This window comes from Rhinoderma darwinii, chromosome 2 (assembly GCF_050947455.1).
Source record: "Rhinoderma darwinii isolate aRhiDar2 chromosome 2, aRhiDar2.hap1, whole genome shotgun sequence".
Taxonomy (NCBI): Eukaryota; Metazoa; Chordata; class Amphibia; order Anura; family Rhinodermatidae; genus Rhinoderma; species Rhinoderma darwinii.
Window position 1 is genome coordinate 421,580,115 of NC_134688.1, and position 144,179 is coordinate 421,724,293.

A 144,179-nucleotide genomic window follows, 5' to 3' on the forward strand; every position below is an offset into this window, starting at 1 on the left:
AAATAGGCCATTGCACTCTAGTTCAAAAGCCTCTTCATCGGAACAGTTACGTTTAGCACGAAGATATTGTCCGATAGGTATTCATTTTTTAAGAGCAGGGGGGTGGTAGCTATCCCAATGCAAAAGGCTATTAGTCGCCGTAGATTTGCGTGAGATGTCAGTATGGACACCACCAACAGGGTCCAAGGAGATTTTAAGGTCCAAAAAAGTGATTTCTTTTTCGTGAATAACATGAGTGAATTTCATGCCAATGTGATTAAGATTAAGTGCATGCATGAAGTCATGAAAGGTGTTAAGGTCACCATCCCATAGGAGGAGAATATCATCAATATATCTCCCCCAGAATAGGATGTGACAAGTGTAACAGGCCAGTGTGTCAGTGAAAACCATAGTATCTTCCCACCACCCCAGAAATAAATTTGCATACGTAGGTGCGCAAATAGTGCCCATTGCTGTTCCTTTGATTTGCTGATAGAATTTATGGTCAAATAAGAAATAATTATGTGTAAGAAGAAACCGAAGAAGTGTTAGAAGAAATTTATTGTGTGTATGGAATTGAATACCCTTAGTACCCAGAAAATGTGCAACTGCTGTGAGGCCAAATTGGTGTTGGATATTTGTATAAAGTGACTCCACATCAATACTGGCTATGAAAGTGGAGGGGGTGACATGTATCTCTTGGATCCTGTTAATGGTGTCCTTGGTGTCCCTTAAATAGGAAGGGAGGGAGGTGACAAATGGCGAGAGAATCTCATTCGGGTACATGCTTATGCCCTGGGTGAGACTATCATTACCAGATACAATGGGTCTCCCTGGTATTGGGCGGACCATCTTGTGAATCTTAGGCAGAGCATAGAAGGTTGCTAACGTAGGGGTGGAATTATAAATCCGTTTGAATTCCTCGTTACTTATCATATTTTGTATCTTAGCTGTGTCGAGTAACACAAAGAGTTCATTCAAGAAAAGATCCGTTGGATTTTTGTCCAGAATTGAGTACGTAGTAGTGTCGTCCAACAGTTTGTGCACCATGGCCACATAGTCGTCATGATCCATAATGACGATATTGCCCCCCTTGTCAGAGGGCTTAATGGTAATGTGTTCATTGTCTCGGAGTTCATCCAGAGCTATTCTCTCCATACTACTAAGATTAGAGAGTGCTCTCTTTTTATCTGGTCTAATTTTTTTCAAGTCGGCACACACCAGTTTAACGAAAACGTCCAGGTGGGCATATTGTGAAAAAGGTGGAGTGAGTTTAGATTTCAGACGTAGTGATGAAAAAGGACCAACTGCTGTAGTAGGTCCAAACTCATTCTCGTATAATAGGCTTTCAAGATCCATGAGTGTATCACGTTCCATTTTGTTACTGTCTTCCATATTAAAGGTATTATTTTTAAAGTATTTATGTAGAGCTATTTTTCTAGCAAATAAGTTGACATCTTTGCTCCAGGTAAATTCATCAAATAATGGAGTGGGGGTGAAAGACAGACCTTTTCGTAACAGTGTCAGCTGAGAGTCACTTAATTGTACAGAGGAGATATTATACACCTGCATCTGGTCACTTATATTCTGTGCCTGTGACACAGAGGATAATCTTAACCCAGATTCCATCGAGGGTTCGTAGTCCCTAAAAAAGGAAAAGTGTTCGGTGGTCCATTTATATTTGTCGTAGTACCCGTAGGGCATTTGGACACCATGGGGGTTTGACTGGAACCGCTTGCAATGATGCGGGGTGTAGGAAGTGCACTTGCAGCAGTAGATGAGATAGGTACTGAAAAAGTTGATAATGAGGGAGAGTAAGAGGAGGTGGTAGTATTCGGATATGACTGACATTTTGTATTAGATCTCGTTTGTACTGTACTACGTTTTGAAGAATTGAATCTATTGGTAGTATTTTTGCGCTTAGTGCCCAGTTTAGAGTTGGGGGACCGTACAGTATCGTCAGTACCAGATACCTCCGAATCAGAGAAGTCAGTGAAGACTTGCACACGTTTACGGACAAATTGTGATTGTGTTTTGTATGAATACACTTGGCCAATATCAAAGTCCTTACGATCTCTGATATATTTACGGTGCTTCCTCTCCTTTGTAATTTCTCAATGTTTTTTTGCAATTGGATTTCACAGTTGTTAAATTCACTCAGGGAATTGAAACCCTGAATGTCGCCAATCTCTTTCTCAAGTTGCTGTGCAGTTTTATTGTATTCCCGCTTTTCAAATTCCAGGAGGTATTGTAATAATTTTAAAGAGCTTTCAGTTAGGAGCTCTTCCCAACCTTTGATGAACTCTGCGATAGGAGTTTAGAGTTATATTTATACGAAGACCTCTATATACAATTTTTTGCTGTATATATGTCTCCAAACTCACAATTTCCCAGCAGGATCTAATATACCTCTGGTACGTTTTTTGTAAATCCCTAAACGCAGTGTGTATATCAAATTGGTGTAATGGCACGTTGGCGGTAGAAAACACATATGCGGCTTCTGCAGAGATTGTCTCTGAATTGAACCTCCTGTTAAGGAAGCCTGCCATAGTCAGGATATAGTGTGTAATTGTATACCTCCAGTGTATGGAGAGTCCTCAGAATGGGTGATTAACCCTGCAATTAGTCGATATATACAAAGGAAGGACCCTTGTAGTTGGTGGGCATATGTTTACATTGAAAAAATTGATTTGCCTACCGGCAAAAGAAGCCCTGTTTTCCAACTCTCAAGATTGAAAATAGAAAATAAAAAATATTTATTAGGTTTATGCAACAAGAACAAACTACATAGACGTAAAAACAAGGTCCAATGCTGACTGCAAATCGGCACAGTGCAGAGTATAAGGAGCCTGGAGTCAACGGCTGCAGCACGTTGCACTCAGCCCACAATTAGATTAGAGGAGTCAGCAGGACAAGTACTTAAAACAAGGACGGAATCCCCCCCGACATGTTTCGCTACGATTTACACGACAAGGTCCGAGTGTCGGCCAGGAAAATCGGCCGTTTTTGGCCGATTTTCCCAGGCCGGTTTGCATCGGTTCCGATTCCGTTCCGGGCCGTGTTGCCGTTTTTACCGGCCGATTTGGACCCGATTTGCATCCGTTTTTTTCCCTGACCGGTTTTTAGTCGGATGAATTTTTTTATATTATCTTCACATTACTAATAATGTTCATTCTTTACTTCATTAGTTTTCAACATTCTTTTGTATGTCCCCCTGGACAGAGCGCTTGATGTCTCTGTCCATATCTGGATAGGGACATCAGGGGCAACTCCTGAAGTGGAATCTCCATGTGGCCGGTGATTCCGCTTCAGGAGTTTCCCCTGATGTCACTGTCCATATATGGACAGAGACATCAAGCGCTCTGTCCAGGAGCGGAATCCCCGAACACACGGGGATTCCGCTCCTTCAGGGAGCTAAAGTAGGCGCCGTGATCCCATGTGGCCCCTTTGCTTTACATTCATTGTCTATGGGGCTGATGGAAACAGACGAGTGTTGTTCTCGGCTACATCCGTCAGTCCCATGGATGTTGAATGGAACGGCAGCACACAGTCCTCTCCATTCAAAGTTCTCTTCACTGCGGGGGTGCAGTTAGGAGGAATGGGGGGTTTCGGGACCCTGGTTCTAGTGATTGGTGGGGCACCTGTGGATATGTGATAAATGTTAATCTTGAGAACACCCCAATAAACGTTAGTAGTAAACACTATAATCGTAGCATGGAGCTTAATTATTATCCAAGAAAAGTGCATGTGGGGACATGCAAAGTGCTTGTGATATATACTAGTGATTGTCCATAGGGTGGTAAGTATCTTTTCATATATGCCAGAAAGCTTCTACATGAAAATATCTCTAACATTACAGCAAACATACATGTCTGATATATAGAGGTATTCTAATATGAGACATTTATGGCATACTGATTAGATATACCATAAATGTCTGACTAGTTCGGCCCCCACTGACTGAGAAGAGATGTTGTGTATGGTACTATCATATTATATCCTTCAGAAATATAATGCTCTCGAAAAGTTGTGATTTTGACTTTTCATAAAAGGTAAGCCTCGCAACATTTCCATTGACTTTTATGAGAAAAAAAAAAAGAACGTTTCAATAAACTCAAAAAGCATAAGGCCTGGGCTCATGCCATTGTCAGTAAATTACAAATGTAAGGTTGCATGAAGGTCTGTCTCACAGCCACAGTCAAGGTTTGTTTTTTTAAAGGGATATTCTGATGGGAGATTTATGGCATATCCATGTAATGGATAATATACACTACATGGACAAACGTATTGGGACACACTGAAGTCATTGAAGTCAGTTTGTGAAATTTCTTCCCTTGTAGATATTCCACAATCAACTGTGAAGCCCCATGCACACGACAGTAATTTACGGACCATAATTGCGGATTAAAATACTGATCCATTCATTTGTATGGCGCATGGACACCTTCCCGTATATTTACAGGAAGGTGTCCGGGCCGTAGAACGCATCCATAAAAAATAGGACATGTCCTATTTTTTTATTTTATGGACCGTTCTCCCATACTTTATAATGGGAGCACAGCACGCAAATGCAGATGACTGTCCGCGGCTGGCCTGTAATCACGGACCGTGATTACGGGCACGGCCATGTGCAGGGGGCCTAAGTGGTATTATTCCTAAGTGAAAGCATAACGTGGCAGACCATGTCAATTTACAGAGCGAGGTCGCATCACGCTGAGGCGCATAGTGCATAAACGTTGCCAACGCTCTGCTGACTCAATAACTGCAGAGTTCCAAACCTTCTCTGGCATTAAAATCAGCACAAAAACTGTGTGCAGGGAGCTTCATGGCATGGGTTTCCATGGCCGAGCAGCTGCATGCCAGCCTTACATCACCAAGCACAATGATAGACAAGTCTGAGTTTGGCAGATGCCAGGAGAACGTTACCTGCCTGACTGCACTGTGCCAACCGGAAAGTTTATTGGAGGAGGGATAATGTTATGGGGTTGTTTTTCAGGGGTTGCCCTAGGCCCTTAGTTCCAACGAAGGGAAATCTTAAAGTGGTTTTCCAATAAGAGACTTTTATGACATATCCACAGGATATGTCATAAATGTCAGATAGATGCGGGTCCCACCTCTGGGACGCGCAACTATCTATAAAACGGGGCCCCTTAAACCCCGTTCTAGCTTTATCTGATCTCACTGACTCCCGGCCACTTTCTGGTTATATGGTCGGGAGTTAAGAAAACAGCAAGCTACGCTGTTTCCGTGACTCCCATAGTAGTGAATGGCAGTTACAGAAGCTGTGTAGCATTCAAGCTATGCTGTTTCTGTAACAACTATTCAGTTCTATGGGACTTACGGAAACAGCGTAGCTCAGTGAGCTATGCTGTTTTCGTAACTCACGACCATATAACCTTTTTCATGGTCGGAATTCACCTCATTCAGCCGCAACACAGAGCGGCTGAACGGGGTTTAGGGGGCCATGTTCTGGAGATAGTTGAGGGTCCCAGAGCTGGGACCCGCATCTATCTGACATTTATGACCTATCCTGTGGATATGTCATAAATGTCTCTCATGGGAAAACCCCTTAAATGCTTCATCATACCATGACATTTTGCACTATTGTAGCTTCCAATTTGGGGGGACAGTTTGGTGAAGGTCATTTTCGGTTCCAGCATGAGAGTGCCCCAGTGCACAAAGAGAGGTGCATAAAGACATGGTGTGACGAGTTTGGTGTGGAGGAACTTTACCGGCCCACACAGAACCCTGACCTCAACCCCATCAAACAACTTTGGAATGAACTTGAACGGAGATTGCAAGTCTCCTCCAACATCAGTGTCTGACCTCACAAATGCTTTTCTGAATGTTTGGGCAAAAAATCTCCACAGACACACTCCAAAACATTGTAGAAATCCTTCCCAGAAGAGTGGAAGCTGTTTTAGCTGCAAGGGGAAACCAGCTCCATATTAATGCCTATGGATTTAGAATAGGATGTCATAAAAGCTCCCGGTGTAATATGTATCTGTCCCAATACGTTTGTCCATATTGTGTATGTGGGAGTACCTCAACCCAGTGGGAGAATGGGATCCCTATGACCCTCCTTTAGCTCTAGGAGCCATTGGCAACCACAAAATGGAGAATAAGGGGCTAGCTAGTCATGCAGCTCTCTATACATTGTAATCTATGAGAATTATGACAATGGTCAACCTATCAGACATTATGATATACACCATGTTAACCCTTTCATGACCAAGGGTCATTGATACCCCTGTGTCCAGTTCAAATTTTCCATTTCTGAAATGCACTTCTTTAAACGATAATATCTTTGCAACTGCTTTGAATATCACAACTATTTTAACTTTTTATTTTTACAAGACTTATGAGGCTTTCATTTTCTAGATTAGTTTAATTAATTCCATGTTTTTCATTTTTATTATGAGCAGCACAAAAAATGTGAAAAAAACCACTTTTTCGTAATTTTTTATATATATTTCCCTGTCTCTGTGTGTATATATACATATATATATATACACACTGTCACCCTGGATCACTGTGAGCGGGTAAAGGGAGCTATAAGGCTATATTCACACGACGTGAAAAAAAGGGCAGTTAACAACGGATCAACTGTCAGATTTTTATGGCTGTTTTGCATCAATGTGTCTCAAAATTTGAATCCATTCCCGACCATGTGACCGTTTTTAACCGACATTTTCCATCTATTTTTCATGGACGTAAAAAAATGGATGAATTTTATTTGTTCGTTTTTTTTGTCACAGCCACCTGAAAACACCACAGTGCCCATGTAGATAGTGGCGCAATACCACTGTAGATAGTGCCACATTGCCCACTGTAGATAGTGCCAGTGCCCACATAGATAGTGCCCACTGTAAATAGTGCCACACACAGTGACCATGTAGATAGCGCCACAGTGTTCCCTGTAGGTAGTGCCCATTTAATGCCACGGTACCCATGTAAATAGTGCCACACCTACTGTATATAGCACCTCCTGTAGACAGCACCACACCCCCTATAGATAGTGCCACCCCATTCAGATAGTGCCACCATCTGTAAATTTCACCATCCCCCTCTATGTAGCACCACCCCCTGTAGATAGCACCACCCCCCTGTAGATAGCAACATCTCCTTTGTAGATAGTGCCACCCCCTGCAGATAGCGCCACTTCTACTGTAGATAGTGCCATGCCCCCTGTACGTATCAGCAACCCCCCTGTAATTGGCACCTTCTTCCTGTAAATAGCACCACTGTATCTCCGTGTAGTAGCGGAATCGACCTGGCTGGGGATTCCGCTCCTAGAGGTAGCCCCTGATGTCTCTGTCCATATATGGACAGTGACGTTAGGAGCTAACTCTAAAAGCGGAATCCCCTGCGTCAGTGGCGGCAGAGTTGTGGCCAGGGATTCCACTTCAGTAGTGGCCCCTGACGTCACTGTCCATATATGGATAGTGACACCAGGGGCTTCTCCAGTAGCGGAATCTCAGGCACAGAGCGATCTGACACCGGGGATTCTACTCATATGGAGAGCCGCTGACGTCACTGTCACTATAAAGATAGTGACACCAGGGGCTTCTCCAGTAGTGGCAGGGGAGTTGCTAGGGTCTTAAAAGATCAGGGGCACAAGCCCCGAGACATATATTTACCCCCACCACCCAAATTTTTTTTTACATATATATCGGAGCTAGCATAACTATAAGACAAAGGCTCCTATAGCTACACCACTGGATAGAATTGGATGCATTGTCTCAGAAGACAGTATCATACATGATAGGCTTAGATACATGGCCCCAGCGGAAAGTATCACACATGATAGGCTTAGATCCATGGCCCCAGCAGACAGTATCACACATGATAGGCTTAGATACATGGCCCCAGCAGACAGTATCACACATGATAGGATTAGATACAGTGGCTCAGCAGACAGTATCACACATGATAGGCTTAGATACATGGCCCCAGCAGACAGTATCACACATAATAGACTTAGGGCTCATTCAGACGAGCGTGAATCTCGTCCGAGGGCTGTGCGTTGAAATAACGCACAGCGCACCGACCCGTTGATTTCAATGGGGCTATTCCCATATGCGTGATTTTTCACACAGCGAGTGTCCGTTGCGTGAAACTCACTGCATGTCCTATATTGGTGTATTTCATGCACCTAGACGCCCATCAGGGGCGTAACTAGGAAAGACTGGGCCCCATAGCAAACTCTTGACTGGGGCCCCCCAGGTGCGACAAGCAGCCTCCCTTATAGATAGTTCCCCCTGTAGAATGTGCCATACAGCCCCCTTGTAGACAGTGCTATACAGCCCCATCTATAAACAGTGTCACACCCTACTTGTAGATGGCGACCCCCACCTCCCTCTTGTAGATAGTGCCGTACAGCCCCACTGTAAATATCGCCATAAAGGCCCCCAGTATATAGCGCTATACAGCTCCCACTGTATATAGTGCCACAGAGCCCTCCTCCATTGTATATAGTGCCGCACAGCCCCCCCCTAGTAGTGCCACCCGGCCCCTTGTATATAGTGCCACACAACTCCCTCATGTGTACAGTGCCACACAGCTCCCCTTGTATATAGTGTCACACAGCCGCCCCCCCCTGTGTATAGTGCCACAAGGCAATGGCGCATCTGAGAAAATTGTATCAGCCAGGGGGATGTACATTTTTCTTTTCAACTACTACCGCCTTAGTAATGGCTGCTGGCTGATTGACAGCGTCCATTACTAAGGCCTCATGCACATGAACGTAAAAACGCCCGTAATTATGAGCCGTAACTACGGCCCGTAATTACGGGCCCATAGACTTCTATTGGCCACGGGTACCTTCCCTTATGCTTACGGGAGGGTGCCCGTGCCGTTGAAAAATATAGACCATGTCCAATTTCAGGCCGTAATAACGGCACGGGCAGGCCCATAGAAGTCTATGGGGCTCCTGTAATTACGGGTGGTTACATGTGTGCCCCCTTAATTACGGGAGCATTGCTAGGCGACGTCAGGGGATAGTCACAGTCCAGGGTGCTGAAAGAGTTAACTGATCGGCAGTAACTCTTTCAGCACCCGGGACAGTGACTACCGCTCGAGTTGATAGTATTAAAAGTTAACTTACCCAGAACTCTTCTTCTTTTTCTTCTTCCTCCAGTCTGGCCTCCCGGGATGAGGTTTCATCCCATGTGACCGCTGCAGCCAATCACAGGCCAATCACAGGCTGCAGCGGTCACATGGACTGCCGCGTCATCCAGGGAAGTCGGACTGGATGTCAAAAGAGGGACGCGTCACCAAGACAACGGCCGGGGTACATATGAACTTTTTTTAACTTTCAAACGCTGCGGAAACTCTGCCCGAAAGGGCTGCCCCTTCTCTCTATCCTGATAGAGAGAAGGGGCTGCCGATTAGTGCAGAGAAAACGGGTCCGTAAATACGGGTGGAATACTGGTGACACCGGACCCGTATTTATGGGCATGGGTCCGTATATACTGGTGGAATACGAGTCAAATACGTGAGACAATGGACCTGTATGTATGGCAGTATTTACGGGAGGAAAAAAAAATACGTTCATGTGCATGGGGCCTACGGCGGGGCTTAGTGTTAGCCAGTGCATAGGCATAGGCTAACACTAACCCCATTATTACCCCGATACCCACCGGAACCAGGGGTACCGGGAATAGCTGGGTACGATACAGTACCCGACCATCTGTAGTGATGGTCAGGCACTGGGGCGGCCGTAGGCTGGTATTAGACTGGGGAACGCCAAAAACAGTGGATCTTCCCACCCTGGTAATGCTAGTCTGCTGCTGTGTTGTATCAGGCTAGTTATGAAAACGGGGGATCCCCCCCAATTTTCATAACCAGCCAGATGCAACACAGCAGCAGCAGCCTAGCATTACCAGGGTGGGAAGGGCCACTGTTTTTGGCGTTTCCCAGCCTAATAATACCAGCCTGCGGCCGTCTCAGTGTTCGGCTATCACTACAGATGGTCGGGTACTGGATACTACCCGGCTCTTCCTGGTACCCCTGAAGTTTAAATGAAAACACAAAGACATAGAAAAAATATATTTGATTGAAATAGAAACCCCCCCACACAACCCTCATTAACCATTTTATTGAAGAAAAAAAAAGCCCTCATCAAAGTTGTCCTCGAATCCGACGTAGTCCAACGACCAAACCTGTAGAAAAACACAAACACACAAAAAAATTATTAGTATCACAGTTGGTAGGCTTAGATACAGGGCCCATGTGTGATACTGTCTGTTAGACCACGTATCGTCGCCTACCATTAGGCAGGCTTAGATACAGGACCACAGCAGACAGTAATCTTATACTGCATTAGATTCTAGATATAGGGCCCAACAGACAGCATCACACATGGGCTTAGATACAGGGCCCATGTGTGATACTGTCTGTTGGGCCCTGTATCTAAGCCTACCACATGTTAGGCTTAGATACAGGGCCCCAGCAGATAGTAATCTTATACAGTACAAGATTACTGTCTGCTGGGGTCCTGTATCTAAGCCCATTTGTGATGCTGTCTGTTGGACCCTGTATCTAAGCTTCCACAAGGCAGGCTTTGATACAAGACCCCAGCAAGCAGTAATGATGTAACACTTACCCAGCTCTTCAGTGCAGCGGATGTCCCGACAAAATCCAGCGTCGGGGCGTAATGCGTGAGATACAGCGTCATGACGCGAGAAGACGTCAGGACTTCCGCTGCGCTCGGGAAGGAGGGTAAGTATGTGTCGTTACTATAGTACCAGGGGCCCGTGTATTTTATGAAATAGGCCCCAGTTACTGTAGTAAATTTCTATAGACGCGGCCCAGTCGCAGTCGTGACCGCTGCGACCCTTGTAGCAGCAGTCGCCCGGGGATCTGGGGCACCGGGCCAAAAGTCTGGTGCTAGCGACGCCACTGAGTAGCGGAATCCCCAGCACAGAGCTATCTGACACCAGGGATTCCGCTCCTAGAGAGAGCCGCTGACGTCACTGTCCATATATGGCCAGGGGCTTCTCCAGTAGCGGAATCCCCCGTCAGAGTGTCGGCTGGGGATTTCGCTCCTAGAGAGAGCCCCTGATGATGGACAGTGAATTCAGGGGCTCTAGTGGAATCACCGGCACAGAGCGATCTGACACTGGGGATTCCGCTCCTAGTGGGAGATTAGGTGGCGCTATCTACAGGGGGGTGCTATTTACAGCGGGGATGGAGAGACGTCAGGGCCTCCGTCTAGGAGAGGAATCTCTGGCCAGAGAGCTGGCCGGGGATTCCGCTCCTAGAGGAAGCTTAGGTAGCGCTATCTGCAGGGGGTTTTGCGAGGGGGTTGTGTGTGGCGCTATCTACAATGGGGGGGGGGGAGTATTCCGGGGCTCTTAAAGCCCCGGCAGACATGAGAGTGCAGCGCTGCTCACACTGAAGCAGCACTGCACTCATTAAACCCCTTCAAGGCTGTCAACGTTTATACAGTGAAGGAAATAAGTATTTGATCCCTTGCTGATTTTGTAAGTTTGCCCACTGTCAAAGACATGAACAGTCTAGAATTTTTAGGCTAGGTTAATTTTACCAGTGAGAGATAGATTATATAAAAAAAATAAAAATAAATCACATTGTCAAAATTATATATATTTATTTGCATTGTGCACAGAGAAATAAGTATTTGATCCCTTTGGCAAACAAGACTTAAAACTTGGTGGCAAAACCCTTGTTGGCACGCACAGCAGTCAGACATTTTTAGTAGTTGATGATGAGGTTTGCACACATGTTAGATGGAATTTTGGTCCAATCCTCTTTGCAGATCATCTCTAAATCATTAAGATTTCGAGGCTGTCGCTTGGCAACTCGGATCTTCAGCTCCCTCCATAAGTTTTCGATGGGATTAAGGTCTGGAGACTGGCTAGGCCACTCCATGACCTTTATGTGCTTCTTTTTGAGCCACTCCTTTGTTGCCTTGGCTGTATGTTTCGGGTCATTGTCGTGCTGGAAGACCCAGCCACGAGCCATTTTTAATGTCCTGGTGGAGGGAAGGAGGTTGTCACTCAGGATTTGACGGTACATGGCTCCATCCATTCTCCCATTGATGCGGTGAAGTAGTCCTGTGCCCTTAGCAGAGAAACACCCCCAAAACATAATGTTTCCACCTCCATGCTTGACAGTGGGGACGGTGTTCTTTGGGTCATAGGCAGCATTTCTCTTCCTCCAAAAACGGCGAGTTGAGTTAATGCCAAAGAGCTCAATTTTAGTCTCATCTGACCACAGCACCTTCTCCCAATCACTCTCAGAATCATCCAGATGTTCATTTGCAAACTTCAGACGGGCCTGTACATGTGCCTTCTTGAGCAGGGGGACCTTGCGGGCACTGCAGGATTTTAATCCATTATGGCGTAATGTGTTACCAATGGTTTTCTTGGTGACTGTGGTCCCAGCTGCCTTGAGATCATTAACAAGTTCCCCCCGTGTAGTTTTCGGCTGAGCTCTCACCTTCCTCAGGATCAAGGATACCCCACGAGGTGAGATTTTGCATGGAGCCCCAGATCGATGTCGATTGACAGTCATTTTGTATGTCTTCCATTTTCTTACTATTGCACCAACAGTTGTCTCCTTCTCACCCAGCGTCTCACTTATGGTTTTGTAGCCCATTCCAGCCTTGTGCAGGTCTATGATCTTGTCCCTGACATCTTTAGAAAGCGCTTTGGTCTTGCCCATGTTGTAGAGGTTAGAGTCAGACTGATTAATTGAGTCTGTGGACAGGAGTCTTTTATACAGGTGACCATTTAAGACAGCTGTCATTAATGCAGGCACCATGTTGATTTGGAGCGTGTAACTGGTTTGGAGGAGGCTGAACTCTTAATGGTTGGTAGGGGATCAAATACTTATTTCTCTGTGCACAGTGCAAATAAATATATATAATTTTGACAATGTGATTTTCTTTTTTTTTATATATATATATATAACCTATCTCTCACTGGTAAAATTAACCTAGCCTAAAAATTCTAGACTGTTCATGTCTTTGACAGTGGGCAAACTTACAAAATCAGCAAGGGATCAAATACTTATTTCCTCCACTGTAAATGTGGCAACTGCACGGGGCATCGGCAGTTGGAACGTATGGCAGTCGTGAAGGGGGTTAATGTCTTTTGGATACACCTTTAAATAAAATATTTTGGATACGAGAAAGGATGCTGATCAGAAGTAAAATAGTTAATAATCTCAGATTTAGGGCTTATTTACACGATCGGACCTATGTTAGTCTATGGGGCCGTGCAGACAGTCCGTGATTTTCACGCAGCGTATGTCCGCTGCGTGAAACGCACGACATGTCCTATATTTGTGCGTTTCTCGCGCTTCACGCATGCCACACGGAAGCACTTCCGTGTGACTTGCGAGATTCGCGCAACAGCAGTAAAAAGTATGAATGAAAAAAGAAAAGCACCACGTGCTTTTCTGTTTACGAACATACAAACAGTGTCATAATGATGGCGGCTGAGCGAAAATCACGCAGCCGCACATCATATGGTGATGACACACAGAGCTGTTAAGTGCGTTTTGTGCGCGCAAAACGCTGTGTTTTTTGCGCGCGCAAAACGCACACGCTTGTGTAAATCCAGCCTTGGGCCCATTGCACACGGTTGTAGCCATGTGCACGGTCCATGATGAAGTGCACGGACGGCTGCGGACATTCACTCGCATTTGCGTGCGGCGCTCCCATTATAAAGTATATTAAAAAAAAAGGATGTGCTTTTTTTTGCAGGTGCTTTCTAAGTCCCGGACACTTTCACGTAAATATACAGGAAGGTGTCCGTGGGCAATAGAAATGAATGGATTCGTACTTTAATCTGCAATTATGGATCCGTATTTTCGGATCAAAATTACGGTCATGTGCATGGGGCCTGACGATGCACAGTGTAATAGTTAAGATTTTATTGGACAAAAGAGAACAGTTGTATAAATGGGATTAACGCCTCATGCACACGGCCGTATTACGGCTCTGTGTTGGATAAAGTGGTAAAAGGGCACCTATATCAACGAATAGGGTCTTTTCACGCAGTCAGGATTTGCACTTGGCAAATCCACAGTTTGTTTTGAAGATAGTCCGTGGCAGAAATACGAATCTGAAACTCAGATTTATGAAGTTCAATATAGCTAATGTGCGTTTTTTCTGTGCGGAGGCCACATCAATATGCTGCTAACTTTAAAATTTGCAGTGCAGTCATTATTTTGCGTGGATTTTCTACAGAGCATGGGAATGGGGCATAAAATACTCTATTACCATGCATTGCCAGAGGAATGGTTGTGGATGCTGTCCAGATTTAGCCGTAGAATCCACACCTAAATTTTTACAGTATCCACAACATGTGAACATGGCCTTACTGTACCTCCGTATGCCTCTAATTTCATTGAAGGCATGCTACATTGAATGCTGTATTACAGAGGTATTCTTCTATAGAAGCTTTGTTTTGGGGGGGGGGGGGCTTTGACTTCAATGTTCTTAAAGGGGTTTTCCACTTTCTGACAACTGATGACCTATCCACTGGATAGGTCATCAGTATATGATCTGTGCGTGTCCGACCCCGCACCGATCCACCATTCAGGCTGCCTCTGGGCGCCAGAAGATGTTGCTGGAAGCAGATGGCTCCGGTCAAAGAATAGCGGCCGGGCAGGAGTATTGCAGCTCTGCTCCTATTCAAGTGAATAGCCGCTATGCAGTGGTCGGAGCCATCTTCTTCCGTCTCCAACTACTGCATCCCGTTCCAAACATTCGGTGCGTGGAGGCAGCCGGAATTGCGGATCGGTGCGGGGTCCAGATGTCGGACACGCACCGATCATATATTGATGATCTATCCGGTGGATAGTAAAAAATATTCGACAGCACTCACTTGATTAGATTCTTTCCACTTCAATTTTGAGAAGGTGATGCAAATTCTATGTCCAGAAATCCCATCAAGACAAATGACAAGTATACAAAACTTGAGGACAGCATCAATATGGCAAAAAATTATTGTGCTTATTAACACGTCCCAAGTATATTAAAAAAACGGCTACGTTTCGACTCCACAGGAGCTTTTCTCAAGTTTTTTATCTGGTGGATAGGTCATCAGTTTTCAGAAAGTGGCAAAACCCCTTTAAATATGACACACTGCTACCATGACATGTATTCATCTGGAGTATAAACTGCAGTCAGCTCCATAAACAGATACAGTATATCCTCTGGGTGTTATTACTGCTGGCAGAAAAGACAATAGAGAATACATATTAGTCTTTTCTCAGGCTTTAAAATAGTGTGGCTAACTTTTAGCAAATTTATTAAAAGTTATATATCTCCGATATACGGTGTTCATAGAGCAACACATGGCAGGTGAGTTCAAGTGCTGCTGCACCGCCCCTGCACACGGCTTGGTCGTGGCACATGAGGCTAGGGCTACACACAGAACTTTCATAGTAAGATTTTTTTCTGTAGAGTAATCAAAACCCTAAGGAGTGATTTGCAAGAGATTTCCAAAAAATAGCTACTAATAAAAACAATAGCTTTCGATTGTGTCCATTCCAAATTCCTTCCCTTCCCAAACTATCCCTTTCCCTTTTTCGGCCTGCATTTTCCTGCTCCTCGCTACCTGCCGATTTGTGGGCGGTACACTCCCCGTGTCAATCAAGAGGCACTGTGCTTCAGATTCCTTGTGCACTCTCCCGATGCTGATAGTACTAGCTGATAAAGCAGCATCGGGAGTACGACTGAGAGAAAAACCACCTCTTCTGCAAGCTCGAGAAATTCCTCTCCGAGCAAACTTATGTTCCATTCTTGGGTTAAATCCTCTCTGGTACCATGCTCCTGATGGATCCTGCAAAGCTTCATGCTATTCAAGACTGGCCGCAACCAACTGGATTGATGGACACCCAATGATTTCTTGGATTCGCCAAATTATTATCGGCGGTTTATCAAAGGATTCTCTTCTCTGGTAGTGCCTATTACAGCTTCCACTCGGACATCGACTGATTCTATGTATTAGACACCAGAGGTTATTAAATCTTGAAGATGGCTTTTCTATATACCACAATTCTCAACAAACCTGATGCCTCACTGCCCTTTTTCCTAGAGGTGGACGTATTCTCATTTGCGGTAGGGGCAATTCTGTCACAACAGGATCCCAGGTCTTTCTCTAAAAGATTTTCTCCCATGAAGAATTACAGGATTGAGGAAAAAGAGCTTCTCACAATAAGGGCTTATTTAGACGAGCGTGTAATACGTCCGTGCAACACACGTGATTTTCACGCGCGTCGCACGGACCTATGATAGTCTATGGGGCCGTGCAGACGGTCCGTGATTTTCACGCAGCGTGTGTCCGCTGCGTGAAACGCACGACATGTCCTATATTTCTGTGCTGTTCGCGCATCACGCACCCATTGAAGTCAATGGGTCCGTGAAAATCACACGCACCAAACGGAAGCACTTACGTGGGATGCGCGTGATTCGCGCAACAGCAGTAAGAAGTATGATTGAAAACAGAAAAACACCACGTGCTTTTCTGTTTACAAACATACAGTGTCATAATAATGGCGGCTGCGCGAAAATAACGCAGCCGCGCATCATATGTTGATGACACGCGGAGCTGTTAAGCACCTTTTGCGCGCGCAAAATGCACACGCTCGTGTAAATCCGGCCTAAAGCTTGACCTAGCAGAGTGGAGAAGAAGCAGTCTTTCCAGTGACCATCTACTGGTTGAACCCACGTCAAGCCAGGTGGTTCTTTTCCAGGTTCAACCTGATAATTACTTACAATCCAGGTTCCAAAATTTCCAAAATCCTGCCTCCACTGGATGCAAGAGTATCATTAACCCGAAAAGCATCATCTTGCCATCACCTTGAATTTCACCAATATCTTCACCCAAAGAAAACTCTGTGGTGTCCACACTACGGCATAACCTCCGTACTTTGACTCACACCTCTCGGTTTTTCCGATCATGCAGGGTATAAAAAAATATATAGATCTACTTTCCAGGAATTACTGGTGGCCTACTCTACCCAGAAACATAAAAGACTTTGTTGCTGCCTTGAACATCTGTGTGCAGCATAAAACACTGCCTTGAATCCCTCATCGCTTATTGCATCCTCCCAATTCCAGAGAAACCATGGACTTATATTTCGATGGATGTTATTACTTTCCTTCCATCTTCTAAAAGGTATAACAACATCTTGGTAGTGGTTGAAAACTTCTATAAGATGGCACAATTTACACAGTTTAAGGGCTTACCCTCCACCCTGTCCTAGCCACCAGCTTTACTAGAGACATCTACTGCCTTTATGGATGTCCCCAGGATATCGTATCTGACCAACATACCCAATTGACATGAAAAATCCTGGTGGGCTCTCTGCAAAGTTAGGCTGAGTTCACACACTGTATTTACGGACGTAATTTGGGCGTTTTAGCCTCGAATTACGTCCGAAAATACGGCTCCAAAGCGTCGGCAAACATCTGCCCATTCATTTGAATGGGCTTTACGATGTTCTGTGCCGACGGTCATTTTTTTTACGCGCCGCTGTCAAATGATGGTGCGTAAAAAAGACGCCCGCGTCAAAGAAGTGCCTGTCACTTCTTGAGACGTAAATGGAGCCGTTTTCCATTGACTCCATGGAAAAACAGCTCCAATTACGTCCGTAATGGACGCAGCGAAAAGCTCCTGCACATGCCATTACGTCTGAAATGCCGGAGCTGTTTTCTCCGTAATTTCAACCGTAATGGAGGGTGCCGTGTGAACATACCCTTATGGAGATAAAATTCAAATTCTCCATGGCATACTACCCACAATCCAATCAGGATTCAGGTGAATCAGGATCTGGAGAAATTTTTGAGGATGCAAAATCTCAGGCCAAGACGAGTGGGTAGACCTTCTGCCATGGGTGGAAATTGCCCATAACAACCAATATCAGAAATCTTCTTCCAAATCGCCCTTCTTTATTGTCCATGGGAAACATGCTCTACTTCCTACCTTCCCAGCTATACCCTCTTCTGAGGTCCCAGCTGTAGAACAACTCCTTCGAAGTTTAACCACTACAGTATACGCTTCCAAGCTAAAATAAATCTTTAGAAGACCTCCCTCTAGGTACATGACAAATAAATATGGAAGAGGCAAATTGTCCCCAAACGGGAGCTGGGACAGTCTGGCATTCTTCAGGCTTCCTTTTCCTCAGAAAACTCAGCATGAAATTCTCCCCATGATACATTGGGCCATATCGAATTTCCCAGGTTATCAACCCCGTAGCCTATTGGTTGAACCTGCCACGTTGTCAACAAATTCCAAAACTGTTTCATGCCTCCTTGTTGAAGCCCATAGTCATCATCAGATTCTCTTTAACTCAAGTTGCCCCTACCTATTTGGAGTAGCCAGAAGACTCCAAGATTTCAAAAGGGACTCTTTACATTCTTGTCAACTGGAAGGGTCACAGCCTTGAATAGCGCACTTGGGTCAGAGAATCTGATCTGTATACTACTCACCCCCTTAGAAAATTCCAAAGAAAAATCCCAAATAAAACTTTTTGGCAGTGTCCGGAGCCCTCAGTGGGGTACTGTAACAAAACCACGCCAGGCGCCTATACTTAGGGTACGTTCACACAGGGATTTTTGCAGGCAGAAACATCTGCCTCAAAATTTCAATGGGAGGTCACAGACGGAATCGCATTAAGAAAGAGCATTTTGCTTTTTTTTTTCCCCACAAAAAAACAAAACACCTTCGCCTCCCACTGAAATCAATGGGATGCGATTTCAGTTTGTGTGTGTCAAAACCAGAGCCAAAAGTACTCTGTGTGAACTAGCCCTTACAGCGTCCGATGGTTCTAGCTCATGAGTAGACAATACCACAGCTCCCAGTGGTCAGTGTACAGTACTACACGGCAGAGCTCTCTCTCTCTAGTCAGTGCTTAACCTGCATTGTTTAATGTCAGGGTAGTGATCTGCCTATAGAACTACATTTAAATTAGAAGACCTGTCACATAATTCAATTTGACTGCCTATATAAGCTCCTTTCTGAGCCCCAACAGGTGCCAGAGTTTTAACCCCTTAATGACCGGGCATGTTTGTACTTTAATGACCATGCCAGATTTGTCAAATCTGGTATGTCTGACTTTATCAGAGAATAACTCTGTGAAAGTTTTGAATATCCAAGTAATTCTGACATTGTTTTTTTCGTCACATGTTGTACTTTATTTTAGTGGTAAAAGTAGACTGATACAATTTGCGAAAATAGAAAATTTGAAGAAATTTTGTAAAAATTACAATTTTCCCCTATTTTTAACTGCAATATGTCACATATGTACACACATACTGTACAATTTTTTTAATTAAATATATATTTCCATCTCTTTACTCTATTTTGGCAGCACTTTTGAAAAAATAAAATAAATTTTCAGCAATTTAGAGGACTTACAAATTGAATAATAATTGTATAAATTTTGAAGTACATTTTGTTTTCCTGCACCAAGCCAGGTTTTCAGAGGCTCATAGGTCTCAGAGTGATGGAAACCCCCACAAATGACCCCATTTAGAAAACTAGACCCCTTAAGGTATTTACCTAGGGGTATAGTAAATATTTTGACCCCACAGTTTTTTGTTAAATTTCACTTTTTTCATAAAAGTATTAGTTTGAAGACCGATTTCTTTGTAAAGCGAACATGAAAATGAAGAAACACACCCCAAAGTCTATCACCCTCTTTCTCCTGTTTTCAAAAATACACACATTGTGGCCCTAATGCGTTGTTTGGACACACGGCAGGGCCCCAAATGAAGGGAGCACCCAGAGGCTTTCAGGACTCATATACTGTACATTTGGAGAAGCTTTGAGCTGCCAGAACGATAGAAACTCCCCATAAATTACCCCATTTCGAAAACTAGACCCCTTAAGGTATTTATCTAGGGGTATAGTTAGCATTTTGACCACACAGGTTTTTCGCTAAATATATTGGAATTAGTCTGTAAAAATTAAAATGTACTTTTTTTCTGAAACAACATAGAAATTTTTATTATTTACAAGGAATAACGAAGAAAATGCACCCCAACATTTGTAAAGCAATATCTCCCGATTACGACAATACCCCATATGTGGTAATAAACTGCTGTTTGGACCCACAGCAGGGCTCAGAAGGGAAGGAGCGCCATTTGGATTTATGATTTTGCTGGAATGGTTTTCGGTGCCATGTCGCATTTGCAATGCACTGGAGGGACCAAAACAGTGGAAACCCACCAAAAGTGACCCCATTTTGGAAAAACCTTCAAGGAATTTTTCTAGGGGTATAGTGAGCATTTACACCCCACGGGTCTTTTGCAGAGTTTATTAGAATTAGGGCGCGAAAATTAATATCAACATTTTTTCCACTAAAATGTTGCATTTTCTTATTTTCACAAGGGATAAAGGAGGAAAAAAACAACCATTTTTTATAAAGCAATTTCTCCCGAGTACGGAAATACCCCACATGTGGTCATACGTTTTTTTCATTAGAAATGAATTAACCCTTTCAGGACTGATCCATTTTTTGCTTTCATATTTTAGATTTTCACTCCCCGCTTTCCAAGAGCCATAACTTTTTTATTTTTCCATCAATAGAGTGGTGTGTGGGCTTATTTCTTGCGGGAGGAGCTGCAGTTTTTAATGGTACCATTTTTTGGTTCATAAAAAGTGATTCAAAAGTTGTATTCCATTTTTTTTTTAGAGCGAAGTGTGTGCCACAGAAGACAAATACCTCATAAAACGTTAAGCGGGTTCTCTCGGGTATGGCAACGCCATATATGTGTGGGCGCAAACTGCTGCTTGGGCACGCTGCAGGGCTCAGAAGGGAGGGAGCGCCATTTTGCTTTTGGAGCGCAGATTTTACTTGATAGTAGTTTTGTTTGGGGTTTTGCTGGTATTTCAGTTTATAATTTGGGGGTATATGTAATCTGTGCGGAGTCCATCAGGGTATAATAATGGGGTAAATAAATAATATTTCATAGATATGTGGCCGGTGTCGCACTGATAAATGACGCCCGATCTTATCCACTTTTGGACACTCTGCACATTTTGCATCGTTATATTCTGAAAGCCAGAACTTTTTTATTTTTTCACCACCGGAGCCCTGTGAGGGCTTATTTGTTGCGGGACAATCTGTCGTTTTCATTGGTACCATTTTGGGGTACGTGTGATTTTTTTTTTTGATCACTTTTTATTCCATTTTTTTGCAATCCTGAGCAAAAAACAGGAATTCTGACACCGTTTTTTCACCGTACGCTATAAGTGACATTTTTACTTTATTCTGCGGGTTGGTACAATTACGGCGATACCAGATGTATATAGGTTTGGTCCTTTTTTTTAGCGTTTGCACAATAAAATGACTTAATTATAAAAAAAAAAAAAATAATTTCTGTCACCATATTCTGAGAGACATAATTTTTTTTTTTTTTAGTCAAAAAAGCTGTGTAAGGGCTTGTTTTTTGCGGGACGGATAGAAGTTTTTATTGGTAATATTTTTGGGTTCATGCGACATTTTGATCACTTTTTATTCTTTATTTAGGGAGCGGTGGTGACCAAAAAAATTGTGATTCTGTCGTAGATTTTTATTGTTTTTTTTTGGGGTGTTCATCGTGCGGGAAAAATAACATTACAGTTTTATAGTTGGGGTCGTTACGAACGCGGTGATACAAAATATGTGTACTTTTTTAACATGTTCATTTTTTTTCTATAATAAAAGTCTTATTATAGGAAAAAAAAGCAGTTCATGTTTATATCACTTATAACTTTTATTTTTACACTTTTTTTAAAACATTTTTATTATCTTTTTTACTTGTCCCACTAGGGGACACTTAGTCTTGCAGCTTTGATCGCTGCTAGAGTAAATTACACTACACACGTAGTGTAATGTACTCCAACTGTCATTGTGACGTGACAGTCACACTGACAGAAAGCATCGGAGGACTGGCCGGAGGCTCCTCCTCCGAGGCTTCCGTACATGACCTCCGATTGCCACGACAAGCATCGGTAGCCCCCACGATCACTTTGTGGGGGCTGCCGATGTGCTTCAAACCACTTAAATGCGGCGACGTCAATCCGTCGCCGCACTTAAGGGGTTAATTGCCAAAAGCACCGGCGATGGTCCGCTGTCCGGCGAGACTGATATGTCAGCTGTCTAGGACAGCTGTCAGCGCGCGCCTGTCACTCTGTGTTTACACAGAGTGACAGTTTTAAATACTGACGAAAATGAACGTCCTGGTGCGGGAACTAGCAGCCGACCATGATGTTCATTTTCGTCCTTGGTCGTGAAAGGGTTAAGTCCCATCCTGACTACAGCACTCCGGTTCTTGTATGTTTTTGAATATTTTGGAAAACAGATATTGGCTCTTATAATGTGGTGACAGAACCTCTTTAAGTGGCCTATCTTCTACATAATGTGATCGGCGCTGTAATGTACATTACAGCAGTGTTTTTTTATTTAGAAAACCGATCAATCTTGACGGAGTTAGGACCTATATTAGCTTCATGCTAATGACTTTCTTTATAGACAAGTGGGCGTTGTGGAGAGAAGTGTAGGACGCTGACCAATCAGCGTCATACACTTCTCTCCATTAATTTATTCAGCACATCGTGATCTTTCTAGATCACGATATGCAGTCACACTCACACATTAACGTTACTGAAGCGTCCTGACAGTGAATAGACATCACTGCCAGCCAGGACGTGATGTCTATTCACAATCCCGACACTTCGGTAATGTTTGTGTGGGACTTCCAGCACAGCAAGCGTAATCTCGTGAGATCACGCTGTAAATGACAACTTACAGCATGATCTCGCGAGATTACGCTTGCTGTGCTCTAAATCCCACACAAACGTTACTGAAGTGTCGGGATTGTGACTATACATTGCATCCCAGCTGGAAGCGATGTCTATTAACCCTCAAGACACATCAGTAACGTTAATGTGTGAGTATTTCACAGATCACGATGTCTGAGTACATGAATAGAGAAGTGTATGACGCTGATTGGTCAGCGTCATACACTTCTCTCCACAACGCCCACTTGGTCAAAAAGTAAAAACACGCCCAGTTGTCTATTAAAGAGGCTCTGTCACCAGATTTTGCAGCCCCTATCTGCTATTGCAGCAGATCGGCGCTGCAATGTAGATTACAGTAACGTTTTTATTTTTAAAAAACGAGCATTTTTGGCCAAGTTATGACCATTTTCGTATTTATGCAAATGAGGCTTGCAAAAGTACAACTGGGCGTGTTGAAAAGTAAAAGTACAACTGGGCGTGTATTATGTGCGTACATCGGGGCGTGTTTACTACTATTACTAGCTGGGCGTTGTGTATAGCAGTATCATCCACTTCTCTTCACAACGCCCAGCTTCTGGCAGTGCAGATCTGTGACGTCACTCACAGGTCCTGCATCGTGTCGGCACCAGAGGCTACACTTGATTCTGCAGCAGCATCAGCATTTGCAGGTAAGTAGCTACATCGACTTACCTGCAAACGCCGATGCTGCTGCAGAATCATCTGTAGCCTCTGGTGCCGATGTGTCCTCGCTCGTCTGACACGATGCCGGACCTGTGAGTGACGTCACAGCGTGATCTCTCGAGAACACGGCTGTGTCTGCACTGCCAGAAGCTGGGCGTTGTGAAGAGAAGTGGATGATACTTCTCGTCAGAACGCCCAGCTAGTTAAAGTAGTAAACACGCCCCGATGTACGCACATAATACACGCCCAGTTGTACTTTTACTTTTCAACACGCCCAGTTGTACTTTTGCAAGCCTCATTTGCATAAATACGAAAATGGTCATAACTTGGCCAAAAATGCTCGTTTTTTAAAAATAAAAACGTTACTGTAATCTACATTGCAGCGCCGATCTGCAGCAATAGCAGATAGGGGCTGCAAAATCTGGTGACAGAGCCTCTTTAAGAAAGTCATTAGTATAAATCTAAAATAGGTTATAACTTGGTCAAAATTGATCGGTTTTTCTAAATAAAAAACACTGCTGTAATTACATTACAGCGCCAATCACATTATGTAGAAGATAGGGCACTTATAATGTGGTGACAGAGCCTCTTTAACCATTGTTTGTGACCCTGACTTCGGCTTCATTTGACAAATCTCTTGGATCTCGATTTGGCACTGCATTTCATACGATCGTCTACTGGTCTCCAACTAGCCGTATTAAGGTGTAGTTACATGGCCGCAACCTGTGAGATGCAATATGTGGGGAAAACAGAGTTCAGATGGAGAATCAGGGACCACGTCTGCGCCGAAGACACCTCCGTCTCAAGACACGTATGGGAATGCCATTCAGGGGTCCCGATGGTCCTTACATTTCAGGGGATGGAGCATAGTAAGACCATCCGTGAGAGGGGGTGACTGGGACAGGAAGATTTTCCAGAAGGAGGCCCAGTGTATTTTCAGGATGTAAACCATCAGACCGCTGGGCCTTAATGAGCAAATATCCTCTCTCTCCTTTCTCTAATTATGCCAATTTATATCCATTCTCCTTTCTGTAATATATCCTTACAATATAATTATTGTTAAGACTATACTACTGGAATTTAGTGAGGAATACTTGTGTCGTCCCATATGTTAAAATTTAACCCTCCCCAACTGGCCAATAGGGATACTATTGATTTTTGTTCTCCTATATGTATTGGCCATTACAAACACTATTGTGATTAATCCATACTATGTATCTCACCATTTACATGACTGCGTTCTAACAAAATTTTGTGTTATTATCCAACTTCTATTGCTCATGAGTCCTCCCCTTCATCTTAAAATTAGGTCCAATACTGTGGACCACATACACCGTATCCATCACATTCCTTTTTATCTGATTGATGGTGGCTTTTAGATGCTGGCCGCCTGTAGCTCCCCTGGTGACCAATGATGCTGTATGCATAGATTCTACTGGCCACGACATTACTAGGAGGCCGGATCGTTTGGCGGACGTCATTCTGACGTATTACACGCTGATTGGTGGTTGTTCCCGCTGTGGCGACAATAGAGGGTGGGGCTAAGCTTTGTTAGGCTCGAGGTTTTTCCGGCATGCGCTAGATTAGTCATCAGTGTCCAGGACACGCCGGAAAACAAAGACAGCATAATAATATGTGCTGACCGGCATTTATAATTTTATAAGCAATTGTACCCGGAGGACGCTCTCCTGAGGATACAGAAACACATAGGGAAACTTGCATTTTAGTGGCAACCAGACCATAATAACATTTGCCATCAGCTTGACTTCGTGTCACTTTTGTTTACAAATAGTGATCCAATATGCTCTAGAGACTCTGTTCAAGGCTTATGATCTCGGCTGCCAACGCCTGTGTTCAGCTCCCGGTTGGCATTAGTGCCCATTTTTTAAGTTTTGTACTAAATAAAATTAATTTTAAACTTTTATACAGACAGTGAAAATGAATTTAAAGAGGCTCTGTCACCAGATTTTGCAACCCCTATCTGCTATTGCAGCAGATCGGCGCTGCAATGTAGATTACAGTAACGTTTTTATTTTTTAAAAACGAGCATTTTTGGCCAAGTTATGACCATTTTTGTAGTTATGCAAATGAGGCTTGCAAAAGTACAACTGGGCGTGTTTAAAAGTCCAAGTGGGTGTGTATTATGTGCGTACATCGGGGCGTTTTTAATACTTTTACTAGCTGGGCGCTCTGACGAGAAGTATCATCCACTTCTCTTCAGAACGCCCAGCTTCTGCCAGATCACGCTGTGACGTCACTCACAGGTCCTGCATCGTGTCAGACGAGCGAGGACACATTGGCACCAGATGATTCTGCAGCAGCATCGGCGTTAGGGCATGACCACACGTGGCGGATTTCCTCCGCAACTGTCCGCATCAATGCCGCACAGAATCTGCGTTGCAGATTCTGCTGCGGATCTGCACAAAATGTGCAGTAAATTGATGCGGACTAGCTGCTGCGGACTCCGGTAAAAGTACTTCCCTTCTCCCTATCAGTGCAGGATAGAGAGAAGGGACAGCACTTTCCCTTGTGAAAGTCAAAGAAATTCATACTTACCGCCCATTGTCTTGGTGACGCGTCCCTCCTTCGGCATCCAGCCCGATCTCCCTGGATGACGCGGCAGTCCATGTGACCGCTGCAGCCTGTTATTAGCCTGTGATTGGCTGCAGCCGTCACTTAGACTGAAACGTCATCCTGGGAGGCCGGACTGGAGACAGAAGCAGGGAGTTCTCGGTAAGTATGAACTTCATTTTTTTTTACAGATAGATGTATATTGGGATCGGTAGTCACTGTCCCGGGTGCAGAAACAGTTACTGCCGATCGCTTAACTCTTTCAGCACCCTGGACAGTGACTATTTACTGACGTCTCCTAGCAACGCTCCCGTCATTACGGGAGCCCCATTGACTTCCTCAGTCTGGCTGTAGACCTAGAAATACATAGGTCCAGCCAGAATGAAGAAATGTCAAGTTAAAAAAGCAAGACGCATCCGCAGCACACATAACATGTGCATGACAGCTGCGGACTTCATTGCGGAAATTAGAATCTCCATTGAAGTCAATGGAGAAATTCCGCCATGAGTCCGCCACTGCTCCGCAACAGACAGAGCATGCTGCGGACACCAAATTCCGCTCCGCAGCCTATGCTCCGCAGCGGAATTTTACGCCTCGTCTAAACGAACACTGCTAAATTAAAGTGTAAGTCAATGGAGAAACGGCTCCGCTGCGGATTAACGCTGCGGAGTGTCCGCAGCGGAATTTAAGTGAAATTCCGCCACGTGTGAACCCAGCCTTAACAGGTAAGTCGATGTAGCTACTTACCTGCAAACGCTGATGCTGCTGCAGAATCAACTGAAGCCTCTGGTGCCGATGTGTCCTCGCTCGTCCGACACGATGCAGGACCTGTGAGTGACGTCACAGCGTGATCTCTTGAGAACACGCTGTGTCTGCACTGCCAGAAGCTGGGCGTTCTGAAGAGAAGTGGATGATACTTCTCGTCAGAACGCCCAGCTAGTAAAAGTAGTAAAAACGCCCCGATGTACGCACATAATACACGCCCCGATGTACGCACATAATACACGCCCAGTTGGACTTTTACTTACTTTTAAACACACCCACTTGGACTTTTGCAAGCCTCATTTGCATAACTACAAAAATGGTCATAACTTGGCCAAAAATGCTCGTTTTTTAAAAATAAAAACGTTACTGTAATCTACATTGCAGCGCCTATCTGCTGCAATAGGAGATAGGGGCTGCAAAATCTGGTGACAGAGCCTCTTTAAATGATAAATGTACACTAGTTATACTATTTCTTTGGAATCTTTCTTTTTCGGTTGCTAAATCAGTCGAACATGATGTTATTGTGAAATAAGACGAGAACTATGTAAATTTATCAATATAGTCATAAGATAATATGTGGATGTGCTTGAATGTGATATATCTGTGCAGAACGTTCTCAAACTGGTAAGATTTTGTTGGTTAGGGAATAGAACCAGAAGTAAAAACTAAATGAAAATATGTCATAAGGTTGGAGGTTACCTGTACAGTAATATATAGTTCTGTATAAGTAATGCTTGAGGAAGGACTAGGTTATCGGTCATACTTATGAAGAGCTCAGTCCCTGCAGCTAGGCCTGTAAACCACAATGATATATAGTGCAATAAAAACATGTAGGCACTTTCCTGGATAGCCCTGGTTTTGGGTTTGATACTTTGGGATCCCCACAAATACATCATGCAAAATTTGAAGCCAATGTAAAGCAAGTGTCTAAACAATCAAGTAAATAAAGGAGTACTTCAGTAAAAATATTGCTCTGCCGACACCACACACCAATGCTGAACCATAGCTTTAATTCCATCGTTCTCCACTTATATTTTAATATGTGTTAGCACGTACTGAGCGAGGCACAGCTAGTGACTAAGAGCCTTGTAGAAGTATTAACCTATATTAAAATGGAAATATAACTGGAACGCCTTGAGTTTTACCAAATGAAATAAAACAAAAAACATAAGTGACATGGATAAAATCAACAGATCGAAAAATAAAAAGTAGAAAAAAATTTGAGAACCACAATATGAGATTTTTTATGTTTAAAAACCATTTGCTGCAGAGACAATAATACATAATGATTTTTTTTTTCTACTGCAGTCATGCTCAGGGATAGTCCGGCCCTGTGCGGCCATAACATAAAAATATGAAATAATAATACCAACAAAAAGGGTGCAACATACAAACTGTGCCCCATAATTCACTGCTAAAAGCTCCTCAAAGTGAACTTTGCAGGATCCTGGAGAAATCCTCCGGGAGGTCAACACTGTACGGTTAAGAAAAAGGACTGAAGGACCTTAAAAGTCTGTGTTGTGGCGATCATAACTCATAGTGAATGAAGTCAGTCCGTGGAGGTTCACTAGGTTTCATGAAGATGCCTTCCATTACTTTCCAGAAGTTATGCTGACTTGCATAGGTCATGCCATGCACTTCTCTCTGTCCATTTATAGGACGCCCATATTGTTCTCCTGTAATAGACAGCAGTGCGTTTGTTGACGTGTGCTTGAACCGCACTTCTTCATTCCGCTGCCAGAATTCCCCGTTGCAGAGTACAGTCCAGTCGTCTAAGATATCCCCTTCCCCGTCATCTCCAAATGCACTGACCTCCTGCCCAACGAACAAGACAGAAATTTGTCAGAAATTACATAACAGTCCATAGATCTATAATCCAGATTACAACATTTTTCGTATTCTCCACACGTCCCAGCCCAGTACATATATATTACTAATAAATAAATGTAGGACTTAAATATTCTAGAGGTACATTGTATTTCCCCATTAAATATTTTAAAGGGGTACTCCGGCACCTTTTTGTGTATTATTCAATCGAACAATGAAAGTTTTACATATTTGTAATGTACTTTATTTTCCATAAGCTAACTGATGCAGTGATTTGGATTCTGGTCATGTGACCGGATCTCTCCTCTTCCTCTGACGTGCTAGATCACATACCATACGTCAGCATGTGATGATGGAGGCCTGCTCATTTCCGACCCCAATGTATGTGTTGTCAGCAATGACGTCGCATACACAAGCAGTCTCAAGCGCGATGTCTCTCGGCGCATGTGCTTAGTGAATATTCCACACATGCACTGTGACGCTATCGCTATGAGTCTGCCCAAGTGCGTGACGTCAGTACCGTGCAAATGGATGGTCAATTCCGTGTCCTCACGTGAACTAAGGTAACTGTAACCAGCACAGTTCCCCAAGTTCCCGTGCTGCTGAGCAAGTCCACTCACGAACGCACTCGTCAGAGCATCCAATCAGCGTTCAGAAGCTCCTGCATCTCTGTCTCTCAGGGGCCACTATTCTACACTAACAGCAGACTGCATTGGGAGCACGCACGCTTCCGGCATTGTTCCCAAGATGCATCTGTTCTCCCTGGAATCCGTATCCGGCTTCTGTTCGAGCTGGATACGGATTCCTCTTCACAACGAGCGTGCATCGCTCAAGTAACAGCAGGCAAACGAGAAGGAGATAGGAATGAAGACGGGACATCAGGAGGAAAACCAGATATCAGTAATAACTTTACAGTATGAATATGCCTATATTTTCAATTAGAAAAGTTTAAAAACTTTTACATGTACACTTTATAATATAACCTGTGTAATATCACTGCATGAGATAAGGAACGGCATGGCTAAGGTCTCACGCACACGTCAGTATTCTGGTCAGTATTTGGAAGCCAAAATCAGGAGTGGGTCCAAAACACAGAAGAGGAATCTTTCCATTATAGGTTTTCTCTGTTCCACTACAGGTTTTGGCTTCCAAATACTGACCAGAATACGGAGGTGTGCATGAGGCCTAATGCTAGGCTGCTTTTACTCCTCCTGCTGTCAGTCAGCACAGTGCAAATTGAGCTTTGAACTCTACACTTCCGAATATTCCTATGGCTTCATGTATCAACATGGACCTTGTACACGGAACTCGGAGATGATCTGATGTCTCCCCAATTCTGTTCCTCTTCCTCTCACCGCACACAGTTATTATGTGGCCTGAGGAGGTTTCTGAACATTTAATAACTTGCAGCCAGACAGCGGGGAACTACAGGAAGGTGCTGAAGAGGACGCTTTTCCCTTGATATATTACAAGCTTTCATATATTTACAGGTAAGATTTAATAAACCAGGTCTATTCCAAGAACTTATGTGTTCTCTTGGATGGTTCCATTACTAGATCCACATCTGTGATCAAATAAATGATACTAGGACTCAAGATATCGATCACTGAATAAAACTCACCTGGTTTCCTGATAATGGAGATGTAAAGTGATGGCTGTGTAGATTTCGTCCAGTATTGACATGTGTGAGACGGATAGACTGTCCACATTTTACCAATGTTCCTCTTTCACAAACTGTTGACGTCTTTCCACGGATTCGCCAGTAACTGTTGCCATCATCTGCGGCAGTAACTCCAGTCACTGACTGCTGCCCACTGCCTGTGGCGATAAGATATTTAACAATCAAATTGGACATTTAAAAACTTTTACACATAGAATAATAGATAAATCGGACACTTTTGTTGCTATTGAACCCTTATTACGGCATTTACTCATAACTCCCACGTTCGATGGAATCAGGACAATAAAGTAGCGGCGTTTGCTGACAATGTTTTATTATTCTTATCTAATGCAAGAACTTCCCTGCATAGTTTACTAAACGAGCTGAACACATTACGGGAACTGTCGGACTAGAACCTCAATTAGGGCTGGGCAATATGTCCTAAAAATAAAACCTCAATTTGGCTTTTTTAAAGCTTATGGGCGATTCTCAATTTTTTTTTAGACTTTGTTGCTACAAAAAAGGTTTTAAAAAAAAGTTACGTGAGCTGGCACAGGAAGTAGTTGGCTATATTTGATGCACCGCCCAGCTATGATTAAAACTATAGCGAAGAAACTGCCATCATAGCCGGTGGCAGGAGTAGGAAGCCGGCATGTAATATACTGGACTCCTCCCAGCACCAGGTCACTGAACTATACATGCGTATGGAGCATCGGATCCTAATGCAGCCCCATTACGTAAAAGTGGGGTACCATTTGATATATTTCCTAGTTTTAAGAATTGCAGTGCATGCAATTCCCTTATGTAAAAGTGTGTGATCAATAAAGCAATACACATGATTGTCTGTCTATGCACAGCCATTCCTAAAACCAGGAAATATATATAAAATGGTACCCCACTTTTACTTACAATACCAAGCATCATATAGAGTGGTATAAAGCACGCCGCCACTGGACTCTGGAGCAGTGGAAACGTGTTCTGTGGAGTGATGAATCACGCTTCTCTATCTAGCAGTCTTAGGCTGGGTTCACACGAGCATGTTACGTCCGTAATGGACGGAACGTGTTTCGGCCGGAAGTCCCGGACCGAACACACTGCAGGGAGCCGGGCTCCTAGCATCATAGTGATGTACGATGCTAGGAGTCCCTGCCTCTCCGTGGAACTACTGTCCCGTACTGTAATCATGATTACAGTACGGGACAGTTGTCCGGCAGTGAGGCAGGGACTCCTAGCGTCGAACATAACTATGATGCTAGGAGCCCGGCCCCCTGCAGTGTGTTCGGTCCGGGACTTGCGGCCGAAACACGTTCCGTCCATTACGGACCGAACATGCTCGTGTAAACCCAGCCTAATGGACGAGTCTGGGTTTGGTGAATGCCAGAAGAACGTTATCTATCTAACTGCATTGTGCCAACTGTAAAGTGCGGTGGAGGAGGGATAATGCTCTGGGGTTATTTTTCAGGGGTTGGCCTATGTTCCAGTGAAGCTAAATCTTAATGCTTCAGCATACCCAGACATTTTGGACAATTATAGCTTGTAACTTTATGGGAACAGTTTGGGGAAGGCCCTTTTTCTTTTCCAGCATGAATGTGCCCAGTGCATAAAGCAAGGTCCATAAAGACATTGTTGGGTGAGTTTGGTGTAGAAGATCTTGAGTGGCCACACAGAGTCCTGACCTCAACCCCATCTACACCTTTGGGATGAACTAGAATGGAGATTGCAAGTCACGACCTCTCGTCCAACATCCAGGTCTGACCTCACTAATGCTCTTCTGGATAAATGGGCAAAAATTCTCCACACACTCCAAAATCTTGTAGAAATCCTTCCCGGAAGAGTGGAAGTCGTTTAAGCTGCAAAATGGGGACCAACACCATATTAATGGAGTTAGAATGGGTTATTATGGATTTAGAATGGGATGTCATAAAAGCTCCTGTAGGTGTAATATGTAGGTGTCCCAATACTTTCGTCCATATAGTCTATATATAGTCTAAAAAGGACAGAATTCATAGGAGAATATATATTTTCTGGTAGAAACACTGCTAGTTACCTGTTTGTTTACATTCTTGGATCCCCCCTCTCAACTTCATGCTTTAACCATGAAACCAGGATTTATATATTATGTGTCATCTAACTTCTATTATTCCCACAGTTAATATGTGATTGATAATGGACTTTATTGAACGATATGGATCTTTGAATCCGTATTATATCCTGTACTTTGTTCCTTTTTTCCTACCATGTTGTAAATGGAATTGCCAGAGCGGAGAGCTGCTAACAAAGAGCGGTTCTCACTCCGAACGACCTGGTCCCTTCCAGGTATCGCATGGCAGGCCATTCGCATTTAATAAGTTTGCCCTGAAGCGACTGCTGTATGGGAAACGTATGGCCGGCCGTAACTTCCTCCAGCGTTAGCAGATGTTTAGAGGGGGTTTCACATGTTGGACGCGTGGCTGTCTCAGTGATCAGTAACGTATGAGCGGTAACAGCAAGAAGTTGCAGATATACAGTACTGTCATACTGACAAGATGGTGTAGTGTATGGTTTACAAAAGCAGAGCTCACTTGGCTGCTTAAAGCTGCATACACAGTATTTTCTCACCCCATCCCCCCTATGCATATTATTATAGGGAACAAAAACACATGAAATGCAACAGAAAAAAACGTCAAGTGAGATCTAGGTCTTACAGAAATATGAATTTAATTATATTGGAAGGTGCAGATTGGGACAACAGAGGAGATTTATCAAACCTAGTGGAAAGGAAAAGTTAAGCAGTTGCCCATAGCAACCAATCAGACTCCTTTGGCCGTAAACGAGTAACAGCGCCGATGGGGAGAGTCTGGACAAGTGCCGGGAGTCAGGTAGACAATGCGCTTAAGAAAACAAACTTTGGTTCCTAACGCTTTTGTGATTTTCTACTGATGTCTATAAATTGACTCAAATTGGTCATAGGTGTATGGTGTATAGTATTTTCTTAATTCTAGAATTAGGGGTCCCAAAATATGGACCCCACCGATGTCAGCCCCTAATAGGTCAGGAGATTTTTTTTTTTTTTTTAACTATCGACACATAGGCCCTGTTCACACAGTTTTTTGAAGGAAGAAAAAAAGCTGCCTCCAAATTTCTTCAGGAATTTTGAGGCAGATTTTGAACTTTTTTGGAGTATTTCCGCCGCAACTATTGAAGCGAATGCAGGGACTGCAGGCAAGAAATGCCGCAAAAAAAGGCTCAGAAACCAGCACTATGGGTTTTTCTGCTGCTTTATCATTTTAATGGGAGGTCAGGGGCGTAAACCGCGGGAGGAAAAGACCAAAGGCCAACAGCTGCCCCCGGGGAAAAAAATGCCTCTGCCTCCCATTGAAATCAATGGGGGACTATTATTTGGCGTTGATTCAGACACGGTTTTGGTGTCAATATCAGCTCCAAAAATTCAGTGTGACCAGTCCCCTACATGTTCTCTAAAAATTGTTTACATAAAATACATTTGGCCTCAACTAAAAATCTGTGAAACCTGTGCCAATGTGCCACCTGCTTACACAAGCGATTACCTAGTGCGAAGACGTAAACCACAAATGTAAATGCATCTGAACTAAACTATTAATAGCATTAACAATTTCCTGTTCTGCAAGAACAACTTGTAATTCACTTTTCACCAGACACATTCTATTGAAGGGAAACAGCGATGACCTCAAGTGGTTAATGCATTTCTATGTAACAAGAGTCCTCAGTACAATCAGTGTGATGCGTTTTCTTCCTATGTTAGCCCCCCACGCTGCAGCCCTCTCCATCACATGTAGCAGAGTTATAGCAGCGATTGCTAGCAGTTACTGAACTGTCATTCAGTCACAGTCATACAAGCTGCATAGAAATGATGGTTAGGCTGGGTTCACACTGAGTTTTTTGCAGGCAGAAAATCTGCCTCAAAATTCCATTTGGAATTTTGAGGCAGATTTTGCTCTGCCTGCACGCCGATTTCCGCTGGGTTTTTCGCCTGCGGCCATTGATCACCGCGGACAAAAAACCGCTTTCTCTGCCTCCCATTGATGTCAATGGGAGGTCAGAGACGTAAACACCCAAAGATAGGGCATGTCCCTTCTTTTTCCCGCGAGACGTTTTTTCCGCTAGCGGGAAAAAACTGCCTCCGCCTCCCCTTGAAATCAATGGAGGGAATGTTCTGCCTTTTTGTGGCGCGTTTTCAAATGCGGTTTCCACGTAAAAAAAAACTCAGTGTGAACTGTCCCTTACAAAATGATCCCAGGAAGCAGAAAAGAATTGTGAAATATATCTGTATTCTGACATTTTATATTTAAAGGTGTTTTCCCATCTTGAACATTTATGGCATATCCTCAGGATATGCCATAAATGTCTGATAGATGAAGTTCCCACCTCTTGGACCTGCACCTATCTCTACCACGGAGCCCCCCGATCCCCGTCCCACCAGCTCCCTTCTTATTGCCGAACGCGGTGGTCGGAAGTATGGAAACAGCCGAGCTCTGCCATCTCCATAACTCCTATCTGACTAGGAGGTCCTGAGTAACAGAAACAGTGTAGCTCGCCATGCTACGCTGTTTACGTAGCTCACATTTACTTCTATAGAAGTTACAGAAACAGCGTAGCTCAGCAAGCTTGGCTGTTTCCATACTTCCAACCCCCTAATCAGGCAGCAAAAGAAGGTATGACAGGGGCCACATTATACAGATAGGTGCGGGTCCCAGAGGTGGGACATGAATCTATTGGACATTTATGGCGTTTCCTGTGGATCTGCCACCCTTTAACGGGGTAGTCTCATCAGATTATCAGACTGACACTTTAAGGCCTCATGCACGGCCGTGATTATCGGGTCGGCCGGCCGCGGAGTGACTCCCGCAAGCCGCCCGCAAATCGTGGGCCCTGCACATGGCCGCGTGCATTATTTCCTATAAGACTGGACCGCAGAACACGGCCGTAATAAGACATGTCCGTTCTTTCTGCGGTCCAGGCTCCTGGGCCATGCACGGACCATGGAAACCACGGTCGTGTGCACGGGCCCATAGAAATGAATGGGGACTCAATTCTCCCGTGGATTTTTGGGGGAATTGTGGCCACAAAAGCACTTTCGTGTGCATGGGGCCTCAGTGATACATCTGCCAGAGCCACTGCTTGCTAGCAGCTCTCCATCATGGGTCGGAGGAGATCCAGAGTGGGGGAACCCATTCTATGACTTGTAATATCCATCAGTTACAATATTCCGCACATACTTTTCTTATACCAGTGTAGTACACCCCGGTCTCTGCACAGTTTAATGTATAGCCTATGGGGTGCAGACTGGAGCTAACAGAATAGGACTATACATGGGGGCAGTCAGTCACGTGACACAAGGCTATACGACATAGGACGTGTGCCAGGTTAATAAACAGGATGACTCCATTATCTAACGAATATATATATATATATATACACACACACACACAGACACACATTTATATATTTGTACAACACGGCTGCCTGTCTCTAGGTGTTGTCATGTTGAGGACCGATCTGCTCTCTTTCACTATAAAATAACAATTCTGAAGCATAGTAGAACTCTGCATTGTGCAGTTCCTCTTTTTCCTCCTGGAAATGTATAAGTAAATAAATTGAGGTTACCAATCCCATTGTCAATAGAGAACATCTCTGCATAGTCTGACACGATCAGGACGGATTGGACAGAGTCAGACTGTGTTGGGAAACACCACATTGAAAAGGGCTACCATAACATCCAGTTGTCAATTCATTAATACATTTCCAGGAGGAATAACAGAGGAACAGCACAACACAGTTCTAAGAAAGGACTCTCTAGGAATCGTATTTTACGGGGGAATACAAGTATTTAGCAAAACAGATGTCAAGAACGGAGACAGGACCTGAGAAGAACGGATGGGACAAATTTTGGCGGAGCGACTATACGCGACGATCAGGCAGGTTGGCCAATCATCAAAGCGACAGTATTCAACAATTTTAGCGTAGGGTCCCATTGACTGGCAACAGACAATACGGTGGGGAATGTTTTTTGTAGTGTCAACCATATAACCCATGCTTCCCTGATATCTGTATGTAACGTCATTCACAATCAGATTACCTGATCCGTATCTGACGTCATGGGAGTGGAGACGGACGTCGTGCTTAATATTCAGAAGCTTCACTACCGACCCGCACGTTACCACAGAAAGTTCCGAGGCAAAGCCATACGGAAACAATAAAGGCGTGACAAAGAGCAGGAAAGAGCCCGCTCCGTCCTGTGCCTTCATCATCAGACAAACAGACACCGGCTCAGCACACACCGGAAACGTCAGCAGGCTACACCGGAAATGCACCCTTGGTAACATAATAAACCGGAAGCTCTTGAGCCTCAGTCCTCCATCATATATAGTAACAAAATAAATAAATGTTTCTTTCAGTCTAAGTTATTCTTTCCGGGTTGGGCTGTACCGTTTACATAGCGCTTATCTCCTTACCGTAAACTAATACAATTATTTATTCTGAGACCGGGTTGCGCAACAAATTGTAAACATACGACTGAGCATGTGCTGCTAATAAAACCGTGACGTCCCTAGCGCGCATGCGCGATAGGGCGCCTATCGCGCTTGGCGAGGAGTGGCGCATGCTCCTTTGCATGTCTATGGAGTAGAGCTGGCACGAACGCAGGCGCACTGTGGAAAGGTGCGGGAAGTTACGTCACGTTGGTTTGCTCGGTTTTTTTTCCTCCTCCGTTGGTCTCGTAGCAGGGCCTCCATTTTCACGCGCTGTTGTGCGGCCCCGAGTCCGTGGCGTAGTGTCCCTGTACACGGAGAGGAGCTACTAGGTGCCGAAGGTGAGACTTGTTTATCTTCGCCAGCTGCTATATGTTTAGTGGCGTCGTCTACGCCAAGGAAGGCCTGTTTACTAGGCCACACTCGCTAGAGTCTCAGATTGTAGTATAGCCGATTGTATTGGGAAAACAAGTGGGGAACGTGAAACTAGAGCTGGCATTGGAGCTTACACAACCTGCTGTTGTGGACCTCACTAGATCTTGCTGCACCTGTACAGTATGATCATTTTTGCTTACTATGATTGGTCAGTTATGATTGTGGGGGTTCCCTGGACATTTTTTTTTATTGTTTGAATATCCTTAGGATGGGTCATCAATATCAAATCGGTGGGGGTCCGACTCCAGGCAACCCCATCGATCAGCTGCTTGATAGCGGCCTTTTTTCAGTTTACATCTGCAATCCCAGGCACAGCCGCTCCGGATATGTATGGTGCTGTGCCTGGCAACGAATGCCGCGGCCCCTTCAGGAAGCTGATCGATGGGGGTGCTGGTAGTCCGACCCCCACCGATCTGATATTGATGATCTGTCCTAAGACCAACAATAAAAAAAAAAAGCTGGGACATTCATCATCATGACATGACCGTTTCCATTTTGCGGACCGCAGAACACTGATCATAGTGGCTTCCGTGTGCTGTCCATTTTTTTTGCGGACCATACACTAGACTGGGTGAGATGGACCACTGATATAGACCAGAATAAGACATTTTCTATAATTTGCGGAACGGACACACGGATCTGCGATAAAAACAGATGTGTGCATGGCCCCATACAAATGAATGGTTCAGTGTGCTAACCGCAAAAAAGCAGATAGGACACCGAAAAGAACGGTAGTGTGCAACCTGGCCTAATTCACACGACCGTGGTGGTTTTGCGGTCCGCAGATCAACGGAGCCGTTGTCTGTATTTGTGGTCTGTTTGTCTGCAAAAATCCTTACGTAGTTCATCGTAGTTACGTGTGTGATCTGTGTTTATGGATCCGCAAAATGAAAGCTTGGAATTGGTGTCACCAGTTTGTCCCATTTGTCCCAAGCGCCTGAGTAGGTTACATGATCTGTAAATATGGACAGTAAAATGACATGTCCTGAGTTTTTGCAGCCCCCGCATGTATCCGTGAACATCGCAGTCGTGTGCTTAGGGCCATATAAATTAATGGGTCCGTCTGATATCCGCAAAATTGCGCATAGCACACGGACAAAAAAAATGTGCATTAGGCCTTACTGGACTGACATGTTCATCTTTGGCGCAATGATAAACCTTTATGATCTGCTTGAAAGTATCCGCTAACAATCTCAAAATCAAACTGCATAATGATGATCACAGGGAGGAACCCATCGCTTAGAAAGCGTCCTGAAATGCCAGTAATTTCTGGGTAATCCATCCGGTCGCATAGAAGACCTGATGGGAAGAAAGAAAAAGGCTCTCAAAGAGTCAAGAAGGTGTAACTGTAAATCTGTGGTCAATAGACATCCAATATATTTATGCAAACCAAAAATGAAAAAAGATGCAAAACGCAATGGTAAAGTATCAAATATAAAATATATACATTTTATTGAAGAATATTAAAATGAAACATATAAAAAGGGCCAGAGACACACGAAAGAAGAGACGCACATCAAAAAGTCCTGCACGTGGAGTAATAAACAATGTCGGCACGGGTCAGAAAAATGGGGTATAGCAGAGAAAAGTGTATTTTTCTGACCCGTGCAGACATTGTTTATTACTCCACGTGCAGGACTTTTTGATGTGCGTCTCTTCTTTCGTGTGTCTCTGGCCCTTTTTATATGTTTCATTTTAATATTCTTCAATAAAATTTATATATTTTATATTTGATACTTTACCATTGCGTTTTGCATCTTTTTTTTGTTCAGTTTGGATGTAGGCAAACATATACTGAATTATTTTCTCAACCCCCCTAACAAAACTATTTTCTTATATATAAATGATTTGTACTTGGTGGGTGATCGCTACTATACTTTTCTTTTTGGTTATATCAATATATTTTTGCTTTGGAGGCTCCATTAGGAAATACCAGGAAAAATAGCGCAGTGCTGTGTCCGGTGAAACCACGGGCACCACGACGGAACCCATTAAAAGTCAATGGGTTTCATCGGCTACCGGGGGTGTCCGTGTGCAACAGAACCATCGCTTCCAGTTATTACCTTGTTCTGCTCCTGTGACGGAGCAGAACAAGGGAATAATGAATGCAGAGGGGAACAGGGCCTTAGGCGGAATTCACACGACAGGGTTTCCCGGCCGTTCATAAATCGGCCGGCACCCGGCTGCATTAGGAACAATAGGCCCCTAATGGGGCTATTCACACGACCGATTTTTTGACGGCCGGGAAAACCGGCCGTCAAAAAATGTGACATGACCTATTTTCGGCCGGCCGCCCGGCTCCCGTAGAAGTCTATGGGGCCGGATAAACACGGCCATCACCGGAATGTGTCCCGAGTGATGGCCGGGTCTACCGTCGCTCGCGCACTCTCTCTCCTCCTCCTCACAGTGCAGAGTGCATGTGAGGAGGAGGAGGGTCTTTTTTTGCTCCCTGTAGGAGTCGGAATCCCCAATCTCCGGACGGGTATTGGGGATTCCGCTACAGGAGAAGTGCGTGACTACACTGTCCATATATGGACACAGCGAAGTCACTCACTTCTGCAGCGGAATCCCCGACTCTATGGCCGGGGATGCCGCTACAGGAGAAGTGAGTGACTACACTGTCCATATATGGACACCGCAAAGTTACTCACTTCTGCAGCGAAATCCCCGACTCTATGGCCGGGGATTCCGCTACAGGAGAAGTGAGTGACTACACTGTCCATATATGGACACAGTGACGTCACTCACTTCTGAAGCGGAATTCCCGACCTGTGCCAGGGAATTCCTCTCCAGGAGAAGTCAGTGACTACACTGTCCATATATGGACATTGAAGTCAGTGACTTCTCCTGGAAGGGGGGGATGGGTGCAACCTACAGGGGGCTGTGTGGCATCACCTACAGGGCACTGGGTGGAGGAAATTTTGCATGGGTCAAACGTAACGACATCTCCTATCAAATGACTTTCAATCGTAGGCCAACTAGAGCCTGAGAACGGGAGGCACCAGTGTCTCAACTGATTAACCACTATATACTTGTGATATGCTTCTAGGTTTGGCACACCCATACCCCCCCCTCTGCCGATGTATGTAAAGTCGATGCCGAGCTATACGATGCCGACCATTATTCCATATAAATTTCATCAATTGATCTTGTAACTTCCGGAGTAGGCATCCAGGCATAGGGACCATAACAGTCCTAAAAATTTAAAGTATCTTAGGGAGGATAAGCATTTTATATAGTACCATCCGACCCATCCAAGAAGGCTCAGTATCAATTCGCCTTACAATTTAGCATGTAGGGGGAGAATGTTAATATGAGCCAGCTTAGACGTTGGGGAACACAAATTGATACCTAAGTAGCGAATCGACACCTCCTCCCATCTGAACGGGAACTCCCTTAATATCCCGGCGCAATGCTGTGGGAATCGATAGACCCAGTATCTGAAACTTGGATGCATTCGTTTTATAATATGAAACCCTACCAAATTGCAATATGACATAGTCGGCAAATAAACCGATTTTATGCTGCCTATGACCTACAGAAATACCCCACACTTCCATGTCCATGCGTATCATTTCTGCCATAGGTTCCATTACCATAGTGAAAAGCAAGGGGGATAACGGACAACCCTGCCTGGTACCGTTGGTGATATGAATTGGCTTAGACAGCATACCATTCGCTAATACCTGAGCAGAAGGGGAGGAGTAGATGGCCCCAATCGCCCTAAGTATAGAACCGGAGAAACCAAACCTGATCATAGTCAAAAAGGCAAAATCCCAGTGTATCCTGTTGAACGCCTTCTCCGCATCCAGGGTAAGGCGTAGAGAAGGCGTCCGACTAGTGTCTGCTTTGGAAATCAAGTCGATGCTTCTGGTACCATCTGGAGTCTGTCGCCCTTGAGTAAAACCCACCTGGTCATTATGAATAACAGTAGGCAGTATAGTCAAAAGGCATTGGGCCAATATTTTTGCATAAAGTTTTGTCACAATTTAGCAACTATATGGGCCTAAAGTTAGCCGGAAGAGTAGGAGGCTTCCCCTGTTAAGGAATAGTTACAATGGTGGCCTGAAGCATCTCAGCGGGAAGATTGCCCCTGGACATTGTGACACTAAAAATATGGGCCAGATAAGGGGCTAAAATAGACTAAGTTTATAATATTCGGAGGAGAACCCATCCGGCCCTGGAGCTTTATGTGGTTTGGCTAGTTTAATAACTTTGGTCACCTCAGCATGCAAGATAGGAGCGTTTAGTTGGTCAAGTTGAAGAGGTGATCTCTTAGAAAGTTTTCTGGATCAGATCCATTTGCCTATGTCCTCCGAAGTAGGGTGAGGTGTATTAGGGTTGTCATTTAAATTATAAAGTTTGGAATAGAACAGGCTAAATCTACCTGCAATATCCTGGGGATTCAAAATGTTTGGATCCCTACCCTCCCCTAACAAAAACAGTATCTTGGATTTTTGTTTCTGTTTAACACTTTTCGCCATAAATGTACTATCTTTGTTATGCGAAGTGTAATAGGTCATACGAAGGGAGGTTAAATGTTTGTCAAAGTCCGCTATTAAAAGCTCCCTCAATTCCTGTCTGAGTTTGGTCATAGCATCGCGTAAAGGGTCTGAAGGGGAGGTTTGTTGTTGGGACTCCAGGACCCTAATCTGGGCCAGAACTCTGTCCGTATCAGCCTGTTTTTGTTTTTTTATAATGAGAACTCGGTTGAATCAGAAGGCCTCGCATCACCGCTTTATGGGCATTCCACAATACAAAGGGGTCTATGTACGGGGAGTCATTAAGAACAAAATATTCCTGCAATTGAGAGGAGATACGCACTTTATACCGGACGAGGGCCATTAAGAAGTTATTATTACACCAAGATTTGTAAGGATGAGACTGAGGTGACAGCGCTATTTGTATGGAAATGGGGGCATGGTCTGACCATGTGATCACCCCTATCTCCGCTCTAACAACCGACTGAAGTAACCATTTATCCACCAGGCATAAATCTATCCTAGAAAAGGTGTGATGACCGGACGAATACAAGGTGAATTCTCTGGACGAAACATTGTGGCATCTAAACACATCATAAACATCCTCCCACTGAGCCCATGGTGATAATGTAGGGAGAGATCTCTTGCTCCTACTAGTAGTGTTCAGAACCCTGTCCGGAATGTTAAAATTCCCACATAAAATGAGTTGGCCTTGTTGAATTTTGCAAATTTTCCATCTGGTTTTGTAATCGAATCTGAGAAGCATTGGGAGCATATATATTGACTAAGGTAAGTAAGGAATCATTGATAGAATGAACCAGAGCAAGGAACCTCCCCCCGACATCAACCAGAGAATCAATAAGTTTAAAATCCAGGGTGTCCCTAATTGCAACCAAGACCCCAGCTCTTTTACGGTCGGAATTGGCCATAAATATGTGAGGAAATTTAGCATTCACAAAGGTAGGACACTGAGATGGCTGAAAATGCGTTTGCTGCAAACACAGGATATCCGCACCAGAAGTCCGGGCCTCCTTCCAGGCAGACAATCTTTTAAATGGGCTATTCAAGCCTTTAACATTAAGCGAGACAACCTTAACTGACCTAATCAAAATGACAGAGCTGCAGTGGAAAGCAAGCAATATACATTATAATCTCCATACTGTCATCTTTGAAAATACAGAAAAAAGTACACTTGGTGAAGCACTTTAGGTAGAAAAACGGAAGAGTTGAAACCAAAGTAACAAACACAGGTATCGGGAATACAACATTCCCTAAAGACAGGGAAAGTTCCAGCAGGATCTAGAAGAACTCCGCGATCCTGTAAAGAGCTCTGGGGACAGAAGTTCGACAAAATGAGACTCGACCTCCTGTATCACAAAAGAAAGAAAAGTACCTTAGCGAGAATCCGCTTTCTTCGACCAGTCTGTAGAAGGTCTTGCTTGTCCTTTGGGAAAGGGTTTTAATAATGGGTCAGACAACTGAATACCCCAATCTTTCAGTAATTTGATTCCATCAGCAGGTTTAAGGAGGACATGCGTGCGGTCATCCTTACGAATCAAGAGCTTTGTAGGGAATCCCCATTTATATGGGATCTTGTTGTTGCGAAGCGATAAGGTAACAGGGATGATATTCCTCCTAGCCTGTAGCGTAGCTTGTGAGAGATCCGCGTAAAGATGGTTTCCTCCATATGGATCAGGCAGCTTCTGAGCCCTCCGTGCAGCAAACATCAATTATTCTTTCACATGGAAGAAATTGATGCGGGATATCGTGCCACGTGGGACGTCTGCCGGCAAAACCTTTGGTTCAGATAAGCAGTGTGCTCGATCAATAATCCAATCTTGAGACTTAGTCAGGCAGTAGAGTTTTAATCCGAGTTTGCAGATACAATGGGAGGTCAGTTGGTGAGACTGATTCAGGTATTCCCCGAAATTTAACATTGTTCCGTCTATTTCTGTCCTCCATATCTGCCATTTTGAATTTCATATCCTCCATCTCCTCTTCCAAAGCATAGTGTGTGTCAACCAGGTCATTGTGAGCCTGAGTGAAGTCTCCCATCTTGTTTTCCACATGGTCCACTCTGGAACCCAGGTCCTCTATGGAGGTATTGAGCGTGGCAGTGATTTTGGCAAGGTCATTTTGCAGGGAACCTCTAAGCGCCATTACAAGGCCTTTAATAAATGTTTTTGAGGCCACCTGATCCGTGGTGGGGAGACTAGAGATTGGGTCGCCTCCAGACGAAAACGAATTCCAACTGTAAGTCCTTTAAAGAAGAGAATTTGGGCCTCTGCTTGGCCCGGGCTGCCCCCAAGGAGATCATCCCTAGTATCCTGTTGTCCCTCATCCGCCATGATAGCGTGGCGATCAGGTGCCGCATGGAGAGAGTCAGGAGAAGGAGGCTCCCTCCTGCTTCGACCAGCCAGAGAGGTAAGCTTTGGGCAGTCAGGGGCATGTGTGGACTAACCGAGAGAGGCAGAGGTGGAAGCCGGCCCCGAATCTCTGCCACTGGCACAGGAGTCTCCGGAGGAGTTGGAGCTTGTGCCATCTTGGGTCCCGTCTTTCCGGGTGCTGCGGGTGGAGAAGTCAGTAAGTCGTTTCGGACCGGACTTATTACCCCTCTTTCGAGTCATCATCTTGCCCACTGAACAAGGCAGCCGAAGAATATCAAATAGAGAACTGCAGGTATGCTTTTTACTAGTCGCTTTGAGGTCTCACGACGGAGCTCAGCAAGAAGCGCCCACCACAGTCAGCATCCAGACCATGCCCCTCCCACGGCAATGAACTTTTGATAGCAGCGGCCAGTGAGGGATAAGTAAAGTTCAATAGGAGAAATGCTGGTGACGGGTTCCCTTTAAAAGCAAGTGTATCCACAGTTGGTATGTATCACAATACCCTGTATAGAGGAGAGCGATTCAACAGACAGGGCTTACTTTATACTGCAGCATACATCTCTGTATGGGACTATTCACACATAGCGTTTTCATCGCGATTTTAACAAACTTGCGTCAAACGCTGCCATTTGACTGTGATGTGTGAATAGTCACTAAGGGTAACTTTACACGTGTCGAATTGCCCCTTCTACCATGTGAAAAAAGTTAAAATAATCATTCTGTCTTCGTTATCCTAAAAATCCATAAATCCGCTTACGTGGGAGCGCCATATATATGTAGACTAATCGTAAAGCTATTGGTAGAGGCAGCTGTAGTTACAGCTTATACTTTTTTAAGGTAACTAGAATTCCCTGCCGCTACTCTTGTCTAGCATGTCTTAAATGTCAGCAGAAGGGCCACTATTTTATAGCTTTTCAGTGTAGGGTCTAGGGTGGGGCCCATATAGTGTAATTACCACATATTTTCTGTGTGGGCAGCAGACTTTTTGTATTTGATTCCATGCTGGAGAAATTAAATTCACAGCATAATCTGTGTTCTGTTGATTTCACTAAAAAATTCTAGACTCTTCTAAAATGGGTAATTACACGAGTGCAAGAAGTCATTTGTTTTTGAGTGGTTTTATGGGATCCGTACCCCTATTTTAAAAACTTAATTTTGTGCAAGTGAAGCAGCAGCTTTACCAGGATCACACACCGTTTTGGCGCGGTTTTTTGAGCCAAGTACAAAAGTGGACACAAAAGAAAGGAGAAATGCGTCAGTTTTTCTTTATACTTTTACTCCTTTTGGATCTACTTCTGGCTTTGGCTCAAAAAACGAAGTAAAAAACTGCCTCAAAACTGTGTGTGATCCTGGCCTAAAGGAGGTTTTCTGGTCATTATAATTGATCATATAGACAGATGCCATCACTCGCTGATTGTGGGGTCTGATGTTGTGGACACCCACCGACAACTGTAACTAGGGGGCTACTGCACTTGCGGTATAGTGTCGTGTCCTCCCCTTAGGATTTTTTTTTCTCTCTTCCTCATTACTGCAATGACAACCCCCTTTATGCTTTTTGCATGTTGTATAAGGCCTCCTGCACACGGATGTAGCTGTCTCTACAGTCCGTGATTACGGCATGGATGGGCCACAGTGTGTCATCTGCAGGCAGTCTGCGATCACGGACCGCGCACACACAAGATGTGCCTTCATTTCAATGAGCCCAGACCGCAATTGCGGACTGTATAATGACATGTCCTATTTTTTTTGCATTGCCCCATAGGTTTGCATAAGCTGTATACTATCCACAATTGCGGATAGTATACAGCAGAAAAACTACAGTCGTGTGCATGACGCCTTAGGCTGTGTTCACGTCAGCATTGCGCTTCTGTTTATGGGTTCCGTTCGGCCTTTCCGTCGGAGGAACCGATGAACAGGAAGCCAAACGGAAACCATAGCTTTCGTTTGCATTACCATTGATTTCAATGCTAATGCTTCCGTTGCAATTGACTTTCCATTTGTTTCTGTTCTGTAAGGTTCCCTCGGAAACAATAGCGTAGTCAATAGGCTTCTGGTCGAACGGAGCCGGTTAACGGAAGCCCGACGCTGATGTGAACAGACCCTAAAAGTTTTGTGATTTATTTCAGAGAAATTCATTATGTGAAACTGAAATATTTCATATAGGGCTTCTGAAAACGATTTCAAAGAAAAACACTGTACACCGTGAAAAACTGAAAAGGAAAGTCAAAGGAAATCCTATTTGTGGCTTATAAACCACAGTTTAACTTTGTTCTACAATATGTTTCATATGGTATTTGCATTCAAACGTGTAACAATTATTTAAATGACTTTTACATAATTTAATAGCGGAATCCAACCAAAATAGGGCAAAATAGACTGTTTACATGTGCGTTGTGATTCCCATTTATAATGGAAGGCACAGCGCTGTTTCTGATCCACGACTGACACCAGCGGTGCCCGATGGACCCAGCTGACTTATAATGGGGTCACTTGGTTTCCGCTGTGGCGTCTGTCTCAAGGGGAAAAATATTTCTGCGTGCAGGGCTATTTTTTCCATCAAAAACAACTAAATCTGCGAGACAAACCTACACACGACAGTGAGAACAATGGAGGAGCTGTTTTTGCGCAGAGACGGTCAGATATGATGCTCAGATGCTGTTGGATATAGACTGAGACATGATTCTGCTGTGTATAGACTGTCGGGCTTGCCGCTGCCGCTGTGCAGAGACTGTCGGGCTTGCCGCCGTGCGGGGACTGTCGGGCTTGCCGCCGTGCGGGGACTGTCGGGCTTGCCGCCGTGCGGGGACTGTCGGGCTTGCCGCCGTGCGGGGACTGTCGGGCTTGCCGCCGTGCGGGGACTGTCGGGCTTGCCGCCGTGCGGGGACTGTCGGGCTTGCCGCCGTGCGGGGACTGTCGGGCTTGCCGCCGTGCGGGGACTGCCGGGCTTGCCGCCGTGCGGGGACTGCCGGGCTTGCCGCCGTGCGGGGACTGCCGGGCTTGCCGCCGTGCGGGGACTGCCGGGCTTGCCGCCGTGCGGGGACTGCCGGGCTTGCCGCCGTGCGGGGACTGCCGGGCTTGCCGCCGTGCGGGGACTGCCGGGCTTGCCGCCGTGCGGGGACTGCCGGGCTTGCCGCCGTGCGGGGACTGCCGGGCTTGCCGCCGTGCGGGGACTGCCGGGCTTGCCGCCGTGCGGGGACTGCCGGGCTTGCCGCCGTGCGGGGACTGCCGGGCTTGCCGCCGTGCGGGGACTGCCGGGCTTGCCGCCGTGCGGGGACTGCCGGGCTTGCCGCCGTGCGGGGACTGCCGGGCTTGCCGCCGTGCGGGGACTGCCGGGCTTGCCGCCGTGCGGGGACTGTCGGGCTTGCCGCCGTGCGGGGACTGTCGGGCTTGCCGCCGTGCGGGGACTGTCGGGCCCGCCGCCGTGCGGGGACTGTCGGGCCCGCCGCTTTGTATAGACCGTCGGGCCAGCCGCTTTGTATAGACCGTCGGGCCAGCCGCTTTGTATAGACCATAACGTATCCTTCTTTTTTTTAATGTTTATCAGAAGTAAAGAACCATGTCCGACTTTGTGGAAAGTGAAGCAGAGGAATCTGAGGAAGAGTACAATGATGATGGTGAGGTGGTGCAGAGATCCACCAAGAAGTTTGTTGAAGATGATGATGGTAAGTGACATCAGTTATAATATAATATACTTTCTGACCAGCCCTACTCGTTTCTGGTTAGTCCCTAGCTCTTTTATTAGTAGAGAAAAGGTTTTGTCCATTATCCTAAAACTAGAAAGCCCTGAAGGCTTACCACGGATGGACGATGTACTTCAGAGAAAATGTGAAAGATTCTGACGCCATTAAATAACTAATCCTTACTGCTGATGCCTAGTGAGCAGACTGGTTTTTGAACAATATATTCTTTTTTACTCCAGATGAAGAGGAGGAGGATGAAAATCCAGATGAACAGGATGATCAAGGAAATTTAAAAGATTTTATCAATGACGATGATGATGAGGAAGAGGAGGAGGAGGAGGAAGCAGGGAGTGAGTCTGGAGGCTCAGACAATGAAATTGGCCACAAAACCAGAAAGCGCAGTAAGTGTGTTATAATTAATGCAGAAAGGCAAGAAGGTTCCAGCATCAAAATCTTGAACAAATTGCGGCTTTTATTGAGGTTCCCTAAAATCAGGGACAACACACAGAACAGAAGCTGACCGGTTTCAGGCCCAAGTGGCCCTTAGTCATAGCACACGCACACACTATAGTGACACACGCGAGCACACACACACACACACACACACACACACACACACACACACACACACACACACACACACACACACTCTATAGATAGTGACGCACACACTTTAGATAGTGACACACACACACACACCTCCCTGTAGGTAGCTCCATTGGGGCTCCCTCTAGGAGTAGAATCCCCAGCTAGAGCGTTGCTGACGTTTAGGCTAGCGATTCCTCTGCTGGTGGAGCCCCCGACGTCACTGTCCATAGACAGTGATGTCCGGGGATTCTCCTGGACCGGAATGTGATGTCGGGGGCAACCCCAGAGCCGAAGTCCCAGAGCAGAGCACTAGTATAGGTTCTGCTCTGGAACGCTGGGGAAGCCCCTGACATCACTGTCCATATATGGACTGTGATGTCAGGGGCGACCCCAGAGCCGGAATCCCGAGCAGAGCGCTAGTAACCTGGGACTCCAGCTTTGCTCCCGACATCACTGCCCATATATGGACAGTGTTGTCAGGGCCTACCCCAGAGGAGGAGTCCCTAGAAGAGCTCTAGTAGCGCTCTTCCTGGGATTCCAGCTCTGCTCCGGTCATCACTGTCCATATATAGACCGTTATGTCAGGGGCTGCTCCAGCCAGAGTCCCGGAGCAGAGTCTCTTCTAGCACTCTGACTTCAGCTCTGCTCCTGACAGCCCTGTCCATATATGGACAGTGATGCCAGGGGCTTCCTCAGAGCATGAGTGCCTCTGAGACGTCGTAAAGGAGCGCCGGCGTACTCCTTCGGCTTCCTCTCTCCTGAGGGAGCTACGTTGGTCTGCGGGCCGCAGATGACAGCCTCAGAACCCGCATACGTCCCGCGGGCCGCGTGTCTGAGACCCCTGGTATTGATGGTAGGAATTTGGTGGTAATTGATGTAAGAAATACAGCACAAAATCCACTGTGCAATCATCACATTTAGTTGCATCTTTTCCTTCCATATTCCTGCAGCATTTGATGATAGACTGGAAGATGACGACTTTGATCTCATCGAAGAAAACTTGGGTGTTAAAGTGAAACGTGTAAGTAATCTATGCTTCCCTCCTTTTATTATTCCCACTATTTTCCTATTGCGCAGCTATCAAGATGGTTGTCTCATAAAGACAAACTCTGTACATATGTTCTGTAGGGCATATGGGCGTCACTTCAATGGCCGGCATGTAATCCTGCAGTGTCCTATATGGTCAGTGGGAGCTTTCCCTGGCAAAAACAGCTGATCAGTAGGGGTTCCAGGAGCGGGCTGATTTTGGAGAAGAGATTGTCTTAGTGAGACAATACCTTTAACTGCATTTTATTAGTTACATTTGCTTTCAAATGCAAAACAATATTTGTATGCATCTATATGTAAGAGCACAATATACCATTTCCCAATACAGCAAAAGTTCAGGCGAGTGAAAAAAATGTCAGATGATGAAGATGAAGAGGAAGATGCTGGAAAAGAGGAACATGAAAAAGAGGCCATTGCTGATGAAATCTTTCAGGACGGTGAGGATGAGGATAGACATGACTCGGGGGATCATCCACCTATGGCTACTGAAGATGATGTAGAGGAGGAGGATGAGGAATCTGGTAAGCATTTTCATTAATGTTATGTTGTGAATATAAAATTGGAGACCAGCACTGGAAAACATCTTTTCGTACATTGCAGACATTGACGATTTTATTGTTGATGATGATGGACAGCCACTGAAAAAACCCAAATGGAGGAAAAAACTTCCGGGATATGCTGATGCGTAAGTAATAGAATTAAAAATGCTTCATTCTGCAATATAACTGTTGCTTTATTCTATCTGTGGCACCTATATGGTGACTAGGAAAAAAACGACTCCAAAGTACAAAATATTTGAATACTTATATATTGCCCCCCATTATTTTGAAATCTAAATTGCTTCAAAATGGGAACAGACAGTTGGTTTTAGAAGTCAATAACTTAGGCTTCGTTCACATCTGCATCGGGCTTCCGTCAGACCTTTTCGTCAGAGGAACCCATAGTTTTCCGTTTGCATTACCATTGATTTCAATGGTAATACTTCCGTTGCAAATGGTTTGTATTTGTCTCCGTTCCGTAAAGTTTTAGGTTTTTTTGGTGGAATCAATAGCAGAAATCTTACGGAGACAAATAGAAACCATTTGCAAAGGAAGCATAACCATTGAAATCAATGGTGATGCAAACAGAAAGCTATTGTTTTTGTTTGGTTTCCGTTTGTGTATCTAGCGCAGCAGCAGAATGAAGGAGATTATACATCAGTAATGAGCAATGTAGCTTGGAATCCAGCACTGGGGTGACGTAGAAATCTTTCCATCTGTGTCTCCCCTCTCTTCGTCTGCTCCCTTCTATATAGACTTCTATGGGCAGCTCTGTTCCTGTTCCCCCTTCCCTCCAATGAACAGGCTGTGGAAACACTAGTGTGCTTTGGCAGAGACACCGCGGTCCCCCCCCCCCACCCCACCCCGACACTTCCTGTAATCGGTCTCATCTGCTCTGTAACTAGGGACAGACTTTGCTTAACAACAGGGGGTGGACGGCAGATTAGTGTTAGTAATTCACACAGAATTTGCATTGATAAAACTACATTTTAACTAAGTATATTACAAAGTTGATCTGCATCAGGTATAATAGTTTTGTAGGAGATGATCAGAGGGATGCATTAATGGGTTTTTATTCATTTTCCTATTATATGGCTCTTAACTCTTTTTTTTTCGTTTTCATTTCAGTGCTTTGCAGGAAGCTCAGGAGATCTTCGGTGTAGATTTTGATTATGATGAGTTTGAAAAATACAATGAAGATGATGAGGAAATGGAAGAGTATGAATATGAGGATGAAGAAGCAGAAGGAGAAACTCGTGTCAGACCCAAGAAAACTGCTAAGAAGCGTGTGAGCCGACGCAGCATCTTTGAAATCTATGAGCCAAGTGAACTTGAGAGCAGTCATTTAACTGACCAGGACAATGAGATCCGGACCACAGATCTGCCAGAAAGATTCCAGGTAAGTTGGTTATTAAACCGCAAGTTGGTTGTGCCAGTGTTTCAAGTTTGCCTGTAATGGTGTGAACAGTACATTTATTTTTTTTTCCATTTTATTTTACACAGCTACGGACCATACCAGTTAAATCTGCTGAAGATGATGAACTGGAGGAAGAGGCTGACTGGATCTACAGAAATGCATTTTCAATACTAACAATCTCTCAACAGGTACTTTTAATTAGGGATGTCACGATACCAGAATTTGGACTTCGATACGATACTTTGTGTAGTATTGCGATTTCGATACCAAAACAATACATTGCCAACCAGTAATAAAAAAAAAAAGTTCTTCCATTTTGTGATGTGAGGCGCGAGGTGTGAAGATGAATTGTGCCTCACATTAATAGTAATTAACCCCATTAAGTTTCTCAGTCATAATGGGTTAATGTGTAAGGTACATGATGGGGTTAATTACTATTAATGTGAGGCACATGGAGTTTTAATTCATCGCACCTCGTGCCTCACATTAATAAGTGAAAGAAGTTTTTATTTTTATTTTTTTACAGCGTACACCTCATAAATGACGCAAAAAAATTGTTGTGCAGATTATTATGGCCGCGCCAATACCGAATATGTGTATGTTTTATGTATTGAGACTTATTTTAATGTTTATTGTAAAAAAGGTGAATGTGTATTTTTTTAAATTTAATATTACTTTGTTTTTACTTTATTTTTAAACTTTAATGTACTGGCATATATCAGATATATGCCAATACATTAGCCTGTGGACGGATAGCACACAGGCTGTTGTTAGGGCATACCTCAGTATGATCATAACTCACATCCATAACTCATAGAAAAGCTTAGGGAACCGAATACATCACGCTATTGATTCCGTCGGAAAACCGGAAACCAGGCGGAATGGTGACGAACGGAAAGCATTAGCGATGTTTCCGTCACCATTGACATCAATGGTGACTGAAAAGGAAGCTGTGCTGTCAGTTCCACTTTCCGTTGCTGGGTTCACCCGACGGAACCCCGGAACGGAAATGAACGGTGATGTGAACAGGCCCTAACTTGCTCAAAAATGATCGTTTTTCAAAATAAAAACCACTGCTGTTATCTACATTACAGCGCCAATCACATCCAGGCCCTAGGATCTGTTCTGACTGTTTGGTTACACTTTCTCCCGGGACTGTGTACATGGATTTTTTTTTTCTTTTATTGCTGCTGTACAAACTGAATTAGCCAGTATCTGTGGTAATGGTATGGCCTGTCTGGGCTAAGCCGAGACCCTTTCCTACCTAGTGTCTATTCCTAGTGATAGGGGCTTATTCCGATGGTGCTGTGTCACCCAATATATTCAACAAGAAATTGATTTGACGGAAAGTACAACAATCTTTCTCGTTTTTTGTGTTGTCCTTTACTGTGAGAAAACGATGGAAAAAAGCTTAATCCGATTAACCTGCGTTAGGCTACTGGTCATAATGCAAATAACCAACTAAACTGTTAATTCACAATAGATGTGAGCCAAACAATAGAACTAAATTGATTCCTATTTGCTATGTATTTGTTTTATAGCCTTATGTTATTTATGTGAAAAGTCTCTTCGTAACGCATTCACAACCTTCCTTTTACAGGAAAGCTGTGATTATTTAGACCGTGGTCAAGTTGGCAGCAGCTTCAGTCGCAAGGGACCAAGCACCATACAGAAAATCAGAGAAGCTTTGAATTTCATGAGAAATCAACACTTTGAGGTATGGGATTTTAAAATCCCAGATTTACACTATATGTCCAAGCACTTTAGTGTCGTAGATTTTCTGTTGGATTGAGGATGTCATGTTCATGATGATTCTGTGTTTCAGGTGCCCTTTATTGCATTTTATAGAAAAGAGTATGTCGAACCAGAGCTAAACATCAATGACTTGTGGCGCGTCTGGCAGTGGGACGAAAAGGTAAATCCTCATAGTTTTCTATGAAGAAGATGGGAAAAGAGACTATAATGTATGTGTATATACGCGTACATTCACCTACTACATTGATTGTACCTACATGAGAGCCCGCTTTTCACTTCTCTATTCCTGGGACAGACCGCAATCAAAATAGTTACATTAAGGTTAAAACTTTTTATACATCCATAGTTGCCTAAAGAGTGATTATGAATTTAGAGGCTATCTCTGGATCACGTACTCAAGAAATGTAATACATATCATTTGTATTATTGCATATTTCCAGTAAGACAATAGAGCTGTTAAAGTTAAGCCGTTCAAGTATTCTGGCATTAATTGCTTTATCTATTGTAAAAATCCATGTCGTTTTTTTTATGTTTGCTCCGTAGTGGACCCAGCTGAGGCTGAGAAAACAAAATCTGATGCGTCTGTTTCAGAAGATGCAGGCCTATCAGTATGAGCAGATATCTGCTGATCCTGATAAGCCACTTGCAGATGAAGTTAGGCCTTTGGATATCACAGATATGGAAAGGTGACTGTTCAAAATATTTTTTTTTACCTTTTACTATGTTTAAGCAACTTAAAACATTGCTTCATAAATGACAAACCCACTCTACTTAGGCTTAAAGATGTCCGGTCAATGGATGAACTGAGGGATGTTTATAATCACTTTTTGCTGTACTATGGAAGAGATATTCCGAAAATGCAGAATGCAGCCAAGTCGAGCCGTAAGAAACTGAGGCGAATCCCGGAGGAGGGGGAGGAGGAAGGTTTGTAAACTTGTATACTATTAGAAGGAATATCTTGTACTGTTCACTATTATCAATCACTGGTTACTGAGGCATGTGCTACAATTATGAGTGTAAACCGTTCTGCAAATCGGCTGTTAAGTCATCAAGTGACTTCTTGCATTGATGCAGCAAATGCTCACATTGCATCATGAAAAAAGTGGTATAAGTTACATTGACTTATATTGTGTAAAATGTGTATGAAATGATAAAGTATTGGTTCTTTGCAATCTACAAATGCATTTTTTTAGAGGTGTGTTTTCTTGTAATGTCATTGGGGCACACGGCACCATGGGTAAAGACCCTTTCCTCTAGAAAGTGTTGGCTCCACTCAGGCAGGCCATACCCTACCCACAGATGTTGAACTATTCCGTTTTAGCCTACTGTAGCAGGCAGACACGCACGTTTTTTTTAAAAATTTATTTCTTTCCTTTTAGCTTCAGGGTAGTTATAGGCATGGATTGCCAGCCTAGTCAACCCCCTGAGGGTGCCAGGAAACCAGGCAGTACTCTGCAAAATGCTTCTTTCACCGCCGGTCACCTAACCCCATCTTCTGCAGGTGGCATGCCGGTAACCCCACTGTATGTTAGAGGTTACCGACTAGGTGGCCTTTGGCAGAACCGAAGACTTCAGCGTACATATAGGAATTGTCCTGCTAGAACACCCCCAAAGGGAGTCCCTTTATCCAAAGGTTCCTTTAGTTTATCGGCACGCTGCGGTACCTATGGTCATTTCTTCGGCGGACTAGGACACAGTCAAATCCTGGGGTTTCGCTGCCCATCTGGGTCATGCGTGCCGCCTTGTCCTCTCGTTAGTTTGGCTGCTGGGGGGTTGGGCCCTGGCGTTATCTGGTTGCTTGTCAGTGCAAGCCTTTCTCTGGGTGGTCTCTTTTCAGAGCGTGCTTCCAGTGAGGCGGGTTAACCCTTAATCCTGTGGCTTCACTTGTTCAGTGCCATCCTCAGGGCCTGTGAGACCTGCTCCACCCTTCTTCCCAGATGTCCTCAGTCTCCTCTCCAGCCTACTGTCTGGCAATTTTGCAATACACCCCACCTGGGATCTGGTAGGCTGACCCCATGAGCTATTTTTTTCCAGGGGGGCCACAGGGCAGGGGGTTCCTTTCCAACTGACACTTGTCTTTTTTTTCTCTCCCATTCTCTAACGTGTCTTCCTCCAGCGAGGTTTCCAACCGGCACCTGTGGCGATGGTGACACTCTTTTTGCGGTCGCTGCAATAAAATTCCCCTGGGGACAGTCTAGCTCCCTATGCTACCAGTGCATGCAATCCAGAAACACCCAGGATAACGCACCCTCCCTCTGACTTTTCAAAGTCCTTCTTTCAAGCTATAGGTGACCTTTCCAGACCATAGTTGAGTCTCTGGAACATGTACCATCCCAAATAGCGGCCCAGATCAAGGCTCCAATATAATCTCCCCTAGGGGCAACGCAGCCTTTTCCCGTGATAGGCCTCGTAAGAGGCCCAAAAGTGCTAGGAACAGATCCTTCTCCTCTTTAGGTTCTTCACAAGCGTCCCCTGTTAGCACTAGCTCTAGAGAAGCTGCTTCCCTGCAGAACCAGTCTATCTCCCCTGGTGAATCCTCTGAACAGTCAGAACAAGACCTTAAATTGGCAACTGCTATGCAAGAATTCATATATGCTGTCAGGAACACAAAACACATTAAAGGCTATGTACACCTTTTGAAATCATTTTTTTGTTTTTTTTTCTGTGTTAAAATGTCTATCAGTGTGTTTGGTGCAACTTTCCGAATACTTTTTATTAAAAGTTATTTTCACTTTTTTAGATACAGCTGCCTTGTATCCTGTATACAGAGGAGCTGTATCTAGCGTTGAGACCTGAATCCGTCAGGTCAGGGGGACTGACTGGTTCAGTGACAGCGGATCAGAGACCTGCGGGATCCACCGGTTATCGAGATGTGATCAGTAACCGCTCCATTCTGCATGTGCCGCTGACACTGAACCCGTCAGTGTCGCTGACCGATACAGGTTTCAGCGCTAGATACAGCTGCTCTGTACACCGGATACAACGCAGTTGTATCTCAAAAAGTAAAAATAATTTTTAATAAAATTTTTTAGAAAGTTGCACCAAACACACTGAAATTTTTTTTTTTTTTGTTTTTATAAAAATGTCTAAGTTGTACATAGCCTTTAACCTCTTAACAACATACCGCATACAAGTACCTGGCAGCTGTAAAGGGAAACTATGGAACGGGCTGAGCAATAATACAGTGTAATACAGCCGACCCCTCACAGCAACGGGCGGAATCCAAGATCACTTTGATTCTGCCCATTTAACACCTTAAATGCCGCAGTCAATCGCGACCGCAGCATTTAAATTGTTAGAATCAGGGGGGGCAGCCCCCTCTCGTGTACTTTCGGGCCCCGCTACAACGCGATCGAGGTGTGCTGATCATTGTCATGGCAGCCTATTTTTTTTCCTTTTTTTTTTTTTTATGTTACAAAAAAAGAAAATATTATGTTTAAAAAAAACAAAAACTTTTCCCATTTTTTTCCCCTAAAGCAATGTTAAAAAAAAAAGTTAACATAAATGGCGTCCATAATAGTCAGAACTATTACCTTATAGTGTTGTTTAACCTGCTCAGTGAACACCGTAAAAAAAATATAAAACCCGCAAATTGCTGTATTTTCGTCACCTTAGCTCTCCAAATAAAATGGAATAAAAATTGATCAAAAAGTCGCATGTACCCCAATATGGTATTGATAAAAACTACAGCTCGCCCCGCAAAAATTTACGTAAAAAAATAAAGAAGTTATGGCTCTAAGTATATGGCTACACAAAACTTATTTTTTTTTTTAGCAAGTAGTTTTTATTTTCTAAAAGTGGTAAAACACAAAAAAAAAACATCTAGGTTTTGGACAACAGAAAATAGGAAAAAAAATATCTCCTATTCTGCTACTTTTACAAAGAAAAAAACTATTTGTTAAAAAAAAAAAGTGTTCCGTTTCACCACATTCTGAGAGCCATAACTGTCATATTTTTTCATCGATTGAGCCGTGTGAGGGCTTATTTTTTGCAGGACGAGCTGTTTTTATTGGCACCATTTTTTGGTACATAGGATTTTTTGATCACTCTTTATTTCGTTTTTTTAGCGTTAAAATGACCAAAAAACAAAGATTCTGGCGTTTTAACATTATTTTTCTTTTGTTACGCCCTTCACCGTGCGAGTTAAATAATGGTATATTGTAATATATCAGACTTTTATGGACGCAGCGACATAATTTATTTTTAACTTTTTACATTGTGCTTGGGGAAATGTTTTTTTTGTTTTTAACTATTAATATATATATATATATATATATATATATAATATATATTTTTTTTTACACAATTCGTTCCCCCTAGGGGACTTGAACCAGCGATCATTAGATCGCTGGTACAATACAATGCAATACATGGATGAGTTACGGAAACAGCATAACTCACTGAGCTACGCAGTTTCCGTAACTCCCATAGTAGTGAATGGCAGTTACAGAAGCAGCGTAGCATGCGAGCTATTCTGTTTCCGTAACTACTATTCAGTTCCATGGAAGTTACGGAAACAGCGTAGCTCCGCGAGTTACGCTGTTTCTGTAACTCGACATGTAATCAAGTGGCCGGGACAGCACAAAAAGCTAGAACAGGGTTTAGGGGGCCCCGTTCTAGAGAGAGGTGCAATTCCCAAAGGTAGGACCCGCATCTATCTGACATTTATGACATATCCTGTGGATATGTCATAAATATCCTTCATTGTAAAACCCCTATAATTGACCGAGACCTTTAACTAGTTAAACGGGCAGGAACAGCGCGATCGCGATCGTAAAACACAGCTGACAACTGCAGTGTATCGAGCAGGCTCAGCAAGTAGGCCTGCTAAAAAAACATCACCCCTCGCACTTCATGATGTGTTGGCACGTCATGGGCCGGGAAGGGGTTAAGTAAGGAAGCGGTCGAGGGGTCCCTTGACTGCCGACTAAAAGACACAGGGACTTTTTAGCAAGATTTATTCTTGCTAGAATCTGCTTCATATAGTCCGAAAAATACGGTAAATTTGGCATCGCCATAATCTTATCAAATGAAGAATAAGGTGAACATGTAGTTTTACCGCCTGATAGACGCCGTAAAATCAAAAACCGGTGTAATCGCTGTTTTTTGCACATTTCACCCCACAAATGATTTTATTTTCAGCTTCCCAGTACATTAAGCGATACAATAAATGGTGACATTAAAAACTACACGACAAGCCCTCATACGTCTATGTCGACAAAATAATAAACAAGTTATGGCTTTTGGAATGCGGGGAGGAAAAACGAAGATTGACCATCTCATTAAGGGGTTAAGGATGACTCCCCCCACCCCCTCTTAGGGAGAAGTGTCTTTCAATTAACCAGCTTATGGTTATTAAAAAACACAGAGAATATGAGGAACTCCTCTTTAAGGAATGAAAGCCCCCCGACAGGAACTCAGCCGTCTCCAAATGGACGGATATGCTCCTCCTGTTTCAGGAGGATTATCTCACCAAATGGGCTGTCTCTCTGTCAGTGGATCCACCTATATCCGCGAGTATACCGGAATTCTAAACATGTCTCATTAGATTTCATTTTCAAATAGAATCACTCATCAAAAATACAACTCTTCTACAATGCCCTCTCCTGAAGACATTCCCCAGTCTTTTTTCTTTCCCAAGTCCTGTTTTCCGCACCTGCCAGTGCCTTCACATTTTCCCTGCAGTGACGCATTACAAGATGGCCAACTTGTAACTACTCTAACCAAGTTTGTCAGCTCTGGCTCATAAAGAGGGAACCCGACCATAGTCCTCTTATAACTCCTTCTTGTGGGTGTTTTGTTTTTTTTTGTTGTTTTTTTTTGTGTTAACCATTAAATATTTACTTTCTAGGAGCAGAGGCTGCCGAACAAGAAGATGAGGAGCAAAAAGGTCCAGAGCTGAAGCAGGCTTCGCGTAGGGATATGTATTCTATTTGCCAAAGCGCTGGTCTGGGTAAGTGGTTTCATTGATCAATGATTTAGGCCCCATGCACACGACCGTGCCCGCAATCACGGCCCGAGATTGCGGGCACGGCCGGCCGCTGACTGACAGCCGCATTTTCGGGCCGTGCTCCCATACAAAGTATGGGAGCACGGCCCGCAAAATGCAAAAGAACGGACATGTTCCATAATTCCCGGAACATTTCCACGGCACTGACACCCTTCCGTAGTGCTACGGAAAGGTGTCAGTGTTCAATGAAAGTGAATGGCTCCGTTTTTGCGGACCACAACGGAGGTTTTTTGCTGTCGTGTGCATGGGGCCTCACAAGTTCATTCTAAAGCTGCATCAGATCTGCACTCTCTGGGCATAAATACCTGTAGTCGTTTTTTTTTTTGTTTTTTTTTTCACACTGCAAGAACGCCATATTTTCTAAAGCAGTGGTACCCGTTGTATATTTGCAATAGTCACTCAAAATAAAGCTGTGACTTTTACTTAACACCTTCCCACACCGCCGTCGTAAATACAGCTCGTCCGAAACTGGCCATTTAACCTCTTAGATGCCACAGTAAATTGCGACTGCGACACCTAAGTGGTTTTATTGAGTGAAAGGGGTCCCCTCTTTCAGCCCATCGTGACAATGGCGTGCTTTAGCAGCTGAGGTAGTTACAAAGGATCCCAGGTCTGCCATAGACTGGAGACTAATAACTAACGTTGTTACACTAACCGGCATAATGCACTGCTGCTATACAGTAGTATTGCAGTGCATTAAAGAAGCCATCAAATGATCAAGTCACCTATTGGTATCGCCGCATCTGCAACGACCCATACTATAAAATGTACACATAATTTATCCAATACAGTGAACGCAGTTGTAAGAAAAATTTTAAATGACAGAATTGCTCCCGCCTCCCAAAAGACATATATAAATAATATAATAAATAGTCGTATGTACCCCAAAATTATACCAATAAACGCTCAAACTCGTGCCACAAAAAATAAACCCTCCTAAAGCTGTTGATGGAAATATGTTATTGATCCTGGAATGCGGTGACACAAAAACAAACTCATTTAAAAAAAAAGTGTTTTTATTGTGCAAAAGTAGTGAAACACAAAAAAAATAAAATGGTGGAATTTATTTTTATTTCATCACACCCCCCCAAAGAATAGTATTCAATATTTTATACCCAAAATGGTGCCATTAAAAAATACAACTTGTCCCACAAAAAATCAATATATATATATATTCTGTAGCGATAGCTGTGAATTCAACACTGAGGTGACATATAACACTTATTAGGAGGCGTCTCTCTCTGCCTCCCCCTCTCTCCCTTCATCTTGTTTTGAGTAGACAGAAAAAGTCACAGATTTAGGCCTCATGCACACGACCGTAGCCGTGTGCACGGCCGTGATTTTCGGGTCGGCCGGCTCCGGACTGTCAGCCGCAGGCCGCCCGCAAATCGTGGGACATGCACATGGCCGCCGCCATTGTTTTCAATGAGCCCGGACCGCAGAACCGGGCCGTAATAAGACATGCCCGTTCTTTCTGCGGTCCGGGCTCCCGGGCCGTGCACGGACCGCAAAAACTACTGTCGTGTGCATGGCCCCATAGAAAAGAATGGGGCCGCAATTCTCCCGTGGATTTTCGGGGGAATTGCGGCCGCAAAAACACGGTCGTGTGCATGGGGCCTTATAGTATTAAGCTATTAAGAGGGGGCTGCCCCTGATAACTGGAGACAAAGTATTGCATATTCGCTTGTACTATCAATTTATGCAAAGTTTGCTGAAGTTAGTGGCCATTTAAGGCCCAAATTAGGCCACGTTCTTAAGGGGTTAAGATTGAATTATAATAGTAATAAAAAAGTGACCAGTTCTCTTTTTCAGAAAACGTATGTATGAGTGTTTGTTCACAACTGCGCTCTGGGTTCCGTTGCTCTGCTCCATTATAGGAGGACGACAAACAGAATACTGGAAGCTCGGGATCCGTTGCATGACGGAAACCAACGGCGCCTGACAAAATACATTGACTTTAATGGCTTCCATCAGGTCTCCGTCATGGTTTCAGTAATTTTGCAGGACATAACACCGCAACAGGATCCGACGCAGATGTGAACCGGACTGTACCGGATTGTTCCCACAGCCCAACTGTAACAATAAGTTTTACAGTGTTCTTAGATAGTCTGATTTGTCTTTATGCTTTTTGTAGATGGTTTGGCAAAGAAGTTTGGGTTGACACCAGAGCAGTTTGGTGAGAACTTGCGAGACAGTTACCAGCGTCATGAGACTGAGCAGTTTCCAGCTGAACCTTTGGAACTTGCTAAAGATTACGTGTGCAGGTATGTTTGGGGTTCACGATTATCTCATTACTTAATCTCAAACGAAAATAAATTGTACGCAGTCTGCGACTCGGGAGGAGGTTTATTGGGCACCCTTGGCAATCACCATTTCATCAGACAGATGTACTTGAATACTTGACTTATGAGTTCACTTGTTTTTGAAATGTTTTTCTTTTTGATTTTTTTAGTCAGTTCACCACATCTGAGGGAGTGCTTGAAGGAGCTCGGTACATGGTCGCTCTGCAGATTGCTAGGGAACCATTGGTCAGGCAGGTTCTTAGGCAGACCTTCCAGGAAAAGGGAAAGATTAACGTTGTTCCAACCAAGAAGGGCAGGAAGGTAAATATTTGTTATATTGAAATAAATTACATTTAAGGCCAATATATTTTTGCTAATCCATTCTCGTGTTTTGAAAACGAATACAGATTAAAAGTATAAGCTGCAATGGTGTGTAATGTAGTTTATTTTAATACTTTCTGTGCATTCAGGAGGTCGATGAAGCCCATTTTGCATATGCATTCAAATACCTGAAGAACAAGCCTGTTAAAGAGCTTCGGGATGACCAGTTTCTTAAGATGTGCCTTGCGGAAGAAGATTGTCTGATTACTATTGAGTTTTCTATTGATATGAAGGATGTTGAAGGGTAAGTAGTAGTAATTCATTGTTACCATTAAACTCCGACTTTATACATGCAGTAAAATTATTTTTGGCTTTGTTAACATTGTTCCCGGTGACAGTGTGTTTAGCAAGCCACAATGAGCACAAGTTAATAACATTGTGTTTACAGACTGAGTGGATACAGTATTCAACTTCTGCTATTTATTGTTTAACCCCTTAATGACCGGGCCATTTTGCACGTTAATGACCAAGGATTATTTTTTGTTTTTCCACGGTCGCATTCCAAGAGTCGTAACTCTTTTTTTATTCCGTCGACATAGCCGTATAAGGGCTTGTTTTTTCCGGGACGAGTTGTATTTTGTAATTGTACCATTTTTAGATGCTTATAATATATTGATTAACTTTTATTAACTTTATTTTAGGAGAGAATTGAAAATAAGCAGCTATTCCAGCATTAATTTTCACGTTATAAATTTACGCCGTTTACTATGCAGCGTAAATAACATGTTAACTTTATTCTATGGGTCGGCACGATTACAGGGATACCAAATGTGTAAAGGTTTTATATGTTTTTTCTACGTTTGCACAATAAAAACCCTTTTAGAAAAAAATTACTTGTTTTTGCATCGCCGCGTTCCAAGAGGCGTAATTTTTTTATTTTTCCGTCGATGTGGCCGTACGTGGGCTTGATTTTTGCGGGACAATGTGTAGTTTTCATTAGTACTATTTTGGGGTACATAGGACTTATAGATTAACTTTTATTTTATTTTTTATGGGGGGAATGGGAGAAAAGAGAGAATTTTGCCGTTGTTTTTTGCGTTTTCTTTGGACGCCGTTCATCCGGCGGTTTAATTAATGTGTTCATTTTATTGGTCAAGTTGTTACGATCGCGGGGATACCATATATGTGTATGTGTGATTTGTTTTGACCGTTTTATTAAATAAAACCACTTTTTGGGGCAAAAAAGTAGTTTTATTTGACTTTGACTGTAATTTTTTTTATTTTTTTTTTTCACAAACTTTATTTAACGGTTTTACTTTTTTTTTTTTTGTCCCACCAGGGGACTTCACTATGCGATGTGCCGATCGCATATATAATGCTTTGGTATACTTCGTATACCAAAGCATTATTGCCTGTCAGTGTAAAACTGACAGGCAACCTGTTAGGTCATGCCTCTGGCATCGCCTAACAGGCAGATGCTGAAGACAGACCTGGGGGTCTTTGTTAGACCCCCGGCTGTCATGGAAACCCGACGGCGACCCGCGATTTGTTTGCGGGGGCGCCGATCGGGAGACAGAGGGAGTTCCCCCCTCTGTCAAACACATTAAATGCCGCTGTCACTGTTGACAGCGGCATTTAATGGGTTAAACTGCCGGAATCGGCGCGTGCTTCGATTCCGGCAGTTGCAGCAGGAGTCAGGCTGTGTATAACAGCCGTGCTCCTGCCGCTGATCGCGTGGGTAAACTGTCAGTACCCGCGCGATCACAGGACGGATATATCCGTCCTCCTGCGCGAACTAGCAGCTGCTGAGGACGGATATATCCGTCCTTCGGCGTTAAGGAGTTAATGGTGCATTGGTTGTTTTTTTGTGTTTTTTTCAGTTTCGGCAATGAGCAGACCTACTTTGAAGAGATCAAGCAGTTCTATTACAGGGATGAGTTCAGTCACCAGGTACAAGAATGGAACAGGCAAAGGACATTGGCTATTGAATGGGCCCTAAAACAATTCCTCTACCCCCAAATGGGCAAAGAGTTGAAGAACAAACTTATACTGGAGGCCAAAGAATTTTTAGTAAAGGTGAGTTTTTGTTTTTTTTTCATCATATCTGTGGGACTTTAAACTGTCAAAGTGCAACTATTTGCTTCAGTCTGTTCTGCTTTGAGGATGATGGTGAGAAACAGATTGGAAATTGTACTGAAAAGAAATGCAAGAGTTGCATAATTTTTTATTTTTAAAGTCTTGTAGCCGGAAACTGTACAACTGGCTGAAGGTGGCACCATACCGCCCTGACCAACAAGTAGAAGAAGATGATGACTTCATGGAGGAAAGCCAAGGCAAAGGGATTCGTGTACTAGGCATGGCCTTCTCCTCTGCCAGGTGTGTATTTTAAGACTAAGTTGCCAACGTTTCTTCAGCATAGTACTTAAGGTTTTTTTAAAACAGATTTTTATCATATACAACTTTTTAGACATCTGTCTGGCCCACACAAAGCCATTTGGTATGTTACAGTATTCGTCTGGATATCTACCAGGCGTATACACCTACCATAGTGAACCATTGAAGTTTGCGTTTCTCTTTCCTACCTTATATTGGTGCTTCTTTGTATATATGTTTTTATTATATATATATTTATATATATATTCTATGGATATCGATTTTATAGATATCGAGATAGATAGATATCGTGATAGATAGATATCGTGATAGATAGATATCGAGATAGATAGATATCAAGATAGATAGATAGATATCGAGATAGATAGATAGATAGATATCGAGATAGATCTCTCTCATATATATATATCTATATCGAGATATATATATATATATCATTTTTTTACATTTATTTTTTATACATCTGTTTTTTAGAGATCATCCTGTGTTTTGCGCCCTGATTAATGGTGAGGGTGAAGTGACAGACTTCCTGCGCTTGCCTTACTTTACTAAAAGAAAGAATGCATGGAGGGAAGAGGAGAGAGAGAGGAAGGTCAGTTCTATTGTCATATTTATTATCTCATTATATCCTTTTCGAACGTGGAACACTGACCTTTTCCTTTTACTTTTCATAGACTCAGGACATGGAGACGCTAAAAAAGTTCTTGCTAAGCAAGAAACCTCATGTTGTGGCCATATCTGGTGAAAATAGGTATGGTTTAGAATTTGCCACTTACAAAACACTTCTTCTTGTAAGCGGATATGCTACGTATCCCACATTTTCCTCTTTTCTAGTGTTGTACTATGTGTATCCAGCATAAACACAGAAACAAGACATCTGTGTTTTTTGCAACTTCTAATGATGGGAGCCCAGTGCTGTATGGGTTGGGTTCTTTTATTATGATTATTTAACTCCAGATTTAAGGAACATAAGTGCTAATATGATCATGCAGACATTATTTATTTGTTTATATGGAAGACATGAGCGGCTTTTACTTTGAATACCATATAATTTTATTGAGCATGAAATGATTTAAAGGGTTTGTCCCACCATTTATTATAATATTCATTGTATAGATCATAAAAAAAAAACAACTATTTTCCATTTACATGATGTTAAAAATTATCTAGTGAAGTTGACGTTTACTTACATGACGCCACATGTTGTTCAAAGTGTATCGGATTGTGCATGTCCCCCCAATGTTCTGGGTGACACGCATGCTCAGTCCCCCTCCCCACACTCCTCAATTCATTGCAGTGCAGCTAGTAGAAATCACTTTTTTTCCCTGCCTGTCAGGGAAGGAGCAGAGCCTTTGCAGTAGCATGGCTATAACTGAGGAGACTCCTCAGCTGTTAGGACTGTAAAGTTTTGCAACCTGACATCTAATATGAACAGCGCACAGGCTCACGCAGTCTGTTTTCTTTTGTTTAAGTAGGCACTGCACCTTGAAAAAACTTTGCATAAATCGATAGTACAAGCGAATATAAGGAACTTTTGTAGAATCTCTTTTTAGAGAAAAATGCCTTTTTATCTACTTATCAGTGTTATGTAGATAAACTGTTAATTCACTCTGAGTTTACGGCTTTCTCCTAAGAAAAGAGGGGCTCTCAGCTCACTAAGGCTTTGTTCATGTCAGGGTCCCGTTCCGTCTGAGCTTTCCGCCGGAATGGGACCCTGACTGACACAAACGGAAACCAAGGGTACTTCCTGTTGGAGCTTTCTGTCGGAACAGGACCCTGACTGACACAAACCAAAGATTTCCGTTTCCGTCACCATTGATTTCAATGGTGACCGATCCGGTGTAAATAGTTTCCGTTTGCCTCAGTTGTGCAGGGGTTCCATCGTTTTGATGGAATCAATAGTGTAGTCGACTATGCTATTCAACGACAGAACCCTTGCACAACGGAGACAAACGGAAACTATTGGCACCGGATCCGTCACCATTGAAATCAATGGTGATGGAAACGGAAATCTTTGGTTTGTGTCAGTCAGGGTCCTGTTCCGACAGAAAGCTCCAACAGGAAGTACGTCGGAACGGGACCCTGGCGCAAATGTGAACGAAGCCTAAGGGATCATTAAAGATTACAGTTGCCCATAAAAAGAGAGAGATGATCGATGCACACAGACGTGCTGCAGCTTCTCTTAGTAAGGTTTATATCTCACCCTAGTTCTGTGTTCTCAGCTATATATATATATATATAATGTGATAGAAGACAACACCCTGCCCTCCTATCTCTGTGTGCAGTGTATAGAAGACATGATAGCTGTTAGGCTCCACTCACCAGCTCAAATAAAACTGGGAATTAGAGAGCCTGCAGAGGGGAAAATTTCTAGAAAATTCATAATATAAGCCATATAATGGCCAGAAATAGTGTTATTCTTCATGTACACACGTGACCGCTTATTCTGAAAAGCCATATCAAAAGTGCAGGTACACTTTAATTATATCTTCATTGGTTTGTAAGTGAGTGCATACTGTGGATGTCACACAGTATATATCTTCACTACTCTGGATCCCATGTTTACCTATCTGCAGGGAAAGTAAGAAGAGAGTAAGAGACTATATTGTCAGCTGCCAGATGGGGAGGGGGGGGGGGGGGCTTTGGGAGACTAATTCTGCTCAGGCACCTCCCCCAGCAGCACGACCAAGGGGTACTCAGAGAAGCAAAAAATATTAAGGCGGTATTTTTATATGGTAGAAACTCTGCAAATGGCTATTAACAGCATTTCTGGAGATTTGGTATGAAAATGGTTCATGGGTTAACCCCTTTAATATTTGGATTTCATGCTACTCTTTGAAGCTTTTTTTTACATAGTTTTTTCATTGAGGCTTGTTCTATCGCATTGCTATTAGAAGATAACTTGGCTTTCTCTGACGTTGAAGAGCAAACAGAAGAAAGGGACTTTTTAATTTTTTTTAGCGAATTATTTTTGTGAAATGGCAATAGTAGACTAAACACGGAGGTCATATCTACGTGCTACATGTACATTTTAGATGATCTCTGAATATAGAAGTTTTTTGAAAAACTTGAGCGCTTGCCACTTTCAGTACTTCCCATTCGCTTCAATGGGATGAGAACAAGCAGGCGCATTCTGCTCTCCATCAGGGGCCGGGTCTACAACAAGCTATTTTCTCCGGATTAGTGTGGGTCCCAATGGTCAGATTCTCACTGATCAACGTTTTATGATCACAGTGACACGTCCTACCTGCTTACCTGAACTTTGAAAAGTCTATATATATATATACAATTTGTCTGTACTTTCTAACTTATGACGATTACTTTATTTCAGAGATGCACAAATGATGGTTGAGGATGTTAAACGCATTGTTCATGAACTTGAGCAAGCCCAACAAATGTCATCGATTGGGGTGGAAATGGTGGACAATGAATTGTCAGTTTTGTATATGAACTGCAAAAAATCTGAAGTAAGATGTTAAAACTCTGCTACATAGAGATTGCCTAACTTTATACAGTGAAACTTCTTTGAGATCACCAGCCGAAATTGCATTAAAAGGTGGTCCTCTAGGGCCTTCTCAAAGCAGATGGGCAGTATGCATAGTGTATGGTAGAACTGAAAATCTGGTCTGGATAAGGTGGTGGTGTTTGGAGATGTTTCACTGTAATGCATGTAGATGGTTTGATGAAAAAAAATATTTTACTTTGTCTTAGTAATTGTCTATTTTCCACTTCATCTTTTTAAACTGCTTCATCTCTTTGATATTTATTTGTTTCACAGAATGACTTCCGAGATTACCCTCCAATTCTACGCCAGGCGGTTTCCATTGCTCGACGTATCCAAGACCCCTTGATTGAGTTTTCTCAGGTCTGCAGCTCTGATGATGATATCTTGTGTCTAAAATTGCATCCATTACAAGTAAGTGTTTTTTAATGCTTTTGCACGGCTTACTCTTTCTAAGACCATCTTGCATTCTTATGTTCTAATTCTTCTGTGATACTAGGATCACGTAGTGAAAGAGGAATTGCTTAATGCCCTGTATTGTGAATTTATCAACCGAGTAAATGAGGTGGGAGTGGATGTCAATAGGGCCATTTCTCACCCCTACACACAGTCGCTCATACAATATGTCTGTGGACTTGGATTACGTAAAGGTGCTCACCTGCTAAAGGCAAGTAGCTTTTCTTCTCCTCGCGTTGCCAATGAAAATTCCTGGCACAATGTTATTCCCCATTTTTAGTGCTTTCACAAGGCTAAACTAATTTGAATGTGTTGGTGCTTTTCAGATCCTTAAGCAGAATAACACACGGTTGGAAAATCGCACTCAGCTGGTTACTATGTGTCACATGGGTCCAAAAGTCTTCATCAACTGTGCTGGATTCATTAAGATTGACACCAATTCTCTCGGTGACAGGTTAGTTTTAGTTTGAAGTTGACATTGTAAAGCACGGGACAGATCTGTGCTTAAACCTGCCTAGTTATTACCTTTTCTGATTTGACACCTTCTAGTACGGACTCCTACATTGAAGTCCTAGATGGCTCACGCGTGCACCCCGAAACGTATGAGTGGGCTCGCAAGATGGCGGTAGATGCCTTGGAGTATGATGAGTCAGCTGAAGATGCCAACCCTGCTGGAGCGCTAGAAGAGATTCTAGAAAATCCTGAAAGATTAAAAGATCTAGATCTGGATGCATTCGCTGAGGAACTTGAGAGACAGGTTGGTTTTATACAAAGCTACTTGTTTATTTTACCCCATAAAACAAGTGCATTGCCAACGGCATGAAAGTGCATTCAATAATCTACTGGCAATGGGGATTTAGCCTCAATCTATTTTTTTTTTTTTTTTTTTATGAACCGTATAATATTTTAGTAAATCTAGCCAAATTAGTTTGTTTTCCACTATTAAGTGCCATCTAGTTGTTTTTCGACTCCTGGCGACCATATGGATAGTGTTTTTCCAGAATGTCTGGTCTTGTGTTTGAGTATTTTCCACTAAGGTGTTGCATTTTACTGTGCTTTAAAGTAGTAATTTGGTTCTCCATTCTTTGGAAAGTACAGTTTATTGGTATGTGAAAATGTTTATTTGATAATCCTTGTCAACTAAAACATGCGGCGATACGAAACGCTACGTTCAGATGTAGTGTTTGCTGCGGACGGAAAATACACAGTGTATTACAATAGCAGCAAAATGTATTAGATTTTAACAAATCTCAACCACACCCTGCAGAAATTTTCCACGTGGAAATCTGCAATGGATTTTTAAAATCTGCAGCATGTAAATTTCTGCTGCAAAAGAGCACAAAGTTGTTTTTTGTTTTTTTTAAACGTTAATATTTTAGGCTTTTTTCCGAATTTTAAAGTCAATGGGGGGGGGGGGGGGGGTGAAGAGTTTTTACATTTTTAAATAAAATACTCCTCTCCCCTTGTGTTCTTATAGTGTGTTTTTTGTTGTTTGATTTATTTTTGTGTTTTTAATGCTCGGCTCTTTTTCGTTGCGGATAATCTGCATAGATTTGTGCCGATTTTCTGGCGGATTTCCCTGCAGATTGTGGGTTGGATTTGCTGCAGAATTTTCAATGCAATCCTTTAAGGAGAATTAAAATTTCTTTGTTGATAAAGTGACTGACTCTGGTCGGTACTACATATCCCATATTATGTCTCATTGCTTTTGAGTAAAACGGTAAATATATCTTTACAGGGTTATGGAGATAAACATATTACATTATATGATATTCGTGCGGAGCTCAGCTGCAGATACAAAGACCTTAGGACTCCATACCGATCACACAACCCTGAAGAGGTTTTCAATTTGCTGACCAGGGAAACGCCAGAGACTTTCTACATAGGTGATTAAACTGATTCAACTTGGTAACCCGCTTCTAGTAACGTTTAAAATACTTGCATGTATACTCCTTCTGCATGTTATACCTCCTTCTCTGGTGTGCAGCTTGTTTACAAAATGAGTTCCATCACTTTTTCCACATAAAAAACCTTTCAGTGAGCTATGCCAGGCACAAATTTATATCAGTGTGTCTAATTCTTCAATTAGCACATGCCAGTATTGGTAAATATGCGCCATTATCTGTGGTTGCTATTATTGGCAGCTGGAGTATTTCCCGTACAAAGTTTTTGGTTGGCTGATGACCGCGCGCTGCCCAGTTATCATATTGTCATCGTGTTATGTAGTGGGCAGGTGTATTTCTTACGCTGACTCCCAAGTTGCTGATGACAGTGGGGCTTCATTGTCTTTGCCAATCTTTAGCTGTGGCTTAGAAGAGGGGTATCTCCAGAATGTCCCTTTTCAAGAAAATTTAAATTTGAGGGGCAAGCAGAGATCTGCTTGTAAGTCGGGCCATAAACGTAATTTTGGAGTTTGCCGCTGACGTGGTATTGATATATATTGTCCTACATTTTCCTCAGAGATACCTGCTTTGTATAGCGTCTCATTAAGTTGCCAACGTTCTCTTTTTCAGGTAAACTTATCACTTGTAATGTGACTGGAATTGCACACAGACGACCCCAAGGTGAAAGTTATGACCAGGCAATCCGGAATGACGAGACGGGTCTTTGGCAGTGTCCATTCTGTCAGCAGGATAACTTTCCAGAGCTCAGTGAGGTAGATAAAGCAGATACATGAAGCTAAATTATACCTGCTGCTTATTTCATGAGATATAACCGGTTGCTTAATCTATGCTACAGGTATGGAATCATTTTGACAGTGGATCCTGTCCTGGTCAAGCAGTTGGTGTTAAAACCAGGCTGGACAATGGTGTAACTGGCTTCATTCCAACTAAGTTCATCAGTGATAAAGTAGTGAAGCGGCCCGAAGAAAGAGTAAAGGTATGCTGGTTTTCAGCAGTTGTTAACGCACATTATGTTGCTGATAGAATAACTAATGGACTAATCTGTTCTCCATTATAGGTGGGCATGACAGTCCATTGTCGAATAATGAAAATTAACATTGAGAAGTTCGGTGTGGACATGACTTGCCGTACATCTGATCTGATGGACAAAAACAATGAGTGGAAGTTACCCAAGGACACTTATTATGACTTTGATACAGAGGCTGCACATCAGAAAGAAGAGGAAGACCTGAAGAAGAAACAGCAGCGCACAAGTAAGTCATTTGTGATGGATTTCTGTGGGCTAACATGAATTTGATTGGTTTATAGTGTTTAAAGAGTGTGAGCTAGTATTCTTGTGTTCCCTACCACATGGCAATATGACGAAAATTTGCTTACCTGAAATTTTCTTTTCCTTGAGCCCGAGGCAGCACCCATGAGTCATGTGTTCCAACCCAAAATAAAGGACCAAACCTACTAAAAAGCAGTCGCAAAGAGTTAATCCCAAGCCCCTCCCTTAGTTGATAAAGGCTCCAGTTACCCTTAGGTGTGTGAAATAATGACAAGCACACGAAGTGCAATTAAATTTATTGGGTGGGTTACTGCTGCCTCGGACTCAAGGAAAAGAAAATTTCAGGTAAGCAAATTTTCGTCTTCCTAATCATCCTCGGCAGCACCCATGGGACTTAGATAGCTTAGGACAATACGGGTGGGTCTTGAATTGCTTTACTTCTTATTCTGGTGCCAAAGGCTGAACGCTCGGAGGGAGGGATGTCCAGCTTCTAGTGCTCTAGGAAAGTATAAGCTGACATCCAGGATGCTGTCCTGTAGACGAACCGTAGAGGCACCTCTCCAATTTCTGCCCAGGCGGCTGCGGTGGATCTAGTTGAATGGGCATGAAAACCTTCAGGCACCACCTGAAGTCAGAGCTTCTCTGGAGGTAGATAGAAACAGCTCTCAACATATAGGAGTAGTAGCGGCTAATCGTCAACCTCACTGTTGGGCAGGGAGGACACAGGTAAGTACATTTCCTGGTTTAGATTAGCTTCAGAATAAACCTTTGGGAGGAAGGACGGTACCAGATTCAGCCTTTCAATATCCAGGCCGTCAGGTGGAGCTTGAAGCTGGGATGGAGAAAGCCTCCCTGGAGGAGAAGATCTTCTCTGAGGGGTAAGCGCCAGTAAGTTCCTTTCAAAATTTCTAACAAGGCCTGAAACCATGCCCTCCTGGGCCAAAATGGGATAATCACCAGAACTTTGGCCTTGTCCTGCCTGATCTTCACTGGACACCTCTGGATTAGCGGAATAGGGGGAAATAGGTAGAGGGATCTCCCCTCCCAGGACAAGGAAAACGCGTTCAGAGCCACTGGATTTCCAAGCCTGCTTAAGGCACAGAACTGTGGGAGTTTCTTGTTGGCAGATGTTGCCATCAGATCTAGTTGTGGCAATCCCCACTTCTGCGCCAACAGTTGAAAGACGTCTCGGTTCAACTCCCACTCGCTGGGTTTGAGCTGCTGTCTGCTGAGGAGATCTGCTGATAAGTTGTCGATGCCCCTGATGTGAACTGCCGAAATGCTGGCTAAATGGCATTCTGCCCAGGTCATAATCCTTGCGTACTCTGCTTCCAGAAGACGACATCTAGTGCCTCCCTGTTTGTTCAGGTAGAAGACCGTTACCAAATTGTCTGATTGGATCCTCACATGGGTACCCCTGATTCTGCTCTTGAAATGCTACAATGCCAACCTCACCGCCTTCATCTCCCTGAAGTTGGAGGATCTCCTCCTGTCTTGGGAACTCCAAATGCCCTTAGTCCAGTGTTCCCAAAGGTGTCTGTAGAGTGATGGAGAATCTGCGGGCTAAGCCTGCTGTGTCCTTGACCCAATTCCTCAGGATAGCTGATGGTAAAGGCTTTGGCCCATGGTACTGCTTCTATAGCTGTTGTTAAAAGGCCTAAAACTCTCATGGCCACTCTGATGGAAATAGTGCGGCTGCTGAGAACAGACAGGATTCCCTCTATGATAGCCTTTATCTTCTCCAGTGGGAGGAAGGTTTTCATGGCCACAGAGTCCAACTGTAATCCCAGGAACTTGAGTTCTGCTGGGGACTAGATGGGATTTCTCCCAATTTATGACAAATCCAGGGTCTTCTAGACAACATATGGTCTGCAAATTGGAGATGTATTATCTCGCCAATATGAGGATAAGCAAGCCGGAGGTAGCGTCTGTGGTCTGGATGAATCGGAATGTGCAAGTATGCATTCCTGAGATCTAATTTTGCCATTACGTCTCCTGTAATTAGTGCAGCTGCAGACTTGAAAGTCTCCATCTTGAATCTTTTCTTGCAAAGGCACTTGTTGAGACCTCTCAGCTCTATTATAAGTCCATCTGTTTCCGGGCTTGGGGACCGGAAATACGAGAGAGTAGAAGCTCTTTGAACACTGTTGGAGGAACAGGTTCTAAGGCTTTTTACAAATTCCTTCAATAAGGAGGTGACCCGAGGACGATTTCCTGGGTTGAGGAGAAATTTGGTTGGCTGAGGACAAGCAAATTCTAGAGAATAACCTTCCTTTATTATTTTTAGCACCTAGGAGCCTGTGGTGGTAGCTTGCCAGATGTGGTAGATATGTGTCAGCCTGCCACCTACCAGGGGTGGCAGACTTCTGGCGTCAAAAATCAGTCTTAGAGGGAGGAGCTGAAGGCTTCTTATGGATTTGTCAGAATCCGCTCTTCTTCGTAGTGACTGTTGCCTATTAAGGGGCCAAAAAGGTCTTTCCCCCCAAACTAGAACCCCTAGAAGGAGATCATCTAGAGATTCTACCTGGACGAAATCTCCTTCTTGCTGACGAACCTGGGAAAAAATTACCCCTTTCTTCATTAAAGGAACAGTGTCATCACAAATAATTTTTTTATATGTTAAAGATGTTAGTGCTGTAATATAAACGTTTATTTTCATTTGTGTGTTTGTGTTTTACTGTTTCTTATTTTTACACTTTTTCTTCCCTATGGGGGCTGCCATTTTTTGTTCCATTTCTGTGTGTGTCGATTAACGACACACACAGACATGGAATACGGCAGCCACAGTCCCATAGGGACTGCGAACGGCTCCCGTCCCATTGACTGCCGTGTACGGCGTCTGTGTGGGAACTGCGCATGCGCCGCTCCCACACAGTCCTATTCGAAATTGGCGCCGTCCGGCGCCATTTTCCTGTGGACCGGAAGTCGCGGCCGGACAGTAATATTACTACTTCCGGTCGCGGCTTCCGGACTTGTGCACATGGAACAGCGGCAGCAAAGGGAGCGGACGGGCCGGAGGGAGCCGCGGCGGCAGGAGCAGGTAAGAGATTTCAATGTATGTTAGTGTTTGTGTGTGTTTACTACTGTATGTAAACCTACTACACTGTGGGTTACCTCAAAAAATGGCGACACACAGTGTAGGAGGTTAAACCTTTCAAACCCCTCGTTTATCCCGGCACTAGCCAGGATAAAGGAGGGGGGGATGCTGAGAGCTCACTAGAGCGAGGGCTTTTAACCCAATGTTGCAATGCTGCAATTTTGGGAACTAGCTCCATCTAGTGACCAAAAATGGGTAGTATTATAAATTAGAAAAAATTTATAATATTTCCTGACTCGCGAAAAAAATAAAAAAAATTTGAACAATGTTTAATCACCCACACACTAAATGTTTAATTTTTTAAAAAAAAACATGTTTTTCTGGCAACACATTCCCTTTAAGATTCTATAAAATCTTATTGAATTGTTCCCCAAAAAGATACCCTGGCTGGAAAGGCAATGAGCAAAAAATATTCTTTGAGGCCATATCACTAAACCAGGGTTTAAGCCAAACCACACGTCTGGCAGTATTAGAAAGCGCCCTCTCCTTGGAAGACAGACGCAAAACATCCAGGGGAAAATCACAAAGGAAGTCTGAGGAGGCTTTCATCATAGGGATCATCTGCAGAATTTGGTCTCTAGGTTTTCCTGCTTCTGTGTCATTAAATAGCTGACTTAAAAGAACAGTGTCATGATTTATTTATTTTAATTAATTTGTGTTTTTATTTAATAAAATATTATATTGACTTTATTTAATTTTTCACACACACGTTTTTTTTATTGACACTTTCTTACTGTACTGGCGGCTGCCATGTTTTATATCATTTGTGTATGTGTCTGTTAACGACACATACACAGATGGAATACGGAAGCTGCAGGGCATAGGACACAATGAACGGGAGCCGTTCATTGCCTCTGCTATCTGGCTCTGTACTGCGCAGACGCAGGTCAGTCACACAGCAGAGAAGCTGTTTTGTAGGGAGATAGCAGGCGCCATTATGAAGACCGGCTGCACTGCAGGTAAGGCGTGTGTGTCTCTGTCCCTCTCTCTCACAGACCCCCGCTCTCGTGACCCCCGGCGGGCCCTTCCCCGGCGCGCGCTAGATGTATTGTCAGTGTGGACGGTGTGCGGGCTGTGATCGGGTGAGGAGGTGAGGTATTCGTCAGCAGGAGGTCGGGGAGGAGACTGTCAGCAGGAGATTGTTATTCCTATCACAGAGTGGTGTGACAGTCTCCTCTACTGCGGAGGAGACTGTCAGCAAGATTGTATGGGGACGATGGAGGAGACTGTCAGCAAGATTGTATGGGGACGATGGAGGAGACTGTCAGCAAGATTGTATGGGGACGATGGAGGAGACTGTCCGCAAGATTGTATGGGGATGCGTTCCCACCCAATCTTGCTAACAGTCTCCTCCAGCATCACCACCCAATACTGCTGACAGTCTCCTCTAGAGTTGCTATACAATCTTGCTGACAGTGATGCTGGAGGAGACTGTCAGCAGGATTGTATGGTGATGCTGGAGGAAACTGTCAGCAAGATTGGGTGGTGGGGATAATGGAGGAGACTGTCAGCAGGATGGAGAGATAAAGACATTTTGCAGGAGAGGCATGTAAAATGCGCCAAAAAAAATGTGTCAAATACACGCCGTGTGAACCTGTCAACTGAAAAGTCATTCACTTCACTTTCATCATTCTAAGGGTATGTTCACACGCAGTGTTTTCAGCCGTTTTTCGGGACGTCTCGAAAAACGGCTGAAAAATCGGAAGCAGAACGTGTACAAAAATCTGCCCATTGGTTTCAATGGGAAATACGTTGTTCTGTTCCGATGGGGCGTTTTTTTACGCGGCCATTTTCCAAAAACGGCAAGTAAATAGACGCCCGCCAAAAAGAAGTGCATATCTTTTCTTGGGATGTTTTTGGAGCCGTTTTTCATTGACTCTATAGAAAAACCGCTCCAAAAACGAACGTAAAAAACGCAGCCAGGAACACGAGTTTGATTAAAAAATGTCTGAAAATCAGGAGCTGTTTTCCCTTTGTTTAGTGAGCGTGTGAACATACCCTTAGCCTTTTGGGGTGTCCTATAGCTTCTGCGAGCTGCATTTCAACAATCACACCCAAAATGGTAGCCGGACACTGCTTAGCAATTTTAAAGACACCTTTTCCTGGCTTATAGGAGGGGGGGTGAGATTCCCTCCCACATTTACGGCAGCTGTGAGTCAGATTGCTTTGCCTTATTCACCTTGCTGTAATTCTGGGAAGTGCTCCCCCTGGTGGCCAACATAGGAAAACATGTCAAATTATTATTTAATTTTTAATACTTTCCACCATGTGGAAGTAAAAAAAAAAAATACAGCAAAAAAACGTAAAAAATATAATAGAAGTAAGTAACTTAAAAAAAAAAAAAAAGTTTCATTTCCCTTTAACCAGCTCTTTTAACAGCAGCTATGGCAGGCTTCACATAGAGCTGCAGAAATGGAGTAAATCTTTGGTGAAGTATCAGCTCTTCTGCATAGTGGGTTCTTTAGAAGAGAAGAATCTTCTGCAGGAAGAATTTTTGCAGGAGAATCCCAGGAAACAGTCGTTTTCATCAAGTCTATAGATGGACTTGAAGCTATTCCCAAAATCCAGTTTTTTTGTCAGGAGTCTAGAAACCGCTGTATCACGGAGCTAAATGCCGCCACAGTGCGGCAAACAGGCTATCTCTGCAGGACGTACTAGAACGGCCCTCGAGTTTATAAACGTCCTGGCGGTTCTTAATTGTCAATGGGCGGTCCAGAAGTGGTTAATGTAGCCCAAAGAAAAGACACAGAAAAGAGGCCAGGCGTATATACATGACAATACCAGGAGCATAGCTCACCTTTCCTGCTGGAGGGATCCACTGCCTGGCACACTGGAACTAAAACCAGGCCGGCAGATCCTGACCTGGTGCGGGGTTTACCTCTAAACAGGAAGCGCTGCAGGCGCCATCTTTGAATATCCCCAGCATGTGTACAAACCATACATGGGAAAGGGACAGGGAGACACAGAAAGTCGCTCCTACAGTGAGGACACCAGACACCCCTGGTGTACTAACACAGGTATTTTGATATAAGTGGCGTTCAGTTTAACTGGCAGGCACCCCCGGCCAGGACTGTGGTGTTGAAACCGCGCAAGCTGGCCCTCCCTCAGCCGGCTCTGAAAGAGATAAGAAAACAACATAAGATAAGAAAAAATACCATTACAATGTACGACGACTGTTGCTGCTTACCTGGTTGGAAGAGAACCTCACCGACCTACCTGTCCTATAGGGGACAGAACAAAAATGTCACACACCGAAGGGTAACTGGAGCCTTCATTGTCTAAAGGAGGTGCTTGGGATTAACTCTTTGTTGCTGCTTTTTAGTAGGTTCTCTCCTGTATTTCGGGTTGGAACACATGACCCATGGGTGCTGCCGAGGACGATTAGGAATGTATTATTTTTGTGTGGCTGTTTTTCTGACCGAGGGGGTCCCACTGGTGGAAATAAAGAATTCCACAGCACCTATTTAAAAAATTAATCTGTGGAAAAGCCGAATCTTCAAGAGGAATAGCCGCTCGGAAGAATCTGACCAGGATTTCCCCTGTAGAATCTATATGCACTAATTTGGCGATAAAGCAGATGACCCATTTAAAAAAAATGTAACAATACCTATTGCATTTGATGTGCGGATATGTTGAATACCATATTTGTTGTAGTCTGTGAACATATTTGAGTTGGTGGCTGCTTTATTGTTCTGGCTGCACTAGAAGACAGCAGCCTCTTCAAACTACAGTGGTAACAATTCACAAGATGGTTACTAATATTAAGCGTTTTCACTTGCAGCTTACATCAAGCGAGTTATTGCACATCCATCTTTCCACAATATAAACTTCAAGCAAGCAGAGAAGATGATGGAGACCATGGATCAGGGAGATGTCATCATTCGGCCAAGCAGTAAAGGAGAAAATCATCTAACGGTCACTTGGAAAGTCAGCGAAGGGATCTACCAACACGTGGATATACGAGAGGAGGGGAAAGAAAATGCCTTCAGCTTGGGGTCTACGCTATGGATTAATAATGAGGTGTGCTAAAGTGGTCCTAGAATACAAAATGGCAGGATTTTCACATTTTTTTAAATATAGCTATGTAAATGATGCTGAGAAATATTACGTTTTGAAGGGGGTTTCCCCAAGATATGTATAGCATATTCACAGGGTATATTAAAATGTCTGATAGGTAAGGGGTTCCACTACTAGGTTTTTAACCAATTGGACGAAAAGGGAGAACCCTGACATATATGGAGATTAAATGAAGTGTACAGGAGTTACGGAAACAAGATCTCTGTTCCGATAGGTGGAGGTCCCAGAGGTGGGACACCCACCTATCCGCTATTTAAGGCATATCTTGTGTACATGAGATACATTTCTTTAGTGAGCGAAAATTTTCTTTAACAAAATCGCATAATTGTTTTTATTTCTTAATGTTAATTGTTAGAAATATCACTTTGTGTTGTAGCTAAATTTGTTTCTTTTTTTCTTTTAATTTCCTATAGGAATTTGAGGACCTGGATGAAATCATTGCTCGATTTGTCCAACCAATGGCTTCTTTTGCACGAGATCTAATCAATCACAAGTACTACCAAGACTGTAACAATGGAGACAAGAAGGTTAGTGTGTATGACCTGTGGTTCTCTAAGGCTGGATTTCAGAAACACTGCCGTAATAAATATTCATGTTCTGCGGGGAGATTAAGAAAAAAAAAAAGTTTTTTTTTTTGTTTTTATATACAGAAACTAGAAGAGCTCTTAGTAAAAACCAAGAAGGAAAAACCTACATTCATTCCATATTTCATATGTACCAGTAAAGAACTTCCTGGGAAATTTTTACTGGGATATCAGCCACGAGCTAAACCAAGGTAAGTGCGCGGTTAACTGGACTCTTTCAGCTTGTTGAGAAAGGAAGCCACTTGCTTACCAGAAATGCAGCCATTTAAAATTTTTCCATTGTGTTCTGGCTTAGAGTGGAATATGTCACTGTAACACCTGAAGGCTTCAGATACCGGGGGCAAGTATTCCATACGGTCAATGGACTTTTTAGGTGGTTTAAAGACCACTACCAGGATCCTGTTCCAGGTAGGTTCTGTTCTCGATTTAGTGTGCCTTTTAATAGATCAATCTCTTCATGTTTCTAATGTAGCCACTATGAATTGACTTGTGTATTTTCCAGGATATTGCTTTGTATGTCATCAGTTGGAACCGAGGAAAATCAAAAATACCTGACTGTGTAAACTTTTTGTTTATTAGGTATTACTCCAAGCAGCAGCAGCAGAACTAGGACTCCGGCCTCCATGAGTGCCACCCCTGCCAATATTAATCTTGCAGGTAAGTGCCTATATTTGTGTGGTTAGGTGTTTTACTTTCAAACTAGATGAAATCCAATACATTTAACTTTTATTTTTTACAATCTTTTTCTGCAGATCTCACTCGTGCTGTCAATGCCCTGCCACAAAACATGACTTCACAGATGTTTAATGCAATTGCTGCAGTCACTGGACAACATGGGCAAAACCCTAATGCCACACCTGCTCAATGGGCATCCAGCCAGTATGGTTATGGTGGAGGCAGTGGCGGTGGAAGCAGTGCATATCATGTAAGTTTCTTCTAAGAAAAGCAATTCTTTACGGCAATAGTAAACTTTTATTTTTGTAGCTGCCATTCCTGCCATCTTTGGTTTGTTGGTGTAGAATAGTTATACAGTTGGTCATAGTTGGCACTGTTTATCACACAGGACTCCTGTGCAGACTGCGGTTCTGTGCTGATGTGTCCACAGGAATGTACTTCAGCACCGTTTCCACATTATATACCATTTCCATACAAATATACCATCATTTATTATCTTTTTCTCAAAGCAATTCTTTTAACATTGCTGTTGAGGTGCTTTTGAAAGAATATTAAGGAAATGTATTATTCATTAAAGGGATTATCCCAATTTAGACCTTTAAGGTATATCCACAGAATATGTGATTCGTTTATGTTCATTCCTTTTTTTTTTTTTTTTTTTTAAATATGTGTTTTCAATTTACTGCATTGACTGATATCTTCTGTTTGGGACTTAAGGTGTTCACAACCCCAGCTCAGCAGCCTGTGGCTACTCCTCTGATGACTCCAAGCTATTCCTATGCTACTCCTAGTCAGCCTATTACTACTCCACAGTACCATCAGCTGCCACCAAGTGCCACACCCACCCCAGCACCTACGCCACAATCCTCCCATTCACAAAGCAGTTCAAGTTCCCGGCACAGGCAACAGTCCAAGTGAGTACAACTTTTTAATCGCCGATGCTGGCCATACACCCACATAAGATAGCTGTTAACCGATCAATCATTTGGCCTACAGCTGTTTGCCCCTTTCCTCTATAAACATGCAAGCCGCCTTAATTGGTTAAGCATCCATGTTTATTCAGCAGGAAGAATGGCCAAATACAGCTGCCTGACCTTTCTGGCAGCGCATATCTCCAGAGGGGCCGTGTTGAAATAAAGTCTGGCTGCCCCTATACACGTAAAATTGTTGTCCATATCCGCCAAAATGGATCTGATGTGTTGTGGCCAGCTTCACGTACAACCTTTTTAATCTGTTCTATACTGGCCTTAATTGATGTTTTTATAATTTTATTGAGTTTAAGCCCCGCTGTAGGGTCAGGGTTTTTTCTTTACATGGCCAGATTTCCTGGCTGGTAATGAGCGCCAATCAACAATATAGCATGGAACAATTGGCGGAATGTATGTGGACGAATGATCGTAAATCCGATCATTCATCCCCATACAATTGCATCTGGTCGGCAACACATCCCCTGTATGATATAATAGGCTCATAACAAAGTGGGATTAGAGAAACATATCATTCGCGACTGAAAGCAGTACTGTAGCCAGCGAGCGCAGAAACACCCGGTAGACAACATAGTGGGAGTCCCAGGGATCGCGTGTCAATGATGGTCTCTATCCCACTCGTTATTTATCGTGGGTTTTCAAGCCCTTAACAAATTGAATCTGTGAATTGTTTACATAGAGAGGCCTTTTATTATTCACTGCTGTACATGTAATTTTTTTGCTTTTCTTTTTTTTTTTTTACTACTAGACCAAGCAGTCAAACGCCTATTGACTGGGGAAAAATGGCCGAGAAATGGCTGCATGAAAAAGAGGCAGAGAGGCGGAAACAGAAGCAGCGCTTAACTCCACGTCCTTCACCAAGCCCAATGATTGAAAGTACGCCCATGTCGGTTGCAGGGGATGCCACACCACTACTAGATGAAATGGACCGGTGAAAATGTATGCGTGAAGTGAAAATTAACTTTTAATGGCTCGGTGGAACAGCCATGCTCCCGATCTTAACAAGCGTATGAAATGCTCTAAAGCGAGCATGTTTATGATTTCTGGGTCAATATGCGCATGTGAAGCCTGTATTTACTTGATCGGTACTGGAGAAATCATGTCTCTAGCACGAAGCCTCGATATCATATTGTTTCATGTCTAAGTATTCTTTTACTTCTAAGAAAAGGGGTAATATTTGCCTCATTAGGGTAAAGAAAAAAAATATCTGTAAGCGACCTGTTTTTATGACCTATGTTTTAAACATAGAATGGGCTTCACTTTTATTTAAAATTGCATATTCTGCCAAAGAATGCAATATAAAGAGAGATCTGAAGCAAAGATCTCACTACTCTCCTGTATCTGCTGAACAATCAGAGCTGGTCTATGGAGACACTTGGAAATAAGGGCTTATAGGAGATGTCTGTATACAACATAATCTGCCAGAGGTAGCTGTTCTGGGCTCTTCTGCCAAAGGGATGCAAGATGTGAGAAGAACACGCTTCATACAGTAACAAACTTATCCTTTGGTTGGAGACATTTGGGTAAATGTATTTATTATTATTTCTTCTTTGCTGTAACTCCCCTACCCACTGCAGTGAACACCTAACCGTAAGTTTGAGGCTGTGAGCTTCACATTCTTTGCAAACATAAGTGATGGATTATAGCGTTTTTTAATCTTTGACATTGCAGTGTGGAAGGTGTTTTGGAATTCTGCCGGCACCCATAGTTTTATTTTTAATTTTTTTCTTCTTTTTTTGTTTTTGCAGCAGGCAAATAAATGGTCTGAAACAAAAAAACAAATCTTGTCTTTTTTGCTTTATTGGCTTTTATGTGTTTTCAAAATGGCAAAGAGAAACGCTTTCCTTTTCAATTTATGTGCTTTACGAACTTAACCCCTTAGTGACCACCAATACGCCTTTTCACGTCGGTCACTAAGGGGCCTTAGGCTAGGCTGACGCCTTTTCACGTTTGCCTAGTCTAAGTCCTGCACGGGTCTCCCGTGCAGGCTGGAGCCGGGGCTCAGCTGTCTGATGACAGCTGAGCTCCTACTCCAACGCCCACGTTCGAAGTTTACTTCGATTGCGGCCGTTTAACCCGTTAAATGCCGCCGTCAATAGCGACCGCGGCAATTAACTTTGTTTACAGAGGGAGTGAGCTCCCTCTGTCACCCATCGGCGGCCCGCGAATGCAATCGCGGGTCTCCGATGGGGTGTCATGGCAGCCGGGGTCTTGATAAAAGCCCCCAGGTCTGCCCTGGACATATGCCTGTTAGGACGCGCCGGAGGCACGTCCTATCAGATTGCCTGTCAGATTTACACTGACAGGCAATAATGCTCTGGTATACGAAGTATACCAGAGCATTATAGCAGCGATCTGAAGATCGCACAGTAAAGTCCCCTAGTGGGACTAGTAAAATAAGTCATCAAAGTGAAATAAAGATTATTAATAAAAAGTACAGTAAAAAAATAAAACCATTTTTTTCCATAAAAAGTGGTTTTATTTAGTAAAAGTGTAAAAAATAAATAAAAGTACACATCTGGTATCGCCGCGACCGTAATGACTCCATTAATAAAGTTAATATGTAATTTAAAACGCAAAAAACAATGGCGAAATTGCAATTTTTTTACATTGCCCCCAAAAAAAGTCATAATAAAAATGAATCAATAAATCCCATGCACCCCAAAACAGTACCAATCAAAACTACGTCTCGTCCCGCAAAAAACAAGTCGAAAAAAATCACTACATTGATGGAAAAATAAAAAAATTACGGCTCTTGGAGAGCAACGATGCAAAAACAAATAATTTTAGTTCAAAAGTGTTTTTAATGTGCAAAAGTCGTAAAACATAAAAAAAACCTCTACATATGTGGTATCGCCGTAATCGTACCGACCCATAGAATAAAGGTAACGTGTTATTTACGTCGCACAGTGAACGGCGTCAATTTAAAAACGCATAGAACAATGGTGGAATTTCAGTTTTTTTTTATAATCCCCCCAAAAAAAGTTAATAAAAGTTAATAAAAAAATGATATGTACCCAAAAATGGTGCTATTAAAAAGTACAACTAATCCCGCAAAAAACAAGTCCTCATACAGCTATGTAGACGAAAAAATAAAAAAGTTATAGCTCTTTGAATGCGACTATAGAAAAACGAATAAACTAGCTTGGTCATTAAAGGGAATGTGTTACCAGCAAAACATGTTTTTTTTTTTTTAATTAAACATTTAGTGTGTAGGTGATTAAACATTGTTCAAATTTTTTTTATTTTTTTTCACGAGTCAGGAAATATTATAAATTAGATTCTAATTTATAATATTTTCCAGTGCTGGTCACTAGATGGAGCTATTCCCAAAATTGCAGCATTGCATGTGGTAAAGCAACCACATTGCTTTTTGCTGCAAAATTGGGAAAAAATCCCTCGCTCTAGTGAGCTCTGAGAATCCCCCCCCCCCCTCCTTTATCCTGGCTAGTGCCGGGATAAACGAGGGGATTGAACGGTCTAACCTCCTACACTGTGTGTCGCCATTTTTTGAGCTAACACACAGTGTAGTAGGTTTACATACAGTAGTAAACACACACGAACATACATAGAAATCTCTTACATGCTCCTGCCGCCGCGGCTCCCTCCGGCCCGTCCGCTCCGTCTGCTGCCGCTGGTCCAAGTGCACGAGTCCGGAAGCCGCGACCGGAAGTAGTAATCTTACTGTCCGGCCGTGACTTCTGGTCCACAGGAAAATGGCGCCGGACGGCGCGCATTTCAAATTGGACTGTGTGGGAGCGGCGCATGCGCCGTTCCCACACAGACGGCGTACACAGAAGTGGATGAGACGGGCCCCGTTCGCAGTCCCTATGGGACTGTGGCTGCCGTATTCCATGTCTGTATGTGTCGTTAATCGACACATACAGAAATGGAAAAAAAATGGCAGCCCCCATAGGGAAGAAAAAGTGAAAAATAGAAAAAAGTAACACAAACACACAAATAAATAAAAACGTTTTTAATAAAACACTAACATAAAACTGACATGAAATTTTTTTTTGTGGTTACACTGTTCCTTTAAGGCCTAAAATGGGCTCGTCACTTTAAGGGGTTAAAGGGGTTATCCCGTGAATTGTTTTCATACTAAAGTTCAAAAGTGTTTTTTTAATATGAAATTTTTTTACCAACAGACAGCCACATTACCCCTTCTATAAGTGAAGTTATCATGCTATTGCTAGACCTTGACATGATTATGCAGTTTTGGCAATCATCCAAAGGCTACATTACTCCCTTCCATAGGCAAAGTAATTGCGTTCTGCAGATTAACGTCTTTTAACCCTTTCACGACCAAGGACGAAAATTAACGTCCTGGTCGGCTGCTAGTTCCCGCACCATGACGTTCATTTTCGTCAGCATTTCAAACTGTCACTCTGTGTAAACACAGAGTGACAGACGCGCGCTGACAGCTGTCCTAGACAGCTGAGACATCAGTCTCGCCGGACAGCGGACCATCGCCGCTGCTTTCGGCAATTAACCCCTTAAGGATTGCCGTCGCCACATTTAAGTGGTTTGAAACACATCGGCAGCCCCCACGAAGTGATCGTGGGGGCTACCGATGCTTGTCACGGCAATCGGAGGTCAGATAATGACCTCCGGGTTGCCATGTACGGATGCCTCGGAGGAGCAGCCTCCGGCCGTTCCTCCTCGGCTTCCTGTCAGGCCTCATTTACACGAGCGTGTGCGTTTTGCGCACGCAAAAAAACGCTGCGTTTTGCGTGCGCAAAAGGCAATTGACAGCTCCGTGTGTCATCCGTGTATGATGCGCGGCTGCGTGATTTTCGCGCAGCCGCCATCATAGAGATGAGGTAGTCGACGCCCGTCACTGTCCAAGGTGCTGAAAGAGCTAACTGATCGGCAGTAACTCTTTCAGCACCCTCGACAGTGAATGCCGATCACAATCTACACCAACCTGTGAATAAAAAAAGACGTTCACACTTACCATGAACTGCCTGCTTCCTCCAGTCCGGTCTCCCGGCCGTTGCCTTGGTGACGCGTCCCTCTCTTGTCATCCGGCCCCACCTCCCAGGATGACGCGGCAGGCCATGAGACCGCTGCAGCCTGTGATTGGCTGCAGCCTGTGCTTGGCCTGAATTGTCATCCCGGGAGGTCGGACTGGAGGAAGAAGCCGGGAGTTATCGGTAAGTCAGAACTTCTTTTTTTTTTTACACGTATATGTATATTGTGATCGAAAGTCACTGTCCATGGTGCTGAAACAGTTTAAGTCTTTCAGCACCGTGGGCAGTGACTGTCTCCTGACGTCGCGTACCCGAACATTTTTTGCCGGGTTCGGTTAAAACGAGTTCGGCCGAACCCGGTGAAGTTCGGTGCGCTCATCTCTAATTTGACACTCCGTTTGGATGTTTGTAACCAGAAAAGCACGTGGTGCTTTTCTGTTTACATTCATCCTTTTGACAGCTCTTGCGTGATTTTCGCGCATGCAACGCAGGACCGTCAGTGTGGCATGCGTTGTTTTCACGCACCCATTGAAGTCAATGGGTGCGTGTTGCGTGAAAAACGCAAGAATATAGAACATGTCGTGAGTTTTACGCAACGCACTCACGCTGCGCAAAATTCACGCATCGTCTAAACAGCCCCATAGACTATTATAGGTGCGTACGACACGCGTGAAAAGCACGCGCGTCGCACGCGCGTATAATACGCTCGTGTAAATGAGGCCTCAGTGTGACAGTTACGTCACAATGACAGAGTACATCACACTACGTGTGTAGTGTAATGTACTCTAGCAGCGATCAAAGCTGCAAGTCTAAGTGTCCCCTAGTGGGACAAGTAAAAAAAAGTAATAAAAATGTTTTAAAAAAAGTGTAAAAATAAAAGTTAGAAGTTCTATAAACACTAAATGCTTTTTTTCCCTATAATAAGACTTTTATTATAGAAAAAAAATGAACACGTTAAAAAAGTACACATATTTTGTATCACCGCGTTCGTAACGACCCCAACTATAATACTGTAATGTTCTTTTTCCCGCACGATGAACACCCCAAAAAAATCAATAAAAAACTACGACAGAATCACAATAAAGAATAAAAAGTGATCAAAAAGTCGCATGTACCCGAAAATAGTACCAATAAAAACTTCTATCCATCCCGCAAAAAACAAGCCCTTACACAGCTTTTTTGATTAAAAAATAAAAAAAATTATGGCTCTCAGAATTTTTTATAAATAAGTCATTTTATTGTGCAAACGCAAAAAAAAGGACCAAACCTATATACATCTGGTATCGCCGTAATCGTACAAACACACAGAATAAAGTAAAAATGTCATTTATAGCGTACGGTGAGCGCCGCAAAAAGAAAACCTAAAAAAACGGTGTCAGAATTCCTGTTTTTTGCTCAGGATTGCAAAAAAATTGAATAAAAAGTGATCAAAAAAAATCGCATGTACCCCAAAATGGTACCAATGAAAACTACAAATTGTCCCGCAACAAATAAGCCCTCACAGGGCTCCGGTGGTGAAAAAATAAAAAAGTTCTGGCTTTCAGAATATGGCGATGCAAAATGTGCAGAGTGTCCAAAAGTGGATAAGATCGGGCGTCATTTATCAGTGCGACACCGGCCACATATCTATGAATTCTTATTTATTTACCGCATTATTATACCATCTTATTATGCCCTGATGGACTCCGCACAGATTACATATACCCTGATGTACCCCGCACAGATTACATATACCCTGATGTACCCCGCACAGATTACATATACCGCCACATTATAAACTGAAATACCAGCGAAACCCGAAACAGAAAAACTACCAAGCAAAATCTGCGCTCCAAAAGCAAAATGGCGTCCCTCCTTTCTGAGCCCTGCAGCGTGCCCAAGCAGCAGTTTGCGCCCACACATATGGCGTCGCCATACCCGAGAGAACCCGCTTAACGTTTTATGAGGTATTTGTCTTCTGTGGCACAAACTGGGCACAACATATTATGCACTAAATTGGCGTATCAGTGGAAAATTGCAATTTTCACTTTGAACCATCCGCTGCGCATTAACCCCTTTGCGCACTATGACTTAATTGCCCGTCATGGTGCGGCGGTTGATGTATGGAGCCGGCTCACGTGCTGTGCCCGCTCCATATGCTGCGGGTGTCGGTTGTGTATTACAGCAGGCCCCCTCGGTACTAACGGACAGGAACAGCGATCGCTCTGTTACAGAAGTATGTACAGTGTATTGTACCAATGATCGCTGGATCAAGTCCCCTAAGGGGATTGATTAATAAAGTGTAGAAGAATTATAGTTATTAGTAGTGAGAATTTTTTTTTTTTAGTGTTAAAAAAACAAAACACCTTTTCGCATTTTTCTTCTAAAGTAATGTAAAAAAATGAACAAAATTGGTATCGCTACGTCCGTAAAAGGCCGAACTATTACAATATACCATTATTTAATTTGCACAGTGCACACCTTAAAAAAATTAAATAATTGAAACCGCCAAAATCTCAGTTTGTTTTTTTTGTCACCTTCGCTCTAAAAAAAAAATGTAATACAACTTTTGAATCACTTTTTATGTACCAAAAAATGGTACCAATAAAAACTGCAGCTCCTCCCGCAAGAAATAAGCCCTCACACCGCTCTATTTATGGAAAAATAAAAAAGTTATGGCTCTTGGAAAGCGGGGAGTGAAAATCTAAAATATGAAAGCAAAAAATGGATCAGTCCTGAAAGGGTTAATTCATTTCTAATGAAAAAACGTATGACCCCATGTGGGGTATTTCCGTACTCGGGAGAAATTGCTTTATAAAAAATGGTTGTTTTTTTCCTCCTTTATCCCTTGTGAAAATGAGAAAATTCAACATTTTAGTGAAAAAAATGTTGATATTAATTTTCGCGCCCTATTTCTAATAAACTCTGCAAAAGACCCGTGGGGTGTAAATGCTCACTATACCCCTAGAAAAATTCCTTGAAGGTTTTTCCAAAATGGGGTCACTTTTGGTGGGTTTCCACTGTTTTGGTCCCTCCAGTGCATTGCAAATGCGACATGGCACCGAAAACCATTCCAGCAAAATCATAAATCCAAATGGCGCTCCTTCCCTTCTGAGCCCTGCTGTGGGTCCAAACAGCAGTTTATTACCACATATGGGGAATTGTCGTAATCGGGAGACATTGCTTTACAAATGTTGGGGTGCATTTTCTTCGTTCCTTGTAAATAATCAAAATTTCTATGTTTCAGAAAAAAAGTACATTTTAATTTTTACAGACTAATTCCAATATATTTAGCAAAAAACCTGTGTGGTCAAAATGCTAAATATACCCCTAGATAAATACCTTAAGGGGTCTAGTTTTCGAAATGGGGTCGTTTATTTGGAGTTTCTATCGTTCTGGCAGCTCAAAGCTTCTCCAAATGTACAGTGGGGCCTAAAACATTTTCAAGCAAAATATGAGTCCTGAAAGCCTCCGGGTGCTCCCTTCCTTTGGGGCCCTGCCGTGTGTCCAAACAACGCATTAGGGCCACAATGTGGGTATTTTTGAAAACAGGAGAAAGAGGGTGATAGATTTTGGGGTGTGTTTCTTCATTTTCATGTTCGCTTTATAAAGAAATCGGTCTTCAAACAAATTTATGGAAAAAGTGGTTTGTTTGTTTTTTCACCTGATATGCATTAAATTTAGCAAAGAACTGTGGGGTCAAAATAATTACTATACACCTAAATAATTACGTTATGGGGTCTAGTTTTCTAAATGGGGTAGTTTATGGGGAGTTTCTATCGTTCTGGCAGCTCAAAGCCTCTACAAATGTACAGTGGGGCCTAAAACATTTTCAAGCAAAATATGAGTCCTGAAAGCCTCTGGGTGCTCCCTTCCTTTTGGGTCCTGCCGTGTGTCCAGGCAGCGCATTAGGGCCACAATGTGGGTATTTTTGAAAACAGGAGAAACAGGGTGATAGATTTTGTGGTGTGTTTCTTCATTCGCATGGTCGCTTTACAAAGAAATTGGTCTTCAAACTGATACTTTTATGAAAAAAAGTGACATTCACGTCACGTTTTTTCACCTGCTATGTATTAAATTTAGCAAAAAACTGGGGTCAAAATACTTACTATACCCTTAGGTAAATACCTTAAGGGGTCTAGTTTTCTAAATGGGGTCATTTGTGGGGGTTTCCATCACTCTGACACCTATGAGCCTCTGAAAACCTGGCAAAATGTACTTCAAAATTTATACAATTATTATTCAATTTGTAAGTCCTCTAAATTGCTGAAAATTAATTTTATTTTTTCAAAAGTGCTGCCAAAATAGAGTAAAGAGATGGAAATATATATTTAATTAAAAAAAATTGTGCAGTATGTGTGTACATATGTGACATATTGCAGTTAAAAATAGGGGAAAATGGTAATTTTTACAAAATTTCTTCCATTTTTCTATTTTTTTAATTAATTTCCGCAAATCGTATCAGTCTACTTTTACCACTAAAATAAAGTACAACATGTGACGAAAAAACAATGTCAGAATTACTTGGATATTCAAAACTTCCACAGAGTTATTCTCTGATAAAGTCAGACATACCAGATTTGACAAATCTGGCATGGTCATTAAAGTACAAACATGCCCGGTCATTAAGGGGTTAATACACTGTTTAATTGATTGATACTGGAGATGTCAAAACATAGCAGCGAGACATCCTGCTCAGTTTCAGTAGACCTTTTTTTTTAATTTTTATTTACTCTGGATGCAACACTAAATTTTGTCTGGAGACACCCAGGTGACCGTAGCGTACTTTGTTTTACCCTTTCACCTATGACAGCACCCCTGGAGAGACATCCCATTCACGGGAAAGGAAGCCTGACAATATAAAAAAGTACACACTTCTCCCCACACCCAGTCAGGTTTCCTGTCCTCTGGATGGGGTTGTCCTGTGGATCAAGACACACTCTCCAGGATTGCAGACCCTCCAGCAGGCCGACCCTTTTTTGTGATTTTTTCCTCCATTTTACACAGCGGCAGAAAAGCGCAATTTTTGTAAAAACCGCAATACAAACGAATCTTGTACACCTGTACAAGCCTGGTATGTCCTGCTTAGTAATTTCTGTTTACTTGTAAGAGCGGCTGCTGCTGCTTAACCCCTTATAAGCAGGTCTGTCACTGTCTATAATGTACAGTTATATTTTATGCCGCTAACATGAAGCAGTCTTCCATATCTCCTCTGCTAATAAGGGTGAAAATAAAATCCATTCATCTGAATGGAACTTGCAGAAATTCATGCAGCTGTTGCAGAAACAAAATCTGTCCCGTCATTGCTCCATAAGGGTAAGTTTACACGTAGCGTAAACACTGGATGGGGTGTCAGGATTTTCCGTTTTCGCAACATAAATTAAAAATAAAACTACCTTTGGAACAGAATGCAAAAAACGTAGTGTGAACTGAGCCTAAAACTGTCCATATGATACAGAAGTAAATCCTCTATTTTGCTAATTAAACATTTCTGGAAAAAGGCTTATGTTTAAATTTCCTATCACTTACGAAGCTTTATTCAGAAATAATAGGTTCTCTTTAAAAAATAAATAAAATAAAAGTGGTCTCCTCTTCTGCAATCGATGAAACACCACTTTGAGGCCGGATTCACACGAGCGTGTGCGTTTTGCGCGCGCAAAAGGTCCATAACAGCTCCGTGTGTCAGCAGCACATGATGCGTGGCTGTGTGATTTTCGCGCAGCCGCCATCATTATGACACTGTATGTTTATAAAGAGAAAAGCACGTGGTGTTTTTCTGTTTTCATTCATAGTTTTGACTACTGTAGCGCGCATCACGCGCGGCACACGGAATTGCGTCCGTGTGCGTGCGCTGTTTTCACGCACCCATTGACTTCAATGGGTGCGGGATGTGCGAAAAAACGGGCAAATATAGGACAAGTCGTGAGTTTTACGCAGGAGACACTGCGTGAAAATCACGGACAGTCTGAAGGCCCCCATTGACTAACATAGGTCGGTGATTTTCACGCGCGTAGCACGGACGTATTTTACGTTCGTCTGAATAAGCCCTTAAGGTGTTAAAAAGACAAATTATGGCGCTTCCCATATTTTCACAATAAGTGTTTCCTTTTTTTTTGTCAAAGTGGTGAAAAAAAGAAGGCAGAATTTAGCAGAAGAGGGTGTAGTGTGTCACGGAGTAACAGATTTACTATCACTTACCTGAACAAACAGGCAAAGATGTGCCAAAGTTCTTAAGAGGCGTGCACCTCTTAATAATTTTGGCACATTTTACTCCAGTGCCTTTCTGTTCAAGACTGGTATATAAAACACCAGTCTTAATAAATCCCCTTTGTCTCCTAGGCCCCTTTGTTATTATTATAATAGGAGTTGCAAAGTGAAGTTCTTGTATGAAGAATATTTCTAAATTTTATGAGCACACAGCGGTCCATTGAAGGTCTGTGCTACAATATCTCCACAGTTAAAGCAAATTATGAAGTATATTATAAAAAGACTGCAAAGAGTGAGCACTGAGTTTTGTTTTTGTAGGAAAGTGAAGGTTAGGGTTTCTCTGCGGAGTACAGGCAGTGCCGCACCTGCCATGAGGCGAGGTGAGCTGACAGCCTCATGCGGTGTCACCTGGCGTAACTACCGCGGTAGCAGCCGTAGCGGCTGCTACGGGGCCTGTGGCTTGAGGGGGCCTGTGCCGCTAGCCGACACGCCCCCCCATATGCCCGGTGGCGCAGCTAGAAGCCGTTATGGCTGCTACTGCTGTAGCTACGCTACTACGGGGCCCGCACCGCCGAGCCTCTAACATTTATGGGCCGGGCGACACGGGTAACCTCATGCCCGGGGGCGTTGCTAGCACCGGAGGGGGCCCGGTGCTAGCGACAGCCACCCTGTCTTGCAGTAATTGTACCTGCGTCTATAGCACGCAGGTACAAAAACATGCATTAGTGCTGAATGCCTGGGCATGTTCCGTGGCCGACCATTCAACACCTTACAATGACGCTGATTGGCGGGGCAAAATGCCCCGCCAATCAGCGCCTGTCTACAACGCTAGCGTCGCGATGACGTCATCACGCCGCTTCCGTGCTTGAAAGGCTCTGATGGAGCAAGTCATTCTGCACCGCCAATCAGCACCTTTGAACGACGCGTCGTTCAGCTACAGCAGACCTGCTCCGAAGATAGCAGATCTGCATTGCCACCAGACGGGATCATGTGAGTATGTAAAGTTTTATTTATTTTCTCTACTAAAACTGTGAGTGGCATTATCTACAGTGGGGGCTCTATCTACATGGGGGGGGTTGTCTATATGTGGGGATGTGGGCCTCTATACAGGGGGGGGGGGTCTATATGTGGGGGTGTGGGGCACTATCTACAGGGGGGTCTATATGTGGGGATATGGGACACTATCTACAGGGTGGTCTATATGTGGGGATGTGGGACACTATCTACAGGGGGTCTATATGTGGGACACTATCTACAGGGGGTCTATATGTGGGGCACTATCTACAGGGGGGTCTATATGTGGGGATGTGGGACACTACAGGGGGGTCTATATATGGGGATGTGGGGCACTATCTACAGGGGGGTCTATATGTGGGGCACTATCTGCAGGGGGGTCTATATGTGGGGATGTGGGACACTATCTACAGGGTGGTCTATATATGGGGATGTGGGGCACAATATACAGGGGGAGCTATATGTGGGGAACTATATACAGGGGGAGCTATATGTGGGACACTATATACAGGGGGAGCTATATGTGAGGTACTATCTACAGACAGTGTATGCTACTATTATAATCATGGACACAGTGTATGGCGCTATTATATTTAGGGGTTTTGAGCATTTTAACTTTGTTTATAGGTGCAGAAATGTTTTAAAAGTGAGAAGCTGAAGACATCTGAGCGGAAAACAGCAGAAATGGGTCATGGCCGGGAGAAATCCATCATAGATGTCTGGACCGGAGGGAGAAGAAAAGAACTAGAATCTGAGACGTCACCGGTGAGTCACTTAATGTAAATGTTTATTCTGCCTCTAATCCGTAATATAGTCACTGTAATCTGCAGCGAGATGATAGGTGGTATGATTTTTTTTTTGTGAAACATCATCTCCCAGCATATCCTTACCATTGTTCGGTCCATGCTGGGAGCTGTAGTTTTACGCCGTACAAACCAATACGGCAGGGGTTGCACTAAATTGAGCTGTATTTGTTCTGGTGCTGCATATATGTATGAGCTTGGTTCTAGTGCTGAATTTATGTACTGAGCTTGGCTCTGGTGTTTTATATATGTACTGAGGTTTTTTCTAGTGCTGTGTGTATATATATATATATATATATATATATATATATATAATGTACTGAGCTTGGTTCTGGTGCTGTATGTATGAGCTTGGATCTAGTGCTGTGTATATATATGTATGAACTTTGTTCTGGTGCTGTATATATGTCAGAGCTTGGTTCTAGTACTGTATTTATGTACGGAGCTTGGTTGTGGTACTGTATATATATATATATATATGAGCTTGGTTGTGGTACTGTATTTATGTATGAGCTTGGTTCTGGAGCTGTAATTATATAGGATATAGCTATAATAACAAAATTGCAGGGCAGATGGAATTGTTCTCAATTCATTGTATATTTCATGGGAACCTGTCTGGTAGTTTTAACCCCTTGAACCGCCACCATGCAGTAATACATGACCTGGCAATATTTCCCCTGTATGTTTTTTCTCAGATGCAGCAAAATCTTTTAACACGGCGCACACTATATGCTAATTACTCATTAAATGGTCATGGGGCAGTGCCGCTATCCTAATGAGTCACATAGTCCTGCCTCCAAACACAACTTTCAATGTTTGATTGACATCCCCTGGCTGATACAACTTTTTCGGATGCGCCATTGCCTTGTGGCACTATAGAAAAAGGGGGGCTGCGTGGCACAGTACACATGGGGAGCTGTGTGGCACTATATACAAGGGGCCATGTGGCACTACTAAGGGGGGGGGGGGGCTGTGGCTCTATCTACAGGGGTCTGTGTGTGGCACTATCTACTAAGGGGGGTGGGCTGTGCAGCACTATATACAAGGGAGGGGGCTGTGTGGCACTATATACAGTGGGAGCTGGATATCGCTATATACCAGGGGGGCTTTATGGCGATATCTACAGGGGGGCTGTATGGGGGAGGTGGGGGTCACTATCTACAAGTGGGGTGTGACACTGTTTATAGGCGGGGCTGTATAGCACTGTCTACAGGAGGGCTGTTTGGCACATTCTACAGGGGGCACTATCTATGAGGGGGGCTGCTTGTGGCACCTGGGGGGGCCCCAGTCAAGAGTTTTTGTCTGCCTGCTATGGGGCCCAGTCTTTCCTAGTTACGCCCCTGGGTGGCATTTTGAACCAGGGACGGACTGGACCGGGGGGAGGGGGCATGCCTTATTTTACTTACCTGATGTGCCGCATGATGGTGCCCATCTGTAAGAACACTCCTCCTCATCTCGGACGCTGTAAGCAGCACGCACCACCAGAGAGGAGCAGGTCTGCAGAAGGAGCGGTTGAGTACTCTCTCCTCAAGAAGAGGAGTAACGAGATGCACGAGGTGAGCGGTGGCCTGTATTAATAACTGAGCGCCACTTACAGCGCTCATGCTCCTGCCTTCACTAATTTAAAAGGTGTCGGTTGGCCGTAGCTGGGGGACCGGGACCCGGGAGTATACTGCAAAGGAGGTCTGGGCATTTTACTGACAGCCAAGGGCTCTATGAGGGGGGAATAATCCACCCCATAGAGCCCTCACGTTACTATAATGGAAGGATAGGGGGATGCAGGGGAGGGGCGGTCTGAGCATCTGACACTGCAGAGGGCTCTATAGGGGGAGTATTCTAAGAAAAAATAAAAGAATGTTCAAAACACGATGCCAATCTAAAGTAGACATATGGGAAATGTGAACTAGTAACTATTTTGGGTGGAATAACCATCTGTTTTACAAGCAGATGCAGTTAAATTCAGAAAAATACAATTTTCTCTAAATTTTTTCACAAATAAATACTGAATATATCGACTAAATTTTACCACTATCATAAAGCCCAATGTCTCACGAGAAAACAATCTCAGAATCGCTTGGATAGGTTTAAGCATTCTGAAGTTATTACCACATAAAGTGAAATATGTCAGATTTCAAAAATGGGCTCTGAGCCTTAAGGCCCAAACTAGGCTGCGTCTTTAAGGGGTTAATGTGACCCATAATCTGTACAATTCCATTGAAAAACAAACTGAAATCACTTAGAGGGGAAAAATAAAAAACAAAAATAATGGTAACGGAAATATTGATAATGGTTTCCGTTTGTCACCATTCCGGTAGGTTTCCATTTTTTTGACTGAATCAATAGCGCAGTCGACTATATTCGTGAATATTGGCACAAAACCTGCAGGTCTCTGCTAAAAAGCTGAAGATGAAGAGGAATTTCTCCTTTCAGCATGACAACGACACAAAGCAGAACCTCCAAATCAACAAAAGAATGGCTTCACCAGAAGAATATCAAAGTCGACTGCGCTATTGATTCCGTCTAAAAAAACGGAAACCTGACGAAATTGTGACAAACGGAAACGATTAGCAACGTTTCTGTCATCATTGATATCCATGGTGATGCAAACGGAAGCTGTGGTTTCCGTTTGACTTTCCGTTGCGGGGTTTAACCGACGGAAACCTCAGACGGAACCCAACGCTGATGTGAACAGGCCCTTAGTGAGATCGGGCCCTGATGGTGGGGGATAGTTCACAGTTGTCATTCCAGTCTTTTCCAGATGTTCAGTGTTTTTGACTTTAACTTTTGCTTTTTGGAGAATGCCGTTATATGAGTGAAACCGAAAATGGCCTCCCCCCGACTCTTGACACACAACTGGAAGCTTACACCTTGCTCATGTTGTTCTGCATCTGTTGGCAGAGCAAGGGTTCCTATATAGATGATCTATCCCTCTATTCATATACATTTTGTACACATCACATATTGTAGCTGTGTGCCTTCGATTTCATACGCAGCATTCAGATTTTTTTCTAACAGATTTCTGCAGAATTTCTGAGAAAACAATATTATGCCATGTTTCATTGCAGACCATATTACGGAAGTAATCTCCTCTAGCGGAGAAAGCTGTGCTGTACAGAGGCACCATACAGCAGCATACTACACTGCACTGTATGAAACCATGGGGACTCCGTGTGTCACTGTACAGGCTCCATACACACCACTTTGCCATATTCATTTACATGTTTATTAAAGGTGTATTTCACAATTCTAATATTGGGGATGGAAGATTTTTTGTATTACCCACTGTTTGTATTATAACGGTATGCCATTCTTCCTCTCTTACCTAATGCATAATCTGTTTGTAAGCATGATGTAGTTACTTGGTGGGAATGGCCACTATTACATGCCTTTGTCAGTGTCTCTGTGCTTTATGGTACCCAGGGCATATTACATAATGTCATGCCAGGCACCACCCTTCTTCATTCAAAAAGACCAGCTCTCTACAAAAGAACTAAAATAATTTAGAAGAATATCTCTTCATATATGGTAAGGCCAAAGAATATGCCAATCGGTCGTACAATCTTTGTACTTTTTTAACATTTTAATGTCGTGAATGCAATGTTATGGAGACCTCTGTCCAGGCCATCATTACACAATAATTTTGAATCAGATTTAAAGAGCACAAGTTCGAGACTCAATGCCTTTCTAGAACAATACATTCACCCTGATCAGGTGGGTTTAGTTCCAAACAGACAAGCAGCTGATCAGACTAGAAGGATCATTGATCTTATATCCCTTGTTCGTTCACACTGGGATGGAACACGGAATACGGCAGCACTATGCCTGTCATTGGCCATAAGGCTTTAGACACCCTGACCTGGGACAACTTATTTTTTGTCCTGAGGCCTTGGGGGTTTGGGGATAAATGTATTACCCTTTTGAGAAGTCTATATTCGGCTCCATCTGCCCAGGTAATGATCAAGGGATTCTTCTCAGACCGTATAACTATAGGCAGGGGAATGAGACAGGGGTGCCCTCTATCCCCTATTCTTTTGTCATGGCTATAGAGCCCCTGGCCCACCTGATCAGGATGAATAAAGACATAAAGGGAGTTGAGGTTGGGGGTCAGATACATAAATGTGCACTTTATGTTGACAACGTCTTACTGGTTTTGTCATCCCTCCCCTTACGGACCTCCCGAATATATATCACGTCTTAGACCAATTTTCCCAGATCTCGGGATTGAAAGTCAACCATGACAAGTCTGAGGTTTTGAACATCAGCATTCCACATTCCATGGCCAAGTTGATACAATTTAACTTTGAACTGAGATGGAGAGAAGACAAAATCTCATATCTGGGGGTTCACCTTACTCCTTGCTATTCCACCCTCTTTCGCACAAATTTCCCCCCTCTCAAACAAAAACTGAAAACAAACCTGTTACACTGGGCTTCTATGCAGGCATAATACACTGCAATACAGCGGTATTGAAGTGTATTATAAATGCGATCATATGCTCGCATATTGAAGTCCCCTAGTGGGACTAATAAAAAAGTAAAAAAAAAGTTTAATAAAAAGTGAAAAAAAAAAATACATTGGTATTGCAGTATATCGTGCAAGCGATCTAACGATCGCTGGTTGAAGTCCCCTAGGGGGACTAATAAAAAAAGTTACAATTTGTTAAATAAAGTTGTTTTTTTTGTGTAAAAAATAAATAAAGTATTAAACGTTTAAAAAAAAACCCTTTTCCCATTTTCATCCTAGAGCATAGTAAAAAAATGAATTAAATAAACATAATTGGTATCGCAGCGTCCGTAAAAGTCTGAATTATCACAATATATAATTATTTAACCCTCACGGTGAACGCCGTAAAAAAAAGCATTGTAAACGCCAGAATCTCTATTTTTTGGTCACCTCATCTCCCACAAAAAATGAAATAAAAAGTGATCAAACCGTCGCATGTACCCCAAAATGGTATTATTAAAAACTACAGCTTATCCCGCAAAAAATAAGCCCTCATACCACTTAATCTACGTAAAAATAAAAAAGTTATGGCTCTCGGAATTTGGCGACACAAAATAAATTGTATTTTTTACACTTAGGTTTTTACTTGTAAAAGTAGTAAAATATTGAAAGAACTATATATATTTGGTATCGGCGTAATCGTATTGACCCGCAGAATAAAGTTAACATGTTGTTTTAATTGCACAGTGAATTCCGTAAAAACGGCGCGCAAAAATCATGGAGGAATCGCTGTTTTTTTCATTTTCTACCCCACAAATAAGTTTTTTCCCGTTTCCTAGTACATTATATGGCAAAATAAATGGCGCTACGAAAAACTACAGCTCGTCCCGCAAAAATCAAGCCCTCATAGTACTATATCGACGGAAAAATAAAGACGTTATGGTTTTTGTAAGCTGGGGAGGAAAAAACGAAAATGAAAATCTGAAAGTTGTTTACGACGGGAAGGGGTTAAGGTCTAAAATAGGCTGGTCATTCATGGGTTAAAAGACCTTCAAAGGCTTATATTGTCCTTCGTTTGGGGTCCGAAATGATGTTGAGTCCCACAAAGTATTCTGTATGCTCCTAAAGTATCCGGGGGTTTAGGTTTACGGAACCTCACTAAATACTACTATGCGGCTCGTCTGACACCTTTAGTCTCACTCCACAGTATAAGTAAACAAATGCGTTGGATTTCTATAGAACAGGCGGCTACTCCGGATGTCACTGTAGACCAGTTGTTATGGCTGAAGCCCAAGCACAGACCACCTGTGTTATGTCCACTCCTCTCTTCTTCTTTGGCACTGTGGGATAAGTTGAGTCATGGGTTCCGTCTCTGTTCTGTGCACACACCTGCAGCCAGATTATTTGCTAGTCCTATTTTTGCTCCGGGAATTCAACCGTCAGCGTTTTGATGATGGCTGGATAAAAATCTATACAGAATTGGACACTTCTGTGATAGACTAGGCGTAAAACCCTGTCATTTTTACCAGTCCATCCACCACATACCGGACTCTGAGATTTTTCGTTTTCACCAGATTCACCATTTTATGTCCTCATTTAAACCTACTTCGGTTATTCGGAATACTTCAGTATTTCAGAATTTATGTTTGAATAATTCTAGTGGTCATCATATAGTGTCTAAAATTTATTCATTTTTGTTTTTTCCGTCGGACAAGCTGTCATATATGTCTATGTGGGAGAGGGACTTACACACCTCCTTTACTACTAGGGACTGGCAAGATATGGCAGAACGTACTGCGAAAATTTCTATTAATGCTTTGCTGGTCAAAGTTTTTTTACGATGGTATTTAGTTCCCTCTAAACTGGCCAAGATGTTCCCTTCTTCCTCATCTTCTTGCTTCATACACTGTGGATGTGTGGGAGACCGAAGGTACGCCGGATTTGGCGATGAATCTTTAATATGTTATATTCTATAACTCAGATTAACTTGAAATTGTCCCCATCACAGGCATTACTTAAAGGAATAGTGTCATCACAATTTTTTTTTTAATATGTTAAAGATGTTAGTGCTTTATTAAAAACGTTTGGATTAATTTGTGTGTTTGTGTGTTACTTTTTCTTATTTTTACACTTTTTCTTCCCTATGGGGGCTGCCATTTTTTTTTCCATTTCTGTATGTGTCGATTAACGACACATACAGACATGGAATACGGCAGCCACAGTCCCATAGGGACTGCGAACGGGTCCCGTCCCATCCACTTCTGTGTACGCCGTCTGTGTGGGAACGGCGCATGCGCCGCTCCCACACAGTCCAATTTGAAATGCGCGCCGTCCGGCGCCATTTTCCTGTGGACCGGAAGTCGCGGCCGGACAGTAAGATTACTACTTCCGGTCGCGGCTTCCGGACTTGTGCACTTGGACCAGCGGCAGCAGACGGAGCGGACGGGCCGGAGGGAGCCGCGGCGGCAGGAGCAGGTAAGAGATTTCTATGTATGTTCGTGTTTGTGTGTGTTTACTACTGTATGTAAACCTACTACACTGTGTGTTAGCTCAAAAAATGGCGACACACAGTGTAGGAGGTTAGACCGTTCAATCCCCTCGTTTATCCCGGCACTAGCCAGGATAAAGGAGGGGGGGATTCTCAGAGCTCACTAGAGCGAGTGCTTTTTTCCAAATTTTGCAGCAAAAAGCAATGTGGTTGCTTTACCGCATGCAATGCTGCAATTTTGGGAATAGCTCCATCTAGTGACCAGCACTGGGAAATATTATAAATTAGAATCAAATTTATAATATTTCCTGACTCGTGAAAAAATAAAATTTGAACAATGTTTAATCACCTACACACTAAATGTTTAACTAAAAAAAAAATACATGTTTTGCTGGCAACACATTCCCTTTAATGAGACGACCCCTGGACTGGACTGTCTAAAGCCTCTCATAAATTTGTATCCTTTCTTTTCCTGACAGCCAAAATTCCTATAGCTACATCCTGGAAAAGTCCTGTGATTCCTCTTCATCTGGTTAAGACTGAACTGAATTGGATTATGGTCAATGATCGTTTACACTGCATGGTCTCAGATAAGGAGGAGGTCTTCATCCAAGTTTGACAGCCATGGCTCCGATACCTTGGGACAATCTCTTAGGTTCATTTTGCCTGGAAGACATTTGACCCTCATGTTTATTTACGGGGAATGCCCCTGACTGTTTTTTTCTCTCTGTATGATGTATGGTTTGTCTTACTTGAAAACCTTTAATAAAAATTATTGAAACATAAAGAGCAAAATTTTTGATCAAGGTACCCCCCCCCCCCACCTGATTGTCTATCAATCTCTGGACTTATTTATGTATATTGTACTAACTTCCCCACAATCCATTATTGTGTCTGCTTCTGATCAAACTTCATCTTGAATTTCAGATTTCACCCTGCTTTTTTTTCCTCTGTGCTATGCTGCCAATCCCATGATACTGCATCACATGAGCAGCTGGAGCCAGTACCAACACTGCCAGTGTGATTGTCCTACTTTATATATTCTTCTAAATAAACTACGAGATTATATGTATAGAGATAGGGAGGCTGAACTGTGATCTTTACTATAGCTGTCTAATAATCATGATCAGTAACTGTGATAGGAGTTTGTGTCCACTTCTCGGCCTTTTGGCTAAGATCAAGTATAGTACCTGCTCAAGCTGAGGTTAGTAATCATCCCTCCCGGTGGTTGATGGGCCATCGTAGGGGCATGACAGAACGCCGAGGTGAGGGCAGGGAACCACAACGGTCATCGCTCTGGTGTACGCACTTGGTTTAAAGGTACCATTTGTAGGTGACCAGGCGACCGCCGGATCGAGGTCAGGAGGTCGGGTAGTTTGAAAGCCCGAGTTGCTATGTGCCCCAGGGCTGGTGACCCTGGGGTGCCCTAACTCACTGGGGGTGGGATCCCACTGAGTGAAGGCACCTTTGCACGCACTCTTCTTTCACACTTCTAAGAACACACCTTTATTCTCCCGGCCTTCTGGCTGGGAGATGAGGAATTTTTATACCTGGCGGATGTCCAGGCTGTATCACAGCCCACATCCACTTATTTAATTTTGTTTTTCACTGTGTGTTTGTCACGTTTTGTCACAAGGATCTTGGGATGCGGTGCCCTTCTGGGACCCTCCTGAGGTCTAGGGGGAAAATGTGTGGCCATCTGGTTCCGTTTTCCCCTGCAACCCGGCCTCCCTTCTTCGGAGGGGAGGTGCAACCTTGATGCAGGCTCCTAGATGGACACTGGGGTGGCAGCCCAGGTAGAAGCCTAGGAGTGTGTTTGGGTCTCCCTAAGCTTCGGCGAGGGGGGATCATCGATCCTTGATCCTCTAGGCCTATGGTTTGGAGGGTCAGGGAATGGTTATGCGGGGCCTCTCTCTTTTAAGAGAAGGGCTGCGATAGACCGCATCCTTGTGCACTTTTTGTGTGGCACCTCTGCACTATTTATGCACTTGGGTGATAGAAAGCACGGCTCGGGCTTTCAAAAAATTAAAAAAAAAGGAATTTGTGTCCACCCCCTTTGCTGAGCCTGTGTGGAACAGTCCATGCCACTTCAGCATACAGGAAGTTCTGGTGTCTGTATGAGTGACAAATAGATTCCCATTGACTGAAGCAGAAAAAGCGAGTCACCAAAGTATAATTCTGACTGCTGCTATGCAACAGCCCTAGTGTAATATTTAGCGATAGACGAAGTAAGAAAAAAGAACGGGCGAAAGACTGACACATGGAATTCCTTAATGGAACACATGGGAAACGTTAGTTTTGTTTGTTGATACCCTTTAAGTATTTGTTATGTATGTATAACTAAAATTGCTGATTTGTTGGTTCTTTATAAACCACCTTAATGAGTTCCTCTAGGGTGTTGTGTTATTCCCGGTGTCTAGTTACCTCTCTATTAAAGTTCTTCTGCAAATACTGTCACAATATAATGCTCATTGCAATATTAGAAAGCAATATCCAGGAATCATACACATAATCAGCCCCAGCTTATTGCCATAATCTTAATTTATATGTTACTATATGCAAGTAGCAAATTTGCACTAAATGCTGCCATGTGATACATGGAGTATATTGTGATAATTGATGAGTTAAAACTTTTTTTTAGCAGCAGAATAGTTCGTTATTATTTTGCACATTATAGTGTTCACATTTAACTCTATCACCATGTACAGAGACAGAATTGTGTAATACATTGTAGATCATTTTCACTATATGCCTACTGGAACACAGGGCACGGTCTTGGGTTTCTTCCTTCTTTCTCTCCTACCCTTTCCTTCCTTTCTGTTTTTCCTTCTAGGCTTTCCAGTGCAGGGCCTCGGTTCTTGTGGAGGGGATGTTGTCATACTTTTGAATGCTTCATGCTTGACAGTCGGGAGAATAGTTGTAGTTGTTCTAGAATCTACGGTCCCCATAGGTTCATCATTAAGGATATCATTGAATTGATCCTCTGTGTTTCCTATGTCTAGTATGGAATCCAGTGGTGTGTTTGCTACTGACCCCCTTGCATTTTTGACAATCTCTTCACCCCAAATATTTTTTGAGGAAGATTTGATGTTTTCTTTATTGAGCCGATTCTTCCTTTTACCTTTAAGACCTTTTCCCTTTTTGTTCTTTCGCTCTTTCGTTTTTGTTTTGTCTTTCTTCTTCTTTGCAGTGGTCTCTGTCGTGGTCTGATCGGGCGAAGTGGTTGGACTAATTGTCACTATGATCTTCAGGAGATCCTCAGTGGCTTGCATGACTTGTCCTAGAGTTGGTTGTCCTGGTGGCAACACTAAATGGTGTTGACTAGGGTCTTTGTCCTTCTGCTTTACAGGCTTATCTATAGTATTTCCTCCATAATCATAGAGTCCAGACTCTCTGGGAACCGCAACTGTTTCATTTTTGGACTTTTTACACCTGAAAATAAAGTAATTTAAATATTATGGCCATGTTTAATTACTATTATATTTCTTTACATAAACTATGTATAGCTTTCTACTTGTACCACCCCTATTTATTTTGTACACTAGTACTTCAGGTTTACTTCTTGCATTAATGACCAGTATGTTTTTTTTTTTCTTCAATTCCTTTTTGTTAGAAGGGTCCCACAATGATCACAGAGTGTCCCACTGCTTGGACCACCAGAAATCAGCTGTAATATGTAGGGGAATTAGACAGCAGGTGTTCAATTCCCCTACAGCGCCACCACAGGAGAAATTAAGCATTGCACAGTTCTCATTAAATTCATGTGCTGTTCGTAATGTAGGGACATGCCTTGTCCTCCAGAGTGTGAGACACTCTTTGTAGCTTTTTGCTCTGACTAAAGATGAGTCCTGAGTGGGGGACCTCTCTCTATTAACTTTATTATAACTACATTTGAAAATGGGTTTCCCAGACCAGACAACTTAGTTAAGTTTATGTAGTTGAATATATAGATGTGTTCTCATATGGTTTCCCATGAAAATAACACTGTAAATGAATGTTCACTCTCCAGGGGGGTTGGCCCTGGAAAAAGAATAGCTTTATATTGCCTCATTTGGCTATGCACTCCTCAATGAATACTTGTATTGGCTTAGGCTCTATTCACACTATGTTTGAATTTTTTAATGGGATGCTTTTGTATTGAATATTGTTGATGACTAGACTATTTATTACAATAAAAGTATGCTAATGATCACCTCTGTGACGTTTGCCAAAAAGACACTCTTTTGGCAAATGTTGGGTCAATGGGGCCATATGGATACATTCAGCGTCGGGAGCTTTCCTGGCAGATACGCCAAACATACACTGAAAACTATAGACACTGCCCATTCTATCTGATACTTACCAACCGTACCAATGCCTTTCCACACACTGCTCCTTATATGTGAATTCAAAGCACTGAACCTGGATGACATTGAAGAAAGCCTGACCCATCACCCGAGAAGCTGTGTCATTCACTGTTCGCAGGCAGTCTTTAAATCTGAAGAACAAATATAGCAGATAAATGTTAGTAAAAATAATGCAAGAACTATTGATGGCTTATATTGGGTGTAGGGTTAGGTTCTTACATGCAATGTTTGTTTAGTACATGCTAGTACTTAAAAACACAAACACTGGAATAAAATAAATCAGACCTCAATTAACCAAAATCCTGTGGACTAATCAACACTGCTTTCCGGCACAATCCTGGTAATTTCCTGGTTGGATTTCCAATCCAACCAAAATCTAGTTTGCTGCAGAGCGGCCTACTATCTAATTTTAACCTTTTAACACAGAATAACATACATGTACATCATCTGCAGGGCTAATTTGCCACTTTCAGAGACTGTAATCTGGAGATAGCGTTCATGCTATCTACAGGGCTGCGGGCTTGTATAACTACTCACTCTTTACCCCTCACCTATTGGCCACTTTCACAATTGTGTATTGTCAGTATTTTGCATCAGTATTTGGAAGCCAAAAGAAGGAATTGAAAATAAACAGAGAAAGTATAATGGAAAGATTTGCCCTCTTCTGTGTTTTCTACCCACTCCTGGTTTTGGATTCCAAATACTGATACAAAATACTGACCTAAATAATACTGTGTGAAAGAGGACTTTGGGTATTGAAACTAAAAACCCCTGCATAGTCAGCATGAAGAGTAACAGGCACAAAACCAGCAGTACGTAAAAGCATAAACAGCTGAGCTACGCTGTTTCCTAAATCATGGTCAGAATTTACCTGCTTCTACCGCAACACAGAGCGGCAGAACAGGGTTTAGGAGGCCCCATTCTAGAGATGTATCAACCTTTCTACACCGGTTTTCTGGCGTAGAAGAGTTGCAAAAGGGCCAAGAAGTGGCAATTTTCAGGGCAAATTGTGACTTTTAGTCTTTTCCGCCATAATCGCCTTTTTTGTAGAAAAGGGAATGGCCCCTGGAAAAAAGAGCCGTGGCCACAGATGCCCCACAAATTTATACTTAATGCAAGAAAACTAGCATAAATTTGAGTGTAAATGTACGCCTGCTGCTAGCTGGCATAGATTTCATTCTATAGGGCGTAGCAAGGTATAGTCCCAGGCTGGGCCCCTACCTTGCCCGTCCCCGCACTCCCATTGGACATGTAAAAAAAAAATTATACTCACCTCAGAGTTCCTTCTGCCCTCCAGCTCCCCCATCACTCCAGCATGCCTCAAACGACGTAATGACGCTGGGCAGCGTCCAGACATTGTATGTGATGCAGCATTGATGACGTTGATGTGCTGCGTCGCATATAAGGCCCTGAAGCTGCTCGCTGTCAGGACCTTGTACGAAAGGCACTAGAAGGATGAAGGACTTGGAGGGGGAGAAGTGGAGCGGTGAGGTGAGTATGTTTTTTTTAATGTAATGAACTACATGGGGGGAGTGTATGGCGCACGGCCGAAAGATGCAACACATTTATGAAGAGACTTTTGCTTCTTAAAAATGTGTCACACTTTACTCCAATTTGTCTTTCTATTAAGACTGGAAAAATGAAACGCCAGTCTTAATAAATTCCCCCATAGACTTCTTTTTTGTAGTGATCGATAAATCACTGAAATGCATTGAGTAGCTTCAAAATCTCTTCAAAATCGCTCCAGTCAAGGGATTTGCTACTGATTTTTTTTTAATCACTACCTGCTGGGATTTCAGAGCTACACACTTGTCAGGAGCGATTTTAAAGAGATTTTCAAGCTACTCAATGCATTTCGAAGGACAGCGATATCACAACAATTTTTTTTGTAGCAACATAAATAGTCCTAACATAATGTATTCCTACAGTCAGCGATTTATCGCAGTCCAATAAACAGTGAATTATCGCTCACTACAAAACAAAAGTGTAGGCCTCGCCCCAACCTTAGGATACCCATACAAGCCAGGAGTTCTGTAGATTGCATGAACAGCTGACTATGCAGAAAATAGTTGTTTTGCTGTCCATACAGACAAAGAGGGAGGGGAGTGAGTAGTTTTACAAGCCAAGATGCTATTACAGACTACAGTCCAAGATTACAGTCTCTGATAAAGAAGTAGTTAGATGCATAGGCTGAAAGAGATTAAGACGCAGGCTCTGGATACGGAGAAGCCTGTGCATGGGAGCGCGCCTGAGGCGAGCCAGCAAGACTGGTAGCGTAAGACACGCCCCCTGCTATCCAGTGAATTAAAAAGTGCAGATCAGCAAAAAAGGGTCGCTTATAGCATGGAATAATAAAGTAATACATTTTTTTTTCTCAAACACAGAAACCACTCGGAGCTGTAATATACAAGACTATTAAATTTGGGGGAAAACGATTGCAAATGGTGCAGGTACACTTTAAGTCTTCAATTTCTGCCCACCAAGGTAATGAACTAATGTACACATTCCATATAGTGTATACAGACACAATTCTCCCAGTCAAGGACATTGCCGTTTATCAGTTTGTCCCATTTGTCTCCTCATATTGTCCTTGTGGATGTGTCTTGTTTTGTGGTCCGGTGTTTAAACATTCCATTCCATTGATAAATAGGAGTGAAGGTCATCATGACTCCAGGTTTCCATCTACATTCATTATTTCAGCAGATTTGGAAAGACAAAATGTCCCATCGACCATACTGCTTGATACAAAGACAATATTACTATATATTCTGTACTCAAAGTATATGCACAAATCCATTAATGATATCCCATCGTTTCCCCATGGGTTTTCAGTGTGTTGTACATATACCCCCATTGACCAAACAAAAATTTACGATTGACATGTCTTCTACCTTGGTAGTTAGGCCCTTGACAATATACACATTCAATCCATCATTACTTCTCTCAAAGTCAAAGATATAGCAGGAAACTTACTTGTTGTCACATTGGCAATGACTGATGGTATGCCAGAGAAAATTCCTGTAGCCATAGCTGAAGGTAAAGGGATGGATGATATGTTCACAATGATCGTGAGTCCTACAACACGAGTCCGTCTCTTTATGCTCACCTACATAATGACAGAGGCAGAGACATTGAGTGAAGAGACAGTATTATTTAACACTAAACTTTGACCTCGAGCAGCCAAGAGAGATGATTACAGCAGGAATAAAGAAGACATATTCAATGTACTTCTCATGGCGGTGAAGTCGGAAAGACAAACTTCCGACTTCTCTGTTCAAGAGCTAGTTCACACAGAGCTTTTTGGTGCTGTTTTTGACGCGGAAACCACATCAGAAAAGGCATTTTTTTCCTTAATAAATTGCTCATGTATAATAATTTGTAATAATATATTGACTGTAATAATATTATAACATCAGACTTTTCATCACCAACATGTAAAAAATAACGCCACTTAAAAAACATAAAATATAAAAGATATTTATTGCAATACAATCTCTGAACAAAAAACTTTTCTAAATTCCTGTGAGTAAATATATTTAGCTATTTAACAAATGAATACAATATTAATAATATGTAATATTTCATATTTGCATTTTGAAGCCAGTGTTGGAGTCGGTGGGGAGAGGACTAGGCAACAAGATAAGGAGATCCTTTCGTTACAAAACAGCAGTGAAAATAAAAAGGCCCAAATGTCAAATAATCACATTTCTGATAGTGAAATTGAAACATTTAAAGGCAAGTTAAAGTGTATGTTCACAAATGCCAGAAGTCTAGCAAGCAAAATGGGGGAGCTGGAGGCCTTAATACTGGAAGAAGATATAGATATAGTTGGTGTTGTTGAAACATGGCTGGACTCTTCACATGACTGGGCTGTAAATCTACAGGGTTTTACACTGTTTCGGAAAGACAGGGCAAATAGGAAAGGTGGTGGTGTATGTCTGTATGTGAGAAGCGATATGAAGGTGAGTGTAAATGAGACATTAGAGGGTGAAGATTGTGAGGAGGTTGAAACCTTGTGGGTGGAATTACAAAGGGAAGTAAACACTGAAAAAATTACTTTTGGTGTAATCTATAGACCCCCCAATATAACTGAAGAGATAGGAGGTCAAATATATAAACAGATGGAGCGGGCTGCACAGGCGGGTACTGTAGTGATAATGGGAGATTTTAATTTCCGGGATATTAATTGGTGTCATGGTTCGGCTTCAACTGCAAAGGGGAGACATTTCCTCAACCTGTTGCAGGAAAATTTTATGGGCCAGTTTGTGGAAGACCCGACTAGAGGTGAAGCTCTGTTGGATCTGGTCATTTCTAATAATGCAGAGCTTGTTGGGAATGTCAATGTTCGTGAAAACCTCGGTAACAGTGATCATAATATAGTTATATTTTACCTATACTGTAAAAAACAAACGCAGGCTGGGAGGGCAAAAACATTTAATTTTAAGAAAGCCAATTTTCCCAGGATGAGGGCGGCAATTCAGGATATAGACTGGGAAGAACTAATGTCAAATAATGGGACAAATGATAAATGGGAGATTTTCAAATCTACCTTGGGTAAATATAGTGCAAAATGTATTCCTACAGGTAACAAGTATAAACGACTAAAATTAAACCCCACATGGCTTACACCTTCTGTGAAAGGGGCAATACATGACAAAAAAAGGGCATTTAAAAAATACAAATCTGAGGGTACATCTGCAGCCTTTGTAAAATATAAAGAGCTTAATAAAATCTGTAAAAATGTAATAAAATCAGCAAAAATACAAAATGAAAGGCAGGTGGCCAAGGATAGTAAAACAAATCCTAAAAAATTCTTCAAGCATATAAATGCAAAAAAGCCAAGGTCTGAACATGTAGGACCCCTAGATAATGGTAATGGGGAGTTGGTCACAGGGGATCAAGAGAAGGCAGAGTTACTAAATGGGTTCTTTAGCTCTGTATATACAACAGAAGGAGCAGCTGATGTAGCCGGTGCCAGTGCTGTTAATATATCAGTTGATATACTGAATTGGATGAATGTAGATATGGTCCAAGCTAAATTAAATAAAATAAATGTACACAAGGCCCCGGGACCAGATGGGTTACACCCTAGAGTTCTTAAAGAGCTTAGTTCAGTTATTTCTGTCCCCCTCTTCATAATATTTAGAGAGTCTCTCATGAGTGGTATAGTGCCAAGGGACTGGCGCAGGGCAAATGTGGTGCCTATTTTCAAAAAGGGCACTAGGTCTTCGCCGGGTAATTATAGACCAGTAAGCTTAACATCAATTGTGGGGAAAATGTTTGAGGGCTATTGAGGGACTATATACAGAATTATGTGACAATAAATAGTATTATAAGTGACAGCCAGCACGGTTTTACAAAGGACAGAAGCTGTCAAACCAACCTGATTTGTTTTTATGAAGAGGTAAGCAGAAGCCTAGACAGAGGGGCCGCTGTGGATATAGTGTTTTTGGACTTTGCAAAGGCATTTGACACTGTCCCTCATAGACATCTAATGGGTAAATTAAGGACTATAGGTTTAGAAAGTATAGTTTGTAATTGGATTGAGAATTGGCTCAAGGACCGTATCCAGAGAGTTGTGGTCAATGATTCCTACTCTGAATGGTCCCCAGTTATAAGTGGTGTACCCCAGGGTTCAGTGCTGGGACCACTATTATTCAACTTATTTATTAATGATATAGAGGATGGGATTAATAGCACTATTTCTATTTTTGCAGATGACACCAAGCTATGCAATATAGTTCAGACTATGGAAGATGTTTGTGAATTGCAGGCAGATTTAAACAAACTAAGTGTTTGGGCGTCCACTTGGCAAATGAAGTTTAATGTAGATAAATGTAAAGTTATGCATCTGGGTACGAAAAACCTGCAAGCATCATATGTCCTAGGGGGAGCTACACTGGGGGAGTCAATTGTTGAGAAGGATCTGGGTGTACTTGTAAATCATAAACTAAATTTCAGCATGCCGTGTCAATCAGCTGCTTCAAAGGCCAGCAAAATATTGTCGTGTATCAAAAGAGGCATGGACTCGCGGGACAGGGAGGTAATATTACCACTTTACAAAGCATTAGTGAGGCCTCATCTAGAATATGCAGTCCAGTTCTGGGCTCCAGTTCATAGAAAGGATGCCCTGGAGTTGGAAAAAATACAAAGAAGAGCAACGAAGCTAATAAGGGGCATGGAGAATCTAAGTTATGAGGAAAGATTAAAAGAACTAAACCTATTTAGCCTTGAGAAAAGACGACTAAGGGGGGACATGATTAACTTATATAAATATATGAATGGCGCATACAAAAAATATGGTGAAATCCTGTTCCATGTAAAACCCCCTCAAAAAACAAGAGGGCACTCCCTCCGTCTGGAGAAAAAAAGGTTCAACCTGCAGAGGCGACAAGCCTTCTTTACTGTGAGAACTGTGAATCTATGGAATAGCCTACCGCAGGAGCTGGTCACAGCAGGGACAGTAGATGGCTTTAAAAAAGGCTTAGATAATTTCCTAGAACAAAAAAATATTAACTGCTATGTGTAGAAATTTTTTACTTCCCCTTTCCTATCCCACTTCCCCTTTCCCATCCCTTGGTTGAACTTGATGGACATGTGTCTTTTTTCAACCGTACAAACTATGTAACTATGTAACTATGTAACTTTGGCTCCACCCAAAACTCCACGACTCCAAGCATAAAAACCATCTTAAAGAGGCTCTGTCACCAGATTTTGCAACCCCTATCTGCTATTGCAGCAGATAGGCGCTGCAATGTAGATTACAGTAACGTTTTTATTTTTAAAAAACGAGCATTTTTGGCCAAGTTATGACCATTTTTGTAGTTATGCAAATGAGGCTTGCAAAAGTCCAAGTGGGTGTGTTTAAAAGTAAAAGTCCAAGTGGGCGTGTATTAGGTGCGTACATCGGGGCGTTTTTAATACTTTTACTAGCTGGGCGCTCTGAAGAGAAGTAACATCCTCTTCTCTTCAGAACGCCCAGCTTCTGACAGTGCAGATCTGTGACGTCACTCACAGGTCCTGCATCGTGACGGCCACATCGGCAGCAGAGGCTACAGTTGATTCTGCAGCAGCATCAGCGTTTGCAGGTAAGATCGACTTACCTTTTAAACACACCCACTTGGACTTTTGCAAGCCTCATTTGCATAACTACAAAAATGGTCATAACTTGGCCAAAAATTTTTTACAAATAAAAACGTTACTGTAATCTACATTGCAGCGCCTATCTGCTGCAATAGCAGATAGGGGTTGCAAAATCTGGTGACAGAGCCTCTTTAAAGTTTGTGTGTAAATCTGTATTTCTAAATGGAGCATGGATGCACGCTATGTATGAAGCTTCTGACGGACGGCAGGTTTCTCTCATGTTAAACAGTTTTTATAGTTTGGCGCATGCGCCAGCACCGCTGGTGATGTGTACACAGTGGCATGTGTACTTACCATAGAGCGGTACCACAGCACTGCTACGGGGCCCCTGGTAACTCAGGACCCACCACTGAACTGCTCCCTGTGCTTTTCTTCACACCATGAGTTAAATGAAAAGATTATGTTTACCTGCAGCCACCACTAGGGGGAAGTTATTGCATATACAGATTTATTCAGCTGCCAAGAGTTCAATAAGAGCTGTATGTATAAATTGAGCTCCCCCTAGTGGCAGGAGCAGGCAGGCAGCAATTTATTTCTAATCTCTGATCACTGTATGAAGAGAAGCAGGGGATATGGAGCTCTGTGTTTGAAAAAGGGAGTAAAAGTACATACTTATATGTATACTGACACTAACACACACTGTTTCCAGCTTTAATTGTTATAGCATGTTTTTCTTTTTATTTTGTCTTTTGGAATGGGGCCTGTTCTATTCTTTTCTATGGGACCCTATGATCTATGTGTATGCCCCTATTCGTACATTGCATGTTTCCCTGCAACAGCATTGTAGCCTTGCAAAGGGTTTAATTGTCAGCAGTGAGTTAAACAGGCCAAAAAATTATTTCACTGAATAGGTATAGGTTGCCTAGTTGAAAATATTTTGAGTGGTTCACTTCTATGTGCTTCTATTTTTTATATCCTTGTTATGGATGTGACTGAAGACCATGTATATATAATGTTTATATGATTCACAGTGTGTTGTGTTGTCTAATACAAGAATTTATGGAGAAGACGACCATACAGCTCTATGTACAAAATATCTTGCATTTATTTTGTTTCCAGATTGAATAGGAAAGGATAATTCTTGCAGAAACACCAAACACATTTTCATTCTGCAAAAAGCTGCTGATAAAGCCACATAACTTTATAAATGTCATATTGTGCTGTTCAAACTACCCCATTCTCTATTTTTATCCTTAAAAAAAATAATACAATCACTAGTTTGTATAAGGGGGGGGTTTACACTGTGCGTTCATATAACGCTCATTGACGATAATTGCCCTGTGTAAACAGGGAAACGATCAGCAGATGAACGAGCAAACGCTCGATCATTTGCTGGTCGTATCGTTTCAAAAAAGTTAAATATTATCGTTGTCAGCAGCGCATCTCCCTTTCTAAATAGGGAATCGTGCTGCCGACATAATAATAACGTATGGGGACGAGCGATCGGAGTAACGACAGCTCGTCCCCATCCATTGCTCTGTGTGACAGGAGAAAACGTGCGCCAATCAACGATGTCTTGTTGATCGGCGCGCGCTGTACCGTCTGATTATCGGCCAGCGTAAAAGGGCCTTTAGTCCTTACATTACCCTATAAAGTTGTTAAAAATCTCGTTCAGCAGATACTTATTCATACATCGTCACGCTCCTGTCACACAACTTTAGAGTTTCAAATCCACCTTGTTACATAGTTATAGTAGTGTGGGCAAGTCATCTCCTAATAGTTAGATACTTTGCCATTCACAAGCCTGGGAAAGCTGGGTGAAAAGTCCTATAATGGAGGACATTTCCTATTATCAATATTGGAAATAACAAAGGCTAGAAACAGATATAAAGAAATGGCTAAAAAAAAGTTAGCTAACAGAAGATAAGAATGGTGTAAGCCGGCCATACACCTTAGATATCTGATAGACAAACATTCATTCAAATGACAGTTATCTTCCCTGACTCCCTCATAAACATGCAGATCCAGAAGGGCAAAGCACACATTTATTGTCACCAGAGCCGGCCTTAGGATAGATGTCGACCCGTGCGGAAATATCTTTTGGCGCCCCACCCCCATCATAAAGTAAATGCCCCATAAAAAAAAGTATAATGCCCCCCCACAGTATAATGCCCTATATAGTGCCCAACACAGTGTAATGCCCCTTTAGTGCCCCCCCATACAGTATAATAATAATATAATATATTATAACCCCTTCAAGGACACAGTATTTTGTCCTCTAATTGTGCCCAAACAGTATTATGCCCCTTAAGTGCCACACACAGTATAATGTCCGCTTAGTGGACACCACACAGTATAATGCCCCCCTCCCCTGGCTGCCACACACAGCCCCCACTTGTAGACAGTGCCATACAGCCCCCCACCTCCCCCCAAACAAAAAAAAATTGCACTCAGCTAGGCCCCTTTCCCACGACGATCTGAGCTGCCCCACGACGAGCTCCTTGCGTAGGCCGGCGTGATCCTGTAGCCTAGTACAGAGTTTCCCAACCTTTTCGGACTCGAGGCACCACTGGAAAAATAAAATTTCCTCAGAGCACCCCTACCAAAAATTGTTTCGAGCAAGACAGAAAACGGCTAAAAATAAGTACTACACTCGTGGGGTATGTTCACACAGCATTTTTTTGTAAGGCAAAAAAAATCAGCCTCAAAATTTTGAATTGAGAGCTTTGTTTGACCTTTTTTTTTTTTTAAGCCATTGAAGCTAATGCAAAAGACGCAGGGGAAAAACGCAACAAACGAGCGCCACAGGTATTTTCTACCTCCTATTAATTTCGATTGGAGGTCAGAGGTGGAAAACACTTGAAGACCATCAGCCCGCACACTCACAGTAAAATGACGATCAGCCCGCCACTAACAGTAAAATGACCATCAGCCCCCACTCACAGATTTCCCCTGTAAATAGTGCGACACAGCCCCCTTTAGATAGTGCCACACAACCCCTTGAAGGTAGTGCCACACCGCGCTCTCTAGATAGTGCCACATAGCCCCCTGTAGGTAGTTCCACACAGCCCCCTTGTAGGTAGTGCCATACAGCCAACTGTAGATAGTGCCACACTACCCCTTGTAGGTAGCGCCACACAGCTCCCTTTAGGTAGTGCGAAACAGCACCATTGTAGGTAGTGCCACACAGCCCCCTTGTAGGTAGTGCCACACAGCCCCCTGTAGATAGTGCCACACAGCCCCATCTAGGTAGTGTCAAAAAGCCCCCTGTAGTTAGTGCCACACAGCCCCCTTGTAGGTAGTGCCACACAGCACCTGGTAAATAGTGACACACAGCCCCCTGGTAGGTAGCGCCACACAGCCCCTTGGTAGGTAGTGCCACACAGCCCCCTTGTAGGTAGTGCCACACAGCCCCCTTGTAGGTAGTGCCACACCGCACTCTCTAGATAGTGCCACATAGCCCCCTGTAGGTAGTTCCACACAGCCCCCTTGTAGGTAGTGCCATACAGCCAACTGTAGATAGTGCCACACTACCCCTTGTAGGTAGCGCCACACAGCACCTGGTAGATAGTGCCACACAGCCCCCTGGTAGGTAGTGCCACACAGCCCCTTGGTAGGTAGTGCCACACAGGCCCCTTGTAGGTAGTGCCACACAGCCCCATGTAGGTAGTATCATAAAGCCCCCTGTAGTTAGTGCCACACAGCCCCCTTGTAGGTAGTGCCACACAGCCCCCTGGTAGGTAGTGCCACACAGCCCCTTGGTAGGTAGTGCCACAAAGCCCCCTTGTAGATAGCACACCCCCTTCCTGTAGATATTGCCACTGTAGCTCCCTGAAGGAGTGGAATCACCCTGTGGCCGGGGATTCAGCTCCTGGAGCCTCCGCTTGATGTCTCTGTCCATATATGGACAGTGAATCAGGGGCAACTCCTGAAGCGGAATCCCCGTCCACAGCGTTGCCGACGCTGTGACCAGGGATTCCACTCCAGGAAAAGCCCCTGTTGTCTGTGTCCATTTATGAAGAGTGACGTCACTGGCTTCTCCTGGAGTGGAATCCCCAGTCACAGCGTCGTGGATTACACTCCAGGAGAAAGGAGAAGCCCCTGTCATCTGTGTCCACTTATGGACAGTGACGTCAAGGGCTTCTACTGGAGTCGAATCCCAGGTCACAGAGTCGGCCACATAGGGATTTCGCTCCTACAGGGAGCTATAATGGTGTTAGTAGATACCTTCCTGCTCTGCTATAGGGGCGTCGCTAACGCTCTGGCAGCCGCAGTGGCTTCTAGCGGCGCCGCCGGCCATGGGGGGGGCCCATTCAGATGGGTGACACGGGCGGCCTAATGCCTAGTGTTGCCGCTAGCAGCCACTACGGCTGCTATAGCGGTAGCGACGCCAGTGAGTGGAGAAGCGCCCGGGCGGAAAGGCGGCTGCTGAGTCGCCGGGCCCGGGTGCTGCTGAAACAAGCAGGAGAAGGGAACCAGCGCAGCGCCCCCTTCCTCCTTCTGGAGTGATGTGCCCTGTGCAATGGCACAGGTCACACACCCCCTAAGGCCGGCCCTGATTGTCACATGTAGATGGGGACAAGCAGTGGTCAAACACCTCTGGCACCACTTATCCCTAGAGAGTAAAGCATCAGCATGTTAAAATTTAAGATCATCAAACCTTTTTTCCTTAACAACAGATGTTGATGACTTTCAAGCTGTTCTCATGCGCATCATGGCAGCATCCTCCAATATTTATCTAATGTGTATGGCATGGAAATAAGCAATCACAATTGTCGTGACTTCTGGTTTGGTAACTGATAGCAACGTGAAATATTATTAAAATATAACTTTTGCAGGGGCTGGATTGTTAAGAGGGCATCTAAGATGGCACAGCAGTGACTGGCACACTTTTAGAAGTTTGCGTAGTTTATTCTGAATAATGTTAGGGTCAATAAAAACAAAAATGTGAAAAATTTACACAACCTTCAAAGTGTTCTGTATACAGAGTTGCTTTATCATTTTCTGCATTACTGTTTGCACCCTCCTTCGTGGTAGGGTGTGCCTATTTTTCATTTTCGAATGTTGGAGGATATGCCTTTGACACAAATCTTGGATACCATAAACTATAGTAAATATTAGAATTACTGTGGGTTGTGCACTTCAAATTTTTAAGGCCAACAGTGCCCTCAGTGGCAGTAACAATGGTCCTAATGTCGGTCAAAGTGCCCGCTGCCAGCCAGTGTCCTCAACATTAGACACAGTACCCTCAGTCAACCATAGTGTCCCCAGTGTCAGCCAAAGTGACCAGTGGTGGATTAAGTAGACCATAGGCTGTGGGCTGTTCCACAAACTTGAGCCCCCCTTCCCCACCACTGCTCTGCCCTGTCTATAGTGAACACCACCTTTCTGTGTAAGCATTGACAAATGGGTGTTACGATTTCCCTTGTTAAAGGGCTGTGTCCCTACATACTAACAGTCCCCAACCATCGCTGACTGTATTACACTGTGTAGGGACACATCCTCTTGACAATGGGAATGCTAACACGCATTTGTCTATTAGTCCTGGGTACACAATGACTTTATGTGGAATACAAAGATTTCCTATAACAGACATGTCACATGTCAGGAGAGGGGACAGATCCTCTATAGATCTAGTGACTCACAAGTGACATCTTCTCTGATGGGAGTCGTTCTCTTTTCTTCTCCATCTGACACAGACTGTTATTGCGACTTCTCCTGATAATCCATCTTTGCTCCTCGCTTCTGCAGCCATTTCCAGCCTCTATAGAAACACAAAAATTCAGACACCAAAGTCCAGGCCCCTACATTAAAGGGGTTGTCCAGGCATGGACTGTTTTTTTCATACTGATGACCTAACGATCTGCCCGGACAACCCCTTTCACTCAGACTAATAAATTCGAACCCAAGACCAGATCCTAGAATACATTCAGGCCTCAGATCTTCTAAACTATTGCAGTCCCCAGAACAGACCCCCTTAAGCAAATACAGACCCAGAACAAGCACCCTAAATACAGACCTTGTACCAGACCCCTAAATACAGACCCCAGACCTGACCCCCTAAACTAACAAGAACCTCAGACCTGACTCCCTAAACTAATACAGACCCCAGACCCCTTAAACTAATACAGACCCCAGACCCCCTGACTAAAGACCTCTAAACTAATTCAGACCCCTTAAACTAATACAGACCCCAGACCAGACCCCTAAATACATACCCCAGAACGGATCCCATAAATACAGGCCCCAGACCAGACCCCCTAAATACAGACCCTTTAAACAAATCTATCCCCTTATACTCACATAACAGCTCACCTCACAGTCTTTTCTGTGGAGTCTTGCTGCTGTTCTAGGACCTGCAGTTATGTGACCTTCAAGTTTCTAAACAGTAACAAGAACTGCAGAATTAAGGTCATGTAACCTTGTCTACAGGTCCTTTTACATGACATACACAATGCAATTTCGTGGTAAAAACGCAACAAAACTGCATTGTACTTTGGGCGGCCATAGTGTAATGTACCTATTACACTATCCTGCTCTTGTTGTTGTTGTTCAGCAGCAAGCAAGGAGTTACAAGTGCCCAGGAGAAGATTTGCCTGCTAAAGATATTTGTGATAAAAGTGTGACATCCCTTCTGGCTTCTGCCACTGTCCTGCTGAACCTGAGACACATAGGCAGTCTTGGTACCATATTTCTAAAGTAAATGACTCTTTTCTAATTTGTGTGGCATCATTTGCTTTGGACATATGGAACCGGTCTATATACGTTACATACTAGTATATACAGCACAGAAAGGCCTTATAATAAGTGTAGAAATTCCTAGGTCCTGATATCTGACCGATTGTCATGGCCCCACACTGATGTAGGGCATAAGAGTTTCTTTGTGAGGACTTGACAGAAATTGATAGGATCTACATTCTAATACCCAAGGGGCTTCTAGGCAGTCAATGATTGGACATATTGGATTTTGACCTATCTGAGCCTAATGTTGTCTGCACTAATTAAACAGCAGGACAAGTCTAATGTGCATATTAACGGAGGCATTGAGACTATTAACTATTGGACAAATGGCCAACCACTATCTAATGGTCTATGGCCAGTAATAGAAGAATATTAAAGAGGCTCTGTCACCAGATTTTGCAACCCCTATCTGCTATTGCAGCAGATCGGCGCTGCAATGTAGATTACAGTAACGTTTTTATTTTTAAAAAACGAGCATTTTTGGCCAAGTTATGACCATTTTCGTATTTATGCAAATGAGGCTTGCAAAAGTACAACTGGGCGTGTTGAAAAGTAAAGGTACAACTGGGCGTGTATTATGTGCGTACATCGGGGCGTGTTTACTACTATTACTAGCTGGGCTTTCTGAAGAGAAGTATCATCCACTTCTCTTCAGAACGCCCAGCTTCTGGCAGTGCAGATCTGTGACGTCACTCACAGGTCCTGCATCGTGTCGGCACCAGAGGCTACAGATGATTCTGCAGCAGCATCGGCGTTTGCAGGTAAGTCGATGTAGCTACTTACCTGCAAACGCCGATGCTGCTGCAGAATCATCTGTAGCCTCTGGTGCCGACACGATGCAGGACCTGTGAGTGACGTCACAGATCTGTACTGCCAGAAGCTTGGCGTTCTGAAGAGAAGTGGATGATACTTCTCTTCAGAGCGCCCAGCTAGTAAAAGTAGTAAACACGCCCCGATGTAGAATGCTGCAGAATCATCTGTAGCCTCTGGTGCCGATGTGTCCTCGCTCGTCTGACACGATGCCGGACCTGTGAGTGACGTCACAGCGTGATCTCTCGAGAACACGGCTGTGTCTGCACTGCCAGAAGCTGGGCGTTGTGAAGAGAAGTGGATGATACTTCTCGTCAGAACGCCCAGCTAGTTAAAGTAGTAAACACGCCCCGATGTACGCACATAATACACGCCCAGTTGTACTTTTACTTTTCAACACGCCCAGTTGTACTTTTTCAAGCCTCATTTGCATAAATACGAAAATGGTCATAACTTGGCCAAAAATGCTCGTTTTTTAAAAATAAAAACGTTACTGTAATCTACATTGCAGCGCCTATCTGTTGCAATAGCAGATAGGGGTTGCAAAATCTGGTGACAGAGCCTCTTTAAATACAAAAAAAAAGTATCTGAAACCTCATGGGGCCACCTTTAACACACTCATTTTTTACTTAAAGGGGTTTTCCCATGAAGGACATTTATGACATATCCACAGGATATGTCATAAATGTCAGATAGATGCGGGTCCCACATCTAGGACCCGCACCTATCTCTAGAACGGGGCCCCCTAATCCCCGTTCTAGCTTTTTGTGCTCACGTTGACTCCCGGCCACTTCCTAATTACATAGTCGGGACATGGTCGGGAGTTACGGAAACAGTGTAACTCACTGATCTACGCTGTTTCTGTAACTCACATAGTAGGGAATAGTAGTTACAGAAGCAGTGTAGCATTCGAGCTACGCTGTTTCCGTAACTACTATTCAGTTCTATGGGTGTAACAGAAACAGCGTAGCTCAGCGAGTTACGCTGTTTCTGTAACTCCCGACCATGTCCTGACCATGTAATCAGTAAGAGGTCCGGAGGCAACGTGAGCACAAAAACCTAGAATGGGGTTTAGGGGGCCCCGTTCTAGAGATAGGTGCGGGTCCCAGAGGTTGGACCAATGGTGGATCACTCTTTAGGGTGTGTTGAGCAACTGCCAGAGGCTCCCAAGGGGCCCCATGGCCGCCCAAAGTACAATGCAGTTTTGTTGCATTTTTACCGCGAATCGCTGCAAAAACCGTGATGAAACTGCATTGTGTATGTCCTGCAAAAGGACCTATTGTTCTTGTTACTGTTCTTGTTACTGTTCCTTGTTACTGTTTAGAGACCTGTAGGTCACATGACCGCAGGTCCTAGAACAGCAGCAAGACTCCACAGAGGAGACTGTGAGATCAGCTGCTATGTCAGTATAAGGGGTTGGATTATTTTAAAGGGTCTGTATTTAGGGGATCTGGTCTGGGGGTCTGTATTTAGGGGATCTGTTCTGGGGTCTGTATTAGTTTATGGGGTCTGTTGTCTGTATTTAGGGGGCCTGGCCTGGGGTCTGTATTAGTTTAAGGGGTCCGGTGGTCTCTATTTATGGGGCCTGGTCTGGGGTCTGTATATTTATGGTGCCTGGTCTAGGGTCTGTATTAGTTTAAGGGGTCTGTATTTAAGGGGTCTTGGGGTCTTTTTAATTTAAGGGGTCTGTATTAGTTTATGGGGTCTGGGGTCTGTATTTAGGGGGCCTGGTCTGGGGTCTGTATTCGTTTAGAGGTCTTTATTTAGGGGGTCTGGGTTCTATATTAGTTTAAGGGGTCTGGTCTGGGTTCTGTATTAGTTTAGGGAGTCTGGTCTGGGGCCATTATTAATTTAAGGGGTCAGGTCTGGGGGTCTGTATTTAGGGGTCTGGTCCAAGGTCTGTATTTAGGGTGCTTGTTCTACAGTCTTTATTTATTTAGGTTGCTTGTTCTGGGGTCTGTATTTGTTTAGGGGGTTCTGGTCTGGGGATTGCAATAGTTTAGAAGGACTGGGGTCTGAATGTATTCTAGGATCTGGTCTGGGGTCCGAATTTATTAGTCTGAGTAAAAGGGGTTGTTCGGGCACATCTTTAGGTCATCAGTATGAAAAAACGGTCCGTGCCTGGACAATCCCTTTAATGTAGGGGCCTGGGCCTTGGTGTCTGAATTTGTGTGGCTGCAGAAGCGAGGAGCAAAGATGTTTAAGGAGAAGTTGCGATAACAGTCTGTGTCAGATGGAGAAGAAAAGAGAACGACTCCCATCAGAGAAGTCATCACTTGTGAGTCACTGGATCTTTAGAGAATCTGTCCCCTCTCTTGACATGTCTGTTGTAGGAAATCCTTGCATTCCACATAAAGTCTTTGTGTACCCAGGACAATAGACAAATGCGTGTTACCATTCCCATTGTTAAGAGGATGTGTCCCTACACAGTGTGATACAGTCAGCGATGGTTGGAGACTGTCAGTATGTAGGGACACAGCCCTTTAACAAGGGAAATCATAACACCCATTTGTCAATGCTCGCACAGAAAGGTGGCGTTCACTATAGACACGGCAGAGCGGCGGCGGGGAAGGGGGGCCCAAGTTTGTGGAACAGCCCAGGGTCTATGGTCTGCTTAATCCCCCACTGGGTGGGACCCGCATCTACCTGACATTTATGTCATATGCTGTGTCCTTCATGGGAAAACCTGTTTAATGAGCAAACAGGATTGCAACTCCTCTTAGGGTAAGGCCACACGGAGCGGCACTTAATCGTGCAGCCATTAATTAATACAACATTTGGCCATACAATTTTGCAGGTAAAGGGCCGTTTCACCCGCAATAACGCGTCCGTGTTAGGGCCCCTCCGTGTGGCCTTACCCTTAAGTAACCCAATTATTGGTAGTCACAGCAGGCAGGTAGACAATTACCAAAACAGGACTGTAATGCTTTATTTTTCTTATAGGAAGCGCTGTATAAAGAGCTGTATAAAGAGCTGATCTAAATACAACTTGTACTCCCTAATACATTTCATATTTACTAATACTATACATTTTATATATATTATATTAAATCTATCAATATCTTATTGACCGTACCACATTTGTTTTCATTGATTTTGCATGTAGCATGCAGATAATTGATCACCCATTTTTAGAGCAGCCTTATCAAACTACAAGCAAAAGACCTGGAGAATTGCGATATACTAATATGCTAATATACTTAAGGGATTAAACCTCAATAGGGGAAAGGGATCTTGAAGTTCCCTTTGAAAGGGTAATTTCCAGCTAAAAGCCATTCATAAAGAGCTTCAGTATCCAGAGTCTGTCCTACACAGCAAGGCAGCCGTGTCACCAGAATCATTCTATTCTATAGAGCTACTTATCACAGCGTCTGACATGATGCTCCTTGTTCTTTCACCTACTTTGTCCAATACGTTTCCTCTTTGTTTAATATTTTGGCTACTGCTGCATATAATATTTGCCAATTCAAACTATTAAAACAGATCACAGATTACACACCCCTCCCCCAATAATACACTCTGATCTGCTGTGTGGGATAAATATTCACTTCTCTGTCAAGTCCATAAGAAAATAGTGGGCACTTTGACGTACATACGGCAAATGTGCAAATGTATGTATTTCAAACTACATGGTGGACCCCTATTTTAGATTAGATTACTACAAAATAAATTGATGTAAATATATGGTAGAAAGATAAACATTTTTTTATTTTCCTGCTACTTTTATAAAACTACAAAATGCATAATATAATAATGACATTGAATTGCCAGTGATATCCTTATATTCCACATAACAATCAGTCATACTTACTAAACCAGTGTAGTACATAAAGTACTGAATATAGTACTAAAGCACAAGTCCTTTAGTAATATACATTAGTTTAGCACTATACTGATGAACATACCCATGTTTCATTGTATCTTTACCAAGTAGCAGCTTTTTTCTCTTTAACATAGTATAAATAGTTGTATGGTAACTAAGTGTTAACTATTTAAGAGCCTATTTCAGGCTAAAATTGAGTCTTGCCACTGGTTGTTTCAGCATAATTACTGGACTGCTTTGAACTGGGGAATGTCTCAATTATTTGCTTATACTAAGTTTCTAAAAGTTCTTGATGCAAACTTTTTCAATTTGTAATTGCTAGCTTTTATATATAAGAAAGTAGTTCATGTCCAGAGGTCCTAAATCATTCATCTAGGGCTATGTCAAAACTAAGGCAATATAAAGCTTACTAACAAGATTCTATACAATAAAATTCCATTGTCTCTGGGTATAGCTCATGACATTGAGGAGAATCATCTGTGACTCAAGCAATAGTTTTCAGTAATCCTACCGGAGCACACACTACAGCCCTCGTTGTTACTGTAGAATAGATAGTAGTAAACCCAGTCTTCTTACCTAGATCACTTTCTTTTTCAGCATTGTTCCCAGCCCCACACCAGAGTGTTCCTGGGTAGGTGAAGCCCCTCTTAACTCTCACATGCTGCCCTGTGGAGTCTCCTCTCCTTATAGACAATTCTGCACTCAAGAAGATGAAGCATGCCATCCTGGCTTCAGTAAAACCTCCAAAGTCCCACACATCATCTTGTCTGTTCCTCTGGCAATTGATGAGAAAGTCTCTAACAGTCTCAGCATCTTCATCCAAAGAGCATGACACCAGCTGCCTCCTCTTGTCCCATATGGAGGTCACCAGCCCTTCACCATCAGTCACCTGGTACTTAGCATGGTGGTCCTGAAAGGTCAGCTGAGCACAGTCATGCACACCCACCCTACTCTTGTCACCAAGAGTCCCTGACAGCCCATATGCAAAAGCGCTTATTAAGAGAGCCAGCATCTCCCCCCACGTCTACAGTACGTTCAGCACCACAATCAGGAGACAGCACCAGCCCAGAGCCAACTGCCTTTATAAGGGGACTTTGCAAGGTGGTCTGATCCCAGACATTTAGGAGGAGGGACTTCGGGATCAGTAAGGTCTCTCTCTGTCCCCACATAAATCCCTGGAATTTATATATATATCTTTATTCCCTCCATACATAGGGATACAGCTCTTTTCATCTACTGACTCAGGAACCTGTTGATTTATAAGAGCTGAAATCTGTTTATTCACAGACTATTGATGGAACTCTTACATCCACCTGCAGCATTTATGAAGCTAGGCTTTCATGTGTGTCTTTTATATCTGAAATATGCGAGATTTAGACATGGAAATGAAAAGTATAGTTTCTGGAGTTTTACATTTTTTTTTCCTTGCCTGCTGTAGCTCTTCATTTACTTAATTTTATGTTATTTAGTTGACAAATGGATACTTGAAGTCAAAGTAAACAAGCAAAAAGTTTAAACCTGACCAACTAGACAGGCTGAGCAATATAGTTCAGTGATGACATCATCAAGGGTGGTAGTAACTGCATACAGGGGATTTAGAGCCCTCCTTTCATAGAAAGCAATGGAGTGTGCAGCTTATGTGTAGATTAGAACATTTATAGTAGTATACCCTATGACACATGGCTGGGTCACTGAAAATTCACGTTAAAATGATTATCCTTTATAATCAGTAATATTGAGATATGAATTATAAAGCTTTATTTGAGGACACACAAACGAGGCTTATTCAGGATAGATGTAGCTAAACTGCAGTCGCTTTATCAGAAGTAACAATTTAAAGGGAGTCTGTCATAAGTTTTGAACCTCCAAAACTGCTTATACTGCTGGTAAAATAAAGGGGAAAGCAGTAGAAACATGTACCTCTATTGCATATCTCAGTCCTTGAATCAGTGTAGAAACGTAGTTTTATCCTGCCATATGCTAAATGCAAATTAGGTTTCCAGTGTCCGCCGATCTGGTAAGTGTCCGGCATCTTGAGCTCCAAACCCTCCCCTTTCCCTCCCCTCTGCAGTTGGCTGACGGCTTTACTTGTATAACGCTGATGTCAAGCAGAACCGTCAGTCAACTGAAGAGGGGAGCGGAAATGGAGAGTTTGAAGTGCAAGATGCGAGTTGGTGGAAACTGGATACCTTATTTGTTCCAGAGATGATGCCCCCTAGTGGCAAACACAGACCACCCATTGACAACCACAGCTTCTACTATTGTGAGTCAGAATGCCTCCCCATAATGTCAGCCACAACACCTCCCCCCGAGTCTGTATTTAAAATGCCCACAGTGTAGTTGGGAGCAGGATGGTGTTTAGTTGTTCAATCCATTGCCCTCCTCTACACAAAGTAGCTGCAGCACACAAGATCTGAACTGCATTATTTATTCTATGTAAACCCTCGCTGTGTCCCAAGATTTTGCAACGACAATTATCTTTATAATTTGCACCTACCTTTTTTACAAGTCATCACCAGGTTCACATTAATGCCCAGTCGAGAGGTGAGGACAGTGAACAATTTAACCCCTTAGAACACAACTTTTGTGTCATGTTGGTAAATCTAACAGGCCTTCATTCTTGAAAAACCTTTATTTGTAATTATAACACATATGTATCACTATAACATATGCTTGAATAACTTTAGTTGCAGCCAAAAAGAAAAGGTGGTCACAGACACAAGATATTGTCCATGGTCAGATAGACTCTCATACTCTCAAACGATAGGTGCACCTTTGCAACCTATTTTCAGCTGCTCCCCTTCTTGTATCTGATACTTTCTGTGGGCTTGCAAGAAGTGAAGGACAGATGGAAGGGAGTGTGACTGCAGGATCAGACTGCACAGGGTTTGTTTGTAGTCTGTTACTATGGAGACATATAGGTCTGTATTGGAGCTGTAGACACAAAACTGTGGGACATTTTTTCAATTTAAACTATTTTAATGGTTGCATTTTGTATTTTAGATGCATTGAAGCAATAAAAAAAATGGTGTAAGTTCAAACTGCCTACATATAAAGACTTCTATTCATCAAGCATTTTGTTACAGCATAGCTTATCAACGCTAACACAAATTATTCCTGTGTGTGCGGTCAGTGTGAAGGGGTTGTCTAACAAAAAGCAAAAAGGACCTGCTTTTGTTATATTCAGACACAATGCAAATCTTGTCAATCGGTGGTATCTGGTACTGCAGCTCATCCCAAGTCCAGTGAATGCTGCATTAAGAGACACCGCTCATGGACAAGACTGGTGGTGTATCTAATTCTGGACAACCCTCCTGCAAAATGACTTGGTTTCCGCCATGCGATGGATCTGGTGGCTCCGATTTTTCATTGTATGCGCCTATGACGAAGCAGAGCAACGTAAAATGCTAATGCAGATGTAAGCAAAGCCTAATTTTAAGTTTTGTTTTTTTCCCATCTCAAGTATTGTGTGTAATACACATTAAACAGTTGTAATTAAATATTTCCACTTTGATTCTACACAAGGTCTGGACTCATCAGATATAGCATATGCTGCAGGAGCGCAATTGCTACTGGGTCGCTCTTAAGCTGGCCAAACCCTTAAGATTAGGATCGGCCACAATGTTTACGAACAATTTGACCATCAGCGTGCTGGACTAAACTGGCAGATCAGGGACATAGTTAAATAAAAGTGTAATACAACTGAATGCGCTTGTGCAAAGTGGCGAATGATCGTCTGTAATCGACCGATCATGCCAAACACGGTTAGTATCAGCCAATGACAGATGAAAAAACCAACATCACAGATCACTTTTTTGGCACACAGTAGCTTGCCATCAGCCATTGCGAGTGCTCATATGCGTATAATTTTTTAATAGATGGTCATTGATGCTATAACTGATGAGTCCAGACCTTGTGTAGAATGGTCATATTCTGGCATTTTGGCAACTTTTATCTTATGTGTTCAAGCTTTAGCCTGTGTTCACACGACCTATTTTCAGGCGTAAACGAGGCGTATTATGCCTCGATTTACGCCTGAAAATACGGCTCCAATACGTCGCCAAACATCTGCCCATTCATTTGAATGGGTTTGCCGACGGCATGTAATTTACGCGTCGTCGTTTGACTACTATCAAACGCCGACGCGTAAAATGTCTGCCTCATCAAAGAAGTGCAGGACACTTCTTTGGACGTAATTTGAGCCATTTTTCATTGAATTCAATGAAGAACAGCTCTAAATTACGGCCGTCAATGACGCCTCGCAAAATGCGAGGACGAGCAATTACATCCGAAATTACGGAGCTGTTTTCTCCTGAAGTGTTTAAGAAATATCAATTTTTCCAAAGTTCAATGTCATTTTCAGCACGGAGTATTAAGCCGCCTTCCAACTTATTTGTCTAATTGCTATGTCTACTCTCATCCCCAATATCATGCAAGTAAAAATGTTTGAATACTTTATAGATAAAACATTCAGCTCTGAGCACAGATGGCTTCCTAGTGTACAATACTAATCCCTTTTCCAGAGCTCTGTGAACTTGAGTTACCTTCATCATTTGTTCACCCGACACTCCCGCTTTTGGGTAGGAGGGTGTAACAGGGGCGGGCGCTGGAAGTGTTGCTGTGGTGGTTTGGTGGTGTGATGCAAATGGACCCATAGGATTCTTCTTTTCTCAATTAGTCTCCAGCCTCCCCATAGTTTGTCATTCTGTCTTTCATGTTGTTGTCTTTTATTATTACTATTCCCTCCGTCCCCGGGGAAAGGGGCCTATTGTGCGCTGTGGCACAGGCTGTGACCTATTTCTAGTCTGTGATCTGCAGGGAATTTAAAAGAAAGAGTCTCTTTATTACAGCACATTAATCAAAGTTGTATTAAGAAACCCAGCGAGTTTTGATGGGGGATTACAGGGAAAGCGGTGAAGTATGTAGATACATTCCACAGCTACGCAGCCGAATGCTCTATGATTGGTCAAGACCAATCAGCTGTTTTACTGCCTCCCCATTCAATTTTCACGCGACATGTGATGCTTACAGATTTCTCACTCATAATAGCTCTTAGTACATATCACAGAGCTACCATATTTCCTATTTATTCAAGCTTGTACAGACTACATACTGTAGCTCAAGTGGATTTCGTACTGCCCTAAAAAAGTCCCTTTCACTTTGGTAGACATTTTGCAGAATTCATAATACATGTATTCTCTGCCTGGATGCATCGGCAAGCCCTGGAGGGGGCAGGATTGGGGTTGTGTGACTCTGCACGTCCCAGAGTTGAAACCAGACTCTATCAGACATTTATGGCATATCCTGTGGATATGCTATAAATGCCTATCCTGGGAATACCCCTTTAATGGGTTGTCACACTGAATTTTGGGGCTGACATAAAGCATTAACAGGGAAGCAGTGGGGAATTATAATTCTTGAGGCTTCCGTGCTCTATTATGGGATTAATCTGATTTGCAAAGAAAGGGATGTCAGTAGCAGATACTATTATATGGACAAAAGTATTGGGACACACCTCTTAGGCCCCATGGACACGACCGTATTTTTGTCCACCCGTAAATACTGGCGTAAATACGGGTCCTTGGTCACACGTATTCGACCCGTATTCCACCCGTATTTACGGGCGCGTTTTCACTGCAAAATTACACTGCAGTAATCGGCAGCCATTCTCTCTATCAGTGCAGGATACAGAGAAGGGAAATTCATACTTACCTGGCTGTTGTCTTGGTGATGCGTCCCTCTCTTGACATCCAGTCTTACCTCCCTGGATGACGCGCAGTCCATGTGACCGCTGCAGCCTGTGATTGACCTGTGATTGGCTGCAGCGGTCACATGGAATGAAACTTCATCCCGGGAGGCCGGACTGGAGGAAGAAGAAGAAGAGTTCTGGGTAAGTTAACTTTTAGTACTATTAACTCCAGCGGTAGTCACTGTCCCGGGTGCTGAGAGTTACTGCCGATCAGTTAACTCCTTCAGCACCCTGGACAGTGACTATCTCCTGACGTCGCCTAGCAACGCTCCCGTAATTACAGGTGCACACACGTAGACTTATATGGGTTTGCCCGTGCCATTATTACGGCCTGAAATAGGACATGTTCTATATTTTTCAACGGCACGGGCACCTTCCCGTAAGCATACTGGAAGGTACCCGTGGCCAATAGAAGTCTATGGGGCCGTAATTACGGCTCGTAATTACGGGCGTTTTTACATTCGTGTGCATGAGGCCTTAATCATTGAATTCAGGTGATTTATTCAGTCCCATTGCCACATGTGTATAAAATCAAGCACCTAGTGCCACTGTTGCAGCAAGTTAGTTCATTAAATTTCTCCCTTCCTAGATATTTCACGATCGACTGTGAGTAGTATTATTGCAAAGTGGAAGCATTTAGGAACCACAGCAACTCAGACACACAACGGCAGACCACGTAAAGTTGCAGAGTGGGGTCGCCGAGTACTGAGGCGCATATTGCATAAAAGTCGCCAACCCTTTGCTGACTGAATACCTGCAAATCTCCTCCTGCATGAACATCCACACAAAAACTGTGTGCCGGAAGTTTCATGGCATGGGTTTCCAATTGCCGAGCAGCTGGATGCAAGCCTTACATCACCAAGCAAAATGCCAAGCATGGAGTGGTGCAGAGAGCGCCATCACTGGACTCTGGAGCAGTGGAAACATGTTCTGTGGATTGACGAATCACGCTTCTCTATCTGGCAGTCTGATGGATGAGTCTGGGTTTGGCGAAGGCCAGGAGAACGTTACCTGCCTGACTACTTTTGTCCATATAGTGTATATTAGGGAAATGCTGTATATGCAATTCTATAACCAACTTCTAATTATGACGGCTCAGAGACTGAAGGTCTGAAGGTCATAGACTCTATGGGACGCTCACTACAACAGCCCACACAATGTACTTAGTCATGTTTGAATCTTGAACAATATTCTCACTGAGGGTCTCCTGTGCCCTGGTGAGAAAATCCAGATTGGTTATGCCCCCTCTATTGTAAATACATGGGAAGCAATAATGGCCTTGACTGTGGCAGCAAATCAAAGATGCCGGGAAGTACTCTAGGTCATGATGCTTTTTAGTGACGGAATTAAGTGAAATATTGTTATCTGATCACGTAGAAACTTCCTGTGTTACAACATCTCAACATTTAAGGGTATGTTCACACGGCCTATTTACGGACGTAATTCGGGCGTTTTTGCCCCGAATTACGTCTGAAAATAGCGCCTCAATAGCGCTGACAAACATCTGCCCATTGAAAGCAATGGGCAGACGTTTGTCTGTTCACACGAGGCGTATATTTACGCGCCGCTGTCAAATGACGGCGCGTAACTAGACGCCCGCGTCAAAGAAGTGACCTGTCACTTCTTTGGCCGTAATTGGAGCCGTTCTTCATTCACTCCAATGAATAGCAGCGCCAATTACGGCCGTAATTGACGCGGCGTTCAAGCGCCTGCACATGCCGGTACGGCTGAAATTACGGGGATGTTTTCAGGCTGAAACATCCCCGTAATTTCAGCCGTTACGGACCCCCGCCGTGTGAACATACCCTAAAGGGTCATTTTCAAAGTTTTGAACACATGATAAAATGTGTTGTCATGTAAATGCTTACAAAATTATATGCTCAGTAACTCCAATGGCCTAAATGATAATATAAGTACTGTATATTTCTAAATATTTTCTATGTAACACTAAATTCACCTTTTATGTGACATTTATTTATTATAACCCTGTTCTGCATTTCATTATGCTATTTTGCCATCTTGTAGTATTGTTAATATGAATCACAAAGTATTCTCTACATTTCCAAAAATATTCACTTCATGCAGTTGCTGTTACTGTATTATGTCGGTCGCTCTACTTTGCCTAGCCACGAGTTAAATAGCTGTCTGTTTAACCCCTTCCCCCTGCTGGCATTCTGGGCCCTAATGTCCAAGCCATTTTTTACATTTTTCCATTGCCACATTCGAAGAGCTGTAACTTTTTTATTTTTGCGTCGGCATAGCTGTATAAGGTCTTGTTTTTTGCGGAACGACTTGCAGTTTTTATTGGTACCATTTGAGAGTAGATGCGACTTTTTAATCACTTTTTATCACATTTTTTTTAAGTCAGGATTAACAGAAAACAGCAATTTTTCCATTGTTTTTTATTTTATTTTTTTACGGCGTTCACAGTGCGGGTTAAATAATGTAACAGCTTTATAGTCGGGGTCGTTACGAACGCGGCGATACCAAATATGTGTAACTTTTTTGCTTTATTGTAGTTTTTTTTAATAGTAAAGCATTTTGTAAGGGGAAAAGCTGGGTTTTTCATTTTTTTTGTTTCACTTTTTTTTTTTAATTAACTTTATTAAACTTTTTTACTAGTCCCACTAGGGGACTTCACTATCCTCCGATCGCTATTATAATACACTGCAATACTTTTGTATTGCAGTGTATTACTGCCAGTCCGTTTAAAACGGACAGGCATCTGCTAGGTCATGCCTGCGGCATGATCTAGCAGGCATTCGCTCCAGGCAGACCTGGGGGTCTTTATTAGACCCCCGGCTGCCATAGAAGACACAGACACTCGGCGATTTTATCGCCGGGTGTCAGTGAGATGAGAGGGAGCTCCCTCCCTCTCTCCAAAACCACTCAGATGCGGTGCTCGCTATTGCGCACCGCATCTGAAGGGTTAAACGGGTGAGATCGATACTAATATCGATCTCACCCGGCAGAGCAGGGACGCCCCCAGCCCTCAGCTGCCTCTGGCAGCTGAGAGCAGGGAGATTTCACGGCTCCCTGCTCTGTTTACTTTATTCTACAGCAGCGACGTAGAATAGCGGCGCTCTAGAATAAAGCCCACTAATGACCGCCGTAAAAAGACGTATCGGCGGTCATTAAGGGGTTAAAGAGGCTCTGTCACCAGATTATAAGTGCCCTATCTCCTACATAATCTGATCGGTGCTGTAATGTAGATAACAGTGGTTTTTATTTTGAAAAACGATCATTTTTTAGTTTAGATTTATGCTAATGAGTTTCTCAATGGACAACTGGGCGTGTTTTTACTTTTTACCAACTGGGCGTTGTACAGAGGAGTGTATGAGGCTGACCAATCAGTGACTAATCAGTGTCCTATACTTCTCATTGTTCCAGCCCAGCATGATGTACCACTGCACTGATCAGTGTGATTGTGCAGTGAAAGAAGTAAACACGCCCAGTTGCTAATAACACAATACACGCCCAGTTGGAAATAAGAGAAAACACACCCAGTTGTCCATTAGAAAGGCTCATTTGCATAAATATAAAATTGCTCATAACCTGGCCAAAAATGATCGTTTTTCAAAAAAAACAAAACGTTACTGTTATCTACATTGCAGCGCCGATCACATGCAATAGGAGATAGGGATTTGATAATCTGGTGACAGAGCCTCTTTAAGCACAGTCTCAGTACATGTATCTACATTTACAGTAGTGGTCACAGGAAGTTATATATTCAATAACAAAAGGAAAGAGAGACCTTGAATTTACCCAGCTGTCCAACATCAGAAAAATAAGGGTCAGCTTGTATCCAGAAACAGCGCCACGCTTGTCCATGGGCTTTGCCTGGTATTGCAGTTTTGCCCCATTGTGGCTGATCTACAATACTAGACACTGCCCATAGACAAGTGTGGTGCTTCTGGAAAACAAACATACCCTTTTTTTCTAATTATGTAAAAGACTTTCATTATGCACATTTGTTGAGGGCTGGATCCTAAAGAAGGTAGGGATCTCTGAAAAACAGTAGTGTACTGGGGAAACTAGTACAGTCAGAGCATATGAGAATGAACAGTGCATGGGTCAATAAGACGGTAATCCCTATAACAATGAAGCTCTGATCTGTACAGTTTTTACTCTGAGCATTATTGGGCAGAGGAGAAGCTGCAGTTCTCCACTTGGAGTCTACACTTGTATTCTAACATACTAACAGACTGAATTTTCATTATTTTGCACAACTCTGCTGTTTTTAAATGTTTTCATTTGCTGTAACCTTGGAACATTCTTCTTACAATTTTAAGAGCTCTACTTGAAATTAAATAGAAGGTTCATGGAACTCTGTTTCAGGAGGTAATGAAAGGGAATGTCTCATGTATTTTTTTTTTTTAGTGCCATTTATTAGAGTGGTGCAGTTGTTCCCAACCTGCTACAAGCTCCGTCCCCGACGCTTACTTCAACTTTGCTCGTAGTAGACGTGACACACGCACGTCTGCTACAAGCTCCGCTCCAACGTTTACTCCAACTATGCTTGTAGCAGACGTGACGCACACACGTCTGCTACAAGTACCGCCCACTACTTCCCGCCAGAGGAGCCTGACGGAGGGAGATGAGCCATCAACGCTGCTGACCTGGGCAGGGTAAGTATTTATTCCTTCCCCCGCAGTAAGCACACTTTTGTTCCGTTACAATCACAGCTCTATGATGTGATTGTAGCGGCGTTATAGTGTGCTTACTGCTGGAGCAGGAAATAACTTTGATGGTCACTTTCCTGGGGGAATGCCTGAGGCTTGTGGTCACTTTACTAGGGGGGCTGATGGTCACTTTACTCGGGGAGTTCTGAGGCTGATAGTCACTTTACTGGGGGGCGGGGGCTGATGGTCACTTTACTGGGGGGGGCTGAGGTTGATGGTCACTTTACAGGAGGGGGCTGATGGTCACTTTACTGGGGGAGCTGAGGCTGATGGTCACTTTACAGGAGGGGGCTGATGGTCACTTTACTGGGGGGGCTGTGGCTGGGGGGGGCTGATGGTCACTTTACTGTGAGGGGGGCTGATGGTCATTTCCCCTTTGCTGAAAGTGTTTTGTTTGGGGGTGTGTTGTAATGCAAAGTTGTAGCAAAGTATAAAGTGCATCTTGTTTTTCAGACCAAGCTTGCTCGCCAACCTCGGTAAATCTGCTAGACTTGAGGCTGGAAAGCTTGCTCACAAAGGTGAGACATGGAGAGCTGTAGTCACCACTTGCAGGATATTGGTTCTTCACTACATAATTTATATTTTTATGGTGCTTTTTACACGCTCCAGTTTGAAGCCAAAAATTATTAAAAATCATATAAATATGAAAAAAGTCTGTTCTTTCCAATATAATTTCCTTCCTTTTCCAATCTACTCCTGGCTTTTGCTTCAACGAATGCATCACAACGGAACAGGTAAACGAACCTTTGTGTTTGATGACACCTCAGTTCCCTCTTCTCTTATTCTTGCAGGTTCACCTGTGCATTTTGACACCTCAGCTGCAAAGGACCTGTGTTCACAGGGCTCATAAGAGGATTTATCTCCACATGTTCATCTACCCTAGGTGAGACATTGAGAACTAAAGTAGAAAGGCCATAAATTTTTCGGAGCTTGCAGGTTATAGTTGTTCTTCAATGTTTGATCACGCCTGAGTTACCTCTTCTGTTCTTTTTCATGCAGGTTCACCTATATATTTTCACAACTCAACCATCATCTACACTAGATTTGCAAGAGGATTCCAGGAGGAGCCAACAAAGATTTCTGCAACGGGTAAGTACATCAATAAGTTTACACAGAAATTACCAAAACTCAGGTGTAGATACGAAATATAGAGCCCCAAGAGGAGTGGTCTCATAGTGAAAGGAGAAGGGTCCTCAGCAGCAGAGTGTTTTTCAAATGTGTTGAACTTGTGAAAGGCCACAGACCAAGTTTTGGCTCTTTTTTTTTTTCTTTCTTTAAGGCAAGATAAAGTTAGCTCTTCTACCATGTTGAGATACTTGAGGACAAATCAAATTACCGAAGAAGAGGATAGTGATAATGAAGCAGGGCCAAGTACAGGAAAGGAAGTAAATGATGAAAAAAAACACCTGTATACAGTTATTTAGAAATGGGATTTACCTCAACTGGTAAAGAAAGCTGTCCCATTCCAATGTGTGTGGTTTGTGGCAAGAAACCATCAAATGCAGGAATGGTCCCATCCAAACTTAAACGACACTTCCGAACAAATCATGGCTATTTGTCTGGAAAATCTATAGCTTTCTTTCACTGACTTTTGGCTTCACAGATAAAAGAGCGTCAAAGTTTTGAGAAGACAGTAACAGTCAGTGAGAAGGCCCAAGAAGCCAATTGTTTAGTAGTAGAGCTAGTTGCCAAAAACATGAAAAGCCATACAGTTGCAGAAAGCTTAATAATGTCTGCTTGCAGTGGCGTAGCTAAAGGCTCATGGGCCCCGATGCAAAAGTTCTTCTTATTGGGCTCTCCCCGCAAACTTCTCATGGCCGACAGCCCGCAGCTGTCAGTTGCATCGCTGGGTCTCGAAGTGATCCAAAAATGCCGTACTGGCCGCCAGGGGCGTCACTAAGGTCTTAAAATGTCAGGGGAAATAGCCCAGCTCGCTAACATTGTGGCTCCAGCACTGGACCCAGGAAAGGTAAGAATAATAATTGTTTTGCTTCTTTACTGTATGTGTTACTGATTATTTTTTTGTGTTATTTTACATGTTCGGTCGTTGGACTACATCGGATTTGAGGACTACTTCAATGACAGCATTTTTTTATTCTCAATAAAATGGTTAATGAGGGTTGTGTATTTTTTTTAATTTCAATAAAATAAAAACATTTCTATGTCCTTTTTTTTTTAAACTTTATTATTACCACCTTAGTAAAAGTTGCCGGCTGATTGACAGCGTCCATTAGTAAGGCGGGGCTTAATGTTATGCCAGTGCAGAGGCTAACACCACCAGGGGTACTGGGAAGAGCCGGGTATGAACCAGTACCCAACCATCTGTAGTGATGGTCGGGCACTGGGGCAGCCGCAGGCTGGTAGTAGTAGGTTGGGGAAGGCCAAAAACAGTGGCCCTCCCCACCCTGGTAATGCTAGGCTGCTGTGTTGTATCTGGCTGGTCATGAAAATTGGGGGGGGGGACCCCACATCGTTCTTTCCAATTATTATTATTTATTTATTTTTAAATGACGTGGGTTTCATAACCAGCCAGAAACAATAAAGCAGCAGCAGGCTAGCATTACCTGGGGGGGGGGGGGGGGGGGTGGCCGTTTCTAGCCTTTCCCAGCCTGATGCCAGCCCGCAGCCGCCCCAGTAGCCGACTATCACTACATGGTCAAGTACTGGATCGTACCCGGCTCTTCCCGCCACCCCTGGTGACTGTGGGTACCAGGGTAATAATGGGGGTTAGTGTTAGCCTCTGCACCGGCTAACACTAAGCCCCGCCTTAGTAATGGACACTGTCATTCAGCCGGCGGCCATTACTAAGGCTGTAGTAAATAAAGTTTAAAAAAAACACATAGAAAAAATATTTTATTGAAATAAAAAACCCCCACACAACTCTCATTAACCAAACCTGTAAAAAAGCACAAACGCAAATAAAACTATTAGTAACACATGCGTTAGGCTTAGATAGAGGGACCATGTGTGATACTGTCTGTTGGACCCTGTATCTAAGCCTACCACAAGGTAGCCTTAGATACAGGGTCCAGCAGACAGTAATTTTATACAGTATAAGATTACTGTCTGCTAGAGACTTGTATCTAAGCCTACCATGTGGTAGGCTTACATACAGGGTCCAACAGACAGTATCACATATGGGCCCTGTATCTAAGCTTACCATGTGGTTATGCAAGATGCTTAGATACAGGGCCCATCAGACAGGATCACACATGGGCCCTGTATCTAAGCCTACAATGTGATTGGCTTAGCTACAGGGCTTAGCAGACAGCATCACACAATCTGTCATCCTGTCTCATGGGCCCTCTAAGTCTGCTACATCGTAGGCTTAAAGGGGTTGTCCAGTCCCTAAACATTGATGGCCTATCCTCAGGATTGGCCATCAATAGCTGATGGGTCGAGGTCATACTCCCGAAAATCAGCTGTTTTGAGGGGGCCGCAGTGCTCGTACCAGCACTGCTTCCCCTTAATTTACCTTTCTTGCTCACACTGTGATTCACAGTGTGAGCAAGTGACCAGAATGAAGGGGAAGCAGCTCTCGTATGAGCGCTGCAGCCCCTTCACAACAGCTGATTGGTGGGGTCCCGGGAGTCGGTCCCCGACCTATCAGCTTCAGCAGACAGGGATATTAATCTTACCCTCCTCTTCAGCCGCAGCGGAGGTCCTGACTCTATCCAGGGTCGGGATGTTGTGCGCGGCGCACAGCGCTTTGATGTCAGGACCTCCGCTGCGCTCCGGAACCAGGCGGGTAAGTACTGTCAGTTACTATAGTAACAGGGGCCCGCGGCCCCAGTTAATACAGTAACTTTTTATTGATGTGGTGCAGGGGGCCACGGGCCCCCCTGGCTTCAGGGCTCGGTCGCAATTTCGACTGCTGCGACCCCTATAGCTACGACACTGCCTGTTTGTAAGCTAATTGTCAGAACCATGCTAGGAAAGCAAGCAGAAATGGAGATTGAAAAAGTCCCACTTTCAAACAATACTATTAGCAGGCGGGTTAGTGACATGTCAAATGATATTGAAAATATAATGTCAGAAAAGCTGCAGAACAGCACATTTGCACTGCAAGTAGACGAATCTACAGATATAAAAAATAAGCGTCATCTCTTGGCCTTTGTACATTTTGTAAATGAAGGTGAAATAGTGGAAGACTTCTGCTGTAAACAGCTACCACAAACAACTAAAGGCCAGATGTATTTAATATTGTATCCTCCTATTTAGATTCATGAAGTCTGTCTTGGAGTGGTTGTGTTGGGAATTGTACAGATGGTGCTCCCTCAATGGTTGGCTCAATTAATGGCTTTGTTACCCTTGTAAAAAATCTTCAAATTATAACCACTCACTGCTTCCTCCACCGTGAAGTTCTTATCTCCAAAACTATTGGTGCAGCTTTGAAAGAAGTTCTTGATGTCACCATGGAAATGGTACATTTTATAAAACAACGTCCTCTGCAATCGAGAATATTTGCACAGTTGTGTGAAGATCTGCAGAAAGGCCATGTTACTCTTCTTCAGCACACTGATATTCGATGGCTTTCAAGAGGCAAAGTGTTAACCAGAGTATTTGAGCTTTGCAACAAAATGCTTATCTTCTTCAATAACAGCAAAAGAACAATATTTTCAAACTTTTTGGAAGATGGTGCTTTTCTGCAGAAATTGGCATATATAGAAAGTATATATCTACATCTTAACACCTTAAATACCAGCGTGCAGTGGCCGAAAGAGAACATACTCACTGCCACATACAAACTTCTGGCTTTTAAGAACAAACTAAAAATTTGGGAAAAGCACCTTCCTTAAAAGAGGAAACATTTCTGTTCTTGAAGTCAAGTTACTGGTGACAGTCGGCCTGAGATCAGTGCATCAACATCAATATGCATCCTCCTGTACGCTCTGGGGGCCATTGGGAAGCTACTTCAGTTTTTTTTTTAAAGCACCTTGCTTCAACCATAAACTGCCCTTTCAAAATGGGGGAGTGTTGGCCAAGTTTCCGGCGTATTTTGAAGCGCTTTTTGCGGCGTAAACGCCTCAAATTATGCTCCAAATGTGTGCCAAACGCCTGCAAACAGTTTTTTTTATGTCTCCCATTGACTTCAATGGGAATTCTGTCCGTCAAATACGCCTGAACACGTTACCAGCACTTCTTTTTATGGGGCGTCTTTTTACGCGCCGTTTTTTGAAAAAGAGGCGTATAATTACACCCCGTGGGAACAGAACGCTGTAATTCCCATTGAAATCAATGGGCAGATGTTTGGAGGGATTCTGCTTTCGTTAATTCAGGCGTTTTTCGAGCCGTAAACGCCCCGAAATACGCTTGAAAACACTGCGTGTGAACATACCCTAAGGCAGCTGTAGACATTCTACTGGATTTCTCCACATCAAACTATTGACATTGTGAGCAAGAATTCTCCTGCACAACAAGAATGATTAAAGGCAAAGTAACTGTCTGCTTCTTGAGTGTCTATCCAAAATCAGGCCACAGATTCAGGTCTATGCAGGAAGAAGCTTGCCCAGGTGTCCCAATTTTCGTTTTGAGTTTGATAGTTCCTTTCAAGTGCTAATAAATCACAGTTCTATATAAATACTGTGTACTGCTTGTTTTTTGTCCTTTTTTTGATCTTTTAGTAAATGATATTTGGTAGGGGTGCCCTGAGGCTCATGGGCCATAGTGCAAGAATTCAGCTTGGGCTCCCCAACACCACCAGACCCCTGCGCGAGCCCGTGCGCCGCCGCCTCGCCCGACAGCCCCATGGATGCTCTGACAGTATAAAGCGCCCCATAGCTGCCTCCACAGCATAAATCCCCCACAGTATAATGCGTCCATAGCTGTCCCCACAGGATAATGCCCCTCATAGCTGCCCCATAGTATATTGCCACCCATAGCTGCCCCTCCAGTACAATGCTCCCCATAGCTGCCTCCCACAGTATAATGCCACTGCACAGTATAATGCCCCCCATAGCTGCCCCCACAGTATAATGCCACTACACAGTATAATGCCCCCATAGCTGCCCCCCAACACAGTATAATTCCCCCCATAGTTGCTCCATACAGTATAATGTCCCCATAGCTGCCCCATACAGTATAATGCCTCCATAGCTGCCCCCACACAGTATAATGCCCCCATAGCTGCCCCATACAGTATAATGCCCCCATAACTGCCCCATACAGTATAATGCCTCCTATACAGTATGACCCCCTTAGCTGCCCCACACAGTCTAATGCCCCCATAGCTGCCCCCACAGTATAATGCCCCCATAGCTGCCCCCACAGTATATTGCCACTCATAGCTGCTCCATACAGTATAATTCTCCCCATACAGTATAATGCCTCGAATAGCTGCTCCTATACAGTATAATTCCCTCCATACAGTGTAATTCCCCCCCCATACAGTATAATGCGCACTCAGCAGCCACCATATCAGGCCCCCCTCCCACACCCAGTATAATGCCCCCATATGTGCATTATAGAAAAATAATAACATAATTACTTACCTATCCCTGTGCCCATGATGGGTGAGGAGATCCTTCTCCTCCTCTACACTGTGCTAAGTGACTCGGCGCAGACAGGCGTGATGACGTCCCTACATCGCGCCTGCTTGCGCTGAGCTGCTCATAGCACAGTGAATGCTGGAGGAAGGAGCATTGAATTCAACTGTATCTGCATCCCAAGGACGCAGATACGGTTGGAACCGGTACCTTCACATGACCCGCCAGGGGGTCGCGACTCACAGTTTGTAATGCATTGTGCTTTCTGTTTGCGGTGGAGAGGGGGGTCTGTAATTTAAAGGCCCCCCTGTCCTCTCTTCAACACAAACACAGACTGCGCAATACAACACATATACATTACCCTCTGCAGCTCACCAGGATCTTCCACACCGGCTCTTCCACATTGGCTGGAACGCCCCTCACGTGACGTCATGGTCACATGGTACACTGAGTGTACCATGTGACCGTGAAATCTAAGGAGCCCTGCCCGTAACCAGGAAGCGCCGGCGTCACGGCACATAGAGAATTAAATCACTAGCGCGCTGTGTGAAAAAGTTGCGATTGCTGCGGCCCCTTTGGCTATGCCACTGTCTATCAGTCAGAATCAAATGCTTTGTCACCATAGATTAACATTTGGACTGCTCATTTCTGGTCAAACACATCTATGCCACTTTAAAAGGAAAATTTAGTCAAAATGAGCCTCTGATATACTGTATTATAGATATACTGTATATGGGATTACATTGAAGAATGGAGGGACTTCCTTTGGCACTGCTCAAAGATTTCTGATCTGAATGCCTCTTTGCTTAGAATGTTGTGTAAGATTTCCAGCAACAGAAATCTCTGAGTGGCACCAAAGGGGTTTTTAAGAGTTCTCTGAAGCCCTTTCATTCTGGAAATCAGTGGGTTGTCCAAGATCACAATGTCTTTTTACATATTAGAAAATAATTTTGACTGGATTTATCCTTTATAGCACAGCTGTGAAGGCTCAAAATGTGTGTTTAGGTGTAACTGATCCCAATCATCTCCCCCTTCCCCCAAAGGGTAACTAAACTTTCAAAAATCTTCTGACATGTCATAGTGACATGTCAGAAGTTTTGATCGGTGGGGGTTTGATCACTGAGACCCCCACTGATTGATAATTAGAAGCGACAGAAGCGCTCTGGTGAGCGCTGAGCCGCTTCATTTCTGATTAGCTTTTCTTGGAAATTGGTGTACGGGCTCATAGACTTTGTAATTATCCCATACACCTATTGCTCGGCTTGATAAAGAAAAACTGATTAGAAACAAATCGGTTCAGCACTCACCCGACTGCTTCCTTTTAGCGATCGGTGGGAGTCTCAGTGCTCGGACCCCCACCAATCAAAACTTCTTACATGTCACTATGACATGTCAGAAGTTTTTCGTAAGTTTAGTTACCCTTTAAAAGGGCTCAGGAAGCAGAGATATGGGCTGCTGTATTCAGGGTCCTCACGCTGAAGAACTGAGTAAAGTGTACCTATTGTTTAAATTTCCACAATTCTGTACGAAAGAAAGATGCCTCTTTCTCTTGCTATCAGAGTCCTTTTTCCCCAGTATACTTGCTTATTGTCTGTAACTGTTCAGAATCTCTGCATTTATTGAAAACCAGGACAACTATGAGGCATGAAAGTTGTTGGAGCTTCTCACTGAGTAATCATATTACACAGAGCAGAGAGACTGTGTAAGAGAGAAGGAGGAGAGGGGAGTCTGCACGGACATACACAGTGTAATGGCGGTCACTCCCTGAGGCCGCCGGATACTTACCTCTTCATGGTATCCTCTGGCTCCTTGTCGCCGCCACGTCCCTCCATCACACTGGACTGGTCTCGTTTCTCCATCGTCGACGCTCTCCTTCCGCACTTTCTAGGGCACGCGCCGACCCTCCTAGTCTTTAAGAGCCAGTGCATACCCAATTATCCACCCAGCTGTTGAAGGATATAAAGGGACCTTTCCCTGGTTTATTCATTGCCTGAGCAATTTGGTTCCTCCTAGTGTGCTAGTGATATCCTGCTGATCATTTGTTTGCAATTCCTGTTTTTGACTGTGCCTGTACCTTGGAAAATCCTTGCTGGCCATCTGCCCTGATCTCTTGCTTGTTATCTGTGACGAACCTCTGTCGCTTACCCTGACCTTTTGCTAGACAAATCCTGACTTTTGGTATACCTGACCTTGCATTCCGTATGCTGTTTCTCTACCATGCCTGTTACTGTCAGCCGTCGCTAAGGCAGACTATTCTGGGGGTAGTGACTTGGGGTTCCCCAGCAGCGAAGTTCACATCCCTGTATAGGGGTTATAGGGTGAATACCTGGGATACTCTTAGACTCCGCTTCACGGTTTAGCCCCACATCAAATCCTTTGGTGACACAGTGGGTTCACACCATCCCCTGTAGGCCCCGTGATAGTCTTACTATCCTCGGTCCTCGTGATAGTTTGCTCAGGACATGATCCCTGCAGATGTAACCCTGTCTGGAGTTTCTGACATGGCCCAAAAATTACCCAGGCAACGTGTCCGCCAGGATCAACTGTATCAGTTATAACAAAATTATTCTTCACGTTTAAATGCTTTGTCCACTCCAGCTGCTCCTGTGGCGGAACCACCACCATCTCAAGCTGTTGTCCTCAGTCCTGGATTTCATCTCCCGACTCCCTCTTGCTAGGAAGGCGACTCCAAGTCTTATAGAGGATTCCGAAATCAATGCACGGTCCATTTTGAGGTAATGGCACATCAATTTTCTTTGACTGGGTCAAGGTAGCCTACATCTTGTCTCTATTGTCTGGTGAGGCGCTGGCTTGGGCATTCCAATTATGGGAAAGTAACGATACTATCATGTTTGACATCCAAGCGTTCGATCGGACTTTTAAAATTGTTTTCAAAGAACCAGGTCGGGCATCATTTGCCGTTTCGTCACTTCTCAAACTCCGCCAAGGCACCTCTACATTAGGTCAATATGCCATTCAGTTTCGCACCCTATCCACGGAATTACAGTGGAACAATGAAGCTTGTGTCGCTTCAAGGTCTGGCAGGCCGCATCAAGGATGAACTGGAAGGTCGAGTTCTACCAGCTACACTGGACAATTTGATTTTCTTGGCTAATCCTATAGACATTGCATTCGTGAAAGGCAATGAGAAACAGACTGTGTCTGTTTCTGAAACTGTGACGTTTTAGAAACTGCTTCTTGTTTCCACCCCTAATCATCTGGATGAACCCATTCAGGTGGAAAAAATTAAGCTCTCTGCTGAAGAACATCTAAAGATGCACTAATAACCTATGTCTGTACTGTGGTTATAAAACACACTTTTTTAATCATTGTCCGGTGAGACCGGGAAACGCCAACACCTAGGGCAAATAGGTAAGGCTACCCTAGATAGTGCATCTGCCTCTCAAAAAATGACTGCACCTGTCAGTTTGTCTACGGCTGGATTTTGCCTCGCAGTTCAAGCATTTCTGGATTCTGGCTCTGCAGGAAGTTTTCTCTGCCAAACTCTGGTTACCTGCTACCAGATTCCTGTGCTCCAACTGGACAAGCCACTCCCTCTTGCATCCGTGGATGAGAAATTATTATCTGAAATCATCCACCAGATTACCAAGCCTATTTCCATGAAAGTAGGAGCACTTTATCATGAATTGATCTCTTTCCACATGCTGAGAAATTTCCTCAGTCCTCTTTTCCTGGGTCTTCCTTGGTTACGAAAACATTCTCTGGTGATAGATTGGACCTCTACTCAGATAACTCAATGAGGTGAAATCTGTCATCAAAGTCTGTCTGTCATCCGTCCTCCCAGGCCTCGGCTTTATGGAACAAAATTTGGACTGTTTGCCGAAACATGCCAGTTATTAAGACGTGTTCTGTAAATGTCAAGCAAATAAAACCTTCAACTAGAAAGATCGTACAATTGTGCAATTGACTTG

General features: G+C 43.3%; 3 protein-coding genes across 4 annotated transcripts; 1 reads left to right on the forward strand and 2 right to left on the reverse strand.

Moving 5' to 3' along the window:
• Positions 1 to 27,981: 27,981 nt before the first annotated feature.
• On the reverse strand, positions 27,982 to 36,681 carry SDF2 (stromal cell derived factor 2). Its single transcript, XM_075854278.1, has 3 exons — positions 36,344 to 36,681; positions 30,211 to 30,407; positions 27,982 to 28,577 (listed from the first exon to the last, which is right to left on the reverse strand). The coding sequence occupies exons 1-3, from the start codon at positions 36,588 to 36,590 to the stop codon at positions 28,290 to 28,292; spliced, it is 732 nt and encodes a 243-aa protein (XP_075710393.1). The 5' UTR covers positions 36,591 to 36,681; the 3' UTR covers positions 27,982 to 28,289.
• On the forward strand, positions 29,919 to 82,394 carry SUPT6H (SPT6 homolog, histone chaperone and transcription elongation factor). Of its 2 annotated transcripts, none has more exons than XM_075854277.1 (37): positions 29,919 to 30,079; positions 47,582 to 47,699; positions 47,957 to 48,118; positions 49,256 to 49,326; positions 49,681 to 49,873; positions 49,953 to 50,037; positions 51,020 to 51,290; positions 51,395 to 51,496; positions 52,909 to 53,025; positions 53,134 to 53,223; positions 53,607 to 53,749; positions 53,839 to 53,987; positions 58,915 to 59,016; positions 61,208 to 61,337; positions 61,526 to 61,676; positions 61,826 to 61,980; positions 63,557 to 63,752; positions 63,913 to 64,052; positions 64,545 to 64,662; positions 64,745 to 64,821; positions 67,402 to 67,537; positions 67,849 to 67,986; positions 68,072 to 68,239; positions 68,355 to 68,482; positions 68,578 to 68,785; positions 69,767 to 69,914; positions 70,542 to 70,684; positions 70,768 to 70,908; positions 70,990 to 71,185; positions 78,081 to 78,319; positions 78,790 to 78,903; positions 79,027 to 79,151; positions 79,256 to 79,368; positions 79,540 to 79,617; positions 79,713 to 79,885; positions 80,353 to 80,549; positions 81,370 to 82,394. In XM_075854277.1, the coding sequence occupies exons 2-37, from the start codon at positions 47,594 to 47,596 to the stop codon at positions 81,554 to 81,556; spliced, it is 5,190 nt and encodes a 1,729-aa protein (XP_075710392.1). In that variant the 5' UTR covers positions 29,919 to 30,079; positions 47,582 to 47,593; the 3' UTR covers positions 81,557 to 82,394. The 2 variants fall into 2 exon arrangements, with proteins under 2 accessions (XP_075710392.1, XP_075710391.1); XM_075854276.1 differs by lacking the exon at positions 29,919 to 30,079 and adding an exon at positions 36,885 to 37,075.
• A 20,332-nt stretch (positions 82,395 to 102,726) lies between these two features.
• Positions 102,727 to 124,392, reverse strand: PROCA1 (protein interacting with cyclin A1). Its single transcript, XM_075850852.1, has 4 exons — positions 123,908 to 124,392; positions 107,848 to 107,980; positions 104,871 to 105,005; positions 102,727 to 103,960 (listed from the first exon to the last, which is right to left on the reverse strand). Exons 1-4 carry the CDS (start codon positions 124,341 to 124,343, stop codon positions 103,273 to 103,275), a joined length of 1,392 nt encoding a protein of 463 aa, XP_075706967.1. The 5' UTR covers positions 124,344 to 124,392; the 3' UTR covers positions 102,727 to 103,272.
• Between the last annotated feature and the right edge of the window lie 19,787 nt (positions 124,393 to 144,179).

Excerpts from the sequence above, each read along its gene's own strand:
- SDF2 (XM_075854278.1), bottom strand. The coding sequence starts at position 36,590 with ATGTTACCAAGGGTGCATTTCCGGTGTAGCCTGCTGACGTTTCCGGTG. Across the intron at positions 30,408-36,343 it reads TGACGTCAGATACGGATCAG|GCAGTGGGCAGCAGTCAGTG; the intron begins GTAATCTGATTG and ends TTATCGCCACAG. Across the intron at positions 28,578-30,210 it reads CTCCATTATCAGGAAACCAG|GAGGTCAGTGCATTTGGAGA; the intron begins GTGAGTTTTATT and ends TTCGTTGGGCAG.
- SUPT6H (XM_075854277.1), top strand. The coding sequence starts at position 47,594 with ATGTCCGACTTTGTGGAAAGTGAAGCAGAGGAATCTGAGGAAGAGTAC. Across the intron at positions 51,497-52,908 it reads TACTAACAATCTCTCAACAG|GAAAGCTGTGATTATTTAGA; the intron begins GTACTTTTAATT and ends TTCCTTTTACAG. Across the intron at positions 78,904-79,026 it reads GTAACAATGGAGACAAGAAG|AAACTAGAAGAGCTCTTAGT; the intron begins GTTAGTGTGTAT and ends TTTTATATACAG.
- PROCA1 (XM_075850852.1), bottom strand. The coding sequence starts at position 124,343 with ATGCTGGCTCTCTTAATAAGCGCTTTTGCATATGGGCTGTCAGGGACT. Across the intron at positions 105,006-107,847 it reads CATTGCCAATGTGACAACAA|ATTTAAAGACTGCCTGCGAA; the intron begins GTAAGTTTCCTG and ends TTTGTTCTTCAG. Across the intron at positions 103,961-104,870 it reads GAAAGGCATTGGTACGGTTG|GTGTAAAAAGTCCAAAAATG; the intron begins GTAAGTATCAGA and ends CTTTATTTTCAG.